The sequence below is a fragment of the Camelus bactrianus genome, chromosome 3 (assembly GCF_048773025.1).
Source record: "Camelus bactrianus isolate YW-2024 breed Bactrian camel chromosome 3, ASM4877302v1, whole genome shotgun sequence".
In the NCBI taxonomy this organism is placed as follows: Eukaryota; Metazoa; Chordata; class Mammalia; order Artiodactyla; family Camelidae; genus Camelus; species Camelus bactrianus.
The window spans coordinates 139,308,418-139,452,596 of NC_133541.1; positions in this window are offsets into that span (position 1 = coordinate 139,308,418).

The window sequence follows — 144,179 nt, forward strand, 5'->3', positions numbered from 1 at the left end:
ATCAGTCTCAAACTGCTGAAATCTTTTAAGGTTTGCCGGTCAGTGAATTTCCCTAGCTCTGCCGTTGTTATAAATGGCGGTCATTTGGCATAGGCTACCCTAGATTGCAGCTTTTTCTCATTCAGGATATGGTCTATGTCCTGGCACTCCTCCCCTTGTTGCAAATTTTCTGCCGAGATATCAGCTGAACCCCCTCTGGAGGTACTTTTGTGACTAAGTTTCTTTCCTCGAGGTGAATTTTACATCACTGGGATGATCATGAAATTTGTTTATTTGAATTCTACTGCTTCTTGTTGGTCTATTGGTATTCCACCTGTTTTCGACGCTGTGTACTTCCTGAATTCGTATAGATGATACTTTCTTGGATTTCAGCAAGTTTCATTCTGATTTTTCTACAAATTCCTTTTCAGAATGCACTAGTTTATCAATTGCTTTCCATTTGGGAATCCTATGAGTCCTATTCTTACCTGCTTTGTCTTAACCCAGGATTCGACAGTGATGATAGCGTTGGTTTGCACTCGCTTTTCTCTGTCTTCTTCTGATGGAGGGATTTCTGTTCCCCCGTCCTCTAAGCCATTCACGATTCCTTCTGCATTAATTAGTCTGCTTAGGATTGACTTTAGCCCAGTTTTTATCTCATCCATTGTGTTTTCTTATACTATTGGTTTCTTCTTTAGAGTTTCTCTTCCCCTTTTCTGGTATTCTGCCTTTTGTGATTCTGAGGCACTGTGGTTCATCATTGTTTTCCTCACCTCCATTTTCAGAGCTTGCTCTGGTAACGTTTTGCCGTCTAGTTGTTTGAAAGCTTATTTTTTGGGCCTTCAATCTCTTTGGAACTGAAAATGGTACTTCCTGTTTCTTTTACTATACTTCTTTTACCCTATAGTTCAGGTAATATCATGTATCTAATATAGACATATTGGGCTTGGATAAGTGCAAACTTTAGACTTTTTGGTGTACGCATTTCCAAGGTATTTCTGTGAGGACAATTTTCCCTAGACCTTGATGCCATGCCCTGTTCCTGTGTGTGTTGTCTGGTATATCTCTAAATCCTGGTGTTGTCTTTGTTGTGATGAACACACCATACTGTTTCAGTTAGTTGATCCTCTTTTTTATTACATTTATCTCACAATTCTGAAAGGGCGCAGGGCACTTCCTCTAGTGGAAATGAAGCTTCTATAGGTTTTCAGCTCTGCATTCTTCTGTATGTCATTTTGAAGTGTCTCCAAAACAGCCAACAGAGAGTGCGCTTGTACTTTCTACTGCCATGGGAATGTCCCAATGTTACCAGTTCTTCCCAGAGCTTCTGTGTCTACAAAAACAACAGTGGAAGCATATGTATGGATGTCATACTTCAGGGCCTGCTGGGATGATCCCGCAGGCCGACCTATGTGTCCTCGGTGCAGTACCCTGTCAGTGCCGTCCAAAATGTAGCATCTGCATTTGGGTGATAATGCTGTAAGAAATGCTTCATCTTCTCGTACTGTGGACTTTGACCACTCTTCCTATTTTGCTCATTCTTGAGTAATGGGTTCACGAAGGCAACCACAGAGCTGTTCCGCATCCTCTGCCTCAAACCAGAGTGTAATCCCTATCCAGGTTTGGAATGTAGCAGATCCTAAATCTTTTAATACTGATTTCAAACCCAACGCCCCCTGGAACCCTCAGTCCAGAAGCATGATACCTCTGATTGAGCCCCACGTGTGCTCTATTGGCAAAATGTCAAATTGGACCCTGGTCCTGCCAATGCAGTGGATGTGGCCATAGGACATATCGATAAACTCAAACTCACGTGCCAGTGCTGTTCCTGTCTCACTGAATTCACAGTTTCCTTTGCTCTCTTGAAAGAACCCACCAAAACCCACAATGCATTCGAGATCCCTGAGTTCTGCGAGAGCAATCATCCTTAGCCCTATCCCTCTTTTTCCGCTGCCTCTGCTAGCTCAGATTTGGCAGCTCGGATCTTGGTCTCAGATTCAATTGTGGGGATATTTTGAACTGATTTCTTTGAGTTCTGTCAGCCAAGCTTCTGCTGTGCACTCTTCTAACACTCAGCACATCACCTTCAATCCCATGCCTGCTGCCCGCTTGAGAGTGTGCTTCCACGGAAAACAGAGTTTCACCTTTGATGCTCCTTTACCAGAGGTCAGATCCTGCACTGGTTTCCATTCTCTACTTTGCCTTTTCCTGCTTACGGTTTTTCTGAGGCCTCATCATGTCTTTGGATGTAACAGACCACTCTTAGTCAAGTGTCCTGTGCCAAGGGCTGGGTGAGTGTGTGTTTACAATATTTGGTGTATGGTGTCTAGTGAGAGCAGTTTGCACTTGTTCTCTTCCTACTGGGCATCGACAAATCAACACATTTCACAAATAATTCACAGAAATTGGATATTAGTTTCGCTCCTTTTTCTTTACCGCCATGGACGGATGATTTGTCCTAAGACTCCAGCTTTGACATTATATTGATAAGACAGTTGCAGTCTTTAAGAAGGTTAATAGAATCGATTTACGTATTTTGGGATTTATATGAAAGTGAAGTTAGTTTTCGAAAATAACCAAATGAACCTAGAAACCAGACTTGACAATTTTTGTAAGATTTTGTCAGCTCTAAGGAAAAAACAGACAGTCTCAATGTAAAATAGCAGTCCAAATGTTTGAAGGGGACATGCCAACTCTTTTCTCTTGAAGCCTCCAACAACAAAAGGAACAATGAAATACCTATTGGAACCATGAAATAACCCACAACATTGTTTCCCTTGTGCACCAGGTGCCCTTTACTCCCAATGACACATACTAGGCAATGTTGTCATTTAAAGGTATAACATTCCTCTCTAGGAATATACAAGAAAATCTAAACAGAATATACACATTTAGGCTTGATTCAAAAAGCAATTAGAGGCATTTAACTATGAGAAACCTGCTGCAGATATCCTAGGCTATAGAAAACCAGGTGCTTTTCTATCAGTGCTGAGAAGGCTTAATCATCCGATCATGTTGGGTAAAACAATTTAACACAACCAAGTCTGCACCTCCAAGATATAGTGCACCCGGGGCTTGACGGAAGTGAATGACTGTCCACATAACCTGTGTCTATAATGTGTTTTCGACTTTTACAGTACAGTTCACTATCGGACTTCTAATATTATCCTGTAGTGTCTTGAAAAACTGAGATTCAAGTTCATTCAAAGATTCCCCTCACTTCCCACACTCCTTTCAGCCCAAAGAATACATAACCCCAGCATTTCCTTAATCTAGGGGAAGGTCATCATTTCTTTGTGTGAGCTAAGTATTCAATTCCTATCTATTTCAATCGAGAGTATTTGAATATTAAGGAGTTCACAGTTGTTCACCGCGTGTGAATGAGGAGGAACTCTGAATCTAGTAGGGGCTTGCTCTCCTCCTCCTGGATTCATTGCAGCTCAGGTTCTGATCCTTTGAAATGGATGCCTGAGTGGAGTGGAGGGAAGAGCATGTGATTGATAGCTAGGCACAAACGTGGGAATAGGCTTACCTGTGCTTGGTGCATTTCGGTCTGAATGATTCATAAATGCCTATTTGGGTGTGTGGATTCTCACGACCTCTTCCAAGAATATGAGCGCTTTATCATCTCTGCCATCTCTTCTCTTTTAGACGTCAGGAATCTTGGACCCGTTCTTGGAGCAGAGAATCGAGTAACTTTCTCAAGGGCACGTTGACTCTCCGTATGTTTCTGCCAGTATCAGCGAGGTTCAGTAGGTCTCATGAAAGTCTTTCGAGCCTGGTATTCTCTAGAGATGTCTCCATGCCGATATTCTCCACTGTGGCAGAACAACTTTCATCAATGTGTCCGCACATCTCCTCAATCCATGCAGCCAGTGTTTCTGCCAGCTTCTCTTCGTGTCTCCCATAAAGTCGACGTCAACAGGAATGGGCAAGTCTGAAGATACTTCGGAGCCTAACCAGTAAGCTGATGACAGGCAGATCTTCCACTGTCTGCCCTTTCAGATTCTGGAAACTGACCCGTGAACTCAGGTCTTTGGGCAGCAGCAGTATCTCGAACTTACTCAGCTTCCCGAACAAAAGACCTAAGCCAAACTCCACATAGGGCAGCAGACCCACCATCAAACTGATCCACCCACAGAATTCTGTCCAGTTACCTTGGATCCACCAGCCGCAACAAGCCTCGTGATACACACCAACATTCCACCTGGAATCCAACCGGTAACTGCCATCCACAGTGGTTGATGCATCAAGTCAGTGTTGGAGGTGATGCTGCATTAGACGAGAGTTTCCTAAGGGAAATGTGATTCTATCCACAAGGGTCCAATTTTCCTTTTCTCTTCCCTGTTTCCTTTTTTTCAAATCTATATACACAGTACAAACTGAGGGAAGTGTGTCCATGTTCAGTTTATGGATTCACACCTATTTAAACTTTCTAACAGTTCACATTACACAGACACCCACTCAAGGAAACTCATGTTTGTGTAATATCCATTCACCCAGATTACATATCCTTCTGTTGCTTTCTGCTGAAACACCCACACTCTCAGAACATGGATCCATTTGTTTCATGGGGGCTGAAATTCCTAGAAATGAAACCAATCCCAACGTGCACTTTCCAGTATGTCTCATTTACACTTAGTTAAATTTTGAAGAGCTACTTGTTTTGTTATAGGCTTATGCCATTTCTTCTCTACGTAGGGTAGAATAAGGCATTCGTTCATCCTGTTTGAAGACTTCTAAGACTATATCCCGTTCTATGACCCACTCTTATTCAAAACCGTCATTTGGGTTGGCTCACGATGTGCACTTCTGGATCAGTATCTATGAATATTAATGCACGCGTCTGTTTTCTGAATACAAGTGTGTTGAGTACATGCTAACACGATAATAGGTCGATGCGTGCTGAATGAAACTTGACATCACTTTGAGTATTTTGTCTTGAATAATCATGGTTGTTTGGTATATGTCAGACAACTGTAACCTTTTGGTGTATGTCTGTTTGTCTGATTGTTTATTTTGCAAACACATTAGGCCATGCATCCCTCCTTTTGCTTCAGACAGACAGTCATGTAAGCTGATTCACTTAAGATAGTGCTTAAAATCACCTATGATTTCCTGCTACCCTCTCCCATCTTTAGGATTTTGATGTCCTCCTTGCCTTCTTCTTCTTACTTCTTTGCAACTCAGGCTCTTCTTGCATTTGCAATAATGGTTTTGTTATTTCCATTTCATCTTGCTACTTTTCTACTCAGGGTAGGATTCTCAATTTTTGTTTTAGGATCAGTCTCAAACTGCTGAAATCTTTTAAGGTTTGCCGGTCAGTGAATTTCCCTAGCTCTGCCGTTGTTATAAATGGCGGTCATTTGGCATAGGCTACCCTAGATTGCAGCTTTTTCTCATTCAGGATATGGTCTATGTCCTGGCACTCCTCCCCTTGTTGCAAATTTTCTGCCGAGATATCAGCTGAACCCCCTCTGGAGGTACTTTTGTGACTAAGTTTCTTTCCTCGAGGTGAATTTTACATCACTGGGATGATCATGAAATTTGTTTATTTGAATTCTACTGCTTCTTGTTGGTCTATTGGTATTCCACCTGTTTTCGACGCTGTGTACTTCCTGAATTCGTATAGATGATACTTTCTTGGATTTCAGCAAGTTTCATTCTGATTTTTCTACAAATTCCTTTTCAGAATGCACTAGTTTATCAATTGCTTTCCATTTGGGAATCCTATGAGTCCTATTCTTACCTGCTTTGTCTTAACCCAGGATTCGACAGTGATGATAGCGTTGGTTTGCACTCGCTTTTCTCTGTCTTCTTCTGATGGAGGGATTTCTGTTCCCCCGTCCTCTAAGCCATTCACGATTCCTTCTGCATTAATTAGTCTGCTTAGGATTGACTTTAGCCCAGTTTTTATCTCATCCATTGTGTTTTCTTATACTATTGGTTTCTTCTTTAGAGTTTCTCTTCCCCTTTTCTGGTATTCTGCCTTTTGTGATTCTGAGGCACTGTGGTTCATCATTGTTTTCCTCACCTCCATTTTCAGAGCTTGCTCTGGTAACGTTTTGCCGTCTAGTTGTTTGAAAGCTTATTTTTTGGGCCTTCAATCTCTTTGGAACTGAAAATGGTACTTCCTGTTTCTTTTACTATACTTCTTTTACCCTATAGTTCAGGTAATATCATGTATCTAATATAGACATATTGGGCTTGGATAAGTGCAAACTTTAGACTTTTTGGTGTACGCATTTCCAAGGTATTTCTGTGAGGACAATTTTCCCTAGACCTTGATGCCATGCCCTGTTCCTGTGTGTGTTGTCTGGTATATCTCTAAATCCTGGTGTTGTCTTTGTTGTGATGAACACACCATACTGTTTCAGTTAGTTGATCCTCTTTTTTATTACATTTATCTCACAATTCTGAAAGGGCGCAGGGCACTTCCTCTAGTGGAAATGAAGCTTCTATAGGTTTTCAGCTCTGCATTCTTCTGTATGTCATTTTGAAGTGTCTCCAAAACAGCCAACAGAGAGTGCGCTTGTACTTTCTACTGCCATGGGAATGTCCCAATGTTACCAGTTCTTCCCAGAGCTTCTGTGTCTACAAAAACAACAGTGGAAGCATATGTATGGATGTCATACTTCAGGGCCTGCTGGGATGATCCCGCAGGCCGACCTATGTGTCCTCGGTGCAGTACCCTGTCAGTGCCGTCCAAAATGTAGCATCTGCATTTGGGTGATAATGCTGTAAGAAATGCTTCATCTTCTCGTACTGTGGACTTTGACCACTCTTCCTATTTTGCTCATTCTTGAGTAATGGGTTCACGAAGGCAACCACAGAGCTGTTCCGCATCCTCTGCCTCAAACCAGAGTGTAATCCCTATCCAGGTTTGGAATGTAGCAGATCCTAAATCTTTTAATACTGATTTCAAACCCAACGCCCCCTGGAACCCTCAGTCCAGAAGCATGATACCTCTGATTGAGCCCCACGTGTGCTCTATTGGCAAAATGTCAAATTGGACCCTGGTCCTGCCAATGCAGTGGATGTGGCCATAGGACATATCGATAAACTCAAACTCACGTGCCAGTGCTGTTCCTGTCTCACTGAATTCACAGTTTCCTTTGCTCTCTTGAAAGAACCCACCAAAACCCACAATGCATTCGAGATCCCTGAGTTCTGCGAGAGCAATCATCCTTAGCCCTATCCCTCTTTTTCCGCTGCCTCTGCTAGCTCAGATTTGGCAGCTCGGATCTTGGTCTCAGATTCAATTGTGGGGATATTTTGAACTGATTTCTTTGAGTTCTGTCAGCCAAGCTTCTGCTGTGCACTCTTCTAACACTCAGCACATCACCTTCAATCCCATGCCTGCTGCCCGCTTGAGAGTGTGCTTCCACGGAAAACAGAGTTTCACCTTTGATGCTCCTTTACCAGAGGTCAGATCCTGCACTGGTTTCCATTCTCTACTTTGCCTTTTCCTGCTTACGGTTTTTCTGAGGCCTCATCATGTCTTTGGATGTAACAGACCACTCTTAGTCAAGTGTCCTGTGCCAAGGGCTGGGTGAGTGTGTGTTTACAATATTTGGTGTATGGTGTCTAGTGAGAGCAGTTTGCACTTGTTCTCTTCCTACTGGGCATCGACAAATCAACACATTTCACAAATAATTCACAGAAATTGGATATTAGTTTCGCTCCTTTTTCTTTACCGCCATGGACGGATGATTTGTCCTAAGACTCCAGCTTTGACATTATATTGATAAGACAGTTGCAGTCTTTAAGAAGGTTAATAGAATCGATTTACGTATTTTGGGATTTATATGAAAGTGAAGTTAGTTTTCGAAAATAACCAAATGAACCTAGAAACCAGACTTGACAATTTTTGTAAGATTTTGTCAGCTCTAAGGAAAAAACAGACAGTCTCAATGTAAAATAGCAGTCCAAATGTTTGAAGGGGACATGCCAACTCTTTTCTCTTGAAGCCTCCAACAACAAAAGGAACAATGAAATACCTATTGGAACCATGAAATAACCCACAACATTGTTTCCCTTGTGCACCAGGTGCCCTTTACTCCCAATGACACATACTAGGCAATGTTGTCATTTAAAGGTATAACATTCCTCTCTAGGAATATACAAGAAAATCTAAACAGAATATACACATTTAGGCTTGATTCAAAAAGCAATTAGAGGCATTTAACTATGAGAAACCTGCTGCAGATATCCTAGGCTATAGAAAACCAGGTGCTTTTCTATCAGTGCTGAGAAGGCTTAATCATCCGATCATGTTGGGTAAAACAATTTAACACAACCAAGTCTGCACCTCCAAGATATAGTGCACCCGGGGCTTGACGGAAGTGAATGACTGTCCACATAACCTGTGTCTATAATGTGTTTTCGACTTTTACAGTACAGTTCACTATCGGACTTCTAATATTATCCTGTAGTGTCTTGAAAAACTGAGGCCTAATACATATTCAAGTTCATTCAAAGATTCCCCTCACTTCCCACACTCCTTTCAGCCCAAAGAATACATAACCCCAGCATTTCCTTAATCTAGGGGAAGGTCATCATTTCTTTGTGTGAGCTAAGTATTCAATTCCTATCTATTTCAATCGAGAGTATTTGAATATTAAGGAGTTCACAGTTGTTCACCGCGTGTGAATGAGGAGGAACTCTGAATCTAGTAGGGGCTTGCTCTCCTCCTCCTGGATTCATTGCAGCTCAGGTTCTGATCCTTTGAAATGGATGCCTGAGTGGAGTGGAGGGAAGAGCATGTGATTGATAGCTAGGCACAAACGTGGGAATAGGCTTACCTGTGCTTGGTGCGTTTCGGTCTGAATGATTCATAAATGCCTATTTGGGTGTGTGGATTCTCACGACCTCTTCCAAGAATATGAGCGCTTTATCATCTCTGCCATCTCTTCTCTTTTAGACGTCAGGAATCTTGGACCCGTTCTTGGAGCAGAGAATCGAGTAACTTTCTCAAGGGCACGTTGACTCTCCGTATGTTTCTGCCAGTATCAGCGAGGTTCAGTAGGTCTCATGAAAGCCTTTCGAGCCTGGTATTCTCTAGAGATGTCTCCATGCCGATATTCTCCACTGTGGCAGAACAACTTTCATCAATGTGTCCGCACATCTCCTCAATCCATGCAGCCAGTGTTTCTGCCAGCTTCTCTTCGTGTCTCCCATAAAGTCGACGTCAACAGGAATGGGCAAGTCTGAAGATACTTCGGAGCCTAACCAGTAAGCTGATGACATGCAGATCTTCCACTGTCTGCCCTTTCAGATTCTGGAAACTGACCCGTGAACTCAGGTCTTTGGGCAGCAGCAGTATCTCGAACTTACTCAGCTTCCCGAACAAAAGACCTAAGCCAATCTCCACATAGGGCAGCAGACCCACCATCAAACTGATCCACCCACAGAATTCTGTCCAGTTACCTTGGATCCACCAGCCGCAACAAGCCTCGTGATACACACCAACATTCCACCTGGAATCCAACCGGTAACTGCCATCCACAGTGGTTGATGCATCAAGTCAGTGTTGGAGGTGATGCTGCATTAGACCAGAGTTTCCTAAGGGAAATGTGATTCTATCCACAAGGGTCCAATTTTCCTTTTCTCTTCCCTGTTTCCTTTTTTTCAAATCTATATACACAGTACAAACTGAGGGAAGTGTGTCCATGTTCAGTTTATGGATTCACACCTATTTAAACTTTCTAACAGTTCACATTACACAGACACCCACTCAAGGAAACTCATGTTTGTGTAATATCCATTCACCCAGATTACATATCCTTCTGTTGCTTTCTGCTGAAACACCCACACTCTCAGTACATGGATCCATTTGTTTCATGGGGGCTGAAATTCCTAGAAATGAAACCAATCCCAACGTGCACTTTCCAGTCTGTCTCTTTTACACTTAGTTCAGTTTTGCAGAGCTACTTGTCTTTGTTATAGGCTTATGCCATTTCTTCTCTACGTAGGGTAGAATAAGGCATTCGTTCATCCTGTTTGAAGACTTCTAAGACTATATCCCGTTCTATGACCCACTCTTATTCAAAACCGTCATTTGGGTTGGCTCACGATGTGCACTTCTGGATCAGTATCTATGAATACTAATGCACGCGTCTGTTTTCTGAATACAAGTGTGTTGAGTACATGCTAACAGCGATAATAGGTCGATGCGTGCTGAATGAATCTTGACATCACTTTGAGTGTTTTGTCTTGAATAATCATGGTTGTTTGGTATATGTCAGACAACTGTAACCTTTTGGTGTATGTCTGTTTGTCTGATTGTTTATTTTGCAAACACATTAGGCCATGCATCCCTCCTTTTGCTTCAGACAGACAGTCATGTAAGCTGATTCACTTAAGATAGTGCTTAAAATCACCTATGATTTCCTGCTACCCTCTCCCATCTTTAGGATTTTGATGTCCTCCTTGCCTTCTTCTTCTTACTTCTTTGCAACTCAGGCTCTTCTTGCATTTGCAATAATGGTTTTGTTATTTCCATTTCATCTTGCTACTTTTCTACTCAGGGTAGGATTCTCAATTTTTGTTTTAGGATCAGTCTCAAACTGCTGAATTCTTTTAAGATTTGCCGGTCAGTGAATTTCCCTAGCTCTGCCGTTGTTATAAATGGCGGTCATTTGGCATAGGCTACCCTAGATTGCAGCTTTTTCTCATTCAGGATATGGTCGATGTCCTGGCACTCCTCCCCTTGTTGCAAATTTTCTGCCGAGATATCAGCTGAACCCCCTCTGGAGGTACTTTTGTGACTAAGTTTCTTTCCTCGAGGTGAATTTTACATCACTGGGATGATCATGAAATTTGTTTATTTGAATTCTACTGCTTCTTGTTGGTCTATTGGTATTCCACCTCTTTTGGACGCTGTGTACTTCCTGAATTCGTATAGATGATACTTTCTTGGATTTCAGCAAGTTTCATTCTGATTTTTCTACAAATTCCTTTTCAGAATGTACTAGTTTATCAATTGCTTTCCATTTGGGAATCCTATGAGTCCTATTCTTACCTGCTTGGTCTTAACCCAGGATTCAACAGTGATGTTAGCGTTGGTTTGCACTCGCTTTTCTGTGTCTTCTTCTGATGGAGGGATTTCTCTTCCCCCGTCCTCTAAGCCATTCACGATTCCTTCTGCATTAATTAGTCTGCTTAGGATTGACTTTAGCCCAGTTTTTATCTCATCCATTGTGTTTTCTTATACTATTGGTTTCTTCTTTAGAGTTTCTCTTCCCCTTTTCTGATATTCTGCCTTTTGTGATTCTGAGGCACTGTGGTTCATCATTGTTTTCCTCACCTCCATTTTCAGAGCTTGCTCTGGTAACGTTTTGCCGTCTAGTTGTTTGAAAGCTTATTTTTTGGGCCTTCAATCTCTTTGGAACTGAAAATGGTACTTCCTGTTTCTTTTACTATACTTCTTTTACCCTATAGTTCAGGTAATATCATGTATCTAATATAGACATATTGGGCTTGGATAAGTGCAAACTTTAGACTTTTTGGTGTACGCATTTCCAAGGTATTTCTGTGAGGACAATTTTCCCTAGACCTTGATGCCATGCCCTGTTCCTGTGTGTGTTGTCTGGTATATCTCTAAATCCTGGTGTTGTCTTTGTTGTGATGAACACACCATACTGTTTCAGTTAGTTGATCCTCTTTTTTATTACATTTATCTCACAATTCTGAAAGGGCGCAGGGCACTTCCTCTAGTGGAAATGAAGCTTCTATAGGTTTTCAGCTCTGCATTCTTCTGTATGTCATTTTGAAGTGTCTCCAAAACAGCCAACAGAGAGTGCGCTTGTACTTTCTACTGCCATGGGAATGTCCCAATGTTACCAGTTCTTCCCAGAGCTTCTGTGTCTACAAAAACAACAGTGGAAGCATATGTATGGATGTCATACTTCAGGGCCTGCTGGGATGATCCCGCAGGCCGACCTATGTGTCCTCGGTGCAGTACCCTGTCAGTGCCGTCCAAAATGTAGCATCTGCATTTGGGTGATAATGCTGTAAGAAATGCTTCATCTTCTCGTACTGTGGACTTTGACCACTCTTCCTATTTGGCTCATTCTTGAGTAATGGGTTCACGAAGGCAACCACAGAGCTGTTCCGCATCCTCTGCCTCAAACCAGAGTGTAATCCCTATCCAGGTTTGGAATGTAGCAGATCCTAAATCTTTTAATACTGATTTCAAACCCAACGCCCCCTGGAACCCTCAGTCCAGATGCATGATACCTCTGATTGAGCCCCACGTGTGCTCTATTGGCAAAATGTCAAATTGGACCCTGGTCCTGCAGATGCAGTGGATGTGGCCATAGGACATATCGATAAACTCAAACTCACGTGCCAGTGCTGTTCCTGTCTCACTGAATTCACAGTTTCCTTTGCTCTCTTGAAAGAACCCACCAAAACCCACAATGCATTCGAGATCCCTGAGTTCTGCGAGAGCAATCATCCTTAGCCCTATCCCTCTTTTTCCGCTGCCTCTGCTAGCTCAGATTTGGCAGCTCGGATCTTGGTCTCAGATTCAATTGTGGGGATATTTTGAACTGATTTCTTTGAGTTCTGTCAGCCAAGCTTCTGCTGTGCACTCTTCTAACACTCAGCACATCACCTTCAATCCCATGCCTGCTGCCCGCTTGAGAGTGTGCTTCCACGGAAAACAGAGTTTCACCTTTGATGCTCCTTTACCAGAGGTCAGATCCTGCACTGGTTTCCATTCTCTACTTTGCCTTTTCCTGCTTACGGTTTTTCTGAGGCCTCATCATGTCTTTGGATGTAACAGACCACTCTTACTCAAGTGTCCTGTGCCAAGGGCTGGGTGAGTGTGTGTTTACAATATTTGGTGTATGGTGTCTAGTGAGAGCAGTTTGCACTTGTTCTCTTCCTACTGGACATCGACAAATCAACACATTTCACAAATAATTCACAGAAATTGGATATTAGTTTCGCTCCTTTTTCTTTACCGCCATGGACGGATGATTTGTCCTAAGACTCCAGCTTTGACATTATATTGATAAGACAGTTGCAGTCTTTAAGAAGGTTAATAGAATCGATTTACGTATTTTGGGATTTATATGAAAGTGAAGTTAGTTTTCGAAAATAACCAAATGAACCTAGAAACCAGACTTGACAATTTTTGTAAGATTTTGTCAGCTCTAAGGAAAAAACAGACAGTCTCAATGTAAAATAGCAGTCCAAATGTTTGAAGGGGACATGCCAACTCTTTTCTCTTGAAGCCTCCAACAACAAAAGGAACAATGAAATACCTATTGGAACCATGAAATAACCCACAACATTGTTTCCCTTGTGCACCAGGTGCCCTTTACTCCCAATGACACATACTAGGCAATGTTGTCATTTAAAAGGTATAACATTCCTCTCTAGGAATATACAAGAAAATCTAAACAGAATATACACATTTAGGCTTGATTCAAAAAGCAATTAGAGGCATTTAACTATGAGAAACCTGCTGCAGATATCCTAGGCTATAGAAAACCAGGTGCTTTTCTATCAGTGCTGAGAAGGCTTAATCATCCGATCATGTTGGGTAAAACAATTTAACACAACCAAGTCTGCACCTCCAAGATATAGTGCACCCGGGGCTTGACGGAAGTGAATGACTGTCCACATAACCTGTGTCTATAATGTGTTTTCGACTTTTACAGTACAGTTCACTATCGGACTTCTAATATTATCCTGTAGTGTCTTGAAAAACTGAGGCCTAATACATATTCAAGTTCATTCAAAGATTCCCCTCACTTCCCACACTCCTTTCAGCCCAAAGAATACATAACCCCAGCATTTCCTTAATCTAGGGGAAGGTCATCATTTCTTTGTGTGAGCTAAGTATTCAATTCCTATCTATTTCAATCGAGAGTATTTGAATATTGAGGAGTTCACAGTTGTTCACCGCGTGTGAATGAGGAGGAACTCTGAATCTAGTAGGGGCTTGCTCTCCTCCTCCTGGATTCATTGCAGCTCAGGTTCTGATCCTTTGAAATGGATGCCTGAGTGGAGTGGAGGGAAGAGCATGTGATTGATAGCTAGGCACAAACGTGGGAATAGGCTTACCTGTGCTTGGTGCATTTCGGTCTGAATGATTCATAAATGCCTATTTGGGTGTGTGGATTCTCACGACCTCTTCCAAGAATATGAGCGCTTTATCATCTCTGCCATCTCTTCTCTTTTAGACGTCAGGAATCTTGGACCCGTTCTTGGAGCAGAGAATCGAGTAACTTTCTCAAGGGCACGTTGACTCTCCGTATGTTTCTGCCAGTATCAGCGAGGTTCAGTAGGTCTCATGAAAGTCTTTCGAGCCTGGTATTCTCTAGAGATGTCTCCATGCCGATATTCTCCACTGTGGCAGAGCAACTTTCATCAATGTGTCCGCACATCTCCTCAATCCATGCAGCCAGTGTTTCTGCCAGCTTCTCTTCGTGTCTCCCATAAAGTCGACGTCAACAGGAATGGGCAAGTCTGAAGATACTTCGGAGCCTAACCAGTAAGCTGATGACAGGCAGATCTTCCACTGTCTGCCCTTTCAGATTCTGGAAACTGACCCGTGAACTCAGGTCTTTGGGCAGCAGCAGTATCTCGAACTTACTCAGCTTCCCGAACAAAAGACCTAAGCCAATCTCCACATAGGGCAGCAGACCCACCATCAAACTGATCCACCCACAGAATTATGTCCAGTTACCTTGGATCCACAGGCCGCAACAAGCCTCGTGATACACACCAACATTCCACCTGGAATCCAACCGGTAACTGCCATCCACAGTGGTTGATGCATCAATTCAGTGTTGGAGGTGATGCTGCATTAGACGAGAGTTTCCTAAGGGAAATGTGATTCTATCCACAAGGGTCCAATTTTCCTTTTAACTTCCCTGTTTCCTTTTTTTTCAAATCTATATACACAGTACAAACTGAGGGAAGTGTGTCCATGTTCAGTTTATGGATTCACACCTATTTAAACTTTCTAACAGTTCACATTACACAGACACCCACTCAAGGAAACTCATGTTTGTGTAATATCCATTCACCCAGATTACATATCCTTCTGTTGCTTTCTGCTGAAACACCCACACTCTCAGAACATGGATCCATTTGTTTCATGGGGGCTGAAATTCCTAGAAATGAAACCAATCCCAACGTGCACTTTCCAGTCTGTCTCTTTTACACTTAGTTCAGTTTTGCAGAGCTACTTGTCTTTGTTATAGGCTTATGCCATTTCTTCTCTACGTAGGGTAGAATAAGGCATTCGTTCATCCTGTTTGAAGACTTCTAAGACTATATCCCGTTCTATGACCCACTCTTATTCAAAACCGTCATTTGGGTTGGCTCACGATGTGCACTTCTGGATCAGTATCTATGAATACTAATGCACGCATCTGTTTTCTGAATACAAGTGTGTTGAGTACATGCTAACAGCGATAATAGGTCGATGCGTGCTGAATGAAACTTGACATCACTTTGATTATTTTGTCTTGAATAATCATGGTTGTTTGGTATATGTCAGACAACTGTAACCTTTTGGTGTATGTCTGTTTGTCTGATTGTTTATTTTGCAAACACATTAGGCCATGCATCCCTCCTTTTGCTTCAGACAGACAGTCATGTAAGCTGATTCACTTAAGATAGTGCTTAAAATCACCTATGATTTCCTGCTACCCTCTCCCATCTTTAGGATTTTGATGTCCTCCTTGCCTTCTTCTTCTTACTTCTTTGCAACTCAGGCTCTTCTTGCATTTGCAATAATGGTTTTGTTATTTCCATTTCATCTTGCTACTTTTCTACTCAGGGTAGGATTCTCAATTTTTGTTTTAGGATCAGTCTCAAACTGCTGAATTCTTTTAAGGTTTGCCGGTCAGTGAATTTCCCTAGCTCTGCCGTTGTTATAAATGGCGGTCATTTGGCATAGGCTACCCTAGATTGCAGCTTTTTCTCATTCAGGATATGGTCGATGTCCTGGCACTCCTCCCCTTGTTGCAAATTTTCTGCCGAGATATCAGCTGAACCCCCTCTGGAGGTACTTTTGTGACTAAGTTTCTTTCCTCGAGGTGAATTTTACATCACTGGGATGATCATGAAATTTGTTTATTTGAATTCTACTGCTTCTTGTTGGTCTATTGGTATTCCACCTCTTTTGGACGCTGTGTACTTCCTGAATTCGTATAGATGATACTTTCTTGGATTTCAGCAAGTTTCATTCTGATTTTTCTACAAATTCCTTTTCAGAATGTACTAGTTTATCAATTGCTTTCCATTTGGGAATCCTATGAGTCCTATTCTTACCTGTTTGGTGTTAACCCAGGATTCAACAGTGATGTTAGCGTTGGTTTGCAATGGCTTTTCTGTGTCTTCTTCTGATGGAGGGATTTCTGTTCCCCCGTCCTCTAAGCCATTCACGATTCCTTCTGCATTAATTAGTCTGCTTAGGATTGACTTTAGCCCAGTTTTTATCTCATCCATTGTGTTTTCTTATACTATTGGTTTCTTCTTTAGAGTTTCTCTTCCCCTTTTCTGGTATTCTGCCTTTTGTGATTCTGAGGCACTGTGGTTCATCATTGTTTTCTTCACCTCCATTTTCAGAGCTTGCTCTGGTAACGTTTTGCCGTCTAGTTGTTTGAAAGCTTATTTTTTGGGCCTTCAATCTCTTTGGAACTGAAAATGGTACTTCCTGTTTCTTTTACTATACTTCTTTTACCCTATAGTTCAGGTAATATCATGTATCTAATATAGACAAATTGGGCTTGGATAAGTGCAAACTTTAGACTTTTTGGTGTACGCATTTCCAAGGTATTTCTGTGAGGACAATTTTCCCTAGACCTTGATGCCATGCCCTGTTCCTGTGTGTGTTGTCTGGTATATCTCTAAATCCTGGTGTTGTCTTTGTTGTGATGAACACACCATACTGTTTCAGTTAGTTGATCCTCTTTTTTTTACATTTATCTCACAATTCTGAAAGGGCGCAGGGCACTTCCTCTAGTGGAAATGAAGCTTCTATAGGTTTTCAGCTCTGCATTCTTCTGTATGTCATTTTGAAGTGTCTCCAAAACAGCCAACAGAGAGTGCGCTTGTACTTTCTACTGCCATGGGAATGTCCCAATGTTACCAGTTCTTCCCAGAGCTTCTGTGTCTACAAAAACAACAGTGGAAGCATATGTATGGATGTCATACTTCAGGGCCTGCTGGGATGATCCTGCAGGCCGACCTATGTGTCCTCGGTGCAGTACCCTGTCAGTGCCGTCCAAAATGTAGCATCTGCATTTGGGTGATAATGCTGTAAAAAATGCTTCATCTTCTCGTACTGTGGACTTTGACCACTCTTCCTATTTCGCTCATTCTTGAGTAATGGGTTCACGAAGGCAACCACAGAGCTGTTCCGCATCCTCTGCCTCAAACCAGAGTGTAATCCCTATCCAGGTTTGGAATGTAGCAGATCCTAAATCTTTTAATACTGATTTCAAACCCAACGCCCCCTGGAACCCTCAGTCCAGATGCATGATACCTCTGATTGAGCCCCACGTGTGCTCTATTGGCAAAATGTCAAATTGGACCCTGGTCCTGCAGATGCAGTGGATGTGGCCATAGGACATATCGATAAACTCAAACTCACGTGCCAGTGCTGTTCCTGTCTCACTGAATTCACAGTTTCCTTTGCTCTCTTGAAAGAACCCACCAAAACCCACAATGCATTCGAGATCCCTGAGTTCTGCGAGAGCAATCATCCTTAGCCCTATCCCTCTTTTTCCGCTGCCTCTGCTAGCTCAGATTTGGCAGCTCGGATCTTGGTCTCAGATTCAATTGTGGGGATATTTTGAACTGATTTCTTTGAGTTCTGTCAGCCAAGCTTCTGCTGTGCACTCTTCTAACACTCAGCACATCACCTTCAATCCCATGCCTGCTGCCCGCTTGAGAGTGTGCTTCCACGGAAAACAGAGTTTCACCTTTGATGCTCCTTTACCAGAGGTCAGATCCTGCACTGGTTTCCATTCTCTACTTTGCCTTTTCCTGCTTACGGTTTTTCTGAGGCCTCATCATGTCTTTGGATGTAACAGACCACTCTTACTCAAGTGTCCTCTGCCAAGGGCTGGGTGAGTGTGTGTTTACAATATTTGGTGTATGGTGTCTAGTGAGAGCAGTTTGCACTTGTTCTCTTCCTACTGGGCATCGACAAATCAACACATTTCACAAATAATTCACAGAAATTGGATATTAGTTTCGCTCCTTTTTCTTTACCGCCATGGACGGATGATTTGTCCTAAGACTCCAGCTTTGACATTATATTGATAAGACAGTTGCAGTCTTTAAGAAGGTTAATAGAATCGATTTACGTATTTTGGGATTTATATGAAAGTGAAGTTAGTTTTCGAAAATAACCAAATGAACCTAGAAACCAGACTTGACAATTTTTGTAAGATTTTGTCAGCTCTAAGGAAAAAACAGACAGTCTCAATGTAAAATAGCAGTCCAAATGTTTGAAGGGGACATGCCAACTCTTTTCTCTTGAAGCCTCCAACAACAAAAGGAACAATGAAATACCTATTGGAACCATGAAATAACCCACAACATTGTTTCCCTTGTGCACCAGGTTCCCTTTACTCCCAATGACACATACTAGGCAATGTTGTCATTTAAAGGTATAACATTCCTCTCTAGGAATATACAAGAAAATCTAAACAGAATATACACATTTAGGCTTGATTCAAAAAGCAATTAGAGGCATTTAACTATGAGAAACCTGCTGCAGATATCCTAGGCTATAGAAAACCAGGTGCTTTTCTATCAGTGCTGAGAAGGCTTAATCATCCGATCATGTTGGGTAAAACAATTTAACACAACCAAGTCTGCACCTCCAAGATATAGTGCACCCGGGGCTTGACGGAAGTGAATGACTGTCCACATAACCTGTGTCTATAATGTGTTTTCGACTTTTACAGTACAGTTCACTATCGGACTTCTAATATTATCCTGTAGTGTCTTGAAAAACTGAGATTCAAGTTCATTCAAAGATTCCCCTCACTTCCCACACTCCTTTCAGCCCAAAGAATACATAACCCCAGCATTTCCTTAATCTAGGGGAAGGTCATCATTTCTTTGTGTGAGCTAAGTATTCAATTCCTATCTATTTCAATCGAGAGTATTTGAATATTAAGGAGTTCACAGTTGTTCACCGCGTGTGAATGAGGAGGAAATCTGAATCTAGTAGGGGCTTGCTCTCCTCCTCCTGGATTCATTGCAGCTCAGGTTCTGATCCTTTGAAATGGATGCCTGAGTGGAGTGGAGGGAAGAGCATGTGATTGATAGCTAGGCACAAACGTGGGAATAGGCTTACCTGTGCTTGGTGCATTTCGGTCTGAATGATTCATAAATGCCTATTTGGGTGTGTGGATTCTCACGACCTCTTCCAAGAATATGAGCGCTTTATCATCTCTGCCATCTCTTCTCTTTTAGACGTCAGGAATCTTGGACCCGTTCTTGGAGCAGAGAATCGAGTAACTTTCTCAAGGGCACGTTGACTCTCTGTATGTTTCTGCCAGTATCAGCGAGGTTCAGTAGGTCTCATGAAAGCCTTTCGAGCCTGGTATAATCTAGAGATGTCTCCATGCCGATATTCTCCACTGTGGCAGAACAACTTTCATCAATGTGTCCGCACATCTCCTCAATCCATGCAGCCAGTGTTTCTGCCAGCTTCTCTTCGTGTCTCCCATAAAGTCGACGTCAACAGGAATGGGCAAGTCTGAAGATACTTCGGAGCCTAACCAGTAAGCTGATGACAGGCAGATCTTCCACTCTCTGCCCTTTCAGATTCTGGAAACTGACCCGTGAACTCAGGTCTTTGGGCAGCAGCAGTATCTCGAACTTACTCAGCTTCCCGAACAAAAGACCTAAGCCAATCTCCACATAGGGCAGCAGACCCACCATCAAACTGATCCACCCACAGAATTCTGTCCAGTTACCTTGGATCCACAGGCCGCAACAAGCCTCGTGATACACACCAACATTCCACCTGGAATCCAAATGGTAACTACCATCCACAGTGGTTAATGCATCAAGTCAGTGTTGGAGGTGATGCTGCATTAGACGAGAGTTTCCTAAGGGAAATGTGATTCTATCCACAAGGGTCCAATTTTCCTTTTCTCTTCCCTGTTTCCTTTTTTTCAAATCTATATACACAGTACAAATTGATTGGAAGTGTGCCCATGTTCAGTTTATGGATTCACACCTATTTAAACTTTCTAACAGTTCACATTACACAGACACCCACTCAAGGAAACTCATGTTTGTGTAATATCCATTCACCCAGATTACATATCCTTCTGTTGCTTTCTGCTGAAACACCCACACTCTCAGAACATGGATCCATTTGTTTCATGGGGGCTGAAATTCCTAGAAATGAAACCAATCCCAACGTGCACTTTCCAGTCTGTCTCTTTTACACTTAGTTCAGTTTTGCAGAGCTACTTGTCTTTGTTATAGGCTTATGCCATTTCTTCTCTACGTAGGGTAGAATAAGGCATTCGTTCATCCTGTTTGAAGACTTCTAAGACTATATCCCGTTCTATGACCCACTCTTATTCAAAACCGTCATTTGGTTTGGCTCACGATGTGCACTTCTGGATTATTATCTATGAATACTAATGCACGCATCTGTTTTCTGAATACAAGTGTGTTGAGTACATGCTAACAGCGATAATAGGTCGATGCGTGCTGAATGAAACTTGACATCACTTTGATTATTTTGTCTTGAATAATCATGGTTGTTTGGTATATGTCAGACAACTGTAACCTTTTGGTGTATGTCTGTTTGTCTGATTGTTTATTTTGCAAACACATTAGGCCATGCATCCCTCCTTTTGCTTCAGACAGACAGTCATGTAAGCTGATTCACTTAAGATAGTGCTTAAAATCACCTATGATTTCCTGCTACCCTCTCCCATCTTTAGGATTTTGATGTCCTCCTTGCCTTCTTCTTCTTACTTCTTTGCAACTCAGGCTCTTCTTGCATTTGCAATAATGGTTTTGTTATTTCCATTTCATCTTGCTACTTTTCTACTCAGGGTAGGATTCTCAATTTTTGTTTTAGGATCAGTCTCAAACTGCTGAATTCTTTTAAGGTTTGCCGGTCAGTGAATTTCCCTAGCTCTGCCGTTGTTATAAATGGCGGTCATTTGGCATAGGCTACCCTAGATTGCAGCTTTTTCTCATTCAGGATATGGTCGATGTCCTGGCACTCCTCCCCTTGTTGCAAATTTTCTGCCGAGATATCAGCTGAACCCCCTCTGGAGGTACTTTTGTGACTAAGTTTCTTTCCTCGAGGTGAATTTTACATCACTGGGATGATCATGAAATTTGTTTATTTGAATTCTACTGCTTCTTGTTGGTCTATTGGTATTCCACCTCTTTTGGACGCTGTGTACTTCCTGAATTCGTATAGATGATACTTTCTTGGATTTCAGCAAGTTTCATTCTGATTTTTCTACAAATTCCTTTTCAGAATGTACTAGTTTATCAATTGCTTTCCATTTGGGAATCCTATGAGTCCTATTCTTACCTGTTTTGTCTTAACCCAGGATTCAACAGTGATGTAAGTGTTGGTTTGCACTCGTTTTTCTGTGTCTTCTTCTGATGGAGGTATTTCTGTTCCCCCGTCCTCAAAGCCATTCACGATTCCTTCTGCATTAATTAGTCTGCTTAGGATTGACTTTAGCCCAGTTTTTATCTCATCCATTGTGTTTTCTTATACTATTGGTTTCTTCTTTAGTGTTTCTCTTCCCCTTTTCTGGTATTCTGCCTTTTGTTATTCTGAGGCACTGTGGTTCATCATTGTTTTCCTCACCTCCATTTTCAGAGCTTGCTCTGGTAACGTTTTGCCGTCTAGTTGTTTGAAAGCTTATTTTTTGGGCCTTCAATCTCTTTGGAACTGAAAATGGTACTTCCTGTTTCTTTTACTATACTTCTTTTACCCTATAGTTCAGGTAATATCATGTATCTAATATAGACAAATTGGGCTTGGATAAGTGCAAACTTTAGACTTTTTGGTGTACGCATTTCCAAGGTATTTCTGTGAGGACAATTTTCCCTAGACCTTGATGCCATGCCCTGTTCCTGTGTGTGTTGTCTGGTATATCTCTAAATCCTGGTGTTGTCTTTGTTGTGATGAACACACCATACTGTTTCAGTTAGTTGATCCTCTTTTTTTTACATTTATCTCACAATTCTGAAAGGGCGCAGGGCACTTCCTCTAGTGGAAATGAAGCTTCTATAGGTTTTCAGCTCTGCATTCTTCTGTATGTCATTTTGAAGTGTCTCCAAAACAGCCAACAGAGAGTGCGCTTGTACTTTCTACTGCCATGGGAATGTCCCAATGTTACCAGTTCTTCCCAGAGCTTCTGTGTCTACAAAAACAACAGTGGAAGCATATGTATGGATGTCATACTTCAGGGCCTGCTGGGATGATCCCGCAGGCCGACCTATGTGTCCTCGGTGCAGTACCCTGTCAGTGCCGTCCAAAATGTAGCATCTGCATTTGGGTGATAATGCTGTAAGAAATGCTTCATCTTCTCGTACTGTGGACTTTGACCACTCTTCCTATTTGGCTCATTCTTGAGTAATGGGTTCACGAAGGCAACCACAGAGCTGTTCCGCATCCTCTGCCTCAAACCAGAGTGTAATCCCTATCCAGGTTTGGAATGTAGCAGATCCTAAATCTTTTAATACTGATTTCAAACCCAACGCCCCCTGGAACCCTCAGTCCAGATGCATGATACCTCTGATTGAGCCCCACGTGTGCTCTATTGGCAAAATGTCAAATTGGACCCTGGTCCTGCAGATGCAGTGGATGTGGCCATAGGACATATCGATAAACTCAAACTCACGTGCCAGTGCTGTTCCTGTCTCACTGAATTCACAGTTTCCTTTGCTCTCTTGAAAGAACCCACCAAAACCCACAATGCATTCGAGATCCCTGAGTTCTGCGAGAGCAATCATCCTTAGCCCTATCCCTCTTTTTCCGCTGCCTCTGCTAGCTCAGATTTGGCAGCTCGGATCTTGGTCTCAGATTCAATTGTGGGGATATTTTGAACTGATTTCTTTGAGTTCTGTCAGCCAAGCTTCTGCTGTGCACTCTTCTAACACTCAGCACATCACCTTCAATCCCATGCCTGCTGCCCGCTTGAGAGTGTGCTTCCACGGAAAACAGAGTTTCACCTTTGATGCTCCTTTACCAGAGGTCAGATCCTGCACTGGTTTCCATTCTCTACTTTGCCTTTTCCTGCTTACGGTTTTTCTGAGGCCTCATCATGTCTTTGGATGTAACAGACCACTCTTACTCAAGTGTCCTCTGCCAAGGGCTGGGTGAGTGTGTGTTTACAATATTTGGTGTATGGTGTCTAGTGAGAGCAGTTTGCACTTGTTATCTTCCTACTGGGCATCGACAAATCAACACATTTCACAAATAATTCACAGAAATTGGATATTAGTTTCGCTCCTTTTTCTTTACTGCCATGGACGGATGATTTGTCCTAAGACTCCAGCTTTGACATTATATTGATAAGACAGTTGCAGTCTTTAAGAAGGTTAATAGAATCGATTTACGTATTTTGGGATTTATATGAAAGTGAAGTTAGTTTTCGAAAATAACCAAATGAACCTAGAAACCAGACTTGACAATTTTTGTAAGATTTTGTCAGCTCTAAGGGAAAAACAGACAGTCTCAATGTAAAATAGCAGTCCAAATGTTTGAAGGGGACATGCCAACTATTTTCTCTTGAAGCCTCCAACAACAAAAGGAACAATGAAATACCTATTGGAACCATGAAATAACCCACAACATTGTTTCCCTTGTGCACCAGGTGCCCTTTACTCCCAATGACACATACTAGGCAATGTTGTCATTTAAAGGTATAACATTCCTCTCTAGGAATATACAAGAAAATCTAAACAGAATATACACATTTAGGCTTGATTCAAAAAGCAATTAGAGGCATTTAACTATGAGAAACCTGCTGCAGATATCCTAGGCTATAGAAAACCAGGTGCTTTTCTATCAGTGCTGAGAAGGCTTAATCATCCGATCATGTTGGGTAAAACAATTTAACACAACCAAGTCTGCACCTCCAAGATATAGTGCACCCGGGGCTTGACGGAAGTGAATGACTGTCCACATAACCTCTGTCTATAATGTGTTTTCGACTTTTACAGTACAGTTCACTATCGGACTTCTAATATTATCCTGTAGTGTCTTGAAAAACTGAGATTCAAGTTCATTCAAAGATTCCCCTCACTTCCCACACTCCTTTCAGCCCAAAGAATACATAACCCCAGCATTTCCTTAATCTAGGGGAAGGTCATCATTTCTTTGTGTGAGCTAAGTATTCAATTCCTATCTATTTCAATCGAGAGTATTTGAATATTAAGGAGTTCACAGTTGTTCACCGCGTGTGAATGAGGAGGAACTCTGAATCTAGTAGGGGCTTGCTCTCCTCCTCCTGGATTCATTGCAGCTCAGGTTCTGATCCTTTGAAATGGATGCCTGAGTGGAGTGGAGGGAAGAGCATGTGATTGATAGCTAGGCACAAACGTGGGAATAGGCTTACCTGTGCTTGGTGCATTTCGGTCTGAATGATTCATAAATGCCTATTTGGGTGTGTGGATTCTCACGACCTCTTCCAAGAATATGAGCGCTTTATCATCTCTGCCATCTCTTCTCTTTTAGACGTCAGGAATCTTGGACCCGTTCTTGGAGCAGAGAATCGAGTAACTTTCTCAAGGGCACGTTGACTCTCCGTATGTTTCTGCCAGTATCAGCGAGGTTCAGTAGGTCTCATGAAAGTCTTTCGAGCCTGGTATTCTCTAGAGATGTCTCCATGCCGATATTCTCCACTGTGGCAGAGCAACTTTCATCAATGTGTCCGCACATCTCCTCAATCCATGCAGCCAGTGTTTCTGCAAGCTTCTCTTCGTGTCTCCCATAAAGTCGACGTCAACAGGAATGGGCAAGTCTGAAGATACTTCGGAGCCTAACCAGTAAGCTGATGACAGGCAGATCTTCCACTGTCTGCCCTTTCAGATTCTGGAAACTGACCCGTGAACTCAGGTCTTTGGGCAGCAGCAGTATCTCGAACTTACTCAGCTTCCCGAACAAAAGACCTAAGCCAATCTCCACATAGGGCAGCAGACCCACCATCAAACTGATCCACCCACAGAATTCTGTCCAGTTACCTTGGATCCACAGGCCGCAACAAGCCTCGTGATACACACCAACATTCCACCTGGAATCCAAATGGTAACTACCATCCACAGTGGTTAATGCATCAAGTCATTGTTGGAGGTGATGCTGCATTAGACGAGAGTTTCCTAAGGGAAATGTGATTCTATCCACAAGGGTCCAATTTTCCTTTTCTCTTCCCTGTTTCCTTTTTTTCAAATCTATATACACAGTACAAATTGATTGGAAGTGTGCCCATGTTCAGTTTATGGATTCACACCTATTTAAACTTTCTAACAGTTCACATTACACAGACACCCACTCAAGGAAACTCATGTTTGTGTAATATCCATTCACCCAGATTACATATCCTTCTGTTGCTTTCTGCTGAAACACCCACACTCTCAGAACATGGATCCATTTGTTTCATGGGGGCTGAAATTCCTAGAAATGAAACCAATCCCAACGTGCACTTTCCAGTCTGTCTCTTTTACACTTAGTTCAGTTTTGCAGAGCTACTTGTCTTTGTTATAGGCTTATGCCATTTCTTCTCTACGTAGGGTAGAATAAGGCATTCGTTCATCCTGTTTGAAGACTTCTAAGACTATATCCCGTTCTATGACCCACTCTTATTCAAAACCGTCATTTGGTTTGGCTCACGATGTGCACTTCTGGATTATTATCTATGAATACTAATGCACGCATCTGTTTTCTGAATACAAGTGTGTTGAGTACATGCTAACAGCGATAATAGGTCGATGCGTGCTGAATGAAACTTGACATCACTTTGATTATTTTGTCTTGAATAATCATGGTTGTTTGGTATATGTCAGACAACTGTAACCTTTTGGTGTATGTCTGTTTGTCTGATTGTTTATTTTGCAAACACATTAGGCCATGCATCCCTCCTTTTGCTTCAGACAGACAGTCATGTAAGCTGATTCACTTAAGATAGTGCTTAAAATCACCTATGATTTCCTGCTACCCTCTCCCATCTTTAGGATTTTGATGTCCTCCTTGCCTTCTTCTTCTTACTTCTTTGCAACTCAGGCTCTTCTTGCATTTGCAATAATGGTTTTGTTATTTCCATTTCATCTTGCTACTTTTCTACTCAGGGTAGGATTCTCAATTTTTGTTTTAGGATCAGTCTCAAACTGCTGAATTCTTTTAAGGTTTGCCGGTCAGTGAATTTCCCTAGCTCTGCCGTTGTTATAAATGGCGGTCATTTGGCATAGGCTACCCTAGATTGCAGCTTTTTCTCATTCAGGATATGGTCGATGTCCTGGCACTCCTCCCCTTGTTGCAAATTTTCTGCCGAGATATCAGCTGAACCCCCTCTGGAGGTACTTTTGTGACTAAGTTTCTTTCCTCGAGGTGAATTTTACATCACTGGGATGATCATGAAATTTGTTTATTTGAATTCTACTGCTTCTTGTTGGTCTATTGGTATTCCACCTCTTTTGGACGCTGTGTACTTCCTGAATTCGTATAGATGATACTTTCTTGGATTTCAGCAAGTTTCATTCTGATTTTTCTACAAATTCCTTTTCAGAATGTACTAGTTTATCAATTGCTTTCCATTTGGGAATCCTATGAGTCCTATTCTTACCTGTTTTGTCTTAACCCAGGATTCAACAGTGATGTAAGTGTTGGTTTGCACTCGTTTTTCTGTGTCTTCTTCTGATGGAGGTATTTCTGTTCCCCCGTCCTCAAAGCCATTCACGATTCCTTCTGCATTAATTAGTCTGCTTAGGATTGACTTTAGCCCAGTTTTTATCTCATCCATTGTGTTTTCTTATACTATTGGTTTCTTCTTTAGTGTTTCTCTTCCCCTTTTCTGGTATTCTGCCTTTTGTGATTCTGAGGCACTGTGGTTCATCATTGTTTTCCTCACCTCCATTTTCAGAGCTTGCTCTGGTAACGTTTTGCCGTCTAGTTGTTTGAAAGCTTATTTTTTGGGCCTTCAATCTCTTTGGAACTGAAAATGGTACTTCCTGTTTCTTTTACTATACTTCTTTTACCCTATAGTTCAGGTAATATCATGTATCTAATATAGACAAATTGGGCTTGGATAAGTGCAAACTTTAGACTTTTTGGTGTACGCATTTCCAAGGTATTTCTGTGAGGACAATTTTCCCTAGACCTTGATGCCATGCCCTGTTCCTGTGTGTGTTGTCTGGTATATCTCTAAATCCTGGTGTTGTCTTTGTTGTGATGAACACACCATACTGTTTCAGTTAGTTGATCCTCTTTTTTTTACATTTATCTCACAATTCTGAAAGGGCGCAGGGCACTTCCTCTAGTGGAAATGAAGCTTGTATAGGTTTTCAGCTCTGCTTTCTTCTGTATGTCATTTTGAAGTGTCTCCAAAACAGCCAACAGAGAGTGCGCTTGTACTTTCTACTGCCATGGGAATGTCCCAATGTTACCAGTTCTTCCCAGAGCTTCTGTGTCTACAAAAACAACAGTGGAAGCATATGTATGGATGTCATACTTCAGGGCCTGCTGGGATGATCCCGCAGGCCGACCTATGTGTCCTCGGTGCAGTACCCTGTCAGTGCCGTCCAAAATGTAGCATCTGCATTTGGGTGATAATGCTGTAAGAAATGCTTCATCTTCTCGTACTGTGGACTTTGACCACTCTTCCTATTTGGCTCATTCTTGAGTAATGGGTTCACGAAGGCAACCACAGAGCTGTTCCGCATCCTCTGCCTCAAACCAGAGTGTAATCCCTATCCAGGTTTGGAATGTAGCAGATCCTAAATCTTTTAATACTGATTTCAAACCCAACGCCCCCTGGAACCCTCAGTCCAGATGCATGATACCTCTGATTGAGCCCCACGTGTGCTCTATTGGCAAAATGTCAAATTGGACCCTGGTCCTGCAGATGCAGTGGATGTGGCCATAGGACATATCGATAAACTCAAACTCACGTGCCAGTGCTGTTCCTGTCTCACTGAATTCACAGTTTCCTTTGCTCTCTTGAAAGAACCCACCAAAACCCACAATGCATTCGAGATCCCTGAGTTCTGCGAGAGCAATCATCCTTAGCCCTATCCCTCTTTTTCCGCTGCCTCTGCTAGCTCAGATTTGGCAGCTCGGATCTTGGTCTCAGATTCAATTGTGGGGATATTTTGAACTGATTTCTTTGAGTTCTGTCAGCCAAGCTTCTGCTGTGCACTCTTCTAACACTCAGCACATCACCTTCAATCCCATGCCTGCTGCCCGCTTGAGAGTGTGCTTCCACGGAAAACAGAGTTTCACCTTTGATGCTCCTTTACCAGAGGTCAGATCCTGCACTGGTTTCCATTCTCTACTTTGCCTTTTCCTGCTTACGGTTTTTCTGAGGCCTCATCATGTCTTTGGATGTAACAGACCACTCTTACTCAAGTGTCCTCTGCCAAGGGCTGGGTGAGTGTGTGTTTACAATATTTGGTGTATGGTGTCTAGTGAGAGCAGTTTGCACTTGTTATCTTCCTACTGGGCATCGACAAATCAACACATTTCACAAATAATTCACAGAAATTGGATATTAGTTTCGCTCCTTTTTCTTTACTGCCATGGACGGATGATTTGTCCTAAGACTCCAGCTTTGACATTATATTGATAAGACAGTTGCAGTCTTTAAGAAGGTTAATAGAATCGATTTACGTATTTTGGGATTTATATGAAAGTGAAGTTAGTTTTCGAAAATAACCAAATGAACCTAGAAACCAGACTTGACAATTTTTGTAAGATTTTGTCAGCTCTAAGGGAAAAACAGACAGTCTCAATGTAAAATAGCAGTCCAAATGTTTGAAGGGGACATGCCAACTCTTTTCTCTTGAAGCCTCCAACAACAAAAGGAACAATGAAATACCTATTGGAACCATGAAATAACCCACAACATTGTTTCCCTTGTGCACCAGGTGCCCTTTACTCCCAATGACACATACTAGGCAATGTTGTCATTTAAAGGTATAACATTCCTCTCTAGGAATATACAAGAAAATCTAAACAGAATATACACATTTAGGCTTGATTCAAAAAGCAATTAGAGGCATTTAACTATGAGAAACCTGCTGCAGATATCCTAGGCTATAGAAAACCAGGTGCTTTTCTATCAGTGCTGAGAAGGCTTAATCATCCGATCATGTTGGGTAAAACAATTTAACACAACCAAGTCTGCACCTCCAAGATATAGTGCACCCGGGGCTTGACGGAAGTGAATGACTGTCCACATAACCTGTGTCTATAATGTGTTTTCGACTTTTACAGTACAGTTCACTATCGGACTTCTAATATTATCCTGTAGTGTCTTGAAAAACTGAGATTCAAGTTCATTCAAAGATTCCCCTCACTTCCCACACTCCTTTCAGCCCAAAGAATACATAACCCCAGCATTTCCTTAATCTAGGGGAAGGTCATCATTTCTTTGTGTGAGCTAAGTATTCAATTCCTATCTATTTCAATCGAGAGTATTTGAATATTAAGGAGTTCACAGTTGTTCACCGCGTGTGAATGAGGAGGAACTCTGAATCTAGTAGGGGCTTGCTCTCCTCCTCCTGGATTCATTGCAGCTCAGGTTCTGATCCTTTGAAATGGATGCCTGAGTGGAGTGGAGGGAAGAGCATGTGATTGATAGCTAGGCACAAACGTGGGAATAGGCTTACCTGTGCTTGGTGCATTTCGGTCTGAATGATTCATAAATGCCTATTTGGGTGTGTGGATTCTCACGACCTCTTCCAAGAATATGAGCGCTTTATCATCTCTGCCATCTCTTCTCTTTTAGACGTCAGGAATCTTGGACCCGTTCTTGGAGCAGAGAATCGAGTAACTTTCTCAAGGGCACGTTGACTCTCCGTATGTTTCTGCCAGTATCAGCGAGGTTCAGTAGGTCTCATGAAAGTCTTTCGAGCCTGGTATTCTCTAGAGATGTCTCCATGCCGATATTCTCCACTGTGGCAGAGCAACTTTCATCAATGTGTCCGCACATCTCCTCAATCCATGCAGCCAGTGTTTCTGCAAGCTTCTCTTCGTGTCTCCCATAAAGTCGACGTCAACAGGAATGGGCAAGTCTGAAGATACTTCGGAGCCTAACCAGTAAGCTGATGACAGGCAGATCTTCCACTGTCTGCCCTTTCAGATTCTGGAAACTGACCCGTGAACTCAGGTCTTTGGGCAGCAGCAGTATCTCGAACTTACTCAGCTTCCCGAACAAAAGACCTAAGCCAATCTCCACATAGGGCAGCAGACCCACCATCAAACTGATCCACCCACAGAATTCTGTCCAGTTACCTTGGATCCACAGGCCGCAACAAGCCTCGTGATACACACCAACATTCCACCTGGAATCCAAATGGTAACTACCATCCACAGTGGTTAATGCATCAAGTCATTGTTGGAGGTGATGCTGCATTAGACGAGAGTTTCCTAAGGGAAATGTGATTCTATCCACAAGGGTCCAATTTTCCTTTTCTCTTCCCTGTTTCCTTTTTTTCAAATCTATATACACAGTACAAATTGATTGGAAGTGTGCCCATGTTCAGTTTATGGATTCACACCTATTTAAACTTTCTAACAGTTCACATTACACAGACACCCACTCAAGGAAACTCATGTTTGTGTAATATCCATTCACCCAGATTACATATCCTTCTGTTGCTTTCTGCTGAAACACCCACACTCTCAGAACATGGATCCATTTGTTTCATGGGGGCTGAAATTCCTAGAAATGAAACCAATCCCAACGTGCACTTTCCAGTCTGTCTCTTTTACACTTAGTTCAGTTTTGCAGAGCTACTTGTCTTTGTTATAGGCTTATGCCATTTCTTCTCTACGTAGGGTAGAATAAGGCATTCGTTCATCCTGTTTGAAGACTTCTAAGACTATATCCCGTTCTATGACCCACTCTTATTCAAAACCGTCATTTGGTTTGGCTCACGATGTGCACTTCTGGATTATTATCTATGAATACTAATGCACGCATCTGTTTTCTGAATACAAGTGTGTTGAGTACATGCTAACAGCGATAATAGGTCGATGCGTGCTGAATGAAACTTGACATCACTTTGATTATTTTGTCTTGAATAATCATGGTTGTTTGGTATATGTCAGACAACTGTAACCTTTTGGTGTATGTCTGTTTGTCTGATTGTTTATTTTGCAAACACATTAGGCCATGCATCCCTCCTTTTGCTTCAGACAGACAGTCATGTAAGCTGATTCACTTAAGATAGTGCTTAAAATCACCTATGATTTCCTGCTACCCTCTCCCATCTTTAGGATTTTGATGTCCTCCTTGCCTTCTTCTTCTTACTTCTTTGCAACTCAGGCTCTTCTTGCATTTGCAATAATGGTTTTGTTATTTCCATTTCATCTTGCTACTTTTCTACTCAGGGTAGGATTCTCAATTTTTGTTTTAGGATCAGTCTCAAACTGCTGAATTCTTTTAAGGTTTGCCGGTCAGTGAATTTCCCTAGCTCTGCCGTTGTTATAAATGGCGGTCATTTGGCATAGGCTACCCTAGATTGCAGCTTTTTCTCATTCAGGATATGGTCGATGTCCTGGCACTCCTCCCCTTGTTGCAAATTTTCTGCCGAGATATCAGCTGAACCCCCTCTGGAGGTACTTTTGTGACTAAGTTTCTTTCCTCGAGGTGAATTTTACATCACTGGGATGATCATGAAATTTGTTTATTTGAATTCTACTGCTTCTTGTTGGTCTATTGGTATTCCACCTCTTTTGGACGCTGTGTACTTCCTGAATTCGTATAGATGATACTTTCTTGGATTTCAGCAAGTTTCATTCTGATTTTTCTACAAATTCCTTTTCAGAATGTACTAGTTTATCAATTGCTTTCCATTTGGGAATCCTATGAGTCCTATTCTTACCTGTTTTGTCTTAACCCAGGATTCAACAGTGATGTAAGTGTTGGTTTGCACTCGTTTTTCTGTGTCTTCTTCTGATGGAGGTATTTCTGTTCCCCCGTCCTCAAAGCCATTCACGATTCCTTCTGCATTAATTAGTCTGCTTAGGATTGACTTTAGCCCAGTTTTTATCTCATCCATTGTGTTTTCTTATACTATTGGTTTCTTCTTTAGTGTTTCTCTTCCCCTTTTCTGGTATTCTGCCTTTTGTTATTCTGAGGCACTGTGGTTCATCATTGTTTTCCTCACCTCCATTTTCAGAGCTTGCTCTGGTAACGTTTTGCCGTCTAGTTGTTTGAAAGCTTATTTTTTGGGCCTTCAATCTCTTTGGAACTGAAAATGGTACTTCCTGTTTCTTTTACTATACTTCTTTTACCCTATAGTTCAGGTAATATCATGTATCTAATATAGACAAATTGGGCTTGGATAAGTGCAAACTTTAGACTTTTTGGTGTACGCATTTCCAAGGTATTTCTGTGAGGACAATTTTCCCTAGACCTTGATGCCATGCCCTGTTCCTGTGTGTGTTGTCTGGTATATCTCTAAATCCTGGTGTTGTCTTTGTTGTGATGAACACACCATACTGTTTCAGTTAGTTGATCCTCTTTTTTTTACATTTATCTCACAATTCTGAAAGGGCGCAGGGCACTTCCTCTAGTGGAAATGAAGCTTGTATAGGTTTTCAGCTCTGCATTCTTCTGTATGTCATTTTGAAGTGTCTCCAAAACAGCCAACAGAGAGTGCGCTTGTACTTTCTACTGCCATGGGAATGTCCCAATGTTACCAGTTCTTCCCAGAGCTTCTGTGTCTACAAAAACAACAGTGGAAGCATATGTATGGATGTCATACTTCAGGGCCTGCTGGGATGATCCCGCAGGCCGACCTATGTGTCCTCGGTGCAGTACCCTGTCAGTGCCGTCCAAAATGTAGCATCTGCATTTGGGTGATAATGCTGTAAGAAATGCTTCATCTTCTCGTACTGTGGACTTTGACCACTCTTCCTATTTCGCTCATTCTTGAGTAATGGGTTCACGAAGGCAACCACAGAGCTGTTCCGCATCCTCTGCCTCAAACCAGAGTGTAATCCCTATCCAGGTTTGGAATGTAGCAGATCCTAAATCTTTTAATACTGATTTCAAACCCAACGCCCCCTGGAACCCTCAGTCCAGATGCATGATACCTCTGATTGAGCCCCACGTGTGCTCTATTGGCAAAATGTCAAATTGGACCCTGGTCCTGCAGATGCAGTGGATGTGGCCATAGGACATATCGATAAACTCAAACTCACGTGCCAGTGCTGTTCCTGTCTCACTGAATTCACAGTTTCCTTTGCTCTCTTGAAAGAACCCACCAAAACCCACAATGCATTCGAGATCCCTGAGTTCTGCGAGAGCAATCATCCTTAGCCCTATCCCTCTTTTTCCGCTGCCTCTGCTAGCTCAGATTTGGCAGCTCGGATCTTGGTCTCAGATTCAATTGTGGGGATATTTTGAACTGATTTCTTTGAGTTCTGTCAGCCAAGCTTCTGCTGTGCACTCTTCTAACACTCAGCACATCACCTTCAATCCCATGCCTGCTGCCCGCTTGAGAGTGTGCTTCCACGGAAAACAGAGTTTCACCTTTGATGCTCCTTTACCAGAGGTCAGATCCTGCACTGGTTTCCATTCTCTACTTTGCCTTTTCCTGCTTACGGTTTTTCTGAGGCCTCATCATGTCTTTGGATGTAACAGACCACTCTTACTCAAGTGTCCTCTGCCAAGGGCTGGGTGAGTGTGTGTTTACAATATTTGGTGTATGGTGTCTAGTGAGAGCAGTTTGCACTTGTTATCTTCCTACTGGGCATCGACAAATCAACACATTTCACAAATAATTCACAGAAATTGGATATTAGTTTCGCTCCTTTTTCTTTACTGCCATGGACGGATGATTTGTCCTAAGACTCCAGCTTTGACATTATATTGATAAGACAGTTGCAGTCTTTAAGAAGGTTAATAGAATCGATTTACGTATTTTGGGATTTATATGAAAGTGAAGTTAGTTTTCGAAAATAACCAAATGAACCTAGAAACCAGACTTGACAATTTTTGTAAGATTTTGTCAGCTCTAAGGGAAAAACAGACAGTCTCAATGTAAAATAGCAGTCCAAATGTTTGAAGGGGACATGCCAACTCTTTTCTCTTGAAGCCTCCAACAACAAAAGGAACAATGAAATACCTATTGGAACCATGAAATAACCCACAACATTGTTTCCCTTGTGCACCAGGTGCCCTTTACTCCCAATGACACATACTAGGCAATGTTGTCATTTAAAGGTATAACATTCCTCTCTAGGAATATACAAGAAAATCTAAACAGAATATACACATTTAGGCTTGATTCAAAAAGCAATTAGAGGCATTTAACTATGAGAAACCTGCTGCAGATATCCTAGGCTATAGAAAACCAGGTGCTTTTCTATCAGTGCTGAGAAGGCTTAATCATCCGATCATGTTGGGTAAAACAATTTAACACAACCAAGTCTGCACCTCCAAGATATAGTGCACCCGGGGCTTGACGGAAGTGAATGACTGTCCACATAACCTCTGTCTATAATGTGTTTTCGACTTTTAGAGTACAGTTCACTATCGGACTTCTAATATTATCCTGTAGTGTCTTGAAAAACTGAGATTCAAGTTCATTCAAAGATTCCCCTCACTTCCCACACTGCTTTCAGCCCAAAGAATACATAACCACAGCATTTCCTTAATCTAGGGGAAGGTCATCATTTCTTTGTGTGAGCTAAGTATTCAATTCCTATCTATTTCAATCGAGAGTATTTGAATATTAAGGAGTTCACAGTTGTTCACCGCGTGTGAATGAGGAGGAACTCTGAATCTAGTAGGGGCTTGCTCTCCTCCTCCTGGATTCATTGCAGCTCAGGTTCTGATCCTTTGAAATGGATGCCTGAGTGGAGTGGAGGGAAGAGCATGTGATTGATAGCTAGGCACAAACGTGGGAATAGGCTTACCTGTGCTTGGTGCATTTCGGTCTGAATGATTCATAAATGCCTATTTGGGTGTGTGGATTCTCACGACCTCTTCCAAGAATATGAGCGCTTTATCATCTCTGCCATCTCTTCTCTTTTAGACGTCAGGAATCTTGGACCCGTTCTTGGAGCAGAGAATCGAGTAACTTTCTCAAGGGCACGTTGACTCTCCGTATGTTTCTGCCAGTATCAGCGAGGTTCAGTAGGTCTCATGAAAGTCTTTCGAGCCTGGTATTCTCTAGAGATGTCTCCATGCCGATATTCTCCACTGTGGCAGAGCAACTTTCATCAATGTGTCCGCACATCTCCTCAATCCATGCAGCCAGTGTTTCTGCAAGCTTCTCTTCGTGTCTCCCATAAAGTCGACGTCAACAGGAATGGGCAAGTCTGAAGATACTTCGGAGCCTAACCAGTAAGCTGATGACAGGCAGATCTTCCACTGTCTGCCCTTTCAGATTCTGGAAACTGACCCGTGAACTCAGGTCTTTGGGCAGCAGCAGTATCTCGAACTTACTCAGCTTCCCGAACAAAAGACCTAAGCCAATCTCCACATAGGGCAGCAGACCCACCATCAAACTGATCCACCCACAGAATTCTGTCCAGTTACCTTGGATCCACAGGCCGCAACAAGCCTCGTGATACACACCAACATTCCACCTGGAATCCAACCGGTAACTGCCATCCACAGTGGTTGATGCATCAAGTCAGTGTTGGAGGTGATGCTGCATTAGACGAGAGTTTCCTAAGGGAAATGTGATTCTATCCACAAGGGTCCAATTTTCCTTTTCTCTTCCCTGTTTCCTTTTTTTTCAAATCTATATACACAGTACAAACTGAGGGATGTGTGTCCATGTTCAGTTTATGGATTCACACCTATTTAAACTTTCTAACAGTTCACATTACACAGACACCCACTCAAGGAAACTGATGTTTGTGTAATATCCATTCACCCAGATTACATATCCTTCTGTTGCTTTCTGCTGAAACACCCACACTCTCAGAACATGGATCCATTTGTTTCATGGGGGCTGAAATTCCTAGAAATGAAACCAATCCCAACGTGCACTTTCCAGTCTGTCTCTTTTACACTTAGTTCAGTTTTGCAGAGCTACTTGTCTTTGTTATAGGCTTATGCCATTTCTTCTCTACGTAGGGTAGAATAAGGCATTCGTTCATCCTGTTTGAAGACTTCTAAGACTATATCCCGTTCTATGACCCACTCTTATTCAAAACCGTCATTTGGGTTGGCTCACGATGTGCACTTCTGGATCAGTATCTATGAATACTAATGCACGCATCTGTTTTCTGAATACAAGTGTGTTGAGTACATGCTAACAGCGATAATAGGTCGATGCGTGCTGAATGAAACTTGACATCACTTTGATTATTTTGTCTTGAATAATCATGGTTGTTTGGTATATGTCAGACAACTGTAACCTTTTGGTGTATGTCTGTTTGTCTGATTGTTTATTTTGCAAACACATTAGGCCATGCATCCCTCCTTTTGCTTCAGACAGACAGTCATGTAAGCTGATTCACTTAAGATAGTGCTTAAAATCACCTATGATTTCCTGCTACCCTCTCCCATCTTTAGGATTTTGATGTCCTCCTTGCCTTCTTCTTCTTACTTCTTTGCAACTCAGGCTCTTCTTGCATTTGCAATAATGGTTTTGTTATTTCCATTTCATCTTGCTACTTTTCTACTCAGGGTAGGATTCTCAATTTTTGTTTTAGGATCAGTCTCAAACTGCTGAATTCTTTTAAGGTTTGCCGGTCAGTGAATTTCCCTAGCTCTGCCGTTGTTATAAATGGCGGTCATTTGGCATAGGCTACCCTAGATTGCAGCTTTTTCTCATTCAGGATATGGTCGATGTCCTGGCACTCCTCCCCTTGTTGCAAATTTTCTGCCGAGATATCAGCTGAACCCCCTCTGGAGGTACTTTTGTGACTAAGTTTCTTTCCTCGAGGTGAATTTTACATCACTGGGATGATCATGAAATTTGTTTATTTGAATTCTACTGCTTCTTGTTGGTCTATTGGTATTCCACCTCTTTTGGACGCTGTGTACTTCCTGAATTCGTATAGATGATACTTTCTTGGATTTCAGCAAGTTTCATTCTGATTTTTCTACAAATTCCTTTTCAGAATGTACTAGTTTATCAATTGCTTTCCATTTGGGAATCCTATGAGTCCTATTCTTACCTGTTTGGTCTTAACCCAGGATTCAACAGTGATGTTAGCGTTGGTTTGCAATGGCTTTTCTGTGTCTTCTTCTGATGGAGGGATTTCTGTTCCCCCGTCCTCTAAGCCATTCACGATTCCTTCTGCATTAATTAGTCTGCTTAGGATTGACTTTAGCCCAGTTTTTATCTCATCCATTGTGTTTTCTTATACTATTGGTTTCTTCTTTAGAGTTTCTCTTCCCCTTTTCTGGTATTCTGCCTTTTGTGATTCTGAGGCACTGTGGTTCATCATTGTTTTCCTCACCTCCATTTTCAGAGCTTGCTCTGGTAACGTTTTGCCGTCTAGTTGTTTGAAAGCTTATTTTTTGGGCCTTCAATCTCTTTGGAACTGAAAATGGTACTTCCTGTTTCTTTTACTATACTTCTTTTACCCTATAGTTCAGGTAATATCATGTATCTAATATAGACAAATTGGGCTTGGATAAGTGCAAACTTTAGACTTTTTGGTGTACGCATTTCCAAGGTATTTCTGTGAGGACAATTTTCCCTAGACCTTGATGCCATGCCCTGTTCCTGTGTGTGTTGTCTGGTATATCTCTAAATCCTGGTGTTGTCTTTGTTGTGATGAACACACCATACTGTTTCAGTTAGTTGATCCTCTTTTTTTTACATTTAACTCACAATTCTGAAAGGGCGCAGGGCACTTCCTCTAGTGGAAATGAAGCTTCTATAGGTTTTCAGCTCTGCATTCTTCTGTATGTCATTTTGAAGTGTCTCCAAAACAGCCAACAGAGAGTGCGCTTGTACTTTCTACTGCCATGGGAATGTCCCAATGTTACCAGTTCTTCCCAGAGCTTCTGTGTCTACAAAAACAACAGTGGAAGCATATGTATGGATGTCATACTTCAGGGCCTGCTGGGATGATCCCGCAGGCCGACCTATGTGTCCTCGGTGCAGTACCCTGTCAGTGCCGTCCAAAATGTAGCATCTGCATTTGGGTGATAATGCTGTAAGAAATGCTTCATCTTCTCGTACTGTGGACTTTGACCACTCTTCCTATTTCGCTCATTCTTGAGTAATGGGTTCACGAAGGCAACCACAGAGCTGTTCCGCATCCTCTGCCTCAAACCAGAGTGTAATCCCTATCCAGGTTTGGAATGTAGCAGATCCTAAATCTTTTAATACTGATTTCAAACCCAACGCCCCCTGGAACCCTCAGTCCAGATGCATGATACCTCTGATTGAGCCCCACGTGTGCTCTATTGGCAAAATGTCAAATTGGACCCTGGTCCTGCAGATGCAGTGGATGTGGCCATAGGACATATCGATAAACTCAAACTCACGTGCCAGTGCTGTTCCTGTCTCACTGAATTCACAGTTTCCTTTGCTCTCTTGAAAGAACCCACCAAAACCCACAATGCATTCGAGATCCCTGAGTTCTGCGAGAGCAATCATCCTTAGCCCTATCCCTCTTTTTCCGCTGCCTCTGCTAGCTCAGATTTGGCAGCTCGGATCTTGGTCTCAGATTCAATTGTGGGGATATTTTGAACTGATTTCTTTGAGTTCTGTCAGCCAAGCTTCTGCTGTGCACTCTTCTAACACTCAGCACATCACCTTCAATCCCATGCCTGCTGCCCGCTTGAGAGTGTGCTTCCACGGAAAACAGAGTTTCACCTTTGATGCTCCTTTACCAGAGGTCAGATCCTGCACTGGTTTCCATTCTCTACTTTGCCTTTTCCTGCTTACGGTTTTTCTGAGGCCTCATCATGTCTTTGGATGTAACAGACCACTCTTACTCAAGTGTCCTGTGCCAAGGGCTGGGTGAGTGTGTGTTTACAATATTTGGTGTATGGTGTCTAGTGAGAGCAGTTTGCACTTGTTCTCTTCCTACTGGGCATCGACAAATCAACACATTTCACAAATAATTCACAGAAATTGGATATTAGTTTCGCTCCATTTTCTTTACCGCCATGGACGGATGATTTGTCCTAAGACTCCAGCTTTGACATTATATTGATAAGACAGTTGCAGTCTTTAAGAAGGTTAATAGAATCGATTTACGTATTTTGGGATTTATATGAAAGTGAAGTTAGTTTTCGAAAATAACCAAATGAACCTAGAAACCAGACTTGACAATTTTTGTAAGATTTTGTCAGCTCTAAGGAAAAAACAGACAGTCTCAATGTAAAATAGCAGTCCAAATGTTTGAAGGGGACATGCCAACTCTTTTCTCTTGAAGCCTCCAACAACAAAAGGAACAATGAAATACCTATTGGAACCATGAAATAACCCACAACATTGTTTCCCTTGTGCACCAGGTGCCCTTTACTCCCAATGACACATACTAGGCAATGTTGTCATTTAAAGGTATAACATTCCTCTCTAGGAATATACAAGAAAATCTAAACAGAATATACACATTTAGGCTTGATTCAAAAAGCAATTAGAGGCATTTAACTATGAGAAACCTGCTGCAGATATCCTAGGCTATAGAAAACCAGGTGCTTTTCTATCAGTGCTGAGAAGGCTTAATCATCCGATCATGTTGGGTAAAACAATTTAACACAACCAAGTCTGCACCTCCAAGATATAGTGCACCCGGGGCTTGACGGAAGTGAATGACTGTCCACATAACCTCTGTCTATAATGTGTTTTCGACTTTTACAGTACAGTTCACTATCGGACTTCTAATATTATCCTGTAGTGTCTTGAAAAACTGAGATTCAAGTTCATTCAAAGATTCCCCTCACTTCCCACACTCCTTTCAGCCCAAAGAATACATAACCCCAGCATTTCCTTAATCTAGGGGAAGGTCATCATTTCTTTGTGTGAGCTAAGTATTCAATTCCTATCTATTTCAATCGAGAGTATTTGAATATTAAGGAGTTCACAGTTGTTCACCGCGTGTGAATGAGGAGGAACTCTGAATCTAGTAGGGGCTTGCTCTCCTCCTCCTGGATTCATTGCAGCTCAGGTTCTGATCCTTTGAAATGGATGCCTGAGTGGAGTGGAGGGAAGAGCATGTGATTGATAGCTAGGCACAAACGTGGGAATAGGCTTACCTGTGCTTGGTGCATTTCGGTCTGAATGATTCATAAATGCCTATTTGGGTGTGTGGATTCTCACGACCTCTTCCAAGAATATGAGCGCTTTATCATCTCTGCCATCTCTTCTCTTTTAGACGTCAGGAATCTTGGACCCGTTCTTGGAGCAGAGAATCGAGTAACTTTCTCAAGGGCACGTTGACTCTCCGTATGTTTCTGCCAGTATCAGCGAGGTTCAGTAGGTCTCATGAAAGTCTTTCGAGCCTGGTATTCTCTAGAGATGTCTCCATGCCGATATTCTCCACTGTGGCAGAGCAACTTTCATCAATGTGTCCGCACATCTCCTCAATCCATGCAGCCAGTGTTTCTGCAAGCTTCTCTTCGTGTCTCCCATAAAGTCGACGTCAACAGGAATGGGCAAGTCTGAAGATACTTCGGAGCCTAACCAGTAAGCTGATGACAGGCAGATCTTCCACTGTCTGCCCTTTCAGATTCTGGAAACTGACCCGTGAACTCAGGTCTTTGGGCAGCAGCAGTATCTCGAACTTACTCAGCTTCCCGAACAAAAGACCTAAGCCAATCTCCACATAGGGCAGCAGACCCACCATCAAACTGATCCACCCACAGAATTCTGTCCAGTTACCTTGGATCCACAGGCCGCAACAAGCCTCGTGATACACACCAACATTCCACCTGGAATCCAACCGGTAACTGCCATCCACAGTGGTTGATGCATCAAGTCAGTGTTGGAGGTGATGCTGCATTAGACGAGAGTTTCCTAAGGGAAATGTGATTCTATCCACAAGGGTCCAATTTTCCTTTTCTCTTCCCTGTTTCCTTTTTTTTCAAATCTATATACACAGTACAAACTGAGGGAAGTGTGTCCATGTTCAGTTTATGGATTCACACCTATTTAAACTTTCTAACAGTTCACATTACACAGACACCCACTCAAGGAAACTGATGTTTGTGTAATATCCATTCACCCAGATTACATATCCTTCTGTTGCTTTCTGCTGAAACACCCACACTCTCAGAACATGGATCCATTTGTTTCATGGGGGCTGAAATTCCTAGAAATGAAACCAATCCCAACGTGCACTTTCCAGTCTGTCTCTTTTACACTTAGTTCAGTTTTGCAGAGCTACTTGTCTTTGTTATAGGCTTATGCCATTTCTTCTCTACGTAGGGTAGAATAAGGCATTCGTTCATCCTGTTTGAAGACTTCTAAGACTATATCCCGTTCTATGACCCACTCTTATTCGAAACCGTCATTTGGGTTGGCTCACGATGTGCACTTCTGGATCAGTATCTATGAATACTAATGCACGCATCTGTTTTCTGAATACAAGTGTGTTGAGTACATGCTAACAGCGATAATAGGTCGATGCGTGCTGAATGAAACTTGACATCACTTTGATTATTTTGTCTTGAATAATCATGGTTGTTTGGTATATGTCAGACAACTGTAACCTTTTGGTGTATGTCTGTTTGTCTGATTGTTTATTTTGCAAACACATTAGGCCATGCATCCCTCCTTTTGCTTCAGACAGACAGTCATGTAAGCTGATTCACTTAAGATAGTGCTTAAAATCACCTATGATTTCCTGCTACCCTCTCCCATCTTTAGGATTTTGATGTCCTCCTTGCCTTCTTCTTCTTACTTCTTTGCAACTCAGGCTCTTCTTGCATTTGCAATAATGGTTTTGTTATTTCCATTTCATCTTGCTACTTTTCTACTCAGGGTAGGATTCTCAATTTTTGTTTTAGGATCAGTCTCAAACTGCTGAATTCTTTTAAGGTTTGCCGGTCAGTGAATTTCCCTAGCTCTGCCGTTGTTATAAATGGCGGTCATTTGGCATAGGCTACCCTAGATTGCAGCTTTTTCTCATTCAGGATATGGTCGATGTCCTGGCACTCCTCCCCTTGTTGCAAATTTTCTGCCGAGATATCAGCTGAACCCCCTCTGGAGGTACTTTTGTGACTAAGTTTCTTTCCTCGAGGTGAATTTTACATCACTGGGATGATCATGAAATTTGTTTATTTGAATTCTACTGCTTCTTGTTGGTCTATTGGTATTCCACCTCTTTTGGACGCTGTGTACTTCCTGAATTCGTATAGATGATACTTTCTTGGATTTCAGCAAGTTTCATTCTGATTTTTCTACAAATTCCTTTTCAGAATGTACTAGTTTATCAATTGCTTTCCATTTGGGAATCCTATGAGTCCTATTCTTACCTGTTTGGTCTTAACCCAGGATTCAACAGTGATGTTAGCGTTGGTTTGCAATGGCTTTTCTGTGTCTTCTTCTGATGGAGGGATTTCTGTTCCCCCGTCCTCTAAGCCATTCACGATTCCTTCTGCATTAATTAGTCTGCTTAGGATTGACTTTAGCCCAGTTTTTATCTCATCCATTGTGTTTTCTTATACTATTGGTTTCTTCTTTAGAGTTTCTCTTCCCCTTTTCTGGTATTCTGCCTTTTGTGATTCTGAGGCACTGTGGTTCATCATTGTTTTCCTCACCTCCATTTTCAGAGCTTGCTCTGGTAACGTTTTGCCGTCTAGTTGTTTGAAAGCTTATTTTTTGGGCCTTCAATCTCTTTGGAACTGAAAATGGTACTTCCTGTTTCTTTTACTATACTTCTTTTACCCTATAGTTCAGGTAATATCATGTATCTAATATAGACAAATTGGGCTTGGATAAGTGCAAACTTTAGACTTTTTGGTGTACGCATTTCCAAGGTATTTCTGTGAGGACAATTTTCCCTAGACCTTGATGCCATGCCCTGTTCCTGTGTGTGTTGTCTGGTATATCTCTAAATCCTGGTGTTGTCTTTGTTGTGATGAACACACCATACTGTTTCAGTTAGTTGATCCTCTTTTTTTTACATTTAACTCACAATTCTGAAAGGGCGCAGGGCACTTCCTCTAGTGGAAATGAAGCTTCTATAGGTTTTCAGCTCTGCATTCTTCTGTATGTCATTTTGAAGTGTCTCCAAAACAGCCAACAGAGAGTGCGCTTGTACTTTCTACTGCCATGGGAATGTCCCAATGTTACCAGTTCTTCCCAGAGCTTCTGTGTCTACAAAAACAACAGTGGAAGCATATGTATGGATGTCATACTTCAGGGCCTGCTGGGATGATCCCGCAGGCCGACCTATGTGTCCTCGGTGCAGTACCCTGTCAGTGCCGTCCAAAATGTAGCATCTGCATTTGGGTGATAATGCTGTAAGAAATGCTTCATCTTCTCGTACTGTGGACTTTGACCACTCTTCCTATTTCGCTCATTCTTGAGTAATGGGTTCACGAAGGCAACCACAGAGCTGTTCCGCATCCTCTGCCTCAAACCAGAGTGTAATCCCTATCCAGGTTTGGAATGTAGCAGATCCTAAATCTTTTAATACTGATTTCAAACCCAACGCCCCCTGGAACCCTCAGTCCAGAAGCATGATACCTCTGATTGAGCCCCACGTGTGCTCTATTGGCAAAATGTCAAATTGGACCCTGGTCCTGCAGATGCAGTGGATGTGGCCATAGGACATATCGATAAACTCAAACTCACGTGCCAGTGCTGTTCCTGTCTCACTGAATTCACAGTTTCCTTTGCTCTCTTGAAAGAACCCACCAAAACCCACAATGCATTCGAGATCCCTGAGTTCTGCGAGAGCAATCATCCTTAGCCCTATCCCTCTTTTTCCGCTGCCTCTGCTAGCTCAGATTTGGCAGCTCGGATCTTGGTCTCAGATTCAATTGTGGGGATATTTTGAACTGATTTCTTTGAGTTCTGTCAGCCAAGCTTCTGCTGTGCACTCTTCTAACACTCAGCACATCACCTTTAATCCCATGCCTGCTGCCCGCTTGAGAGTGTGCTTCCACGGAAAACAGAGTTTCACCTTTGATGCTCCTTTACCAGAGGTCAGATCCTGCACTGGTTTCCATTCTCTACTTTGCCTTTTCCTGCTTACGGTTTTTCTGAGGCCTCATCATGTCTTTGGATGTAACAGACCACTCTTAGTCAAGTGTCCTGTGCCAAGGGCTGAGTGAGTGTGTGTTTACAATATTTGGTGTATGGTGTCTAGTGAGAGCAGTTTGCACTTGTTCTCTTCCTACTGGGCATCGACAAATCAACACATTTCACAAATAATTCACAGAAATTGGATATTAGTTTCGCTCCTTTTTCTTTACCGCCATGGACGGATGATTTGTCCTAAGACTCCAGCTTTGACATTATATTGATAAGACAGTTGCAGTCTTTAAGAAGGTTAATAGAATCGATTTACGTATTTTGGGATTTATATGAAAGTGAAGTTAGTTTTCGAAAATAACCAAATGAACCTAGAAACCAGACTTGACAATTTTTGTAAGATTTTGTCAGCTCTAAGGAAAAAACAGACAGTCTCAATGTAAAATAGCAGTCCAAATGTTTGAAGGGGACATGCCAACTCTTTTCTCTTGAAGCCTCCAACAACAAAAGGAACAATGAAATACCTATTGGAACCATGAAATAACCCACAACATTGTTTCCCTTGTGCACCAGGTGCCCTTTACTCCCAATGACACATACTAGGCAATGTTGTCATTTAAAGGTATAACATTCCTCTCTAGGAATATACAAGAAAATCTAAACAGAATATACACATTTAGGCTTGATTCAAAAAGCAATTAGAGGCATTTAACTATGAGAAACCTGCTGCAGATATCCTAGGCTATAGAAAACCAGGTGCTTTTCTATCAGTGCTGAGAAGGCTTAATCATCCGATCATGTTGGGTAAAACAATTTAACACAACCAAGTCTGCACCTCCAAGATATAGTGCACCCGGGGCTTGACGGAAGTGAATGACTGTCCACAAAACCTGTGTCTATAATGTGTTTTCGACTTTTACAGTACAGTTCACTATCGGACTTCTAATATTATCCTGTAGTGTCTTGAAAAACTGAGATTCAAGTTCATTCAAAGATTCCCCTCACTTCCCACACTCCTTTCAGCCCAAAGAATACATAACCCCAGCATTTCCTTAATCTAGGGGAAGGTCATCATTTCTTTGTGTGAGCTAAGTATTCAATTCCTATCTATTTCAATCGAGAGTATTTGAATATTAAGGAGTTCACAGTTGTTCACCGCGTGTGAATGAGGAGGAACTCTGAATCTAGTAGGGGCTTGCTCTCCTCCTCCTGGATTCATTGCAGCTCAGGTTCTGATCCTTTGAAATGGATGCCTGAGTGGAGTGGAGGGAAGAGCATGTGATTGATAGCTAGGCACAAACGTGGGAATAGGCTTACCTGTGCTTGGTGCATTTCGGTCTGAATGATTCATAAATGCCTATTTGGGTGGGTGGATTCTCACGACCCCTTCCAAGAATATGAGCGCTTTATCATCTCTGCCATCTCTTCTCTTTTAGACGTCAGGAATCTTGGACCCGTTCTTGGAGCAGAGAATCGAGTAACTTTCTCAAGGGCACGTTGACTCTCCGTATGTTTCTGCCAGTATCAGCGAGGTTCAGTAGGTCTCATGAAAGTCTTTCGAGCCTGGTATTCTCTAGAGATGCCTCCATGCCGATATTCTCCACTGTGGCAGAACAACTTTCATCAATGTGTCCGCACATCTCCTCAATCCATGCAGCCAGTGTTTCTGCCAGCTTCTCTTCGTGTCTCCCATAAAGTCCACGTCAACAGGAATGGGCAAGTCTGAAGATACTTCGGAGCCTAACCAGTAAGCTGATGACAGGCAGATCTTCCACTGTCTGCCCTTTCAGATTCTGGAAACTGACCCGTGAACTCAGGTCTTTGGGCAGCAGCAGTATCTCGAACTTACTCAGCTTCCCGAACAAAAGACCTAAGCCAATCTCCACATAGGGCAGCAGACCCACCATCAAACTGATCCACCCACAGAATTCTGTCCAGTTACCTTGGATCCACCAGCCGCAACAAGCCTCGTGATACACACCAACATTCCACCTGGAATCCAACCGGTAACTGCCATCCACATTGGTTGATGCATCAAGTCAGTGTTGGAGGAGATGCTGCATTAGACCAGAGTTTCCTAAGGGAAATGTGATTCTATCCACAAGGGTCCAATTTTCCTTTTCTCTTCCCTGTTTCCTTTTTTTCAAATCTATATACACAGTACAAACTGAGGGAAGTGTGTCCATGTTCCGTTTATGGATTCACACCTATTTAAACTTTCTAACAGTTCACATTACACAGACACCCACTCAAGGAAACTCATGTTTGTGTAATATCCATTCACCCAGATTACATATCCTTCTGTTGCTTTCTGCTGAAACACCCACACTCTCAGAACATGGATCCATTTGTTTCATGGGGGCTGAAATTCCTAGAAATGAAACCAATCCCAACGTGCACTTTCCAGTCTGTCTCTTTTACACTTAGTTCAGTTTTGCAGAGCTACTTGTCTTTGTTATAGGCTTATGCCATTTCTTCTCTACGTAGGGTAGAATAAGGCATTCGTTCATCCTGTTTGAAGACTTCTAAGACTATATCCCGTTCTATGACCCACTCTTATTCAAAACCGTCATTTGGGTTGGCTCACGATGTGCACTTCTGGATCAGTATCTATGAATATTAATGCACGCGTCTGTTTTCTGAATACAAGTGTGTTGAGTACATGCTAACAGCGATAATAGGTCGATGCGTGCTGAATGAAACTTGACATCACTTTGAGTATTTTGTCTTGAATAATCATGGTTGTTTGGTATATGTCAGACAACTGTAACCTTTTGGTGTATGTCTGTTTGTCTGATTGTTTATTTTGCAAACACATTAGGCCATGCATCCCTCCTTTTGCTTCAGACAGACAGTCATGTAAGCTGATTCACTTAAGATAGTGCTTAAAATCACCTATGATTTCCTGCTACCCTCTCCCATCTTTAGGATTTTGATGTCCTCCTTGCCTTCTTCTTCTTACTTCTTTGCAACTCAGGCTCTTCTTGCATTTGCAATAATGGTTTTGTTATTTCCATTTCATCTTGCTACTTTTCTACTCAGGGTAGGATTCTCAATTTTTGTTTTAGGATCAGTCTCAAACTGCTGAATTCTTTTAAGGTTTGCCGGTCAGTGAATTTCCCTAGCTCTGCCGTTGTTATAAATGGCGGTCATTTGGCATAGGCTACCCTAGATTGCAGCTTTTTCTCATTCAGGATATGGTCGATGTCCTGGCACTCCTCCCCTTGTTGCAAATTTTCTGCCGAGATATCAGCTGAACCCCCTCTGGAGGTACTTTTGTGACTAAGTTTCTTTCCTCGAGGTGAATTTTACATCACTGGGATGATCATGAAATTTGTTTATTTGAATTCTACTGCTTCTTGTTGGTCTATTGGTATTCCACCTCTTTTGGACGCTGTGTACTTCCTGAATTCGTATAGATGATACTTTCTTGGATTTCAGCAAGTTTCATTCTGATTTTTCTACAAATTCCTTTTCAGAATGTACTAGTTTATCAATTGCTTTCCATTTGGGAATCCTATGAGTCCTATTCTTACCTGTTTGGTCTTAACCCAGGATTCAACAGTGATGTTAGCGTTGGTTTGCAATGGCTTTTCTGTGTCTTCTTCTGATGGAGGGATTTCTGTTCCCCCGTCCTCTAAGCCATTCACGATTCCTTCTGCATTAATTAGTCTGCTTAGGATTGACTTTAGCCCAGTTTTTATCTCATCCATTGTGTTTTCTTATACTATTGGTTTCTTCTTTAGAGTTTCTCTTCCCCTTTTCTGGTATTCTGCCTTTTGTGATTCTGAGGCACTGTGGTTCATCATTGTTTTCCTCACCTCCAATTTCAGAGCTTGCTCTGGTAACGTTTTGCCATCTAGTTGTTTGAAAGCTTATTTTTTGGGCCTTCAATCTCTTTGGAACTGAAAATGGTACTTCCTGTTTCTTTTACTATAGTTCTTTTACCCTATAGTTCAGGTAATATCATGTATCTAATATAGACAAATTGGGCTTGGATAAGTGCAAACTTTAGACTTTTTGGTGTACGCATTTCCAAGGTATTTCTGTGAGGACAATTTTCCCTAGACCTTGATGCCATGCCCTGTTCCTGTGTGTGTTGTCTGGTATATCTCTAAATCCTGGTGTTGTCTTTGTTGTGATGAACACACCATACTGTTTCAGTTAGTTGATCCTCTTTTTTATTACATTTATCTCACAATTCTGAAAGGGCGCAGGGCACTTCCTCTAGTGGAAATGAAGCTTCTATAGGTTTTCAGCTCTGCATTCTTCTGTATGTCATTTTGAAGTGTCTCCAAAACAGCCAACAGAGAGTGCGCTTGTACTTTCTACTGCCATGGGAATGTCCCAATGTTACCAGTTCTTCCCAGAGCTTCTGTGTCTACAAAAACAACAGTGGAAGCATATGTATGGATGTCATACTTCAGGGCCTGCTGGGATGATCCCGCAGGCCGACCTATGTGTCCTCGGTGCAGTACCCTGTCAGTGCCGTCCAAAATGTAGCATCTGCATTTGGGTGATAATGCTGTAAGAAATGCTTCATCTTCTCGTACTGTGGACTTTGACCACTCTTCCTATTTCGCTCATTCTTGAGTAATGGGTTCACGAAGGCAACCACAGAGCTGTTCCGCATCCTCTGCCTCAAACCAGAGTGTAATCCCTATCCAGGTTTGGAATGTAGCAGATCCTAAATCTTTTAATACTGATTTCAAACCCAACGCCCCCTGGAACCCTCAGTCCAGAAGCATGATACCTCTGATTGAGCCCCACGTGTGCTCTATTGGCAAAATGTCAAATTGGACCCTGGTCCTGCAGATGCAGTGGATGTGGCCATAGGACATATCGATAAACTCAAACTCACGTGCCAGTGCTGTTCCTGTCTCACTGAATTCACAGTTTCCTTTGCTCTCTTGAAAGAACCCACCAAAACCCACAATGCATTCGAGATCCCTGAGTTCTGCGAGAGCAATCATCCTTAGCCCTATCCCTCTTTTTCCGCTGCCTCTGCTAGCTCAGATTTGGCAGCTCGGATCTTGGTCTCAGATTCAATTGTGGGGATATTTTGAACTGATTTCTTTGAGTTCTGTCAGCCAAGCTTCTGCTGTGCACTCTTCTAACACTCAGCACATCACCTTTAATCCCATGCCTGCTGCCCGCTTGAGAGTGTGCTTCCACGGAAAACAGAGTTTCACCTTTGATGCTCCTTTACCAGAGGTCAGATCCTGCACTGGTTTCCATTCTCTACTTTGCCTTTTCCTGCTTACGGTTTTTCTGAGGCCTCATCATGTCTTTGGATGTAACAGACCACTCTTAGTCAAGTGTCCTGTGCCAAGGGCTGAGTGAGTGTGTGTTTACAATATTTGGTGTATGGTGTCTAGTGAGAGCAGTTTGCACTTGTTCTCTTCCTACTGGGCATCGACAAATCAACACATTTCACAAATAATTCACAGAAATTGGATATTAGTTTCGCTCCTTTTTCTTTACCGCCATGGACGGATGATTTGTCCTAAGACTCCAGCTTTGACATTATATTGATAAGACAGTTGCAGTCTTTAAGAAGGTTAATAGAATCGATTTACGTATTTTGGGATTTATATGAAAGTGAAGTTAGTTTTCGAAAATAACCAAATGAACCTAGAAACCAGACTTGACAATTTTTGTAAGATTTTGTCAGCTCTAAGGAAAAAACAGACAGTCTCAATGTAAAATAGCAGTCCAAATGTTTGAAGGGGACATGCCAACTCTTTTCTCTTGAAGCCTCCAACAACAAAAGGAACAATGAAATACCTATTGGAACCATGAAATAACCCACAACATTGTTTCCCTTGTGCACCAGGTGCCCTTTACTCCCAATGACACATACTAGGCAATGTTGTCATTTAAAGGTATAACATTCCTCTCTAGGAATATACAAGAAAATCTAAACAGAATATACACATTTAGGCTTGATTCAAAAAGCAATTAGAGGCATTTAACTATGAGAAACCTGCTGCAGATATCCTAGGCTATAGAAAACCAGGTGCTTTTCTATCAGTGCTGAGAAGGCTTAATCATCCGATCATGTTGGGTAAAACAATTTAACACAACCAAGTCTGCACCTCCAAGATATAGTGCACCCGGGGCTTGACGGAAGTGAATGACTGTCCACAAAACCTGTGTCTATAATGTGTTTTCGACTTTTACAGTACAGTTCACTATCGGACTTCTAATATTATCCTGTAGTGTCTTGAAAAACTGAGATTCAAGTTCATTCAAAGATTCCCCTCACTTCCCACACTCCTTTCAGCCCAAAGAATACATAACCCCAGCATTTCCTTAATCTAGGGGAAGGTCATCATTTCTTTGTGTGAGCTAAGTATTCAATTCCTATCTATTTCAATCGAGAGTATTTGAATATTAAGGAGTTCACAGTTGTTCACCGCGTGTGAATGAGGAGGAACTCTGAATCTAGTAGGGGCTTGCTCTCCTCCTCCTGGATTCATTGCAGCTCAGGTTCTGATCCTTTGAAATGGATGCCTGAGTGGAGTGGAGGGAAGAGCATGTGATTGATAGCTAGGCACAAACGTGGGAATAGGCTTACCTGTGCTTGGTGCATTTCGGTCTGAATGATTCATAAATGCCTATTTGGGTGGGTGGATTCTCACGACCCCTTCCAAGAATATGAGCGCTTTATCATCTCTGCCATCTCTTCTCTTTTAGACGTCAGGAATCTTGGACCCGTTCTTGGAGCAGAGAATCGAGTAACTTTCTCAAGGGCACGTTGACTCTCCGTATGTTTCTGCCAGTATCAGCGAGGTTCAGTAGGTCTCATGAAAGTCTTTCGAGCCTGGTATTCTCTAGAGATGCCTCCATGCCGATATTCTCCACTGTGGCAGAACAACTTTCATCAATGTGTCCGCACATCTCCTCAATCCATGCAGCCAGTGTTTCTGCCAGCTTCTCTTCGTGTCTCCCATAAAGTCCACGTCAACAGGAATGGGCAAGTCTGAAGATACTTCGGAGCCTAACCAGTAAGCTGATGACAGGCAGATCTTCCACTGTCTGCCCTTTCAGATTCTGGAAACTGACCCGTGAACTCAGGTCTTTGGGCAGCAGCAGTATCTCGAACTTACTCAGCTTCCCGAACAAAAGACCTAAGCCAATCTCCACATAGGGCAGCAGACCCACCATCAAACTGATCCACCCACAGAATTCTGTCCAGTTACCTTGGATCCACCAGCCGCAACAAGCCTCGTGATACACACCAACATTCCACCTGGAATCCAACCGGTAACTGCCATCCACATTGGTTGATGCATCAAGTCAGTGTTGGAGGAGATGCTGCATTAGACCAGAGTTTCCTAAGGGAAATGTGATTCTATCCACAAGGGTCCAATTTTCCTTTTCTCTTCCCTGTTTCCTTTTTTTCAAATCTATATACACAGTACAAACTGAGGGAAGTGTGTCCATGTTCCGTTTATGGATTCACACCTATTTAAACTTTCTAACAGTTCACATTACACAGACACCCACTCAAGGAAACTCATGTTTGTGTAATATCCATTCACCCAGATTACATATCCTTCTGTTGCTTTCTGCTGAAACACCCACACTCTCAGAACATGGATCCATTTGTTTCATGGGGGCTGAAATTCCTAGAAATGAAACCAATCCCAACGTGCACTTTCCAGTCTGTCTCTTTTACACTTAGTTCAGTTTTGCAGAGCTACTTGTCTTTGTTATAGGCTTATGCCATTTCTTCTCTACGTAGGGTAGAATAAGGCATTCGTTCATCCTGTTTGAAGACTTCTAAGACTATATCCCGTTCTATGACCCACTCTTATTCAAAACCGTCATTTGGGTTGGCTCACGATGTGCACTTCTGGATCAGTATCTATGAATATTAATGCACGCGTCTGTTTTCTGAATACAAGTGTGTTGAGTACATGCTAACAGCGATAATAGGTCGATGCGTGCTGAATGAAACTTGACATCACTTTGAGTATTTTGTCTTGAATAATCATGGTTGTTTGGTATATGTCAGACAACTGTAACCTTTTGGTGTATGTCTGTTTGTCTGATTGTTTATTTTGCAAACACATTAGGCCATGCATCCCTCCTTTTGCTTCAGACAGACAGTCATGTAAGCTGATTCACTTAAGATAGTGCTTAAAATCACCTATGATTTCCTGCTACCCTCTCCCATCTTTAGGATTTTGATGTCCTCCTTGCCTTCTTCTTCTTACTTCTTTGCAACTCAGGCTCTTCTTGCATTTGCAATAATGGTTTTGTTATTTCCATTTCATCTTGCTACTTTTCTACTCAGGGTAGGATTCTCAATTTTTGTTTTAGGATCAGTCTCAAACTGCTGAATTCTTTTAAGGTTTGCCGGTCAGTGAATTTCCCTAGCTCTGCCGTTGTTATAAATGGCGGTCATTTGGCATAGGCTACCCTAGATTGCAGCTTTTTCTCATTCAGGATATGGTCGATGTCCTGGCACTCCTCCCCTTGTTGCAAATTTTCTGCCGAGATATCAGCTGAACCCCCTCTGGAGGTACTTTTGTGACTAAGTTTCTTTCCTCGAGGTGAATTTTACATCACTGGGATGATCATGAAATTTGTTTATTTGAATTCTACTGCTTCTTGTTGGTCTATTGGTATTCCACCTCTTTTGGACGCTGTGTACTTCCTGAATTCGTATAGATGATACTTTCTTGGATTTCAGCAAGTTTCATTCTGATTTTTCTACAAATTCCTTTTCAGAATGTACTAGTTTATCAATTGCTTTCCATTTGGGAATCCTATGAGTCCTATTCTTACCTGTTTGGTCTTAACCCAGGATTCAACAGTGATGTTAGCGTTGGTTTGCAATGGCTTTTCTGTGTCTTCTTCTGATGGAGGGATTTCTGTTCCCCCGTCCTCTAAGCCATTCACGATTCCTTCTGCATTAATTAGTCTGCTTAGGATTGACTTTAGCCCAGTTTTTATCTCATCCATTGTGTTTTCTTATACTATTGGTTTCTTCTTTAGAGTTTCTCTTCCCCTTTTCTGGTATTCTGCCTTTTGTGATTCTGAGGCACTGTGGTTCATCATTGTTTTCCTCACCTCCAATTTCAGAGCTTGCTCTGGTAACGTTTTGCCATCTAGTTGTTTGAAAGCTTATTTTTTGGGCCTTCAATCTCTTTGGAACTGAAAATGGTACTTCCTGTTTCTTTTACTATAGTTCTTTTACCCTATAGTTCAGGTAATATCATGTATCTAATATAGACAAATTGGGCTTGGATAAGTGCAAACTTTAGACTTTTTGGTGTACGCATTTCCAAGGTATTTCTGTGAGGACAATTTTCCCTAGACCTTGATGCCATGCCCTGTTCCTGTGTGTGTTGTCTGGTATATCTCTAAATCCTGGTGTTGTCTTTGTTGTGATGAACACACCATACTGTTTCAGTTAGTTGATCCTCTTTTTTATTACATTTATCTCACAATTCTGAAAGGGCGCAGGGCACTTCCTCTAGTGGAAATGAAGCTTCTATAGGTTTTCAGCTCTGCATTCTTCTGTATGTCATTTTGAAGTGTCTCCAAAACAGCCAACAGAGAGTGCGCTTGTACTTTCTACTGCCATGGGAATGTCCCAATGTTACCAGTTCTTCCCAGAGCTTCTGTGTCTACAAAAACAACAGTGGAAGCATATGTATGGATGTCATACTTCAGGGCCTGCTGGGATGATCCCGCAGGCCGACCTATGTGTCCTCGGTGCAGTACCCTGTCAGTGCCGTCCAAAATGTAGCATCTGCATTTGGGTGATAATGCTGTAAGAAATGCTTCATCTTCTCGTACTGTGGACTTTGACCACTCTTCCTATTTCGCTCATTCTTGAGTAATGGGTTCACGAAGGCAACCACAGAGCTGTTCCGCATCCTCTGCCTCAAACCAGAGTGTAATCCCTATCCAGGTTTGGAATGTAGCAGATCCTAAATCTTTTAATACTGATTTCAAACCCAACGCCCCCTGGAACCCTCAGTCCAGATGCATGATACCTCTGATTGAGCCCCACGTGTGCTCTATTGGCAAAATGTCAAATTGGACCCTGGTCCTGCAGATGCAGTGGATGTGGCCATAGGACATATCGATAAACTCAAACTCACGTGCCAGTGCTGTTCCTGTCTCACTGAATTCACAGTTTCCTTTGCTCTCTTGAAAGAACCCACCAAAACCCACAATGCATTCGAGATCCCTGAGTTCTGCGAGAGCAATCATCCTTAGCCCTATCCCTCTTTTTCCGCTGCCTCTGCTAGCTCAGATTTGGCAGCTCGGATCTTGGTCTCAGATTCAATTGTGGGGATATTTTGAACTGATTTCTTTGAGTTCTGTCAGCCAAGCTTCTGCTGTGCACTCTTCTAACACTCAGCACATCACCTTCAATCCCATGCCTGCTGCCCGCTTGAGATTGTGCTTCCACGGAAAACAGAGTTTCACCTTTGATGCTCCTTTACCAGAGGTCAGATCCTGCACTGGTTTCCATTCTCTACTTTGCCTTTTCCTGCTTACGGTTTTTCTGAGGCCTCATCATGTCTTTGGATGTAACAGACCACTCTTACCCAAGTGTCCTGTGCCAAGGGCTGGGTGAGTGTGTGTTTACAATATTTGGTGTATGGTGTCTAGTGAGAGCAGTTTGCACTTGTTCTCTTCCTACTGGGCATCGACAAATCAACACATTTCACAAATAATTCACAGAAATTGGATATTAGTTTCGCTCCTTTTTCTTTACCGCCATGGACGGATGATTTGTCCTAAGACTCCAGCTTTGACATTATATTGATAAGACAGTTGCAGTCTTTAAGAAGGTTAATAGAATCGATTTACGTATTTTGGGATTTATATGAAAGTGAAGTTAGTTTTCGAAAATAACCAAATGAACCTAGAAACCAGACTTGACAATTTTTGTAAGATTTTGTCAGCTCTAAGGAAAAAACAGACAGTCTCAATGTAAAATAGCAGTCCAAATGTTTGAAGGGGACATGCCAACTCTTTTCTCTTGAAGCCTCCAACAACAAAAGGAACAATGAAATACCTATTGGAACCATGAAATAACCCACAACATTGTTTCCCTTGTGCACCAGGTGCCCTTTACTCCCAATGACACATACTAGGCAATGTTGTCATTTAAAGGTATAACATTCCTCTCTAGGAATATACAAGAAAATCTAAACAGAATATACACATTTAGGCTTGATTCAAAAAGCAATTAGAGGCATTTAACTATGAGAAACCTGCTGCAGATATCCTAGGCTATAGAAAACCAGGTGCTTTTCTATCAGTGCTGAGAAGGCTTAATCATCCGATCATGTTGGGTAAAACAATTTAACACAACCAAGTCTGCACCTCCAAGATATAGTGCACCCGGGGCTTGACGGAAGTGAATGACTGTCCACAAAACCTGTGTCTATAATGTGTTTTCGACTTTTACAGTACAGTTCACTATCGGACTTCTAATATTATCCTGTAGTGTCTTGAAAAACTGAGGCCTAATACATATTCAAGTTCATTCAAAGATTCCCCTCACTTCCCACACTGCTTTCAGCCCAAAGAATACATAACCACAGCATTTCCTTAATCTAGGGGAAGGTCATCATTTCTTTGTGTGAGCTAAGTATTCAATTCCTATCTATTTCAATCGAGAGTATTTGAATATTAAGGAGTTCACAGTTGTTCACCGCGTGTGAATGAGGAGGAACTCTGAATCTAGTAGGGGCTTGCTCTCCTCCTCCTGGATTCATTGCAGCTCAGGTTCTGATCCTTTGAAATGGATGCCTGAGTGGAGTGGAGGGAAGAGCATGTGATTGATAGGTAGGCACAAACGTGGGAATAGGCTTACCTGTGCTTGGTGCATTTCGGTCTGAATGATTCATAAATGCCTATTTGGGTGTGTGGATTCTCACGACCCCTTCCAAGAATATGAGCGCTTTATCATCTCTGCCATCTCTTCTCTTTTAGACGTCAGGAATCTTGGACCCGTTCTTGGAGCAGAGAATCGAGTAACTTTCTCAAGGGCACGTTGACTCTCCGTATGTTTCTGCCAGTATCAGCGAGGTTCAGTAGGTCTCCTGAAAGTCTTTCGAGCCTGGTATTCTCTAGAGATGCCTCCATGCCGATATTCTCCACTGTGGCAGAACAACTTTCATCAATGTGTCCGCACATCTCCTCAATCCATGCAGCCAGTGTTTCTGCCAGCTTCTCTTCGTGTCTCCCATAAAGTCCACGTCAACAGGAATGGGCAAGTCTGAAGATACTTCGGAGCCTAACCAGTAAGCTGATGACAGGCAGATCTTCCACTGTCTGCCCTTTCAGATTCTGGAAACTGACCCGTGAACTCAGGTCTTTGGGCAGCAGCAGTATCTCGAACTTACTCAGATTCCCGAACAAAAGACCTAAGCCAATCTCCACATAGGGCAGCAGACCCACCATCAAACTGATCCACCCACAGAATTCTGTCCAGTTACCTTGGATCCACCAGCCGCAACAAGCCTCGTGATACACACCAACATTCCACCTGGAATCCAACCGGTAACTGCCATCCACATTGGTTGATGCATCAAGTCAGTGTTGGAGGAGATGCTGCATTAGACCAGAGTTTCCTAAGGGAAATGTGATTCTATCCACAAGGGTCCAATTTTCCTTTTCTCTTCCCTGTTTCCTTTTTTTCAAATCTATATACACAGTACAAACTGAGGGAAGTGTGTCCATGTTCAGTTTATGGATTCACACCTATTTAAACTTTCTAACAGTTCACATTACACAGACACCCACTCAAGGAAACTCATGTTTGTGTAATATCCATTCACCCAGATTACATATCCTTCTGTTGCTTTCTGCTGAAACACCCACACTCTCAGAACATGGATCCATTTGTTTCATGGGGGCTGAAATTCCTAGAAATGAAACCAATCCCAACGTGCACTTTCCAGTCTGTCTCTTTTACACTTAGTTCAGTTTTGCAGAGCTACTTGTCTTTGTTATAGGCTTATGCCATTTCTTCTCTACGTAGGGTAGAATAAGGCATTCGTTCATCCTGTTTGAAGACTTCTAAGACTATATCCCGTTCTATGACCCACTCTTATTCAAAACCGTCATTTGGGTTGGCTCACGATGTGCACTTCTGGATCAGTATCTATGAATATTAATGCACGCGTCTGTTTTCTGAATACAAGTGTGTTGAGTACATGCTAACAGCGATAATAGGTCGATGCGTGCTGAATGAAACTTGACATCACTTTGAGTGTTTTGTCTTGAATAATCATGGTTGTTTGGTATATGTCAGACAACTGTAACCTTTTGGTGTATGTCTGTTTGTCTGATTGTTTATTTTGCAAACACATTAGGCCATGCATCCCTCCTTTTGCTTCAGACAGACAGTCATGTAAGCTGATTCACTTAAGATAGTGCTTAAAATCACCTATGATTTCCTGCTACCCTCTCCCATCTTTAGGATTTTGATGTCCTCCTTGCCTTCTTCTTCTTACTTCTTTGCAACTCAGGCTCTTCTTGCATTTGCAATAATGGTTTTGTTATTTCCATTTCATCTTGCTACTTTTCTACTCAGGGAAGGATTCTCAATTTTTGTTTTAGGATCAGTCTCAAACTGCTGAATTCTTTTAAGGTTTGCCGGTCAGTGAATTTCCCTAGCTCTGCCGTTGTTATAAATGGCGGTCATTTGGCATAGGCTACCCTAGATTGCAGCTTTTTCTCATTCAGGATATGGTCTATGTCCTGGCACTCCTCCCCTTGTTGCAAATTTTCTGCCGAGATATCAGCTGAACCCCCTCTGGAGGTACTTTTGTGACTAAGTTTCTTTCCTCGAGGTGAATTTTACATCACTGGGATGATCATGAAATTTGTTTATTTGAATTCTACTGCTTCTTGTTGGTCTATTGGTATTCCACCTCTTTTGGACGCTGTGTACTTCCTGAATTCGTATAGATGATACTTTCTTGGATTTCAGCAAGTTTCATTCTGATTTTTCTACAAATTCCTTTTCAGAATGTACTAGTTTAACAATTGCTTTCCATTTGGGAATCCTATGAGTCCTATTCTTACCTGCTTGGTCTTAACCCAGGATTTAACAGTGATGTTAGCGTTGGTTTGCACTCGCTTTTCTGTGTCTTCTTCTGATGGAGGGATTTCTGTTCCCCCGTCCTCTAAGCCATTCACGATTCCTTCTGCATTAATTAGTCTGCTTAGGATTGACTTTAGCCCAGTTTTTATCTCATCCATTGTGTTTTCTTATACTATTGGTTTCTTCTTTAGAGTTTCTCTTCCCCTTTTCTGGTATTCTGCCTTTTGTGATTCTGAGGCACTGTGGTTCATCATTGTTTTCCTCACCTCCAATTTCAGAGCTTGCTCTGGTAACGTTTTGCCGTCTAGTTGTTTGAAAGCTTATTTTTTGGGCCTTCAATCTCTTTGGAACTGAAAATGGTACTTCCTGTTTCTTTTACTATACTTCTTTTACCCTATAGTTCAGGTAATATCATGTATCTAATATAGACAAATTGGGCTTGGATAAGTGCAAACTTTAGAATTTTTGGTGTACGCATTTCCAAGGTATTTCTGTGAGGACAATTTTCCCTAGACCTTGATGCCATGCCCTGTTCCTGTGTGTGTTGTCTGGTATATCTCTAAATCCTGGTGTTGTCTTTGTTGTGATGAACACACCATACTGTTTCAGTTAGTTGATCCTCTTTTTTATTACATTTATCTCACAATTCTGAAAGGGCGCAGGGCACTTCCTCTAGTGGAAATGAAGCTTCTATAGGTTTTCAGCTCTGCATTCTTCTGTATGTCATTTTGAAGTGTCTCCAAAACAGCCAACAGAGAGTGCGCTTGTACTTTCTACTGCCATGGGAATGTCCCAATGTTACCAGTTCTTCCCAGAGCTTCTGTGTCTACAAAAACAACAGTGGAAGCATATGTATGGATGTCATACTTCAGGGCCTGCTGGGATGATCCCGCAGGCCGACCTATGTGTCCTCGGTGCAGTACCCTGTCAGTGCCGTCCAAAATGTAGCATCTGCATTTGGGTGATAATGCTGTAAGAAATGCTTCATCTTCTCGTACTGTGGACTTTGACCACTCTTCCTATTTCGCTCATTCTTGAGTAATGGGTTCGCGAAGGCAACCACAGAGCTGTTCCGCATCCTCTGCCTCAAACCAGAGTGTAATCCCTATCCAGGTTTGGAATGTAGCAGATCCTAAATCTTTTAATACTGATTTCAAACCCAACGCCCCCTGGAACCCTCAGTCCAGATGCATGATACCTCTGATTGAGCCCCACGTGTGCTCTATTGGCAAAATGTCAAATTGGACCCTGGTCCTGCAGATGCAGTGGATGTGGCCATAGGACATATCGATAAACTCAAACTCACGTGCCAGTGCTGTTCCTGTCTCACTGAATTCACAGTTTCCTTTGCTCTCTTGAAAGAACCCACCAAAACCCACAATGCATTCGAGATCCCTGAGTTCTGCGAGAGCAATCATCCTTAGCCCTATCCCTCTTTTTCCGCTGCCTCTGCTAGCTCAGATTTGGCAGCTCGGATCTTGGTCTCAGATTCAATTGTGGGGATATTTTGAACTGATTTCTTTGAGTTCTGTCAGCCAAGCTTCTGCTGTGCACTCTTCTAACACTCAGCACATCACCTTCAATCCCATGCCTGCTGCCCGCTTGAGAGTGTGCTTCCACGGAAAACAGAGTTTCACCTTTGATGCTCCTTTACCAGAGGTCAGATCCTGCACTGGTTTCCATTCTCTACTTTGCCTTTTCCTGCTTACGGTTTTTCTGAGGCCTCATCATGTCTTTGGATGTAACAGACCACTCTTACTCAAGTGTCCTGTGCCAAGGGCTGGGTGAGTGTGTGTTTACAATATTTGGTGTATGGTGTCTAGTGAGAGCAGTTTGCACTTGTTCTCTTCCTACTGGGCATCGACAAATCAACACATTTCACAAATAATTCACAGAAATTGGATATTAGTTTCGCTCCTTTTTCTTTACCGCCATGGACGGATGATTTGTCCTAAGACTCCAGCTTTGACATTATATTGATAAGACAGTTGCAGTCTTTAAGAAGGTTAATAGAATCGATTTACGTATTTTGGGATTTATATGAAAGTGAAGTTAGTTTTCGAAAATAACCAAATGAACCTAGAAACCAGACTTGACAATTTTTGTAAGATTTTGTCAGCTCTAAGGAAAAAACAGACAGTCTCAATGTAAAATAGCAGTCCAAATGTTTGAAGGGGACATGCCAACTCTTTTCTCTTGAAGCCTCCAACAACAAGAGGAACAATGAAATACCTATTGGAACCATGAAATAACCCACAACATTGTTTCCCTTGTGCACCAGGTGCCCTTTACTCCCAATGACACATACTAGGCAATGTTGTCATTTAAAGGTATAACATTCCTCTCTAGGAATATACAAGAAAATCTAAACAGAATATACACATTTAGGCTTGATTCAAAAAGCAATTAGAGGCATTTAACTATGAGAAACCTGCTGCAGATATCCTAGGCTATAGAAAACCAGGTGCTTTTCTATCAGTGCTGAGAAGGCTTAATCATCCGATCATGTTGGGTAAAACAATTTAACACAACCAAGTCTGCACCTCCAAGATATAGTGCACCCGGGGCTTGACGGAAGTGAATGACTGTCCACATAACCTGTGTCTATAATGTGTTTTCGACTTTTACAGTACAGTTCACTATCGGACTTCTAATATTATCCTGTAGCGTCTTGAAAAACTGAGGCCTAATACATATTCAAGTTCATTCAAAGATTCCCCTCACTTCCCACACTCCTTTCAGCCCAAAGAATACATAACCCCAGCATTTCCTTAATCTAGGGGAAGGTCATCATTTCTTTGTGTGAGCTAAGTATTCAATTCCTATCTATTTCAATCGAGAGTATTTGAATATTAAGGAGTTCACAGTTGTTCACCGCGTGTGAATGAGGAGGAACTCTGAATCTAGTAGGGGCTTGCTCTCCTCCTCCTGGATTCATTGCAGCTCAGGTTCTGATCCTTTGAAATGGATGCCTGAGTGGAGTGGAGGGAAGAGCATGTGATTGATAGCTAGGCACAAACGTGGGAATAGGCTTACCTGTGCTTGGTGCATTTCGGTCTGAATGATTCATAAATGCCTATTTGGGTGTGTGGATTCTCACGAACTCTTCCAAGAATATGAGCGCTTTATCATCTCTGCCATCTCTTCTCTTTTAGACGTCAGGAATCTTGGACCCGTTCTTGGAGCAGAGAATCGAGTAACTTTCTCAAGGGCACGTTGACTCTCCGTATGTTTCTGCCAGTATCAGCGAGGTTCAGTAGGTCTCATGAAAGTCTTTCGAGCCTGGTATTCTCTAGAGATGTCTCCATGCCGATATTCTCCACTGTGGCAGAACAACTTTCATCAATGTGTCCGCACATCTCCTCAATCCATGCAGCCAGTGTTTCTGCCAGCTTCTCTTCGTGTCTCCCATAAAGTCGACGTCAACAGGAATGGGCAAGTCTGAAGATACTTCGGAGCCTAACCAGTAAGCTGATGACAGGCAGATCTTCCACTGTCTGCCCTTTCAGATTCTGGAAACTGACCCGTGAACTCAGGTCTTTGGGCAGCAGCAGTATCTCGAACTTACTCAGCTTCCCGAACAAAAGACCTAAGCCAATCTCCACATAGGGCAGCAGACCCACCATCAAACTGATCCACCCACAGAATTCTGTCCAGTTACCTTGGATCCACCAGCCGCAACAAGCCTCGTGATACACACCAACATTCCACCTGGAATCCAACCGGTAACTGCCATCCACAGTGGTTGATGCATCAAGTCAGTGTTGGAGGTGATGCTGCATTAGACCAGAGTTTCCTAAGGGAAATGTGATTCTATCCACAAGGGTCCAATTTTCCTTTTCTCTTCCCTGTTTCCTTTTTTTCAAATCTATATACACAGTACAAACTGAGGGAAGTGTGTCCATGTTCAGTTTATGGATTCACACCTATTTAAACTTTCTAACAGTTCACATTACACAGACACCCACTCAAGGAAACTCATGTTTGTGTAATATCCATTCACCCAGATTACATATCCTTCTGTTGCTTTCTGCTGAAACACCCACACTCTCAGAACATGGATCCATTTGTTTCATGGGGGCTGAAATTCCTAGAAATGAAACCAATCCCAACGTGCACTTTCCAGTCTGCCTCTTTTACACTTAGTTCAGTTTTGCAGAGCTACTTGTCTTTGTTATAGGCTTATGCCATTTCTTCTCTACGTAGGGTAGAATAAGGCATTCGTTCATCCTGTTTGAAGACTTCTAAGACTATATCCCGTTCTATGACCCACTCTTATTCAAAACCGTCATTTGGGTTGGCTCACGATGTGCACTTCTGGATCAGTATCTATGAAAATTAATGCACGCGTCTGTTTTCTGAATACAAGTGTGTTGAGTACATGCTAACAGCGATAATAGGTCGATGCGTGCTGAATGAAACTTGACATCACTTTGAGTGTTTTGTCTTGAATAATCATGGTTGTTTGGTATATGTCAGACAACTGTAACCTTTTGGTGTATGTCTGTTTGTCTGATTGTTTATTTTGCAAACACATTAGGCCATGCATCCCTCCTTTTGCTTCAGACAGACAGTCATGTAAGCTGATTCACTTAAGATAGTGCTTAAAATCACCTATGATTTCCTGCTACCCTCTCCCATCTTTAGGATTTTGATGTCCTCCTTGCCTTCTTCTTCTTACTTCTTTGCAACTCAGGCTCTTCTTGCATTTGCAATAATGGTTTTGTTATTTCCATTTCATCTTGCTACTTTTCTACTCAGGGTAGGATTCTCAATTTTTGTTTTAGGATCAGTCTCAAACTGCTGAATTCTTTTAAGGTTTGCCGGTCAGTGAATTTCCCTAGCTCTGCCGTTGTTATAAATGGAGGTCATTTGGCATAGGCTACCCTAGATTGCAGCTTTTTCTCATTCAGGATATGGTCTATGTCCTGGCACTCCTCCCCTTGTTGCAAATTTTCTGCCGAGATATCAGCTGAACCCCCTCTGGAGGTACTTTTGTGACTAAGTTTCTTTCCTCGAGGTGAATTTTACATCACTGGGATGATCATGAAATTTGTTTATTTGAATTCTACTGCTTCTTGTTGGTCTATTGGTATTCCACCTCTTTTGGACGCTGTGTACTTCCTGAATTCGTATAGATGATACTTTCTTGGATTTCAGCAAGTTTCATTCTGATTTTTCTACAAATTCCTTTTCAGAATGTACTAGTTTATCAATTGCTTTCCATTTGGGAATCCTATGAGTCCTATTCTTACCTGCTTGGTCTTAACCCAGGATTCAACACTGATGTTAGCGTTGGTTTGCACTCGCTTTTCTGTGTCTTCTTCTGATGGAGGGATTTCTCTTCCCCCGTCCTCTAAGCCATTCACGATTCCTTCTGCATTAATTAGTCTGCTTAGGATTGACTTTAGCCCAGTTTTTATCTCATCCATTGTGTTTTCTTATACTATTGGTTTCTTCTTTAGAGTTTCTCTTCCCCTTTTCTGGTATTCTGCCTTTTGTGATTCTGAGGCACTGTGGTTCATCATTGTTTTCCTCACCTCCATTTTCAGAGCTTGCTCTGGTAACGTTTTGCCGTCTAGTTGTTTGAAAGCTTATTTTTTGGGCCTTCAATCTCTTTGGAACTGAAAATGGTACTTCCTGTTTCTTTTACTATACTTCTTTTACCCTATAGTTCAGGTAATATCATGTATCTAATATAGACAAATTGGGCTTGGATAAGTGCAAACTTTAGAATTTTTGGTGTACGCATCTCCAAGGTATTGCTGTGAGGACAATTTTCCCTAGACCTTGATGCCATGCCCTGTTCCTGTGTGTGTTGTCTGGTATATCTCTAAATCCTGGTGTTGTCTTTGTTGTGATGAACACACCATACTGTTTCAGTTAGTTGATCCTCTTTTTTATTACATTTATCTCACAATTCTGAAAGGGCGCAGGGCACTTCCTCTAGTGGAAATGAAGCTTCTATAGGTTTTCAGCTCTGCATTCTTCTGTATGTCATTTTGAAGTGTCTCCAAAACAGCCAACAGAGAGTGCGCTTGTACTTTCTACTGCCATGGGAATGTCCCAATGTTACCAGTTCTTCCCAGAGCTTCTGTGTCTACAAAAACAACAGTGGAAGCATATGTATGGATGTCATACTTCAGGGCCTGCTGGGATGATCCCGCAGGCCGACCTATGTGTCCTCGGTGCAGTACCCTGTCAGTGCCGTCCAAAATGTAGCATCTGCATTTGGGTGATAATGCTGTAAGAAATGCTTCATCTTCTCGTACTGTGGACTTTGACCACTCTTCCTATTTCGCTCATTCTTGAGTAATGGGTTCACGAAGGCAACCACAGAGCTGTTCCGCATCCTCTGCCTCAAACCAGAGTGTAATCCCTATCCAGGTTTGGAATGTAGCAGATCCTAAATCTTTTAATACTGATTTCAAACCCAACGCCCCCTGGAACCCTCAGTCCAGATGCATGATACCTCTGATTGAGTCCCACGTGTGCTCTATTGGCAAAATGTCAAATTGGACCCTGGTCCTGCAGATGCAGTGGATGTGGCCATAGGACATATCGATAAACTCAAACTCACGTGCCAGTGCTGTTCCTGTCTCACTGAATTCACAGTTTCCTTTGCTCTCTTGAAAGAACCCACCAAAACCCACAATGCATTCGAGATCCCTGAGTTCTGCGAGAGCAATCATCCTTAGCCCTATCCCTCTTTTTCCGCTGCCTCTGCTAGCTCAGATTTGGCAGCTCGGATCTTGGTCTCAGATTCAATTGTGGGGATATTTTGAACTGATTTCTTTGAGTTCTGTCAGCCAAGCTTCTGCTGTGCACTCTTCTAACACTCAGCACATCACCTTCAATCCCATGCCTGCTGCCCGCTTGAGAGTGTGCTTCCACGGAAAACAGAGTTTCACCTTTGATGCTCCTTTACCAGAGGTCAGATCCTGCACTGGTTTCCATTCTCTACTTTGCCTTTTCCTGCTTACGGTTTTTCTGAGGCCTCATCATGTCTTTGGATGTAACAGACCACTCTTAGTCAAGTGTCCTGTGCCAAGGGCTGGGTGAGTGTGTGTTTACAATATTTGGTGTATGGTGTCTAGTGAGAGCAGTTTGCACTTGTTCTCTTCCTACTGGGCATCGACAAATCAACACATTTCACAAATAATTCACAGAAATTGGATATTAGTTTCGCTCCTTTTTCTTTACCGCCATGGACGGATGATTTGTCCTAAGACTCCAGCTTTGACATTATATTGATAAGACAGTTGCAGTCTTTAAGAAGGTTAATAGAATCGATTTACGTATTTTGGGATTTATATGAAAGTGAAGTTAGTTTTCGAAAATAACCAAATGAACCTAGAAACCAGACTTGACAATTTTTGTAAGATTTTGTCAGCTCTAAGGAAAAAACAGACAGTCTCAATGTAAAATAGCAGTCCAAATGTTTGAAGGGGACATGCCAACTCTTTTCTCTTGAAGCCTCCAACAACAAGAGGAACAATGAAATACCTATTGGAACCATGAAATAACCCACAACATTGTTTCCCTTGTGCACCAGGTGCCCTTTACTCCCAATGACACATACTAGGCAATGTTGTCATTTAAAGGTATAACATTCCTCTCTAGGAATATACAAGAAAATCTAAACAGAATATACACATTTAGGCTTGATTCAAAAAGCAATTAGAGGCATTTAACTATGAGAAACCTGCTGCAGATATCCTAGGCTATAGAAAACCAGGTGCTTTTCTATCAGTGCTGAGAAGGTTTAATCATCCGATCATGTTGGGTAAAACAATTTAACACAACCAAGTCTGCACCTCCAAGATATAGTGCACCCGGGGCTTGACGGAAGTGAATGACTGTCCACATAACCTGTGTCTATAATGTGTTTTCGACTTTTACAGTACAGTTCACTATCGGACTTCTAATATTATCCTGTAGCGTCTTGAAAAACTGAGGCCTAATACATATTCAAGTTCATTCAAAGATTCCCCTCACTTCCCACACTCCTTTCAGCCCAAAGAATACATAACCCCAGCATTTCCTTAATCTAGGGGAAGGTCATCATTTCTTTGTGTGAGCTAAGTATTAAATTCCTATCTATTTCAATCGAGAGTATTTGAATATTAAGGAGTTCACAGTTGTTCACCGCGTGTGAATGCGGAGGAACTCTGAATCTAGTAGGGGCTTGCTCTCCTCCTCCTGGATTCATTGCAGCTCAGGTTCTGATCCTTTGAAATGGATGCCTGAGTGGAGTGGAGGGAAGAGCATGTGATTGATAGCTAGGCACAAACGTGGGAATAGGCTTACCTGTGCTTGGTGCATTTCGGTCTGAATGATTCATAAATGCCTATTTGGGTGTGTGGATTCTCACGACCTCTTCCAAGAATATGAGCGCTTTATCATCTCTGCCATCTCTTCTCTTTTAGACGTCAGGAATCTTGGACCCGTTCTTGGAGCAGAGAATCGAGTAACTTTCTCAAGGGCACGTTGACTCTCCGTATGTTTCTGCCAGTATCAGCGAGGTTCAGTAGGTCTCATGAAAGTCTTTCGAGCCTGGTATTCTCTAGAGATGTCTCCATGCCGATATTCTCCACTGTGGCAGAACAACTTTCATCAATGTGTCCGCACATCTCCTCAATCCATGCAGCCAGTGTTTCTGCCAGCTTCTCTTCGTGTCTCCCATAAAGTCGACGTCAACAGGAATGGGCAAGTCTGAAGATACTTCGGAGCCTAACCAGTAAGCTGATGACAGGCAGATCTTCCACTGTCTGCCCTTTCAGATTCTGGAAACTGACCCGTGAACTCAGGTCTTTGGGCAGCAGCAGTATCTCGAACTTACTCAGCTTCCCGAACAAAAGACCTAAGCCAATCTCCACATAGGGCAGCAGACCCACCATCAAACTGATCCACCCACAGAATTCTGTCCAGTTACCTTGGATCCACCAGCCGCAACAAGCCTCGTGATACACACCAACATTCCACCTGGAATCCAACCGGTAACTGCCATCCACAGTGGTTGATGCATCAAGTCAGTGTTGGAGGTGATGCTGCATTAGACGAGAGTTTCCTAAGGGAAATGTGATTCTATCCACAAGGGTCCAATTTTCCTTTTCTCTTCCCTGTTTCCTTTTTTTCAAATCTATATACACAGTACAAACTGAGGGAAGTGTGTCCATGTTCAGTTTATGGATTCACACCTATTTAAACTTTCTAACAGTTCACATTACACAGACACCCACTCAAGGAAACTCATGTTTGTGTAATATCCATTCACCCAGATTACATATCCTTCTGTTGCTTTCTGCTGAAACACCCACACTCTCAGAACATGGATCCATTTGTTTCATGGGGGCTGAAATTCCTAGAAATGAAACCAATCCCAACGTGCACTTTCCAGTCTGCCTCTTTTACACTTAGTTCAGTTTTGCAGAGCTACTTGTCTTTGTTATAGGCTTATGCCATTTCTTCTCTACGTAGGGTAGAATAAGGCATTCGTTCATCCTGTTTGAAGACTTCTAAGACTATATCCCGTTCTATGACCCACTCTTATTCAAAACCGTCATTTGGGTTGGCTCACGATGTGCACTTCTGGATCAGTATCTATGAAAATTAATGCACGCGTCTGTTTTCTGAATACAAGTGTGTTGAGTACATGCTAACAGCGATAATAGGTCGATGCGTGCTGAATGAAACTTGACATCACTTTGAGTGTTTTGTCTTGAATAATCATGGTTGTTTGGTATATGTCAGACAACTGTAACCTTTTGGTGTATGTCTGTTTGTCTGATTGTTTATTTTGCAAACACATTAGGCCATGCATCCCTCCTTTTGCTTCAGACAGACAGTCATGTAAGCTGATTCACTTAAGATAGTGCTTAAAATCACCTATGATTTCCTGCTACCCTCTCCCATCTTTAGGATTTTGATGTCCACCTTGCCTTCTTCTTCTTACTTCTTTGCAACTCAGGCTCTTCTTGCATTTGCAATAATGGTTTTGTTATTTCCATTTCATCTTGCTACTTTTCTACTCAGGGTAGGATTCTCAATTTTTGTTTTAGGATCAGTCTCAAACTGCTGAATTCTTTTAAGGTTTGCCGGTCAGTGAATTTCCCTAGCTCTGCCGTTGTTATAAATGGAGGTCATTTGGCATAGGCTACCCTAGATTGCAGCTTTTTCTCATTCAGGATATGGTCTATGTCCTGGCACTCCTCCCCTTGTTGCAAATTTTCTGCCGAGATATCAGCTGAACCCCCTCTGGAGGTACTTTTGTGACTAAGTTTCTTTCCTCGAGGTGAATTTTACATCACTGGGATGATCATGAAATTTGTTTATTTGAATTCTACTGCTTCTTGTTGGTCTATTGGTATTCCACCTCTTTTGGACGCTGTGTACTTCCTGAATTCGTATAGATGATACTTTCTTGGATTTCAGCAAGTTTCATTCTGATTTTTCTACAAATTCCTTTTCAGAATGTACTAGTTTATCAATTGCTTTCCATTTGGGAATCCTATGAGTCCTATTCTTACCTGCTTGGTCTTAACCCAGGATTCAACAGTGATGTTAGCGTTGGTTTGCACTCGCTTTTCTGTGTCTTCTTCTGATGGAGGGATTTCTCTTCCCCCGTCCTCTAAGCCATTCACGATTCCTTCTGCATTAATTAGTCTGCTTAGGATTGACTTTAGCCCAGTTTTTATCTCATCCATTGTGTTTTCTTATACTATTGGTTTCTTCTTTAGAGTTTCTCTTCCCCTTTTCTGGTATTCTGCCTTTTGTGATTCTGAGGCACTGTGGTTCATCATTGTTTTCCTCACCTCCATTTTCAGAGCTTGCTCTGGTAACGTTTTGCCGTCTAGTTGTTTGAAAGCTTATTTTTTGGGCCTTCAATCTCTTTGGAACTGAAAATGGTACTTCCTGTTTCTTTTACTATACTTCTTTTACCCTATAGTTCAGGTAATATCATGTATCTAATATAGACAAATTGGGCTTGGATAAGTGCAAACTTTAGAATTTTTGGTGTACGCATCTCCAAGGTATTGCTGTGAGGACAATTTTCCCTAGACCTTGATGCCATGCCCTGTTCCTGTGTGTGTTGTCTGGTATATCTCTAAATCCTGGTGTTGTCTTTGTTGTGATGAACACACCATACTGTTTCAGTTAGTTGATCCTCTTTTTTATTACATTTATCTCACAATTCTGAAAGGGCGCAGGGCACTTCCTCTAGTGGAAATGAAGCTTCTATAGGTTTTCAGCTCTGCATTCTTCTGTATGTCATTTTGAAGTGTCTCCAAAACAGCCAACAGAGAGTGCGCTTGTACTTTCTACTGCCATGGGAATGTCCCAATGTTACCAGTTCTTCCCAGAGCTTCTGTGTCTACAAAAACAACAGTGGAAGCATATGTATGGATGTCATACTTCAGGGCCTGCTGGGATGATCCCGCAGGCCGACCTATGTGTCCTCGGTGCAGTACCCTGTCAGTGCCGTCCAAAATGTAGCATCTGCATTTGGGTGATAATGCTGTAAGAAATGCTTCATCTTCTCGTACTGTGGACTTTGACCACTCTTCCTATTTCGCTCATTCTTGAGTAATGGGTTCACGAAGGCAACCACAGAGCTGTTCCGCATCCTCTGCCTCAAACCAGAGTGTAATCCCTATCCAGGTTTGGAATGTAGCAGATCCTAAATCTTTTAATACTGATTTCAAACCCAACGCCCCCTGGAACCCTCAGTCCAGATGCATGATACCTCTGATTGAGCCCCACGTGTGCTCTATTGGCAAAATGTCAAATTGGACCCTGGTCCTGCAGATGCAGTGGATGTGGCCATAGGACATATCGATAAACTCAAACTCACGTGCCAGTGCTGTTCCTGTCTCACTGAATTCACAGTTTCCTTTGCTCTCTTGAAAGAACCCACCAAAACCCACAATGCATTCGAGATCCCTGAGTTCTGCGAGAGCAATCATCCTTAGCCCTATCCCTCTTTTTCCGCTGCCTCTGCTAGCTCAGATTTGGCAGCTCGGATCTTGGTCTCAGATTCAATTGTGGGGATATTTTGAACTGATTTCTTTGAGTTCTGTCAGCCAAGCTTCTGCTGTGCACTCTTCTAACACTCAGCACATCACCTTCAATCCCATGCCTGCTGCCCGCTTGAGAGTGTGCTTCCACGGAAAACAGAGTTTCACCTTTGATGCTCCTTTACCAGAGGTCAGATCCTGCACTGGTTTCCATTCTCTACTTTGCCTTTTCCTGCTTACGGTTTTTCTGAGGCCTCATCATGTCTTTGGATGTAACAGACCACTCTTAGTCAAGTGTCCTGTGCCAAGGCCTGGGTGAGTGTGTGTTTACAATATTTGGTGTATGGTGTCTAGTGAGAGCAGTTTGCACTTGTTCTCTTCCTACTGGGCATCGACAAATCAACACATTTCACAAATAATTCACAGAAATTGGATATTAGTTTCGCTCCTTTTTCTTTACCGCCATGGACGGATGATTTGTCCTAAGACTCCAGCTTTGACATTATATTGATAAGACAGTTGCAGTCTTTAAGAAGGTTAATAGAATCGATTTACGTATTTTGGGATTTATATGAAAGTGAAGTTAGTTTTCGAAAATAACCAAATGAACCTAGAAACCAGACTTGACAATTTTTGTAAGATTTTGTCAGCTCTAAGGAAAAAACAGACAGTCTCAATGTAAAATAGCAGTCCAAATGTTTGAAGGGGACATGCCAACTCTTTTCTCTTGAAGCCTCCAACAACAAGAGGAACAATGAAATACCTATTGGAACCATGAAATAACCCACAACATTGTTTCCCTTGTGCACCAGGTGCCCTTTACTCCCAATGACACATACTAGGCAATGTTGTCATTTAAAAGGTATAACATTCCTCTCTAGGAATATACAAGAAAATCTAAACAGAATATACACATTTAGGCTTGATTCAAAAAGCAATTAGAGGCATTTAACTATGAGAAACCTGCTGCAGATATCCTAGGCTATAGAAAACCAGGTGCTTTTCTATCAGTGCTGAGAAGGCTTAATCATCCGATCATGTTGGGTAAAACAATTTAACACAACCAAGTCTGCACCTCCAAGATATAGTGCACCCGGGGCTTGACGGAAGTGAATGACTGTCCACATAACCTGTGTCTATAATGTGTTTTCGACTTTTACAGTACAGTTCACTATCGGACTTCTAATATTATCCTCTAGTGTCTTGAAAAACTGAGGCCTAATACATATTCAAGTTCATTCAAAGATTCCCCTCACTTCCCACACTCCTTTCAGCCCAAAGAATACATAACCCCAGCATTTCCTTAATCTAGGGGAAGGTCATCATTTCTTTGTGTGAGCTAAGTATTCAATTCCTATCTATTTCAATCGAGAGTATTTGAATATTAAGGAGTTCACAGTTGTTCACCGCGTGTGAATGAGGAGGAACTCTGAATCTAGTAGGGGCTTGCTCTCCTCCTCCTGGATTCATTGCAGCTCAGGTTCTGATCCTTTGAAATGGATGCCTGAGTGGAGTGGAGGGAAGAGCATGTGATTGATAGCTAGGCACAAACGTGGGAATAGGCTTACCTGTGCTTGGTGCATTTCGGTCTGAATGATTCATAAATGCCTATTTGGGTGTGTGGATTCTCACGAACTCTTCCAAGAATATGAGCGCTTTATCATCTCTGCCATCTCTTCTCTTTTAGACGTCAGGAATCTTGGACCCGTTCTTGGAGCAGAGAATCGAGTAACTTTCTCAAGGGCACGTTGACTCTCCGTATGTTTCTGCCAGTATCAGCGAGGTTCAGTAGGTCTCATGAAAGTCTTTCGAGCCTGGTATTCTCTAGAGATGTCTCTATGCCGATATTCTCCACTGTGGCAGAACAACTTTCATCAATGTGTCCGCACATCTCCTCAATCCATGCAGCCAGTGTTTCTGCCAGCTTCTCTTCGTGTCTCCCATAAAGTCCACGTCAACAGGAATGGGCAAGTCTGAAGATACTTCAGAGCCTAACCAGTAAGCTGATGACAGGCAGATCTTCCACTGTCTGCCCTTTCAGATTCTGGAAACTGACCCGTGAACTCAGGTCTTTGGGCAGCAGCAGTATCTCGAACTTACTCAGCTTCCCGAACAAAAGACCTAAGCCAATCTCCACATAGGGCAGCAGACCCACCATCAAACTGATCCACCCACAGAATTCTGTCCAGTTACCTTGGATCCACCAGCCGCAACAAGCCTCGTGATACACACCAACATTCCACCTGGAATCCAACCGGTAACTGCCATCCACAGTGGTTGATGCATCAAGTCAGTGTTGGAGGTGATGCTGCATTAGACGAGAGTTTCCTAAGGGAAATGTGATTCTATCCACAAGGGTCCAATTTTCCTTTTCTCTTCCCTGTTTCCTTTTTTTCAAATCTATATACACAGTACAAACTGAGGGAAGTGTGTCCATGTTCAGTTTATGGATTCACACCTATTTAAACTTTCTAACAGTTCACATTACACAGACACCCACTCAAGGAAACTCATGTTTGTGTAATATCCATTCACCCAGATTACATATCCTTCTGTTGCTTTCTGCTGAAACACCCACACTCTCAGAACATGGATCCATTTGTTTCATGGGGGCTGAAATTCCTAGAAATGAAACCAATCCCAACGTGCACTTTCCAGTCTGTCTCTTTTACACTTAGTTCAGTTTTGCAGAGCTACTTGTCTTTGTTATAGGCTTATGCCATTTCTTCTCTACGTAGGGTAGAATAAGGCATTCGTTCATCCTGTTTGAAGACTTCTAAGACTATATCCCGTTCTATGACCCACTCTTATTCAAAACCGTCATTTGGGTTGGCTCACGATGTGCACTTCTGGATCAGTATCTATGAAAATTAATGCACGCGTCTGTTTTCTGAATACAAGTGTGTTGAGTACATGCTAACAGCGATAATAGGTCGATGCGTGCTGAATGAAACTTGACATCACTTTGAGTATTTTGTCTTGAATAATCATGGTTGTTTGGTATATGTCAGACAACTGTAACCTTTTGGTGTATGTCTGTTTGTCTGATTGTTTATTTTGCAAACACATTAGGCCATGCATCCCTCCTTTTGCTTCAGACAGACAGTCATGTAAGCTGATTCACTTAAGATAGTGCTTAAAATCACCTATGATTTCCTGCTACCCTCTCCCATCTTTAGGATTTTGATGTCCTCCTTGCCTTCTTCTTCTTACTTCTTTGCAACTCAGGCTCTTCTTGCATTTGCAATAATGGTTTTGTTATTTCCATTTCATCTTGCTACTTTTCTACTCAGGGTAGGATTCTCAATTTTTGTTTTAGGATCAGTCTCAAACTGCTGAATTCTTTTAAGGTTTGCCGGTCAGTGAATTTCCCTAGCTCTGCCGTTGTTATAAATGGCGGTCATTTGGCATAGGCTACCCTAGATTGCAGCTTTTTCTCATTCAGGATATGGTCTATGTCCTGGCACTCCTCCCCTTGTTGCAAATTTTCTGCCGAGATATCAGCTGAACCCCCTCTGGAGGTACTTTTGTGACTAAGTTTCTTTCCTCGAGGTGAATTTTACATCACTGGGATGATCATGAAATTTGTTTATTTGAATTCTACTGCTTCTTGTTGTTCTATTGGTATTCCACCTCTTTTGGACGCTGTGTACTTCCTGAATTTGTATAGATGATACTATCTTGGATTTCAGCAAGTTTCATTCTGATTTTTCTACAAATTCCTTTTCAGAATGTACTAGTTTATCAATTGCTTTCCATTTGGGAATCCTATGAGTCCTATTCTTACCTGCTTGGTCTTAACCCAGGATTCAACAGTGATGTTAGCGTTGGTTTGCACTCGCTTTTCTGTGTCTTCTTCTGATGGAGGGATTTCTGTTCCCCCGTCCTCTAAGCCATTCACGATTCCTTCTGCATTAATTAGTCTGCTTAGGATTGACTTTAGCCCAGTTTTTATCTCATCCATTGTGTTTTCTTATACTATTGGTTTCTTCTTTAGAGTTTCTCTTCCCCTTTTCTGGTATTCTGCCTTTTGTGATTCTGAGGCACTGTGGTTCATCATTGTTTTCCTCACCTCCATTTTCAGAGCTTGCTCTGGTAACGTTTTGCCGTCTAGTTGTTTGAAAGCTTATTTTTTGGGCCTTCAATCTCTTTGGAACTGAAAATGGTACTTCCTGTTTCTTTTACTATAGTTCTTTTACCCTATAGTTCAGGTAATATCATGTATTTAATATAGACAAATTGGGCTTGGATAAGTGCAAACTTTAGAATTTTTGGTGTACGCATTTCCAAGGTATTGCTGTGAGGACAATTTTCCCTAGACCTTGATGCCATGCCCTGTTCCTGTGTGTGTTGTCTGGTATATCTCTAAATCCTGGTGTTGTCTTTGTTGTGATGAACACACCATACTGTTTCAGTTAGTTGATCCTCTTTTTTATTACATTTATCTCACAATTCTGAAAGGGCGCAGGGCACTTCCTCTAGTGGAAATGAAGCTTCTATAGGTTTTCAGCTCTGCATTCTTCTGTATGTCATTTTGAAGTGTCTCCAAAACAGCCAACAGAGAGTGCGCTTGTACTTTCTACTGCCATGGGAATGTCCCAATGTTACCAGTTCTTCCCAGAGCTTCTGTGTCTACAAAAACAACAGTGGAAGCATATGTATGGATGTCATACTTCAGGGCCTGCTGGGATGATCCCGCAGGCCGACCTATGTGTCCTCGGTGCAGTACCCTGTCAGTGCCGTCCAAAATGTAGCATCTGCATTTGGGTGATAATGCTGTAAGAAATGCTTCATCTTCTCGTACTGTGGACTTTGACCACTCTTCCTATTTCGCTCATTCTTGAGTAATGGGTTCACGAAGGTAACCACAGAGCTTTTCCGCATCCTCTGCCTCAAACCAGAGTGTAATCCCTATCCAGGTTTGGAATGTAGCAGATCCTAAATCTTTTAATACTGATTTCAAACCCAACGCCCCCTGGAACCCTCAGTCCAGATGCATGATACCTCTGATTGAGCCCCACGTGTGCTCTATTGGCAAAATGTCAAATTGGACCCTGGTCCTGCAGATGCAGTGGATGTGGCCATAGGACATATCGATAAACTCAAACTCACGTGCCAGTGCTGTTCCTGTCTCACTGAATTCACAGTTTCCTTTGCTCTCTTGAAAGAACCCACCAAAACCCACAATGCATTCGAGATCCCTGAGTTCTGCGAGAGCAATCATCCTTAGCCCTATCCCTCTTTTTCCGCTGCCTCTGCTAGCTCAGATTTGGCAGCTCGGATCTTGGTCTCAGATTCAATTGTGGGGATATTTTGAACTGATTTCTTTGAGTTCTGTCAGCCAAGCTTCTGCTGTGCACTCTTCTAACACTCAGCACATCACCTTCAATCCCATGCCTGCTGCCCGCTTGAGAGTGTGCTTCCACGGAAAACAGAGTTTCACCTTTGATGCTCCTTTACCAGAGGTCAGATCCTGCACTGGTTTCCATTCTCTACTTTGCCTTTTCCTGCTTACGGTTTTTCTGAGGCCTCACCATGTCTTTGGATGTAACAGACCACTCTTAGTCAAGTGTCCTGTGCCAAGGGCTGGGTGAGTGTGTGTTTACAATATTTGGTGTATGGTGTCTAGTGAGAGCAGTTTGCACTTGTTCTCTTCCTACTGGGCATCGACAAATCAACACATTTCACAAATAATTCACAGAAATTGGATATTAGTTTCGCTCCTTTTTCTTTACCGCCATGGACGGATGATTTGTCCTAAGACTCCAGCTTTGACATTATATTGATAAGACAGTTGCAGTCTTTAAGAAGGTTAATAGAATCGATTTACGTATTTTGGGATTTATATGAAAGTGAAGTTAGTTTTCGAAAATAACCGAATGAACCTAGAAACCAGACTTGACAATTTTTGTAAGATTTTGTCAGCTCTAAGGAAAAAACAGACAGTCTCAATGTAAAATAGCAGTCCAAATGTTTGAAGGGGACATGCCAACTCTTTTCTCTTGAAGCCTCCAACAACAAAAGGAACAATGAAATACCTATTGGAACCATGAAATAACCCACAACATTGTTTCCCTTGTGCACCAGGTGCCCTTTACTCCCAATGACACATACTAGGCAATGTTGTCATTTAAAGGTATAACATTCCTCTCTAGGAATATACAAGAAAATCTAAACAGAATATACACATTTAGGCTTGATTCAAAAAGCAATTAGAGGCATTTAACTATGAGAAACCTGCTGCAGATATCCTAGGCTATAGAAAACCAGGTGCTTTTCTATCAGTGCTGAGAAGGCTTAATCATCCGATCATGTTGGGTAAAACAATTTAACACAACCAAGTCTGCACCTCCAAGATATAGTGCACCCGGGGCTTGACGGAAGTGAATGACTGTCCACATAACCTGTGTCTATAATGTGTTTTCGACTTTTACAGTACAGTTCACTATCGGACTTCTAATATTATCCTGTAGCGTCTTGAAAAACTGAGGCCTAATACATATTCAAGTTCATTCAAAGATTCCCCTCACTTCCCACACTCCTTTCAGCCCAAAGAATACATAACCCCAGCATTTCCTTAATCTAGGGGAAGGTCATCATTTCTTTGTGTGAGCTAAGTATTCAATTCCTATCTATTTCAATCGAGAGTATTTGAATATTAAGGAGTTCACAGTTGTTCACCGCGTGTGAATGAGGAGGAACTCTGAATCTAGTAGGGGCTTGCTCTCCTCCTCCTGGATTCATTGCAGCTCAGGTTCTGATCCTTTGAAATGGATGCCTGAGTGGAGTGGAGGGAAGAGCATGTGATTGATAGCTAGGCACAAACGTGGGAATAGGCTTACCTGTGCTTGGTGCATTTCGGTCTGAATGATTCATAAATGCCTATTTGGGTGTGTGGATTCTCACGACCTCTTCCAAGAATATGAGCGCTTTATCATCTCTGCCATCTCTTCTCTTTTAGACGTCAGGAATCTTGGACCCGTTCTTGGAGCAGAGAATCGAGTAACTTTCTCAAGGGCACGTTGACTCTCCGTATGTTTCTGCCAGTATCAGCGAGGTTCAGTAGGTCTCATGAAAGTCTTTCGAGCCTGGTATTCTCTAGAGATGTCTCCATGCCGATATTCTCCACTGTGGCAGAACAACTTTCATCAATGTGTCCGCACATCTCCTCAATCCATGCAGCCAGTGTTTCTGCCAGCTTCTCTTCGTGTCTCCCATAAAGTCCACGTCAACAGGAATGGGCAAGTCTGAAGATACTTCGGAGCCTAACCAGTAAGCTGATGACAGGCAGATCTTCCACTGTCTGCCCTTTCAGATTCTGGAAACTGACCCGTGAACTCAGGTCTTTGGGCAGCAGCAGTATCTCGAACTTACTCAGCTTCCCGAACAAAAGACCTAAGCCAATCTCCACATAGGGCAGCAGACCCACCATCAAACTGATCCACCCACAGAATTCTGTCCAGTTACCTTGGATCCACCAGCCGCAACAAGCCTCGTGATACACACCAACATTCCACCTGGAATCCAACCGGTAACTGCCATCCACAGTGGTTGATGCATCAAGTCAGTGTTGGAGGTGATGCTGCATTAGACGAGAGTTTCCTAAGGGAAATGTGATTCTATCCACAAGGGTCCAATTTTCCTTTTCTCTTCCCTGTTTCCTTTTTTTTCAAATCTATATACACAGTACAAACTGAGGGAAGTGTGTCCATGTTCAGTTTATGGATTCACACCTATTTAAACTTTCTAACAGTTCACATTACACAGACACCCACTCAAGGAAACTCATGTTTGTGTAATATCCATTCACCCAGATTACATATCCTTCTGTTGCTTTCTGCTGAAACACCCACACTCTCAGAACATGGATCCATTTGTTTCATGGGGGCTGAAATTCCTAGAAATGAAACCAATCCCAACGTGCACTTTCCAGTCTGTCTCTTTTACACTTAGTTCAGTTTTGCAGAGCTACTTGTCTTTGTTATAGGCTTATGCCATTTCTTCTCTACGTAGGGTAGAATAAGGCATTCGTTCATCCTGTTTGAAGACTTCTAAGACTATATCCCGTTCTATGACCCACTCTTATTCAAAACCGTCATTTGGGTTGGCTCACGATGTGCACTTCTGGATCAGTATCTATGAATACTAATGCACGCGTCTGATTTCTGAATACAAGTGTGTTGAGTACATGCTAACAGCGATAATAGGTCGATGCGTGCTGAGTGAAACTTGACATCACTTTGAGTATTTTGTCTTGAATAATCATGGTTGTTTGGTATATGTCAGACAACTGTAAACTTTTGGTGTATGTCTGTTTGTCTGATTGTTTATTTTGCAAACACATTAGGCCATGCATCCCTCCTTTTGCTTCAGACAGACAGTCATGTAAGCTGATTCACTTAAGATAGTGCTTAAAATCACCTATGATTTCCTGCTACCCTCTCCCATCTTTAGGATTTTGATGTCCTCCTTGCCTTCTTCTTCTTACTTCTTTGCAACTCAGGCTCTTCTTGCATTTGCAATAATGGTTTTGTTATTTCCATTTCATCTTGCTACTTTTCTACTCAGGGTAGGATTCTCAAATTTTGTTTTAGGATCAGTCTCAAACTGCTGAAATCTTTTAAGTTTTGCCAGTCAGTGAATTTCCCTAGCTCTGCCGTTGTTATAAATGGCGGTCATTTGGCATAGGCTACCCTAGATTGCAGCTTTTTCTCATTCAGGATATGGTCTATGTCCTGGCACTCCTCCCCTTGTTGCAAATTTTCTGCCGAGATATCAGCTGAACCCCCTCTGGAGGTACTTTTGTGACTAAGTTTCTTTCCTCGAGGTGAATTTTACCTCACTGGGATGATCATGAAATTTGTTTATTTGAATTCTACTGCTTCTTTTTGGTCTATTGGTATTCCACCTCTTTTGGACGCTGTGTACTTCCTGAATTCGTATAGATGATACTTTCTTGGATTTCAGCAAGTTTCATTCTGATTTTTCTACAAATTCCTTTTCAGAATGTACTAGTTTATCAATTGCTTTCCATTTGGGAATCCTATGAGTCCTATTCTTACCTGCTTTGTCTTAACCCAGGATTCAACAGTGATGTTAGCGTTGGTTTGCACTCGCTTTTCTGTGTCTTCTTCTGATGGAGGGATTTCTGTTCCCCCGTCCTCTAAGCCATTCACGATTCCTTCTGCATTAATTAGTCTGCTTAGGATTGACTTTAGCCCAGTTTTTATCTCATCCATTGTGTTTTCTTATACTATTGGTTTCTTCTTTAGAGTTTCTCTTCCCCTTTTCTGGTATTCTGCCTTTTGTGATTCTGAGGCACTGTGGTTCATCATTGTTTTCCTCACCTCCATTTTCAGAGCTTGCTCTGGTAACGTTTTGCCGTCTAGTTGTTTGAAAGCTTATTTTTTGGGCCTTCAATCTCTTTGGAACTGAAAATGGTACTTCCTGTTTCTTTTACTATAGTTCTTTTACCCTATAGTTCAGGTAATATCATGTATCTAATATAGACAAATTGGGCTTGGATAAGTGCAAACTTTAGACTTTTTGGTGTACGCATTTCCAAGGTATTTCTGTGAGGACAATTTTCCCTAGACCTTCATGCCAAGCCCTGTTCCTGTGTGTGTTGTCTGGTATATCTCTAAATCCTGGTGTTGTCTTTGTTGTGATGAACACACCATACTGTTTCAGTTAGTTGATCCTCTTTTTTATTACATTTATCTCACAATTCTGAAAGGGCGCAGGGCACTTCCTCTAGTGGAAATGAAGCTTCTATAGGTTTTCAGCTCTGCATTCTTCTGTATGTCATTTTGAAGTGTCTCCAAAACAGCCAACAGAGAGTGCGCTTGTACTTTCTACTGCCATGGGAATGTCCCAATGTTACCAGTTCTTCCCAGAGCTTCTGTGTCTACAAAAACAACAGTGGAAGCATATGTATGGATGTCATACTTCAGGGCCTGCTGGGATGATCCCGCAGGCCGACCTATGTGTCCTCGGTGCAGTACCCTGTCAGTGCCGTCCAAAATGTAGCATCTGCATTTGGGTGATAATGCTGTAAGAAATGCTTCATCTTCTCGTACTGTGGACTTTGACCACTCTTCCTATTTCGCTCATTCTTGAGTAATGGGTTCGCGAAGGCAACCACAGAGCTGTTCCGCATCCTCTGCCTCAAACCAGAGTGTAATCCCTATCCAGGTTTGGAATGTAGCAGATCCTAAATCTTTTAATACTGATTTCAAACCCAACGCCCCCTGGAACCCTCAGTCCAGATGCATGATACCTCTGATTGAGCCCCACGTGTGCTCTATTGGCAAAATGTCAAATTGGACCCTGGTCCTGCAGATGCAGTGGATGTGGCCATAGGACATATCGATAAACTCAAACTCACGTGCCAGTGCTGTTCCTGTCTCACTGAATTCACAGTTTCCTTTGCTCTCTTGAAAGAACCCACCAAAACCCACAATGCATTCGAGATCCCTGAGTTCTGCGAGAGCAATCATCCTTAGCCCTATCCCTCTTTTTCCGCTGCCTCTGCTAGCTCAGATTTGGCAGCTCGGATCTTGGTCTCAGATTCAATTGTGGGGATATTTTGAACTGATTTCTTTGAGTTCTGTCAGCCAAGCTTCTGCTGTGCACTCTTCTAACACTCAGCACATCACCTTCAATCCCATGCCTGCTGCCCGCTTGAGAGTGTGCTTCCACGGAAAACAGAGTTTCACCTTTGATGCTCCTTTACCAGAGGTCAGATCCTGCACTGGTTTCCATTCTCTACTTTGCCTTTTCCTGCTTACGGTTTTTCTGAGGCCTCATCATGTCTTTGGATGTAACAGACCACTCTTACTCAAGTGTCCTGTGCCAAGGGCTGGGTGAGTGTGTGTTTACAATATTTGGTGTATGGTGTCTAGTGAGAGCAGTTTGCACTTGTTCTCTTCCTACTGGGCATCGACAAATCAACACATTTCACAAATAATTCACAGAAATTGGATATTAGTTTCGCTCCTTTTTCTTTACCGCCATGGACGGATGATTTGTCCTAAGACTCCAGCTTTGACATTATATTGATAAGACAGTTGCAGTCTTTAAGAAGGTTAATAGAATCGATTTACGTATTTTGGGATTTATATGAAAGTGAAGTTAGTTTTCGAAAATAACCAAATGAACCTAGAAACCAGACTTGACAATTTTTGTAAGATTTTGTCAGCTCTAAGGAAAAAACAGACAGTCTCAATGTAAAATAGCAGTCCAAATGTTTGAAGGGGACATGCCAACTCTTTTCTCTTGAAGCCTCCAACAACAAAAGGAACAATGAAATACCTATTGGAACCATGAAATAACCCACAACATTGTTTCCCTTGTGCACCAGGTGCCCTTTACTCCCAATGACACATACTAGGCAATGTTGTCATTTAAAGGTATAACATTCCTCTCTAGGAATATACAAGAAAATCTAAACAGAATATACACATTTAGGCTTGATTCAAAAAGCAATTAGAGGCATTTAACTATGAGAAACCTGCTGCAGATATCCTAGGCTATAGAAAACCAGGTGCTTTTCTATCAGTGCTGAGAAGGCTTAATCATCCGATCATGTTGGGTAAAACAATTTAACACAACCAAGTCTGCACCTCCAAGATATAGTGCACCCGTGGCTTGACGGAAGTGAATGACTGTCCACATAACCTGTGTCTATAATGTGTTTTCGACTTTTACAGTACAGTTCACTATCGGACTTCTAATATTATCCTGTAGCGTCTTGAAAAACTGAGGCCTAATACATATTCAAGTTCATTCAAAGATTCCCCTCACTTCCCACACTCCTTTCAGCCCAAAGAATACATAACCCCAGCATTTCCTTAATCTAGGGGAAGGTCATCATTTCTTTGTGTGAGCTAAGTATTCAATTCCTATCTATTTCAATCGAGAGTATTTGAATATTAAGGAGTTCACAGTTGTTCACCGCGTGTGAATGAGGAGGAACTCTGAATCTAGTAGGGGCTTGCTCTCCTCCTTCTGGATTCATTGCAGCTCAGGTTCTGATCCTTTGAAATGGATGCCTGAGTGGAGTGGAGGGAAGAGCATGTGATTGATAGCTAGGCACAAACGTGGGAATAGGCTTACCTGTGCTTGGTGCATTTCGGTCTGAATGATTCATAAATGCCTATTTGGGTGTGTGGATTCTCACGACCTCTTCCAAGAATATGAGCGCTTTATCATCTCTGCCATCTCTTCTCTTTTAGACGTCAGGAATCTTGGACCCGTTCTTGGAGCAGAGAATCGAGTAACTTTCTCAAGGGCACGTTGACTCTCCGTATGTTTCTGCCAGTATCAGCGAGGTTCAGTAGGTCTCATGAAAGTCTTTCGAGCCTGGTATTCTCTAGAGATGTCTCCATGCCGATATTCTCCACTGTGGCAGAACAACTTTCATCAATGTGTCCGCACATCTCCTCAATCCATGCAGCCAGTGTTTCTGCCAGCTTCTCTTCGTGTCTCCCATAAAGTCCACGTCAACAGGAATGGGCAAGTCTGAAGATACTTCGGAGCCTAACCAGTAAGCTGATGACAGGCAGATCTTCCACTGTCTGCCCTTTCAGATTCTGGAAACTGACCCGTGAACTCAGGTCTTTGGGCAGCAGCAGTATCTCGAACTTACTCAGCTTCCCGAACAAAAGACCTAAGCCAATCTCCACATAGGGCAGCAGACCCACCATCAAACTGATCCACCCACAGAATTCTGTCCAGTTACCTTGGATCCACCAGCCGCAACAAGCCTCGTGATACACACCAACATTCCACCTGGAATCCAACCGGTAACTGCCATCCACAGTGGTTGATGCATCAAGTCAGTGTTGGAGGTGATGCTGCATTAGACGAGAGTTTCCTAAGGGAAATGTGATTCTATCCACAAGGGTCCAATTTTCCTTTTCTCTTCCCTGTTTCCTTTTTTTCAAATCTATATACACAGTACAAACTGAGGGAAGTGTGTCCATGTTCAGTTTATGGATTCACACCTATTTAAACTTTCTAACAGTTCACATTACACAGACACCCACTCAAGGAAACTCATGTTTGTGTAATATCCATTCACCCAGATTACATATCCTTCTGTTGCTTTCTGCTGAAACACCCACACTCTCAGAACATGGATCCATTTGTTTCATGGGGGCTGAAATTCCTAGAAATGAAACCAATCCCAACGTGCACTTTCCAGTCTGTCTCTTTTACACTTAGTTCAGTTTTGCAGAGCTACTTGTTTTGTTATAGTCTTATGCCATTTCTTCTCTACGTAGGGTAGAATAAGGCATTCGTTCATCCTGTTTGAAGACTTCTAAGACTATATCCCGTTCTATGACCCACTCTTATTCAAAACCGTCATTTGGGTTGGCTCACGATGTGCACTTCTGGATCAGTATCTATGAATACTAATGCACGCGTCTGTTTTCTGAATACAAGTGTGTTGAGTACATGCTAACAGCGATAATTGGTCGATGCGTGCTGAATGAAACTTGACATCACTTTGAGTATTTTGTCTTGAATAATCATGGTTGTTTGGTATATGTCAGACAACTGTAACCTTTTGGTGTATGTCTGTTTGTCTGATTGTTTATTTTGCAAACACATTAGGCCATGCATCCCTCCTTTTGCTTCAGACAGACAGTCATGTAAGCTGATTCACTTAAGATAGTGCTTAAAATCACCTATGATTTCCTGCTACCCTCTCCCATCTTTAGGATTTTGATGTCCTCCTTGCCTTCTTCTTCTTACTTCTTTGCAACTCAGGCTCTTCTTGCATTTGCAATAATGGTTTTGTTATTTCCATTTCATCTTGCTACTTTTCTACTCAGGGTAGGATTCTCAATTTTTGTTTTAGGATCAGTCTCAAACTGCTGAATTCTTTTAAGGTTTGCCGGTCAGTGAATTTCCCTAGCTCTGCCGTTGTTATAAATGGCGGTCATTTGGCATAGGCTACCCTAGATTGCAGCTTTTTCTCATTCAGGATATGGTCTATGTCCTGGCACTCCTCCCCTTGTTGCAAATTTTCTGCCGAGATATCAGCTGAACCCCCTCTGGAGGTACTTTTGTGACTAAGTTTCTTTCCTCGAGGTGAATTTTACATCACTGGGATGATCATGAAATTTGTTTATTTGAATTCTACTGCTTCTTGTTGGTCTATTGGTATTCCACCTCTTTTGGACGATGTGTACTTCCTGAATTCGTATAGATGATACTTTCTTGGATTTCAGCAAGTTTCATTCTGATTTTTCTACAAATTCCTTTTCAGAATGTACTAGTTTATCAATTGCTTTCCATTTGGGAATCCTATGAGTCCTATTCTTACCTGCTTGGTCTTAACCCAGGATTCAACAGTGATGTTAGCGTTGGTTTGCACTCGCTTTTCTGTGTCTTCTTCTGATGGAGGGATTTCTGTTCCCCCGTCCTCTAAGCCATTCACGATTCCTTCTGCATTAATTAGTCTGCTTAGGATTGACTTTAGCCCAGTTTTTATCTCATCCATTGTGTTTTCTTATACTATTGGTTTCTTCTTTAGAGTTTCTCTTCCCCTTTTCTAGTATTCTGCCTTTTGTGATTCTCAGGCACTGTGGTTCATCATTGTTTTCCTCACCTCCATTTTCAGAGCTTGCTCTGCTAACGTTTTGCCGTCTAGTTGTTTGAAAGCTTATTTTTTGGGCCTTCAATCTCTTTGGAACTGAAAATGGTACTTCCTGTTTCTTTTACTATACTTCTTTTACCCTATAGTTCAGGTAATATCATGTATCTAATATAGACAAATTGGGCTTGGATAAGTGCAAACTTTAGAATTTTTGGTGTACGCATTTCCAAGGTATTGCTGTGAGGACAATTTTCCCTAGACCTTGATGCCATGCCCTGTTCCTGTGTGTGTTGTCTGGTATATCTCTAAATCCTGGTGTTGTCTTTGTTGTGATGAACACACCATACTGTTTCAGTTAGTTGATCCTCTTTTTTTTACATTTATCTCACAATTCTGAAAGGGCGCAGGGCACTTCCTCTAGTGGAAATGAAGCTTCTATAGGTTTTCAGCTCTGCATTCTTCTGTATGTCATTTTGAAGTGTCTCCAAAACAGCCAACAGAGAGTGCGCTTGTACTTTCTACTGCCATGGGAATGTCCCAATGTTACCAGTTCTTCCCAGAGCTTCTGTGTCTACAAAAACAACAGTGGAAGCATATGTATGGATGTCATACTTCAGGGCCTGCTGGGATGATCCCGCAGGCCGACCTATGTGTCCTCGGTGCAGTACCCTGTCAGTGCCGTCCAAAATGTAGCATCTGCATTTGGGTGATAATGCTGTAAGAAATGCTTCATCTTCTCGTACTGTGGACTTTGACCACTCTTCCTATTTCGCTCATTCTTGAGTAATGGGTTCACGAAGGCAACCACAGAGCTGTTCCGCATCCTCTGCCTCAAACCAGAGTGTAATCCCTATCCAGGTTTGGAATGTAGCAGATCCTAAATCTTTTAATACTGATTTCAAACCCAACGCCCCCTGGAACCCTCAGTCCAGATGCATGATACCTCTGATTGAGCCCCACGTGTGCTCTATTGGCAAAATGTCAAATTGGACCCTGGTCCTGCAGATGCAGTGGATGTGGCCATAGGACATATCGATAAACTCAAACTCACGTGCCAGTGCTGTTCCTGTCTCACTGAATTCACAGTTTCCTTTGCTCTCTTGAAAGAACCCACCAAAACCCACAATGCATTCGAGATCCCTGAGTTCTGCGAGAGCAATCATCCTTAGCCCTATCCCTCTTTTTCCGCTGCCTCTGCTAGCTCAGATTTGGCAGCTCGGATCTTGGTCTCAGATTCAATTGTGGGGATATTTTGAACTGATTTCTTTGAGTTCTGTCAGCCAAGCTTCTGCTGTGCACTCTTCTAACACTCAGCACATCACCTTCAATCCCATGCCTGCTGCCCGCTTGAGAGTGTGCTTCCACGGAAAACAGAGTTTCACCTTTGATGCTCCTTTACCAGAGGTCAGATCCTGCACTGGTTTCCATTCTCTACTTTGCCTTTTCCTGCTTACGGTTTTTCTGAGGCCTCATCATGTCTTTGGATGTAACAGACCACTCTTACTCAAGTGTCCTGTGCCAAGGGCTGGGTGAGTGTGTGTTTACAATATTTGGTGTATGGTGTCTAGTGAGAGCAGTTTGCACTTGTTCTCTTCCTACTGGGCATCGACAAATCAACACATTTCACAAATAATTCACAGAAATTGGATATTAGTTTCGCTCCTTTTTCTTTACCGCCATGGACGGATGATTTGTCCTAAGACTCCAGCTTTGACATTATATTGATAAGACAGTTGCAGTCTTTAAGAAGGTTAATAGAATCGATTTACGTATTTTGGGATTTATATGAAAGTGAAGTTAGTTTTCGAAAATAACCAAATGAACCTAGAAACCAGACTTGACAATTTTTGTAAGATTTTGTCAGCTCTAAGGAAAAAACAGACAGTCTCAATGTAAAATAGCAGTCCAAATGTTTGAAGGGGACATGCCAACTCTTTTCTCTTGAAGCCTCCAACAACAAAAGGAACAATGAAATACCTATTGGAACCATGAAATAACCCACAACATTGTTTCCCTTGTGCACCAGGTGCCCTTTATTCCCAATGATACATACTAGGCAATGTTGTCATTTAAAGGTATAACATTCCTCTCTAGGAATATACAAGAAAATCTAAACAGAATATACACATTTAGGCTTGATTCAAAAAGCAATTAGAGGCATTTAACTATGAGAAACCTGCTGCAGATATCCTAGGCTATAGAAAACCAGGTGCTTTTCTATCAGTGCTGAGAAGGCTTAATCATCCGATCATGTTGGGTAAAACAATTTAACACAACCAAGTCTGCACCTCCAAGATATAGTGCACCCGGGGCTTGACGGAAGTGAATGACTGTCCACATAACCTGTGTCTATAATGTGTTTTCGACTTTTACAGTACAGTTCACTATCGGACTTCTAATATTATCCTGTAGCGTCTTGAAAAACTGAGGCCTAATACATATTCAAGTTCATTCAAAGATTCCCCTCACTTCCCACACTCCTTTCAGCCCAAAGAATACATAACCCCAGCATTTCCTTAATCAAGGGGAAGGTCATCATTTCTTTGTGTGAGCTAAGTATTCAATTCCTATCTATTTCAATCGAGACTATTTGAATATTAAGGAGTTCACAGTTGTTCACCGCGTGTGAATGCGGAGGAACTCTGAATCTAGTAGGGGCTTGCTCTCCTCCTCCTGGATTCATTGCAGCTCAGGTTCTGATCCTTTGAAATGGATGCCTGAGTGGAGTGGAGGGAAGAGCATGTGATTGATAGCTAGGCACAAACGTGGGAATAGGCTTACCTGTGCTTGGTGCATTTCGGTCTGAATGATTCATAAATGCCTATTTGGGTGTGTGGATTCTCACGACCTCTTCCAAGAATATGAGCGCTTTATCATCTTGCCATGTCTTCTCTTTTAGACGTCAGGAATCTTGGACCCGTTCTTGGAGCAGAGAATCGAGTAACTTTCTCAAGGGCACGTTGACTCTCCGTATGTTTCTGCCAGTATCAGCGAGGTTCAGTAGGTCTCATGAAAGTCTTTCGAGCCTGGTATTCTCTAGAGATGTCTCCATGCCGATATTCTCCACTGTGGCAGAACAACTTTCATCAATGTGTCCGCACATCTACTCAATCCATGCAGCCAGTGTTTCTGCCAGCTTCTCTTCGTGTCTCCCATAAAGTCCACGTCAACAGGAATGGGCAAGTCTGAAGATACTTCGGAGCCTAACCAGTAAGCTGATGACAGGCAGATCTTCCACTGTCTGCCCTTTCAGATTCTGGAAACTGACCCGTGAACTCAGGTCTTTGGGCAGCAGCAGTATCTCGAACTTACTCAGCTTCCCGAACAAAAGACCTAAGCCAATCTCCACATAGGGCAGCAGACCCACCATCAAACTGATCCACCCACAGAATTCTGTCCAGTTACCTTGGATCCACCAGCCGCAACAAGCCTCGTGATACACACCAACATTCCACCTGGAATCCAACTGGTAACTGCCATCCACAGTGGTTGATGCATCAAGTCAGTGTTGGAGGTGATGCTGCATTAGACCAGAGTTTCCTAAGGGAAATGTGATTCTATCCACAAGGGTCCAATTTTCCTTTTCTCTTCCCTGTTTCCTTTTTTTCAAATCTATATACACAGTACAAACTGAGGGAATTGTGTCCATGTTCAGTTTATGGATTCACACCTATTTAAACTTTCTAACAGTTCACATTACACAGACACCCACTCAAGGAAACTCATGTTTGTGTAATATCCATTCACCCAGATTACATATCCTTCTGTTGCTTTCTGCTGAAACACCCACACTCTCAGAACATGGATCCATTTGTTTCATGGGGGCTGAAATTCCTAGAAATGAAACCAATCCCAACGTGCACTTTCCAGTCTGTCTCTTTTACACTTAGTTCAGTTTTGCAGAGCTACTTGTCTTTGTTATAGGCTTATGCCATTTCTTCTCTACGTAGGGTAGAATAAGGCATTCGTTCATCCTGTTTGAAGACTTCTAAGACTATATCCCGTTCTATGACCCACTCTTATTCAAAACCATCATTTGGGTTGGCTCACGATGTGCACTTCTGGATCAGTATCTATGAATATTAATGCACGCGTCTGTTTTCTGAATACAAGTGTGTTGAGTACATGCTAACAGCGATAATAGGTCGATGAGTGCTGAATGAAACTTGACATCACTTTGAGTATTTTGTCTTGAATAATCATGGTTGTTTGGTATATGTCAGACAACTGTAACCTTTTGGTGTATGTCTGTTTGTCTGATTGTTTATTTTGCAAACACATTAGGCCATGCATCCCTCCTTTTGCTTCAGACAGACAGTCATGTAAGCTGATTCACTTAAGATAGTGCTTAAAATCACCTATGATTTCCTGCTACCCTCTCCCATCTTTAGGATTTTGATGTCCTCCTTGCCTTCTTCTTCTTACTTCTTTGCAACTCAGGCTCTTCTTGCATTTGCAATAATGGTTTTGTTATTTCCATTTCATCTTGCTACTTTTCTACTCAGGGTAGGATTCTCAATTTTTGTTTTAGGATCAGTCTCAAACTGCTGAATTCTTTTAAGGTTTGCCGGTCAGTGAATTTCCCTAGCTCTGCCGTTGTTATAAATGGCGGTCATTTGGCATAGGCTACCCTAGATTGCAGCTTTTTCTCATTCAGGATATGGTCTATGTCCTGGCACTCCTCCCCTTGTTGCAAATTTTCTGCCGAGATATCAGCTGAACCCCCTCTGGAGGTACTATTGTGACTAAGTTTCTTTCCTCGAGGTGAATTTTACATCACTGGGATGATCATGAAATTTGTTTATTTGAATTCTACTGCTTCTTGTTGGTCTATTGGTATTCCAACTCTTTTGGACGCTGTGTACTTCCTGAATTCGTATAGATGATACTTTCTTGGATTTCAGCAAGTTTCATTCTGATTTTTCTACAAATTCCTTTTCAGAATGTACTAGTTTATCAATTGCTTTCCATTTGGGAATCCTATGAGTCCTATTCTTACCTGCTTTGTCTTAACCCAGGATTCAACAGTGATGTTAGCGTTGGTTTGCACTCGCTTTTCTGTGTCTTCTTCTGATGGAGGGATTTCTGTTCCCCCGTCCTCTAAGACATTCACGATTCCTTCTGCATTAATTAGTCTGCTTAGGATTGACTTTAGCCCAGTTTTTATCTCATCCATTGTGTTTTCTTATACTATTGGTTTCTTCTTTAGAGTTTCTCTACCCCTTTTCTGGTATTCTGCCTTTTGTGATTCTGAGGCACTGTGGTTCATCATTGTTTTCCTCACCTCCATTTTCAGAGCTTGCTCTGGTAACGTTTTGCCGTCTAGTTGTTTGAAAGCTTATTTTTTGGGCCTTCAATCTCTTTGGAACTGAAAATGGTACTTCCTGTTTCTTTTACTATACTTCTTTTACCCTATAGTTCAGGTAATATCATGTATCTAATATAGACAAATTGGGCTTGGATAAGTGCAAACTTTAGACTTTTTGGTGTACGCATTTCCAAGGTATTTCTGTGAGGACAATTTTCCCTAGACCTTGATGCCATGCCCTGTTCCTGTGTGTGTTGTCTGGTATATCTCTAAATCCTGGTGTTGTCTTTGTTGTGATGAACACACCATACTGTTTCAGTTAGTTGATCCTCTTTTTTATTACATTTATCTCACAATTCTGAAAGGGCGCAGGGCACTTCCTCTAGTGGAAATGAAGCTTCTATAGGTTTTCAGCTCTGCATTCTTCTGTATGTCATTTTGAAGTGTCTCCAAAACAGCCAACAGAGAGTGAGCTTGTACTTTCTACTGCCATGGGAATGTCCCAATGTTACCAGTTCTTCCCAGAGCTTCTGTGTCTACAAAAACAACAGTGGAAGCATATGTATGGATGTCATACTTCAGGGCCTGCTGGGATGATCCCGCAGGCCGACCTATGTGTCCTCGGTGCAGTACCCTGTCAGTGCCGTCCAAAATGTAGCATCTGCATTTGGGTGATAATGCTGTAAGAAATGCTTCATCTTCTCGTACTGTGGACTTTGACCACTCTTCCTATTTCGCTCATTCTTGAGTAATGGGTTCACGAAGGCAACCACAGTGCTGTTCCGCATCCTCTGCCTCAAACCAGAGTGTAATCCCTATCCAGGTTTGGAATGTAGCAGATCCTAAATCTTTTAATACTGATTTCAAACCCAACGCCCCCTGGAACCCTCAGCCCAGAAGCATGATACCTCTGATTGAGCCCCACGTGTGCTCTATTGGCAAAATGTCAAATTGGACCCTGGTCCTGCAGATGCAGTGGATGTGGCCATAGGACATATCGATAAACTCAAACTCACGTGCCAGTGCTGTTCCTGTCTCACTGAATTCACAGTTTCCTTTGCTCTCTTGAAAGAACCCACCAAAACCCACAATGCATTCGAGATCCCTGAGTTCTGCGAGAGCAATCATCCTTAGCCCTATCCCTCTTTTTCCGCTGCCTCTGCTAGCTCAGATTTGGCAGCTCGGATCTTGGTCTCAGATTCAATTGTGGGGATATTTTGAACTGATTTCTTTGAGTTCTGTCAGCCAAGCTTCTGCTGTGCACTCTTCTAACACTCAGCACATCACCTTCAATCCCATGCCTGCTGCCCGCTTGAGAGTGTGCTTCCACGGAAAACAGAGTTTCACCTTTGATGCTCCTTTACCAGAGGTCAGATCCTGCACTGGTTTCCATTCTCTACTTTGCCTTTTCCTGCTTACGGTTTTTCTGAGGCCTCATCATGTCTTTGGATGTAACAGACCACTCTTACTCAAGTGTCCTGTGCCAAGGGCTGGGTGAGTGTGTGTTTACAATATTTGGTGTATGGTGTCTAGTGAGAGCAGTTTGCACTTGTTCTCTTCCTACTGGGCATCGACAAATCAACACATTTCACAAATAATTCACAGAAATTGGATATTAGTTTCGCTCCTTTTTCTTTACCGCCATGGACGGATGATTTGTCCTAAGACTCCAGCTTTGACATTATATTGATAAGACAGTTGCAGTCTTTAAGAAGGTTAATAGAATCGATTTACGTATTTTGGGATTTATATGAAAGTGAAGTTAGTTTTCGAAAATAACCAAATGAACCTAGAAACCAGACTTGACAATTTTTGTAAGATTTTGTCAGCTCTAAGGAAAAAACAGACAGTCTCAATGTAAAATAGCAGTCCAAATGTTTGAAGGGGACATGCCAACTCTTTTCTCTTGAAGCCTCCAACAACAAAAGGAACAATGAAATACCTATTGGAACCATGAAATAACCCACAACATTGTTTCCCTTGTGCACCAGGTGCCCTTTACTCCCAATGACACATACTAGGCAATGTTGTCATTTAAAGGTATAACATTCCTCTCTAGGAATATACAAGAAAATCTAAACAGAATATACACATTTAGGCTTGATTCAAAAAGCAATTAGAGGCATTTAACTATGAGAAACCTGCTGCAGATATCCTAGGCTATAGAAAACCAGGTGCTTTTCTATCAGTGCTGAGAAGGCTTAATCATCTGATCATGTTGGGTAAAACAATTTAACACAACCAAGTCTGCACCTCCAAGATATAGTGCACCCGGGGCTTGACGGAAGTGAATGACTGTCCACATAACCTGTGTCTATAATGTGTTTTCGACTTTTACAGTACAGTTCACTATCGGACTTCTAATATTATCCTGTAGTGTCTTGAAAAACTGAGGCCTAATACATATTCAAGTTCATTCAAAGATTCCCCTCACTTCCCACACTCCTTTCAGCCCAAAGAATACATAACCCCAGCATTTCCTTAATCTAGGGGAAGGTCATCATTTCTTTGTGTGAGCTAAGTATTCAATTCCTATCTATTTCAATCGAGAGTATTTGAATATTAAGGAGTTCACAGTTGTTCACCGCGTGTGAATGAGGAGGAACTCTGAATCTAGTAGGGGCTTGCTCTCCTCCTCCTGGATTCATTGCAGCTCAGGTTCTGATCCTTTGAAATGGATGCCTGAGTGGAGTGGAGGGAAGAGCATGTGATTGATAGCTAGGCACAAACGTGGGAATAGGCTTACCTGTGCTTGGTGCATTTCGGTCTGAATGATTCATAAATGCCTATTTGGGTGTGTGGATTCTCACGACCTCTTCCAAGAATATGAGCGCTTTATCATCTCTGCCATCTCTTCTCTTTTAGACGTCAGGAATCTTGGACCCGTTCTTGGAGCAGAGAATCGAGTAACTTTCTCAAGGGCACGTTGACTCTCCGTATGTTTCTGCCAGTATCAGCGAGGTTCAGTAGGTCTCATGAAAGTCTTTTGAGCCTGGTATTCTCTGGAGATGTCTCCATGCCGATATTCTCCACTGTGGCAGAACAACTTTCATCAATGTGTCCGCACATCTCCTCAATCCATGCAGCCAGTGTTTCTGCCAGCTTCTCTTCGTGTCTCCCATAAAGTCCACGTCAACAGGAATGGGCAAGTCTGAAGATACTTCGGAGCCTAACCAGTAAGCTGATGACAGGCAGATCTTCCACTGTCTGCCCTTTCAGATTCTGGAAACTGACCCGTGAACTCAGGTCTTTGGGCAGCAGCAGTATCTCGAACTTACTCAGCTTCCCGAACAGAAGACCTAAGCCAATCTCCACATAGGGCAGCAGACCCACCATCAAACTGATCCACCCACAGAATTCTGTCCAGTTACCTTGGATCCACCAGCCGCAACAAGCCTCGTGATACACACCAACATTCCACCTGGAATCCAACCGGTAACTGCCATCCACAGTGGTTGATGCATCAAGTCAGTGTTGGAGGTGATGCTGCATTAGACGAGAGTTTCCTAAGGGAAATGTGATTCTATCCACAAGGGTCCAATTTTCCTTTTCTCTTCCCTATTTCCTTTTTTTTCAAATCTATATACACAGTACAAACTGAGGGAAGTGTGTCCATGTTCAGTTTATGGATTCACACCTATTTAAACTTTCTAACAGTTCACATTACACAGACACCCACTCAAGGAAACTCATGTTTGTGTAATATCCATTCACCCAGATTACATATCCTTCTGTTGCTTTCTGCTGAAACACCCACACTCTCAGAACATGGATCCATTTGTTTCATGGGGGCTGAAATTCCTAGAAATGAAACCAATCCCATCGTGCACTTTCCAGTCTGTCTCTTTTACACTTAGTTCAGTTTTGCAGAGCTACTTGTCTTTGTTATAGGCTTATGCCATTTCTTCTCTACGTAGGGTAGAATAAGGCATTCGTTCATCCTGTTTGAAGACTTCTAAGACTATATCCCGTTCTATGACCCACTCTTATTCAAAACCGTCATTTGGGTTGGCTCACGATGTGCACTTCTGGATCAGTATCTATGAATACTAATGCACGCGTCTGTTTTCTGAATACAAGTGTGTTGAGTACATGCTAACAGCGATAATAGGTCGATGCGTGCTGAATGAAACTTGACATCACTTTGAGTATTTTGTCTTGAATAATCATGGTTGTTTGGTATATGTCAGACAACTGTAACCTTTTGGTGTATGTCTGTTTGTCTGATTGTTTATTTTGCAAACACATTAGGCCATGCATCCCTCCTTTTGCTTCAGACAGACAGTCATGTAAGCTGATTCACTTAAGATAGTGCTTAAAATCACCTATGATTTCCTGCTACCCTCTCCCATCTTTAGGATTTTGATGTCCTCCTTGCCTTCTTCTTCTTACTTCTTTGCAACTCAGGCTCTTCTTGCATTTGCAATAATGGTTTTGTTATTTCCATTTCATCTTGCTACTTTTCTACTCAGGGTAGGATTCTCAATTTTTGTTTTAGGATCAGTCTCAAACTGCTGAAATCTTTTAAGGTTTGCCGGTCAGTGAATTTCCCTAGCTCTGCCGTTGTTATAAATGGCGGTCATTTGGCATAGGCTACCCTAGATTGCAGCTTTTTCTCATTCAGGATATGGTCTATGTCCTGGCACTCCTCCCCTTGTTGCAAATTTTCTGCCGAGATATCAGCTGAACCCCCTCTGGAGGTACTTTTGTGACTAAGTTTCTTTCCTCGAGGTGAATTTTACATCACTGGGATGATCATGAAATTTGTTTATTTGAATTCTACTGCTTCTTGTTGGTCTATTGGTATTCCACCTCTTTTGGACGCTGTGTACTTCCTGAATTCGTATAGATGATACTTTCTTGGATTTCAGCAAGTTTCATTCTGATTTTTCTACAAATTCCTTTTCAGAATGTACTATTTTATCAATTGCTTTCCATTTGGGAATCCTATGAGTCCTATTCTTACCTGCTTGGTCTTAACCCAGGATTCAACAGTGATGTTAGCGTTGGTTTGCACTCGCTTTTCTGTGTCTTCTTCTGATGGAGGGATTTCTGTTCCCCCGTCCTCTAAGTCATTCACGATTCCTTCTGCATTAATTAGTCTGCTTAGGATTGTCTTTAGCCCAGTTTTTATCTCATCCATTGTGTTTTCTTATACTATTGGTTTCTTCTTTAGAGTTTCTCTTCCCCTTTTCTGGTATTCTGCCTTTTGTGATTCTGAGGCACTGTGGTTCATCATTGTTTTCCTCACCTCCATTTTCAGAGCTTGCTCTGGTAACGTTTTGCCGTCTAGTTGTTTGAAAGCTTATTTTTTGGGCCTTCAATCTCTTTGGAACTGAAAATGGTACTTCCTGTTTCTTTTACTATAGTTCTTTTACCCTATAGTTCAGGTAATATCATGTATCTAAAATAGACAAATTCGGCTTGGATAAGTGCAAACTTTAGACTTTTTGGTGTACGCATTTCCAAGGTATTTCTGTGAGGACAATTTTCCCTAGACCTTGATGCCATGCCCTGTTCCTGTGTGTGTTGTCTGGTATATCTCTAAATCCTGGTGTTGTCTTTGTTGTGATGAACACACCATACTGTTTCAGTTAGTTGATCCTCTTTTTTATTACATTTATCTCACAATTCTGAAAGGGCTCAGGGCACTTCCTCTAGTGGAAATGAAGCTTCTATAGGTTTTCAGCTCTGCATTCTTCTGTATGTCATTTTGAAGTGTCTCCAAAACAGCCAACAGAGAGTGCGCTTGTACTTTCTACTGCCATGGGAATGTCCCAATGTTACCAGTTCTTCCCAGAGCTTCTGTGTCTACAAAAACAACAGTGGAAGCATATGTATGGATGTCATACTTCAGGGCCTGCTGGGATGATCCCGCAGGCCGACCTATGTGTCCTCGGTGCAGTACCCTGTCAGTGCCGTCCAAAATGTAGCATCTGCATTTGGGTGATAATGCTGTAAGAAATGCTTCATCTTCTCGTACTGTGGACTTTGACCACTCTTCCTATTTCGCTCATTCTTGAGTAATGGGTTCACGAAGGCAACCACAGAGCTGTTCCGCATCCTCTGCCTCAAACCAGAGTGTAATCCCTATCCAGGTTTGGAATGTAGCAGATCCTAAATCTTTTAATACTGATTTCAAACCCAACGCCCCCTGGAACCCTCAGTCCAGATGCATGATACCTCTGATTGAGCCCCACGTGTGCTCTATTGGCAAAATGTCAAATTGGACCCTGGTCCTGCAGATGCAGTGGATGTGGCCATAGGACATATCGATAAACTCAAACTCACGTGCCAGTGCTGTTCCTGTCTCACTGAATTCACAGTTTCCTTTGCTCTCTTGAAAGAACCCACCAAAACCCACAATGCATTCGAGATCCCTGAGTTCTGCGAGAGCAATCATCCTTAGCCCTATCCCTCTTTTTCCGCTGCCTCTGCTAGCTCAGATTTGGCAGCTCGGATCTTGGTCTCAGATTCAATTGTGGGGATATTTTGAACTGATTTCTTTGAGTTCTGTCAGCCAAGCTTCTGCTGTGCACTCTTCTAACACTCAGCACATCACCTTCAATCCCATGCCTGCTGCCCGCTTGAGAGTGTGCTTCCACGGAAAACAGAGTTTCACCTTTGTTGCTCCTTTACCAGAGGTCAGATCCTGCACTGGTTTCCATTCTCTACTTTGCCTTTTCCTGCTTACGGTTTTTCTGAGGCCTCATCATGTCTTTGGATGTAACAGACCACTCTTACTCAAGTGTCCTGTGCCAAGGGCTGGGTGAGTGTGTGTTTACAATATTTGGTGTATGGTGTCTAGTGAGAGCAGTTTGCACTTGTTCTCTTCCTACTGGGCATCGACAAATCAACACATTTCACAAATAATTCACAGAAATTGGATATTAGTTTCGCTCCTTTTTCTTTACCGCCATGGACGGATGATTTGTCCTAAGACTCCAGCTTTGACATTATATTGATAAGACAGTTGCAGTCTTTAAGAAGGTTAATAGAATCGATTTACGTATTTTGGGATTTATATGAAAGTGAAGTTAGTTTTCGAAAATAACCAAATGAACCTAGAAACCAGACTTGACAATTTTTGTAAGATTTTGTCAGCTCTAAGGAAAAAACAGACAGTCTCAATGTAAAATAGCAGTCCAAATGTTTGAAGGGGACATGCCAACTCTTTTCTCTTGAAGCCTCCAACAACAAAAGGAACAATGAAATACCTATTGGAACCATGAAATAACCCACAACATTGTTTCCCTTGTGCACCAGGTGCCCTTTACTCCCAATGACACATACTAGGCAATGTTGTCATTTAAAGGTATAACATTCCTCTCTAGGAATATACAAGAAAATCTAAACAGAATATACACATTTAGGCTTGATTCAAAAAGCAATTAGAGGCATTTAACTATGAGAAACCTGCTGCAGATATCCTAGGCTATAGAAAACCAGGTGCTTTTCTATCAGTGCTGAGAAGGCTTAATCATCTGATCATGTTGGGTAAAACAATTTAACACAACCAAGTCTGCACCTCCAAGATATAGTGCACCCGGGGCTTGACGGAAGTGAATGACTGTCCACATAACCTGTGTCTATAATGTGTTTTCGACTTTTACAGTACAGTTCACTATCGGACTTCTAATATTATCCTGTAGTGTCTTGAAAAACTGAGGCCTAATACATATTCAAGTTCATTCAAAGATTCCCCTCACTTCCCACACTCCTTTCAGCCCAAAGAATACATAACCCCAGCATTTCCTTAATCTAGGGGAAGGTCATCATTTCTTTGTGTGAGCTAAGTATTCAATTCCTATCTATTTCAATCGAGAGTATTTGAATATTAAGGAGTTCACAGTTGTTCACCGCGTGTGAATGAGGAGGAACTCTGAATCTAGTAGGGGCTTGCTCTCCTCCTCCTGGATTCATTGCAGCTCAGGTTCTGATCCTTTGAAATGGATGCCTGAGTGGAGTGGAGGGAAGAGCATGTGATTGATAGCTAGGCACAAACGTGGGAATAGGCTTACCTGTGCTTGGTGCATTTCGGTCTGAATGATTCATAAATGCCTATTTGGGTGTGTGGATTCTCACGACCTCTTCCAAGAATATGAGCGCTTTATCATCTCTGCCATCTCTTCTCTTTTAGACGTCAGGAATCTTGGACCCGTTCTTGGAGCAGAGAATCGAGTAACTTTCTCAAGGGCACGTTGACTCTCCGTATGTTTCTGCCAGTATCAGCGAGGTTCAGTAGGTCTCATGAAAGTCTTTTGAGCCTGGTATTCTCTGGAGATGTCTCCATGCCGATATTCTCCACTGTGGCAGAACAACTTTCATCAATGTGTCCGCACATCTCCTCAATCCATGCAGCCAGTGTTTCTGCCAGCTTCTCTTCGTGTCTCCCATAAAGTCCACGTCAACAGGAATGGGCAAGTCTGAAGATACTTCGGAGCCTAACCAGTAAGCTGATGACAGGCAGATCTTCCACTGTCTGCCCTTTCAGATTCTGGAAACTGACCCGTGAACTCAGGTCTTTGGGCAGCAGCAGTATCTCGAACTTACTCAGCTTCCCGAACAGAAGACCTAAGCCAATCTCCACATAGGGCAGCAGACCCACCATCAAACTGATCCACCCACAGAATTCTGTCCAGTTACCTTGGATCCACCAGCCGCAACAAGCCTCGTGATACACACCAACATTCCACCTGGAATCCAACCGGTAACTGCCATCCACAGTGGTTGATGCATCAAGTCAGTGTTGGAGGTGATGCTGCATTAGACGAGAGTTTCCTAAGGGAAATGTGATTCTATCCACAAGGGTCCAATTTTCCTTTTCTCTTCCCTATTTCCTTTTTTTTCAAATCTATATACACAGTACAAACTGAGGGAAGTGTGTCCATGTTCAGTTTATGGATTCACACCTATTTAAACTTTCTAACAGTTCACATTACACAGACACCCACTCAAGGAAACTCATGTTTGTGTAATATCCATTCACCCAGATTACATATCCTTCTGTTGCTTTCTGCTGAAACACCCACACTCTCAGAACATGGATCCATTTGTTTCATGGGGGCTGAAATTCCTAGAAATGAAACCAATCCCATCGTGCACTTTCCAGTCTGTCTCTTTTACACTTAGTTCAGTTTTGCAGAGCTACTTGTCTTTGTTATAGGCTTATGCCATTTCTTCTCTACGTAGGGTAGAATAAGGCATTCGTTCATCCTGTTTGAAGACTTCTAAGACTATATCCCGTTCTATGACCCACTCTTATTCAAAACCGTCATTTGGGTTGGCTCACGATGTGCACTTCTGGATCAGTATCTATGAATACTAATGCACGCGTCTGTTTTCTGAATACAAGTGTGTTGAGTACATGCTAACAGCGATAATAGGTCGATGCGTGCTGAATGAAACTTGACATCACTTTGAGTATTTTGTCTTGAATAATCATGGTTGTTTGGTATATGTCAGACAACTGTAACCTTTTGGTGTATGTCTGTTTGTCTGATTGTTTATTTTGCAAACACATTAGGCCATGCATCCCTCCTTTTGCTTCAGACAGACAGTCATGTAAGCTGATTCACTTAAGATAGTGCTTAAAATCACCTATGATTTCCTGCTACCCTCTCCCATCTTTAGGATTTTGATGTCCTCCTTGCCTTCTTCTTCTTACTTCTTTGCAACTCAGGCTCTTCTTGCATTTGCAATAATGGTTTTGTTATTTCCATTTCATCTTGCTACTTTTCTACTCAGGGTAGGATTCTCAATTTTTGTTTTAGGATCAGTCTCAAACTGCTGAAATCTTTTAAGGTTTGCCGGTCAGTGAATTTCCCTAGCTCTGCCGTTGTTATAAATGGCGGTCATTTGGCATAGGCTACCCTAGATTGCAGCTTTTTCTCATTCAGGATATGGTCTATGTCCTGGCACTCCTCCCCTTGTTGCAAATTTTCTGCCGAGATATCAGCTGAACCCCCTCTGGAGGTACTTTTGTGACTAAGTTTCTTTCCTCGAGGTGAATTTTACATCACTGGGATGATCATGAAATTTGTTTATTTGAATTCTACTGCTTCTTGTTGGTCTATTGGTATTCCACCTCTTTTGGACGCTGTGTACTTCCTGAATTCGTATAGATGATACTTTCTTGGATTTCAGCAAGTTTCATTCTGATTTTTCTACAAATTCCTTTTCAGAATGTACTATTTTATCAATTGCTTTCCATTTGGGAATCCTATGAGTCCTATTCTTACCTGCTTGGTCTTAACCCAGGATTCAACAGTGATGTTAGCGTTGGTTTGCACTCGCTTTTCTGTGTCTTCTTCTGATGGAGGGATTTCTGTTCCCCCGTCCTCTAAGTCATTCACGATTCCTTCTGCATTAATTAGTCTGCTTAGGATTGTCTTTAGCCCAGTTTTTATCTCATCCATTGTGTTTTCTTATACTATTGGTTTCTTCTTTAGAGTTTCTCTTCCCCTTTTCTGGTATTCTGCCTTTTGTGATTCTGAGGCACTGTGGTTCATCATTGTTTTCCTCACCTCCATTTTCAGAGCTTGCTCTGGTAACGTTTTGCCGTCTAGTTGTTTGAAAGCTTATTTTTTGGGCCTTCAATCTCTTTGGAACTGAAAATGGTACTTCCTGTTTCTTTTACTATAGTTCTTTTACCCTATAGTTCAGGTAATATCATGTATCTAAAATAGACAAATTCGGCTTGGATAAGTGCAAACTTTAGACTTTTTGGTGTACGCATTTCCAAGGTATTTCTGTGAGGACAATTTTCCCTAGACCTTGATGCCATGCCCTGTTCCTGTGTGTGTTGTCTGGTATATCTCTAAATCCTGGTGTTGTCTTTGTTGTGATGAACACACCATACTGTTTCAGTTAGTTGATCCTCTTTTTTATTACATTTATCTCACAATTCTGAAAGGGCTCAGGGCACTTCCTCTAGTGGAAATGAAGCTTCTATAGGTTTTCAGCTCTGCATTCTTCTGTATGTCATTTTGAAGTGTCTCCAAAACAGCCAACAGAGAGTGCGCTTGTACTTTCTACTGCCATGGGAATGTCCCAATGTTACCAGTTCTTCCCAGAGCTTCTGTGTCTACAAAAACAACAGTGGAAGCATATGTATGGATGTCATACTTCAGGGCCTGCTGGGATGATCCCGCAGGCCGACCTATGTGTCCTCGGTGCAGTACCCTGTCAGTGCCGTCCAAAATGTAGCATCTGCATTTGGGTGATAATGCTGTAAGAAATGCTTCATCTTCTCGTACTGTGGACTTTGACCACTCTTCCTATTTCGCTCATTCTTGAGTAATGGGTTCACGAAGGCAACCACAGAGCTGTTCCGCATCCTCTGCCTCAAACCAGAGTGTAATCCCTATCCAGGTTTGGAATGTAGCAGATCCTAAATCTTTTAATACTGATTTCAAACCCAACGCCCCCTGGAACCCTCAGTCCAGATGCATGATACCTCTGATTGAGCCCCACGTGTGCTCTATTGGCAAAATGTCAAATTGGACCCTGGTCCTGCAGATGCAGTGGATGTGGCCATAGGACATATCGATAAACTCAAACTCACGTGCCAGTGCTGTTCCTGTCTCACTGAATTCACAGTTTCCTTTGCTCTCTTGAAAGAACCCACCAAAACCCACAATGCATTCGAGATCCCTGAGTTCTGCGAGAGCAATCATCCTTAGCCCTATCCCTCTTTTTCCGCTGCCTCTGCTAGCTCAGATTTGGCAGCTCGGATCTTGGTCTCAGATTCAATTGTGGGGATATTTTGAACTGATTTCTTTGAGTTCTGTCAGCCAAGCTTCTGCTGTGCACTCTTCTAACACTCAGCACATCACCTTCAATCCCATGCCTGCTGCCCGCTTGAGAGTGTGCTTCCACGGAAAACAGAGTTTCACCTTTGTTGCTCCTTTACCAGAGGTCAGATCCTGCACTGGTTTCCATTCTCTACTTTGCCTTTTCCTGCTTACGGTTTTTCTGAGGCCTCATCATGTCTTTGGATGTAACAGACCACTCTTACTCAAGTGTCCTGTGCCAAGGGCTGGGTGAGTGTGTGTTTACAATATTTGGTGTATGGTGTCTAGTGAGAGCAGTTTGCACTTGTTCTCTTCCTACTGGGCATCGACAAATCAACACATTTCACAAATAATTCACAGAAATTGGATATTAGTTTCGCTCCTTTTTCTTTACCGCCATGGACGGATGATTTGTCCTAAGACTCCAGCTTTGACATTATATTGATAAGACAGTTGCAGTCTTTAAGAAGGTTAATAGAATCGATTTACGTATTTTGGGATTTATATGAAAGTGAAGTTAGTTTTCGAAAATAACCAAATGAACCTAGAAACCAGACTTGACAATTTTTGTAAGATTTTGTCAGCTCTAAGGAAAAAACAGACAGTCTCAATGTAAAATAGCAGTCCAAATGTTTGAAGGGGACATGCCAACTCTTTTCTCTTGAAGCCTCCAACAACAAAAGGAACAATGAAATACCTATTGGAACCATGAAATAACCCACAACATTGTTTCCCTTGTGCACCAGGTGCCCTTTACTCCCAATGACACATACTAGGCAATGTTGTCATTTAAAGGTATAACATTCCTCTCTAGGAATATACAAGAAAATCTAAACAGAATATACACATTTAGGCTTGATTCAAAAAGCAATTAGAGGCATTTAACTATGAGAAACCTGCTGCAGATATCCTAGGCTATAGAAAACCAGGTGCTTTTCTATCAGTGCTGAGAAGGCTTAATCATCTGATCATGTTGGGTAAAACAATTTAACACAACCAAGTCTGCACCTCCAAGATATAGTGCACCCGGGGCTTGACGGAAGTGAATGACTGTCCACATAACCTGTGTCTATAATGTGTTTTCGACTTTTACAGTACAGTTCACTATCGGACTTCTAATATTATCCTGTAGTGTCTTGAAAAACTGAGGCCTAATACATATTCAAGTTCATTCAAAGATTCCCCTCACTTCCCACACTCCTTTCAGCCCAAAGAATACATAACCCCAGCATTTCCTTAATCTAGGGGAAGGTCATCATTTCTTTGTGTGAGCTAAGTATTCAATTCCTATCTATTTCAATCGAGAGTATTTGAATATTAAGGAGTTCACAGTTGTTCACCGCGTGTGAATGAGGAGGAACTCTGAATCTAGTAGGGGCTTGCTCTCCTCCTCCTGGATTCATTGCAGCTCAGGTTCTGATCCTTTGAAATGGATGCCTGAGTGGAGTGGAGGGAAGAGCATGTGATTGATAGCTAGGCACAAACGTGGGAATAGGCTTACCTGTGCTTGGTGCATTTCGGTCTGAATGATTCATAAATGCCTATTTGGGTGTGTGGATTCTCACGACCTCTTCCAAGAATATGAGCGCTTTATCATCTCTGCCATCTCTTCTCTTTTAGACGTCAGGAATCTTGGACCCGTTCTTGGAGCAGAGAATCGAGTAACTTTCTCAAGGGCACGTTGACTCTCCGTATGTTTCTGCCAGTATCAGCGAGGTTCAGTAGGTCTCATGAAAGTCTTTTGAGCCTGGTATTCTCTGGAGATGTCTCCATGCCGATATTCTCCACTGTGGCAGAACAACTTTCATCAATGTGTCCGCACATCTCCTCAATCCATGCAGCCAGTGTTTCTGCCAGCTTCTCTTCGTGTCTCCCATAAAGTCCACGTCAACAGGAATGGGCAAGTCTGAAGATACTTCGGAGCCTAACCAGTAAGCTGATGACAGGCAGATCTTCCACTGTCTGCCCTTTCAGATTCTGGAAACTGACCCGTGAACTCAGGTCTTTGGGCAGCAGCAGTATCTCGAACTTACTCAGCTTCCCGAACAGAAGACCTAAGCCAATCTCCACATAGGGCAGCAGACCCACCATCAAACTGATCCACCCACAGAATTCTGTCCAGTTACCTTGGATCCACCAGCCGCAACAAGCCTCGTGATACACACCAACATTCCACCTGGAATCCAACCGGTAACTGCCATCCACAGTGGTTGATGCATCAAGTCAGTGTTGGAGGTGATGCTGCATTAGACGAGAGTTTCCTAAGGGAAATGTGATTCTATCCACAAGGGTCCAATTTTCCTTTTCTCTTCCCTATTTCCTTTTTTTTCAAATCTATATACACAGTACAAACTGAGGGAAGTGTGTCCATGTTCAGTTTATGGATTCACACCTATTTAAACTTTCTAACAGTTCACATTACACAGACACCCACTCAAGGAAACTCATGTTTGTGTAATATCCATTCACCCAGATTACATATCCTTCTGTTGCTTTCTGCTGAAACACCCACACTCTCAGAACATGGATCCATTTGTTTCATGGGGGCTGAAATTCCTAGAAATGAAACCAATCCCATCGTGCACTTTCCAGTCTGTCTCTTTTACACTTAGTTCAGTTTTGCAGAGCTACTTGTCTTTGTTATAGGCTTATGCCATTTCTTCTCTACGTAGGGTAGAATAAGGCATTCGTTCATCCTGTTTGAAGACTTCTAAGACTATATCCCGTTCTATGACCCACTCTTATTCAAAACCGTCATTTGGGTTGGCTCACGATGTGCACTTCTGGATCAGTATCTATGAATACTAATGCACGCGTCTGTTTTCTGAATACAAGTGTGTTGAGTACATGCTAACAGCGATAATAGGTCGATGCGTGCTGAATGAAACTTGACATCACTTTGAGTATTTTGTCTTGAATAATCATGGTTGTTTGGTATATGTCAGACAACTGTAACCTTTTGGTGTATGTCTGTTTGTCTGATTGTTTATTTTGCAAACACATTAGGCCATGCATCCCTCCTTTTGCTTCAGACAGACAGTCATGTAAGCTGATTCACTTAAGATAGTGCTTAAAATCACCTATGATTTCCTGCTACCCTCTCCCATCTTTAGGATTTTGATGTCCTCCTTGCCTTCTTCTTCTTACTTCTTTGCAACTCAGGCTCTTCTTGCATTTGCAATAATGGTTTTGTTATTTCCATTTCATCTTGCTACTTTTCTACTCAGGGTAGGATTCTCAATTTTTGTTTTAGGATCAGTCTCAAACTGCTGAAATCTTTTAAGGTTTGCCGGTCAGTGAATTTCCCTAGCTCTGCCGTTGTTATAAATGGCGGTCATTTGGCATAGGCTACCCTAGATTGCAGCTTTTTCTCATTCAGGATATGGTCTATGTCCTGGCACTCCTCCCCTTGTTGCAAATTTTCTGCCGAGATATCAGCTGAACCCCCTCTGGAGGTACTTTTGTGACTAAGTTTCTTTCCTCGAGGTGAATTTTACATCACTGGGATGATCATGAAATTTGTTTATTTGAATTCTACTGCTTCTTGTTGGTCTATTGGTATTCCACCTCTTTTGGACGCTGTGTACTTCCTGAATTCGTATAGATGATACTTTCTTGGATTTCAGCAAGTTTCATTCTGATTTTTCTACAAATTCCTTTTCAGAATGTACTATTTTATCAATTGCTTTCCATTTGGGAATCCTATGAGTCCTATTCTTACCTGCTTGGTCTTAACCCAGGATTCAACAGTGATGTTAGCGTTGGTTTGCACTCGCTTTTCTGTGTCTTCTTCTGATGGAGGGATTTCTGTTCCCCCGTCCTCTAAGTCATTCACGATTCCTTCTGCATTAATTAGTCTGCTTAGGATTGTCTTTAGCCCAGTTTTTATCTCATCCATTGTGTTTTCTTATACTATTGGTTTCTTCTTTAGAGTTTCTCTTCCCCTTTTCTGGTATTCTGCCTTTTGTGATTCTGAGGCACTGTGGTTCATCATTGTTTTCCTCACCTCCATTTTCAGAGCTTGCTCTGGTAACGTTTTGCCGTCTAGTTGTTTGAAAGCTTATTTTTTGGGCCTTCAATCTCTTTGGAACTGAAAATGGTACTTCCTGTTTCTTTTACTATAGTTCTTTTACCCTATAGTTCAGGTAATATCATGTATCTAAAATAGACAAATTCGGCTTGGATAAGTGCAAACTTTAGACTTTTTGGTGTACGCATTTCCAAGGTATTTCTGTGAGGACAATTTTCCCTAGACCTTGATGCCATGCCCTGTTCCTGTGTGTGTTGTCTGGTATATCTCTAAATCCTGGTGTTGTCTTTGTTGTGATGAACACACCATACTGTTTCAGTTAGTTGATCCTCTTTTTTATTACATTTATCTCACAATTCTGAAAGGGCTCAGGGCACTTCCTCTAGTGGAAATGAAGCTTCTATAGGTTTTCAGCTCTGCATTCTTCTGTATGTCATTTTGAAGTGTCTCCAAAACAGCCAACAGAGAGTGCGCTTGTACTTTCTACTGCCATGGGAATGTCCCAATGTTACCAGTTCTTCCCAGAGCTTCTGTGTCTACAAAAACAACAGTGGAAGCATATGTATGGATGTCATACTTCAGGGCCTGCTGGGATGATCCCGCAGGCCGACCTATGTGTCCTCGGTGCAGTACCCTGTCAGTGCCGTCCAAAATGTAGCATCTGCATTTGGGTGATAATGCTGTAAGAAATGCTTCATCTTCTCGTACTGTGGACTTTGACCACTCTTCCTATTTCGCTCATTCTTGAGTAATGGGTTCACGAAGGCAACCACAGAGCTGTTCCGCATCCTCTGCCTCAAACCAGAGTGTAATCCCTATCCAGGTTTGGAATGTAGCAGATCCTAAATCTTTTAATACTGATTTCAAACCCAACGCCCCCTGGAACCCTCAGTCCAGATGCATGATACCTCTGATTGAGCCCCACGTGTGCTCTATTGGCAAAATGTCAAATTGGACCCTGGTCCTGCAGATGCAGTGGATGTGGCCATAGGACATATCGATAAACTCAAACTCACGTGCCAGTGCTGTTCCTGTCTCACTGAATTCACAGTTTCCTTTGCTCTCTTGAAAGAACCCACCAAAACCCACAATGCATTCGAGATCCCTGAGTTCTGCGAGAGCAATCATCCTTAGCCCTATCCCTCTTTTTCCGCTGCCTCTGCTAGCTCAGATTTGGCAGCTCGGATCTTGGTCTCAGATTCAATTGTGGGGATATTTTGAACTGATTTCTTTGAGTTCTGTCAGCCAAGCTTCTGCTGTGCACTCTTCTAACACTCAGCACATCACCTTCAATCCCATGCCTGCTGCCCGCTTGAGAGTGTGCTTCCACGGAAAACAGAGTTTCACCTTTGTTGCTCCTTTACCAGAGGTCAGATCCTGCACTGGTTTCCATTCTCTACTTTGCCTTTTCCTGCTTACGGTTTTTCTGAGGCCTCATCATGTCTTTGGATGTAACAGACCACTCTTACTCAAGTGTCCTGTGCCAAGGGCTGGGTGAGTGTGTGTTTACAATATTTGGTGTATGGTGTCTAGTGAGAGCAGTTTGCACTTGTTCTCTTCCTACTGGGCATCGACAAATCAACACATTTCACAAATAATTCACAGAAATTGGATATTAGTTTCGCTCCTTTTTCTTTACCGCCATGGACGGATGATTTGTCCTAAGACTCCAGCTTTGACATTATATTGATAAGACAGTTGCAGTCTTTAAGAAGGTTAATAGAATCGATTTACGTATTTTGGGATTTATATGAAAGTGAAGTTAGTTTTCGAAAATAACCAAATGAACCTAGAAACCAGACTTGACAATTTTTGTAAGATTTTGTCAGCTCTAAGGAAAAAACAGACAGTCTCAATGTAAAATAGCAGTCCAAATGTTTGAAGGGGACATGCCAACTCTTTTCTCTTGAAGCCTCCAACAACAAAAGGAACAATGAAATACCTATTGGAACCATGAAATAACCCACAACATTGTTTCCCTTGTGCACCAGGTGCCCTTTACTCCCAATGACACATACTAGGCAATGTTGTCATTTAAAGGTATAACATTCCTCTCTAGGAATATACAAGAAAATCTAAACAGAATATACACATTTAGGCTTGATTCAAAAAGCAATTAGAGGCATTTAACTATGAGAAACCTGCTGCAGATATCCTAGGCTATAGAAAACCAGGTGCTTTTCTATCAGTGCTGAGAAGGCTTAATCATCTGATCATGTTGGGTAAAACAATTTAACACAACCAAGTCTGCACCTCCAAGATATAGTGCACCCGGGGCTTGACGGAAGTGAATGACTGTCCACATAACCTGTGTCTATAATGTGTTTTCGACTTTTACAGTACAGTTCACTATCGGACTTCTAATATTATCCTGTAGTGTCTTGAAAAACTGAGGCCTAATACATATTCAAGTTCATTCAAAGATTCCCCTCACTTCCCACACTCCTTTCAGCCCAAAGAATACATAACCCCAGCATTTCCTTAATCTAGGGGAAGGTCATCATTTCTTTGTGTGAGCTAAGTATTCAATTCCTATCTATTTCAATCGAGAGTATTTGAATATTAAGGAGTTCACAGTTGTTCACCGCGTGTGAATGAGGAGGAACTCTGAATCTAGTAGGGGCTTGCTCTCCTCCTCCTGGATTCATTGCAGCTCAGGTTCTGATCCTTTGAAATGGATGCCTGAGTGGAGTGGAGGGAAGAGCATGTGATTGATAGCTAGGCACAAACGTGGGAATAGGCTTACCTGTGCTTGGTGCATTTCGGTCTGAATGATTCATAAATGCCTATTTGGGTGTGTGGATTCTCACGACCTCTTCCAAGAATATGAGCGCTTTATCATCTCTGCCATCTCTTCTCTTTTAGACGTCAGGAATCTTGGACCCGTTCTTGGAGCAGAGAATCGAGTAACTTTCTCAAGGGCACGTTGACTCTCCGTATGTTTCTGCCAGTATCAGCGAGGTTCAGTAGGTCTCATGAAAGTCTTTTGAGCCTGGTATTCTCTGGAGATGTCTCCATGCCGATATTCTCCACTGTGGCAGAACAACTTTCATCAATGTGTCCGCACATCTCCTCAATCCATGCAGCCAGTGTTTCTGCCAGCTTCTCTTCGTGTCTCCCATAAAGTCCACGTCAACAGGAATGGGCAAGTCTGAAGATACTTCGGAGCCTAACCAGTAAGCTGATGACAGGCAGATCTTCCACTGTCTGCCCTTTCAGATTCTGGAAACTGACCCGTGAACTCAGGTCTTTGGGCAGCAGCAGTATCTCGAACTTACTCAGCTTCCCGAACAGAAGACCTAAGCCAATCTCCACATAGGGCAGCAGACCCACCATCAAACTGATCCACCCACAGAATTCTGTCCAGTTACCTTGGATCCACCAGCCGCAACAAGCCTCGTGATACACACCAACATTCCACCTGGAATCCAACCGGTAACTGCCATCCACAGTGGTTGATGCATCAAGTCAGTGTTGGAGGTGATGCTGCATTAGACGAGAGTTTCCTAAGGGAAATGTGATTCTATCCACAAGGGTCCAATTTTCCTTTTCTCTTCCCTATTTCCTTTTTTTTCAAATCTATATACACAGTACAAACTGAGGGAAGTGTGTCCATGTTCAGTTTATGGATTCACACCTATTTAAACTTTCTAACAGTTCACATTACACAGACACCCACTCAAGGAAACTCATGTTTGTGTAATATCCATTCACCCAGATTACATATCCTTCTGTTGCTTTCTGCTGAAACACCCACACTCTCAGAACATGGATCCATTTGTTTCATGGGGGCTGAAATTCCTAGAAATGAAACCAATCCCATCGTGCACTTTCCAGTCTGTCTCTTTTACACTTAGTTCAGTTTTGCAGAGCTACTTGTCTTTGTTATAGGCTTATGCCATTTCTTCTCTACGTAGGGTAGAATAAGGCATTCGTTCATCCTGTTTGAAGACTTCTAAGACTATATCCCGTTCTATGACCCACTCTTATTCAAAACCGTCATTTGGGTTGGCTCACGATGTGCACTTCTGGATCAGTATCTATGAATACTAATGCACGCGTCTGTTTTCTGAATACAAGTGTGTTGAGTACATGCTAACAGCGATAATAGGTCGATGCGTGCTGAATGAAACTTGACATCACTTTGAGTATTTTGTCTTGAATAATCATGGTTGTTTGGTATATGTCAGACAACTGTAACCTTTTGGTGTATGTCTGTTTGTCTGATTGTTTATTTTGCAAACACATTAGGCCATGCATCCCTCCTTTTGCTTCAGACAGACAGTCATGTAAGCTGATTCACTTAAGATAGTGCTTAAAATCACCTATGATTTCCTGCTACCCTCTCCCATCTTTAGGATTTTGATGTCCTCCTTGCCTTCTTCTTCTTACTTCTTTGCAACTCAGGCTCTTCTTGCATTTGCAATAATGGTTTTGTTATTTCCATTTCATCTTGCTACTTTTCTACTCAGGGTAGGATTCTCAATTTTTGTTTTAGGATCAGTCTCAAACTGCTGAAATCTTTTAAGGTTTGCCGGTCAGTGAATTTCCCTAGCTCTGCCGTTGTTATAAATGGCGGTCATTTGGCATAGGCTACCCTAGATTGCAGCTTTTTCTCATTCAGGATATGGTCTATGTCCTGGCACTCCTCCCCTTGTTGCAAATTTTCTGCCGAGATATCAGCTGAACCCCCTCTGGAGGTACTTTTGTGACTAAGTTTCTTTCCTCGAGGTGAATTTTACATCACTGGGATGATCATGAAATTTGTTTATTTGAATTCTACTGCTTCTTGTTGGTCTATTGGTGTTCCACCTCTTTTGGACGCTGTGTACTTCCTGAATTCGTATAGATGATACTTTCTTGGATTTCAGCAAGTTTCATTCTGATTTTTCTACAAATTCCTTTTCAGAATGTACTATTTTATCAATTGCTTTCCATTTGGGAATCCTATGAGTCCTATTCTTACCTGCTTGGTCTTAACCCAGGATTCAACAGTGATGTTAGCGTTGGTTTGCACTCGCTTTTCTGTGTCTTCTTCTGATGGAGGGATTTCTGTTCCCCCGTCCTCTAAGTCATTCACGATTCCTTCTGCATTAATTAGTCTGCTTAGGATTGACTTTAGCCCAGTTTTTATCTCATCCATTGTGTTTTCTTATACTATTGGTTTCTTCTTTAGAGTTTCTCTTCCCCTTTTCTGGTATTCTGCCTTTTGTGATTCTGAGGCACTGTGGTTCATCATTGTTTTCCTCACCTCCATTTTCAGAGCTTGCTCTGGTAACGTTTTGCCGTCTAGTTGTTTGAAAGCTTATTTTTTGGGCCTTCAATCTCTTTGGAACTGAAAATGGTACTTCCTGTTTCTTTTACTATAGTTCTTTTACCCTATAGTTCAGGTAATATCATGTATCTAAAATAGACAAATTCGGCTTGGATAAGTGCAAACTTTAGACTTTTTGGTGTACGCATTTCCAAGGTATTTCTGTGAGGACAATTTTCCCTAGACCTTGATGCCATGCCCTGTTCCTGTGTGTGTTGTCTGGTATATCTCTAAATCCTGGTGTTGTCTTTGTTGTGATGAACACACCATACTGTTTCAGTTAGTTGATCCTCTTTTTTATTACATTTATCTCACAATTCTGAAAGGGCTCAGGGCACTTCCTCTAGTGGAAATGAAGCTTCTATAGGTTTTCAGCTCTGCATTCTTCTGTATGTCATTTTGAAGTGTCTCCAAAACAGCCAACAGAGAGTGCGCTTGTACTTTCTACTGCCATGGGAATGTCCCAATGTTACCAGTTCTTCCCAGAGCTTCTGTGTCTACAAAAACAACAGTGGAAGCATATGTATGGATGTCATACTTCAGGGCCTGCTGGGATGATCCCGCAGGCCGACCTATGTGTCCTCGGTGCAGTACCCTGTCAGTGCCGTCCAAAATGTAGCATCTGCATTTGGGTGATAATGCTGTAAGAAATGCTTCATCTTCTCGTACTGTGGACTTTGACCACTCTTCCTATTTCGCTCATTCTTGAGTAATGGGTTCACGAAGGCAACCACAGAGCTGTTCCGCATCCTCTGCCTCAAACCAGAGTGTAATCCCTATCCAGGTTTGGAATGTAGCAGATCCTAAATCTTTTAATACTGATTTCAAACCCAACGCCCCCTGGAACCCTCAGCCCAGATGCATGATACCTCTGATTGAGCCCCACGTGTGCTCTATTGGCAAAATGTCAAATTGGACCCTGGTCCTGCAGATGCAGTGGATGTGGCCATAGGACATATCGATAAACTCAAACTCACGTGCCAGTGCTGTTCCTGTCTCACTGAATTCACAGTTTCCTTTGCTCTCTTGAAAGAACCCACCAAAACCCACAATGCATTCGAGATCCCTGAGTTCTGCGAGAGCAATCATCCTTAGCCCTATCCCTCTTTTTCCGCTGCCTCTGCTAGCTCAGATTTGGCAGCTCGGATCTTGGTCTCAGATTCAATTGTGGGGATATTTTGAACTGATTTCTTTGAGTTCTGTCAGCCAAGCTTCTGCTGTGCACTCTTCTAACACTCAGCACATCACCTTCAATCCCATGCCTGCTGCCCGCTTGAGAGTGTGCTTCCATGGAAAACAGAGTTTCACCTTTGATGCTCCTTTACCAGAGGTCAGATCCTGCACTGGTTTCCATTCTCTACTTTGCCTTTTCCTGCTTACGGTTTTTCTGAGGCCTCATCATGTCTTTGGATGTAACAGACCACTCTTACTCAAGTGTCCTGTGCCAAGGGCTGGGTGAGTGTGTGTTTACAATATTTGGTGTATGGTGTCTAGTGAGAGCAGTTTGCACTTGTTCTCTTCCTACTGGGCATCGACAAATCAACACATTTCACAAATAATTCACAGAAATTGGATATTAGTTTCGCTCCTTTTTCTTTACCGCCATGGACGGATGATTTGTCCTAAGACTCCAGCTTTGACATTATATTGATAAGACAGTTGCAGTCTTTAAGAAGGTTAATAGAATCGATTTACGTATTTTGGGATTTATATGAAAGTGAAGTTAGTTTTCGAAAATAACCAAATGAACCTAGAAACCAGACTTGACAATTTTTGTAAGATTTTGTCAGCTCTAAGGAAAAAACAGACAGTCTCAATGTAAAATAGCAGTCCAAATGTTTGAAGGGGACATGCCAACTCTTTTCTCTTGAAGCCTCCAACAACAAAAGGAACAATGAAATACCTATTGGAACCATGAAATAACCCACAACATTGTTTCCCTTGTGCACCAGGTGCCCTTTATTCCCAATGATACATACTAGGCAATGTTGTCATTTAAAGGTATAACATTCCTCTCTAGGAATATACAAGAAAATCTAAACAGAATATACACATTTAGGCTTGATTCAAAAAGCAATTAGAGGCATTTAACTATGAGAAACCTGCTGCAGATATCCTAGGCTATAGAAAACCAGGTGCTTTTCTATCAGTGCTGAGAAGGCTTAATCATCCGATCATGTTGGGTAAAACAATTTAACACAACCAAGTCTGCACCTCCAAGATATAGTGCACCCGGGGCTTGACGGAAGTGAATGACTCTCCACATAACCTCTGTCTATAATGTGTTTTCGACTTTTACAGTACAGTTCACTATCGGACTTCTAATATTATCCTGTAGTGTCTTGAAAAACTGAGATTCAAGTTAATTCAAAGATTCCCCTCACTTCCCACACTCCTTTCAGCCCAAAGAATACATAACCCCAGCATTTCCTTAATCTAGGGGAAGGTCATCATTTCTTTGTGTGAGCTAAGTATTCAATTCCTATCTATTTCAATCGAGAGTATTTGAATATTAAGGAGTTCACAGTTGTTCACCGCGTGTGAATGAGGAGGAACTCTGAATCTAGTAGGGGCTTGCTCTCCTCCTCCTGGATTCATTGCAGCTCAGGTTCTGATCCTTTGAAATGGATGCCTGAGTGGAGTGGAGGGAAGAGCATGTGATTGATAGCTAGGCACAAACGTGGGAATAGGCTTACCTGTGCTTGGTGCATTTCGGTCTGAATGATTCATAAATGCCTATTTGGGTGTGTGGATTCTCACGACCTCTTCCAAGAATATGAGCGCTTTATCATCTCTGCCATCTCTTCTCTTTTAGACGTCAGGAATCTTGGACCCGTTCTTGGAGCAGAGAATCGAGTAACTTTCTCAAGGGCACGTTGACTCTCCGTATGTTTCTGCCAGTATCAGCGAGGTTCAGTAGGTCTCATGAAAGTCTTTCGAGCCTGGTATTCTCTAGAGATGTCTCCATGCCGATATTCTCCACTGTGGCAGAACAACTTTCATCAATGTGTCCGCACATCTACTCAATCCATGCAGCCAGTGTTTCTGCCAGCTTCTCTTCGTGTCTCCCATAAAGTCCACGTCAACAGGAATGGGCAAGTCTGAAGATACTTCGGAGCCTAACCAGTAAGCTGATGACAGGCAGATCTTCCACTGTCTGCCCTTTCAGATTCTGGAAACTGACCCGTGAACTCAGGTCTTTGGGCAGCAGCAGTATCTCGAACTTACTCAGCTTCCCGAACAAAAGACCTAAGCCAATCTCCACATAGGGCAGCAGACCCACCATCAAACTGATCCACCCACAGAATTCTGTCCAGTTACCTTGGATCCACCAGCCGCAACAAGCCTCGTGATACACACCAACATTCCACCTGGAATCCAACCGGTAACTGCCATCCACAGTGGTTGATGCATCAAGTCAGTGTTGGAGGTGATGCTGCATTAGACGAGAGTTTCCTAAGGGAAATGTGATTCTATCCACAAGGGTCCAATTTTCCTTTTCTCTTCCCTGTTTCCTTTTTTTCAAATCTATATACACAGTACAAACTGAGGGAAGTGTGTCCATGTTCAGTTTATGGATTCACACCTATTTAAACTTTCTAACAGTTCACATTACACAGACACCCACTCAAGGAAACTCATGTTTGTGTAATATCCATTCACCCAGATTACATATCCTTCTGTTGCTTTCTGCTGAAACACCCACACTCTCAGAACATGGATCCATTTGTTTCATGGGGGCTGAAATTCCTAGAAATGAAACCAATCCCAACGTGCACTTTCCAGTCTGTCTCTTTTACACTTAGTTCAGTTTTGCAGAGCTACTTGTCTTTGTTATAGGCTTATGCCATTTCTTCTCTACGTAGGGTAGAATAAGGCATTCGTTCATCCTGTTTGAAGACTTCTAAGACTATATCCCGTTCTATGACCCACTCTTATTCAAAACCGTCATTTGGGTTGGCTCACGATGTGCACTTCTGGATCAGTATCTATGAATACTAATGCACGCGTCTGTTTTCTGAATACAAGTGTGTTGAGTACATGCTAACAGCGATAATAGGTCGATGCGTGCTGAATGAAACTTGACATCACTTTGAGTATTTTGTCTTGAATAATCATGGTTGTTTGGTATATGTCAGACAACTGTAACCTTTTGGTGTATGTCTGTTTGTCTGATTGTTTATTTGGCAAACACATTAGGCCATGCATCCCTCCTTTTGCTTCAGACAGACAGTCATGTAAGCTGATTCACTTAAGATAGTGCTTAAAATCACCTATGATTTCCTGCTACCCTCTCCCATCTTTAGGATTTTGATGTCCTCCTTGCCTTCTTCTTCTTACTTCTTTGCAACTCAGGCTCTTCTTGCATTTGCAATAATGGTTTTGTTATTTCCATTTCATCTTGCTACTTTTCTACTCAGGGTAGGATTCTCAATTTTTGTTTTAGGATCAGTCTCAAACTGCTGAAATCTTTTAAGGTTTGCCGGTCAGTGAATTTCCCTAGCTCTGCCGTTGTTATAAATGGCGGTCATTTGGCATAGGCTACCCTAGATTGCAGCTTTTTCTCATTCAGGATATGGTCTATGTCCTGGCACTCCTCCCCTTGTTGCAAATTTTCTGCCGAGATATCAGCTGAACCCCCTCTGGAGGTACTTTTGTGACTAAGTTTCTTTCCTCGAGGTGAATTTTACATCACTGGGATGATCATGAAATTTGTTTATTTGAATTCAACTGCTTCTTGTTGGTCTATTGGTATTCCAACTCTTTTGGACGCTGTGTACTTCCTGAATTTGTATAGATGATACTTTCTTGGATTTCAGCAAGTTTCATTCTGATTTTTCTACAAATTCCTTTTCAGAATGTACTAGTTTATCAATTGCTTTCCATTTGGGAATCCTATGAGTCCTATTCTTACCTGCTTGGTCTTAACCCAGGATTCAACAGTGATGTTAGCGTTGGTTTGCACTCGCTTTTCTGTGTCTTCTTCTGATGGAGGGATTTCTGTTCCCCCGTCCTCTAAGACATTCACGATTCCTTCTGCATTAATTAGTCTGCTTAGGATTGACTTTAGCCCAGTTTTTATCTCATCCATTGTGTTTTCTTATACTATTGGTTTCTTCTTTAGAGTTTCTCTTCCCCTTTTCTGGTATTCTGCCTTTTGTGATTCTGAGGCACTGTGGTTCATCATTGTTTTCCTCACCTCCATTTTCAGAGCTTGCTCTGGTAACGTTTTGCCGTCTAGTTGTTTGAAAGCTTATTTTTTGGGCCTTCAATCTCTTTGGAACTGAAAATGGTACTTCCTGTTTCTTTTACTATACTTCTTTTACCCTATAGTTCAGGTAATATCATGTATCTAATATAGACAAATTGGGCTTGGATAAGTGCAAACTTTAGAATTTTTGGTGTACGCATTTCCAAGGTATTGCTGTGAGGACAATTTTCCCTAGACCTTGATGCCATGCCCTGTTCCTGTGTGTGTTGTCTGGTATATCTCTAAATCCTGGTGTTGTCTTTGTTGTGATGAACACACCATACTGTTTCAGTTAGTTGATCCTCTTTTTTATTACATTTATCTCACAATTCTGAAAGGGCGCAGGGCACTTCCTCTAGTGGAAATGAAGCTTCTATAGGTTTTCAGCTCTGCATTCTTCTGTATGTCATTTTGAAGTGTCTCCAAAACAGCGAACAGAGAGTGCGCTTGTACTTTCTACTGCCATGGGAATGTCCTAATGTTACCAGTTCTTCCCAGAGCTTCTGTGTCTACAAAAACAACAGTGGAAGCATATGTATGGATGTCATACTTCAGGGCCTGCTGGGATGATCCCGCAGGCCGACCTATGTGTCCTCGGTGCAGTACCCTGTCAGTGCCGTCCAAAATGTAGCATCTGCATTTGGGTGATAATGCTGTAAGAAATGCTTCATCTTCTCGTACTGTGGACTTTGACCACTCTTCCTATTTCGCTCATTCTTGAGTAATGGGTTCACGAAGGCAACCACAGAGCTGTTCCGCATCCTCTGCCTCAAACCAGAGTGTAATCCCTATCCAGGTTTGGAATGTAGCAGATCCTAAATCTTTTAATACTGATTTCAAACCCAACGCCCCCTGGAACCCTCAGTCCAGATGCATGATACCTCTGATTGAGCCCCACGTGTGCTCTATTGGCAAAATGTCAAATTGGACCCTGGTCCTGCAGATGCAGTGGATGTGGCCATAGGACATATCGATAAACTCAAACTCACGTGCCAGTGCTGTTCCTGTCTCACTGAATTCACAGTTTCCTTTGCTCTCTTGAAAGAACCCACCAAAACCCACAATGCATTCGAGATCCCTGAGTTCTGCGAGAGCAATCATCCTTAGCCCTATCCCTCTTTTTCCGCTGCCTCTGCTAGCTCAGATTTGGCAGCTCGGATCTTGGTCTCAGATTCAATTGTGGGGATATTTTGAACTGATTTCTTTGAGTTCTGTCAGCCAAGCTTCTGCTGTGCACTCTTCTAACACTCAGCACATCACCTTCAATCCCATGCCTGCTGCCCGCTTGAGAGTGTGCTTCCACGGAAAACAGAGTTTCACCTTTGATGCTCCTTTACCAGAGGTCAGATCCTGCACTGGTTTCCATTCTCTACTTTGCCTTTTCCTGCTTACGGTTTTTCTGAGGCCTCATCATGTCTTTGGATGTAACAGACCACTCTTACTCAAGTGTCCTGTGCCAAGGGCTGGGTGAGTGTGTGTTTACAATATTTGGTGTATGGTGTCTAGTGAGAGCAGTTTGCACTTGTTCTCTTCCTACTGGGCATCGACAAATCAACACATTTCACAAATAATTCACAGAAATTGGATATTAGTTTCGCTCCTTTTTCTTTACCGCCATGGACGGATGATTTGTCCTAAGACCCCAGCTTTGACATTATATTGATAAGACAGTTGCAGTCTTTAAGAAGGTTAATAGAATCGATTTACGTATTTTGGGATTTATATGAAAGTGAAGTTAGTTTTCGAAAATAACCAAATGAACCTAGAAACCAGACTTGACAATTTTTGTAAGATTTTGTCAGCTCTAAGGAAAAAACAGACAGTCTCAATGTAAAATAGCAGTCCAAATGTTTGAAGGGGACATGCCAACTCTTTTCTCTTGAAGCCTCCAACAACAAAAGGAACAATGAAATACCTATTGGAACCATGAAATAACCCACAACATTGTTTCCCTTGTGCACCAGGTGCCCTTTACTCCCAATGACACATACTAGGCAATGTTGTCATTTAAAGGTATAACATTCCTCTCTAGGAATATACAAGAAAATCTAAACAGAATATACACATTTAGGCTTGATTCAAAAAGCAATTAGAGGCATTTAACTATGAGAAACCTGCTGCAGATATCCTAGGCTATAGAAAACCAGGTGCTTTTCTATCAGTGCTGAGAAGGCTTAATCATCCGATCATGTTGGGTAAAACAATTTAACACAACCAAGTCTGCACCTCCAAGATATAGTGCACCCGGGGCTTGACGGAAGTGAATGACTGTCCACATAACCTGTGTCTATAATGTGTTTTCGACTTTTACAGTACAGTTCACTATCGGACTTCTAATATTATCCTGTAGTGTCTTGAAAAACTGAGGCCTAATACATATTCAAGTTCATTCAAAGATTCCCCTCACTTCCCACACTCCTTTCAGCCCAAAGAATACATAACCCCAGCATTTCCTTAATCTAGGGGAAGGTCATCATTTCTTTGTGTGAGCTAAGTATTCAATTCCTATCTATTTCAATCGAGAGTATTTGAATATTAAGGAGTTCACAGTTGTTCACCGCGTGTGAATGAGGAGGAACTCTGAATCTAGTAGGGGCTTGCTCTCCTCCTCCTGGATTCATTGCAGCTCAGGTTCTGATCCTTTGAAATGGATGCCTGAGTGGAGTGGAGGGAAGAGCATGTGATTGATAGCTAGGCACAAACGTGGGAATAGGCTTACCTGTGCTTGGTGCATTTCGGTCTGAATGATTCATAAATGCCTATTTGGGTGTGTGGATTCTCACGACCTCTTCCAAGAATATGAGCGCTTTATCATCTCTGCCATCTCTTCTCTTTTAGACGTCAGGAATCTTGGACCCGTTCTTGGAGCAGAGAATCGAGTAACTTTCTCAAGGGCACGTTGACTCTCCGTATGTTTCTGCCAGTATCAGAGAGGTTCAGTAGGTCTCATGAAAGTCTTTCGAGCCTGGTATTCTCTAGAGATGTCTCCATGCCGATATTCTCCACTGTGGCAGAACAACTTTCATCAATGTGTCCGCACATCTCCTCAATCCATGCAGCCAGTGTTTCTGCCAGCTTCTCTTCGTGTCTCCCATAAAGTCGACGTCAACAGGAATGGGCAAGTCTGAAGATACTTCGGAGCCTAACCAGTAAGCTGATGACAGGCAGATCTTCCACTGTCTGCCCTTTCAGATTCTGGAAACTGACCCGTGAACTCAGGTCTTTGGGCAGCAGCAGTATCTCGAACTTACTCAGCTTCCCGAACAAAAGACCTAAGCCAATCTCCACATAGGGCAGCAGACCCACCATCAAACTGATCCACCCACAGAATTCTGTCCAGTTACCTTGGATCCACCAGCCGCAACAAGCCTCGTGATACACACCAACATTCCACCTGGAATCCAACCGGTAACTGCCATCCACAGTGGTTGATGCATCAAGTCAGTGTTGGAGGTGATGCTGCATTAGACGAGAGTTTCCTAAGGGAAATGTGATTCTATCCACAAGGGTCCAATTTTCCTTTTCTCTTCCCTGTTTCCTTTTTTTCAAATCTATATACACAGTACAAACTGAGGGAAGTGTGTCCATGTTCAGTTTATGGATTCACACCTATTTAAACTTTCTAACAGTTCACATTACACAGACACCCACTCAAGGAAACTCATGTTTGTGTAATATCCATTCACCCAGATTACATATCCTTCTGTTGCTTTCTGCTGAAACACCCACACTCTCAGAACATGGATCCATTTGTTTCATGGGGGCTGAAATTCCTAGAAATGAAACCAATCCCAACGTGCACTTTCCAGTCTGTCTCTTTTACACTTAGTTCAGTTTTGCAGAGCTACTTGTCTTTGTTATAGGCTTATGCCATTTCTTCTCTACGTAGGGTAGAATAAGGCATTCGTTCATCCTGTTTGAAGACTTCTAAGACTATATCCCGTTCTATGACCCACTCTTATTCAAAACCGTCATTTGGGTTGGCTCACGATGTGCACTTCTGGATCAGTATCTATGAATACTAATGCACGCGTCTGTTTTCTGAATACAAGTGTGTTGAGTACATGCTAACAGCGATAATAGGTCGATGCGTGCTGAATGAAACTTGACATCACATTGAGTATTTTGTCTTGAATAATCATGGTTGTTTGGTATATGTCATACAACTATAACCTTTTGGTGTATGTCTGTTTGTCTGATTGTTTATTTTGCAAACACATTAGGCCATGCATCCCTCCTTTTGCTTCAGACAGACAGTCATGTAAGCTGATTCACTTAAGATAGTGCTTAAAATCACCTATGATTTCCTGCTACCCTCTCCCATCTTTAGGATTTTGATGTCCTCCTTGCCTTCTTCTTCTTACTTCTTTGCAACTCAGGCTCTTCTTGCATTTGCAATAATGGTTTTGTTATTTCCATTTCATCTTGCTACTTTTCTACTCAGGGTAGGATTCTCAATTTTTGTTTTAGGATCAGTCTCAAACTGCTGAATTCTTTTAAGGTTTGCCGGTCAGTGAATTTCCCTAGCTCTGCCGTTGTTATAAATGGCGGTCATTTGGCATAGGCTACCCTAGATTGCAGCTTTTTCTCATTCAGGATATGGTCTATGTCCTGGCACTCCTCCCCTTGTTGCAAATTTTCTGCCGAGATATCAGCTGAACCCCCTCTGGAGGTACTTTTGTGACTAAGTTTCTTTCCTCGAGGTGAATTTTACATCACTGGGATGATCATGAAATTTGTTTATTTGAATTCTACTGCTTCTTGTTGGTCTATTGGTATTCCACCTCTTTTGGACGCTGTGTACTTCCTGAATTTGTATAGATGATACTATCTTGGATTTCAGCAAGTTTCATTCTGATTTTTCTACAAATTCCTTTTCAGAATGTACTAGTTTATCAATTGCTTTCCATTTGGGAATCCTATGAGTCCTATTCTTACCTGCTTGGTCTTAACCCAGGATTCAACAGTGATGTTAGCGTTGGTTTGCACTCGCTTTTCTGTGTCTTCTTCTGATGGAGGGATTTCTGTTCCCCCGTCCTCTAAGCCATTCACGATTCCTTCTGCATTAATTAGTCTGCTTAGGATTGACTTTAGCCCAGTTTTTATCTCATCCATTGTGTTTTCTTATACTATTGGTTTCTTCTTTAGAGTTTCTCTTCCCCTTTTCTGGTATTCTGCCTTTTGTGATTCTGAGGCACTGTGGTTCATCATTGTTTTCCTCACCTCCATTTTCAGAGCTTGCTCTGGTAACGTTTTGCCGTCTAGTTGTTTGAAAGCTTATTTTTTGGGCCTTCAATCTCTTTGGAACTGAAAATGGTACTTCCTGTTTCTTTTACTATACTACTTTTACCCTATAGTTCAGGTAATATCATGTATCTAATATAGACAAATTGGGCTTGGATAAGTGCAAACTTTAGAATTTTTGGTGTACGCATTTCCAAGGTATTTCTGTGAGGACAATTTTCCCTAGACCTTGATGCCATGCCCTGTTCCTGTGTGTGTTGTCTGGTATATCTCTAAATCCTGGTGTTGTCTTTGTTGTGATGAACACACCATACTGTTTCAGTTAGTTGATCCTCTTTTTTATTACATTTATCTCACAATTCTGAAAGGGCGCAGGGCACTTCCTCTAGTGGAAATGAAGCTTCTATAGGTTTTCAGCTCTGCATTCTTCTGTATGTCATTTTGAAGTGTCTCCAAAACAGCCAACAGAGAGTGCGCTTGTACTTTCTACTGCCATGGGAATGTCCCAATGTTACCAGTTCTTCCCAGAGCTTCTGTGTCTACAAAAACAACAGTGGAAGCATATGTATGGATGTCATACTTCAGGGCCTGCTGGGATGATCCCGCAGGCCGACCTATGTGTCCTCGGTGCAGTACTCTGTCAGTGCCGTCCAAAATGTAGCATCTGCATTTGGGTGATAATGCTGTAAGAAATGCTTCATCTTCTCGTACTGTGGACTTTGACCACTCTTCCTATTTCGCTCATTCTTGAGTAATGGGTTCACGAAGGCAACCACAGAGCTGTTCCGCATCCTCTGCCTTAAACCAGAGTGTAATCCTTATCCAGGTTTGGAATGTAGCAGATCCTAAATCTTTTAATACTGATTTCAAACCCAACGCCCCCTGGAACCCTCAGTCCAGATGCATGATACCTCTGATTGAGCCCCACGTGTGCTCTATTGGCAAAATGTCAAATTGGACCCTGGTCCTGCAGATGCAGTGGATGTGGCCATAGGACATACCGATAAACTCAAACTCATGTGCCAGTGCTGTTCCTGTCTCACTGAATTCACAGTTTCCTTTGCTCTCTTGAAAGAACCCACCAAAACCCACAATGCATTCGAGATCCCTGAGTTCTGCGAGAGCAATCATCCTTAGCCCTATCCCTCTTTTTCCGCTGCCTCTGCTAGCTCAGATTTGGCAGCTCGGATCTTGGTCTCAGATTCAATTGTGGGGATATTTTGAACTGATTTCTTTGAGTTCTGTCAGCCAAGCTTCTGCTGTGCACTCTTCTAACACTCAGCACATCACCTTCAATCCCATGCCTGCTGCCCGCTTGAGAGTGTGCTTCCACGGAAAACAGAGTTTCACCTTTGATGCTCCTTTACCAGAGGTCAGATCCTGCACTGGTTTCCATTCTCTACTTTGCCTTTTCCTGCTTACGGTTTTTCTGAGGCCTCATCATGTCTTTGGATGTAACAGACCACTCTTACTCAAGTGTCCTGTGCCAAGGGCTGGGTGAGTGTGTGTTTACAATATTTGGTGTATGGTGTCTAGTGAGAGCAGTTTGCACTTGTTCTCTTCCTACTGGGCATCGACAAATCAACACATTTCACAAATAATTCGCAGAAATTGGATATTAGTTTCGCTCCTTTTTCTTTACCGCCATGGACGGATGATTTGTCCTAAGACTCCAGCTTTGACATTATATTGATAAGACAGTTGCAGTCTTTAAGAAGGTTAATAGAATCGATTTACGTATTTTGGGATTTATATGAAAGTGAAGTTAGTTTTCGAAAATAACCAAATGAACCTAGAAACCAGACTTGACAATTTTTGTAAGATTTTGTCAGCTCTAAGGAAAAAACAGACAGTCTCAATGTAAAATAGCAGTCCAAATGTTTGAAGGGGACATGCCAACTCTTTTCTCTTGAAGCCTCCAACAACAAAAGGAACAATGAAATACCTATTGGAACCATGAAATAACCCACAACATTGTTTCCCTTGTGCACCAGGTGCCCTTTACTCCCAATGACACATACTAGGCAATGTTGTCATTTAAAGGTATAACATTCCTCTCTAGGAATATACAAGAAAATCTAAACAGAATATACACATTTAGGCTTGATTCAAAAAGCAATTAGAGGCATTTAACTATGAGAAACCTGCTGCAGATATCCTAGGCTATAGAAAACCAGGTGCTTTTCTATCAGTGCTGAGAAGGCTTAATCATCCGATCATGTTGGGTAAAACAATTTAACCCAAGCAAGTCTGCACCTCCAAGATATAGTGCACCCGGGGCTTGACGGAAGTGAATGACTGTCCACAAAACCTGTGTCTATAATGTGTTTTCGACTTTTACAGTACAGTTCACTATCGGACTTCTAATATTATCCTGTAGCGTCTTGAAAAACTGAGGCCTAATACATATTCAAGTTCATTCAAAGATTCCCCTCACTTCCCACACTCCTTTCAGCCCAAAGAATACATAACCCCAGCATTTCCTTAATCTAGGGGAAGGTCATCATTTCTTTGTGTGAGCTAAGTATTCAATTCCTATCTATTTCAATCGAGAGTATTTGAATATTAAGGAGTTCACAGTTGTTCACCGCGTGTGAATGAGGAGGAACTCTGAATCTAGTAGGGGCTTGCTCTCCTCCTCCTGGATTCATTGCAGCTCAGGTTCTGATCCTTTGAAATGGATGCCTGAGTGGAGTGGAGGGAAGAGCATGTGATTGATATCTAGGCACAAACGTGGGAATAGGCTTACCTGTGCTTGGTGCATTTCGGTCTGAATGATTCATAAATGCCTATTTGGGTGTGTGGATTCTCACGACCTCTTCCAAGAATATGAGCGCTTTATCATCTCTGCCATCTCTTCTCTTTTAGACGTCAGGAATCTTGGACCCGTTCTTGGAGCAGAGAATCGAGTAACTTTCTCAAGGGCACGTTGACTCTCCGTATGTTTCTGCCAGTATCAGCGAGGTTCAGTAGGTCTCATGAAAGTCTTTCGAGCCTGGTATTCTCTAGAGATGTCTCCATGCCGATGTTCTCCACTGTGGCAGAACAACTTTCATCAATGTGTCCGCACATCTCCTCAATCCATGCAGCCAGTGTTTCTGCCAGCTTCTCTTCGTGTCTCCCATAAAGTCGACGTCAACAGGAATGGGCAAGTCTGAAGATACTTCGGAGCCTAACCAGTAAGCTGATGACAGGCAGATCTTCCACTGTCTGCCCTTTCAGATTCTGGAAACTGACCCGTGAACTCAGGTCTTTGGGCAGCAGCAGTATCTCGAACTTACTCAGCTTCCCGAACAAAAGACCTAAGCCAATCTCCACATAGGGCAGCAGACCCACCATCAAACTGATCCACCCACAGAATTCTGTCCAGTTACCTTGGATCCACCAGCCGCAACAAGCCTCGTGATACACACCAACATTCCACCTGGAATCCAACCGGTAACTGCCATCCACAGTGGTTGATGCATCAAGTCAGTGTTGGAGGTGATGCTGCATTAGACGAGAGTTTCCTAAGGGAAATGTGATTCTATCCACAAGGGTCCAATTTTCCTTTTCTCTTCCCTGTTTCCTTTTTTTCAAATCTATATACACAGTACAAACTGAGGGAAGTGTGTCCATGTTCAGTTTATGGATTCACACCTATTTAAACTTTCTAACAGTTCACATTACACAGACACCCACTCAAGGAAACTCATGTTTGTGTAATATCCATTCACCCAGATTGCATATCCTTCTGTTGCTTTCTGCTGAAACACCCACACTCTCAGAACATGGATCCATTTGTTTCATGGGGGCTGAAATTCCTAGAAATGAAACCAATCCCAACGTGCACTTTCCAGTCTGTCTCTTTTACACTTAGTTCAGTTTTGCAGAGCTACTTGTCTTTGTTATAGGCTTATGCCATTTCTTCTCTACGTAGGGTAGAATAAGGCATTCGTTCATCCTGTTTGAAGACTTCTAAGACTATATCCCGTTCTATGACCCACTCTTATTCAAAACCGTCATTTGGGTTGGCTCACGATGTGCACTTCTGGATCAGTATCTATGAATATTAATGCACGCGTCTGTTTTCTGAATACAAGTGTGTTGAGTACATGCTAACAGCGATAATAGGTCGATGCGTGCTGAATGAAACTTGACATCACTTTGAGTATTTTGTCTTGAATAATCATGGTTGTTTGGTATATGTCAGACAACTGTAACCTTTTGGTGTATGTCTGTTTGTCTGATTGTTTATTTTGCAAACACATTAGGCCATGCATCCCTCCTTTTGCTTCAGACAGACAGTCATGTAAGCTGATTCACTTAAGATAGTGCTTAAAATCACCTATGATTTCCTGCTACCCTCTCCCATCTTTAGGATTTTGATGTCCTCCTTGCCTTCTTCTTCTTACTTCTTTGCAACTCAGGCTCTTCTTGCATTTGCAATAATGGTTTTGTTATTTCCATTTCATCTTGCTACTTTTCTACTCAGGGTAGGATTCTCAATTTTTGTTTTAGGATCAGTCTCAAACTGCTGAATTCTTTTAAGGTTTGCCGGTCAGTGAATTTCCCTAGCTCTGCCGTTGTTATAAATGGCGGTCATTTGGCATAGGCTACCCTAGATTGTAGCATTTTCTCATTCAGGATATGGTCTATGTCCTGGCACTCCTCCCCTTGTTGCAAATTTTCTGCCGAGATATCAGCTGAACCCCCTCTGGAGGTACTTTTGTGACTAAGTTTCTTTCCTCGAGGTGAATTTTACATCACTGGGATGATCATGAAATTTGTTTATTTGAATTCTACTGCTTCTTGTTGGTCTATTGGTATTCCACCTCTTTTGGACGCTGTGTACTTCCTGAATTCGTATAGATGATACTTTCTTGGATTTCAGCAAGTTTCATTCTGATTTTTCTACAAATTCCTTTTCAGAATGTACTAGTTTATCAATTGCTTTCCATTTGGGAATCCTATGAGTCCTATTCTTACCTGCTTGGTCTTAACCCAGGATTCAACAGTGATGTTAGCGTTGGTTTGCACTCGCTTTTCTGTGTCTTCATCTGATGGAGGGATTTCTGTTCCCCCGTCCTCTAAGACATTCACGATTCCTTCTGCATTAATTAGTCTGCTTAGGATTGACTTTAGCCCAGTTTTTATCTCATCCATTGTGTTTTCTTATACTATTGGTTTCTTCTTTAGAGTTTCTCTTCCCCTTTTCTGGTATTCTGCCTTTTGTGATTCTGAGGCACTGTGGTTCATCATTGTTTTCCTCACCTCCATTTTCAGAGCTTGCTCTGGTAACGTTTTGCCGTCTAGTTGTTTGAAAGCTTATTTTTTGGGCCTTCAATCTCTTTGGAACTGAAAATGGTACTTCCTGTTTCTTTTACTATACTTCTTTTACCCTAAAGTTCAGGTAATATCATGTATCTAAAATAGACAAATTGGGCTTGGATAAGTGCAAACTTTAGACTTTTTGGTGTACGCATTTCCAAGGTATTTCTGTGAGGACAATTTTCCCTAGACCTTGATGCCATGCCCTGTTCCTGTGTGTGTTGTCTGGTATATCTCTAAATCCTGGTGTTGTCTTTGTTGTGATGAACACACCATACTGTTTCAGTTAGTTGATCCTCTTTTTTATTACATTTATCTCACAATTCTGAAAGGGCGCAGGGCACTTCCTCTAGTGGAAATGAAGCTTCTATAGGTTTTCAGCTCTGCATTCTTCTGTATGTCATTTTGAAGTGTCTCCAAAACAGCCAACAGAGAGTGCGCTTGTACTTTCTACTGCCATGGGAATGTCCCAATGTTACCAGTTCTTCCCAGAGCTTCTGTGTCTACAAAAACAACAGTGGAAGCATATGTATGGATGTCATACTTCAGGGCCTGCTGGGATGATCCCGCAGGCCGACCTATGTGTCCTCGGTGCAGTACCCTGTCAGTGCCGTCCAAAATGTAGCATCTGCATTTGGGTGATAATGCTGTAAGAAATGCTTCATCTTCTCGTACTGTGGACTTTGACCACTCTTCCTATTTGGCTCATTCTTGAGTAATGGGTTCACGAAGGCAACCACAGAGCTGTTCCGAATCCTCTGCCTCAAACCAGAGTGTAATCCCTATCCAGGTTTGGAATGTAGCAGATCCTAAATCTTTTAATACTGATTTCAAACCCAACGCCCCCTGGAACCCTCAGTCCAGATGCATGATACCTCTGATTGAGCCCCACGTGTGCTCTATGGCAAAATGTCAAATTGGACCCTGGTCCTGCAGATGCAGTGGATGTGGCCATAGGACATATCGATAAACTCAAACTCACGTGCCAGTGCTGTTCCTGTCTCACTGAATTCACAGTTTCCTTTGCTCTCTTGAAAGAACCCACCAAAACCCACAATGCATTCGAGATCCCTGAGTTCTGCGAGAGCAATCATCCTTAGCCCTATCCCTCTTTTTCTGCTGCCTCTGCTAGCTCAGATTTGGCAGCTCGGATCTTGGTCTCAGATTCAATTGTGGGGATATTTTGAACTGATTTCTTTGAGTTCTGTCAGCCAAGCTTCTGCTGTGCACTCTTCTAACACTCAGCACATCACCTTCAATCCCATGCCTGCTGCCCGCTTGAGAGTGTGCTTCCACGGAAAACAGAGTTTCACCTTTGATGCTCCTTTACCAGAGGTCAGATCCTGCACTGGTTTCCATTCTCTACTTTGCCTTTTCCTGCTTACGGTTTTTCTGAGGCCTCATCATGTCTTTGGATGTAACAGACCACTCTTACTCAAGTGTCCTGTGCCAAGGGCTGGGTGAGTGTGTGTTTACAATATTTGGTGTATGGTGTCTAGTGAGAGCAGTTTGCACTTGTTCTCTTCCTACTGGGCATCGACAAATCAACACATTTCACAAATAATTCACAGAAATTGGATATTAATTTCGCTCCTTTTTCTTTACCGCCATGGACGGATGATTTGTCCTAAGACTCCAGCTTTGACATTATATTGATAAGACAGTTGCAGTCTTTAAGAAGGTTAATAGAATCGATTTACGTATTTTGGGATTTATATGAAAGTGAAGTTAGTTTTCGAAAATAACCAAATGAACCTAGAAACCAGACTTGACAATTTTTGTAAGATTTTGTCAGCTCTAAGGAAAAAACAGACAGTCTCAATGTAAAATAGCAGTCCAAATGTTTGAAGGGGACATGCCAACTCTTTTCTCTTGAAGCCTCCAACAACAAAAGGAACAATGAAATACCTATTGGAACCATGAAATAACCCACAACATTGTTTCCCTTGTGCACCAGGTGCCCTTTACTCCCAATGACACATACTAGGCAATGTTGTCATTTAAAGGTATAACATTCCTCTCTAGGAATATACAAGAAAATCTAAACAGAATATACACATTTAGGCTTGATTCAAAAAGCAATTAGAGGCATTTAACTATGAGAAACCTGCTGCAGATATCCTAGGCTATAGAAAACCAGGTGCTTTTCTATCAGTGCTGAGAAGGCTTAATCATCCGATCATGTTAGGTAAAACAATTTAACACAACCAAGTCTGCACCTCCAAGATATAGTGCACCCGGGGCTTGACGGAAGTGAATGACTGTCCACATAACCTGAGTCTATAATGTGTTTTCGACTTTTACAGTACAGTTCACTATCGGACTTCTAATATTATCCTGTAGTGTCTTGAAAAACTTAGATTCAAGTTCGTTCAAAGATTCCCCTCACTTCCCACACTCCTTTCAGCCCAAAGAATACATAACCCCAGCATTTCCTTAATCTAGGGGAAGGTCATCATTTCTTTGTGTGAGCTAAGTATTCGATTCCTATCTATTTCAATCGAGAGTATTTGAATATTAAGGAGTTCACAGTTGTTCACCGCGTGTGAATGAGGAGGAACTCTGAATCTAGTAGGGGCTTGCTCTCCTCCTCCTGGATTCATTGCAGCTCAGGTTCTGATCCTTTGAAATGGATGCCTGAGTGGAGTGGAGGGAAGAGCATGTGATTGATAGCTAGGCACAAACGTGGGAATAGGCTTACCTGTGCTTGGTGCATTTCGGTCTGAATGATTCATAAATGCCTATTTGGGTGTGTGGATTCTCACGACCTCTTCCAAGAATATGAGCGCTTTATCATCTCTGCCATCTCTTCTCTTTTAGACGTCAGGAATCTTGGACCCGTTCTTGGAGCAGAGAATCGAGTAACTTTCTCAAGGGCACGTTGACTCTCCGTATGTTTCTGCCAGTATCAGCGAGGTTCAGTAGGTCTCATGAAAGTCTTTCGAGCCTGGTATTCTCTAGAGATGTCTCCATGCCGATATTCTCCACTGTGGCAGAACAACTTTCATCAATGTGTCCGCACATCTCCTCAATCCATGCAGCCAGTGTTTCTGCCAGCTTCTCTTCGTGTCTCCCATAAAGTCCACGTCAACAGGAATGGGCAAGTCTGAAGATACTTCGGAGCCTAACCAGTAAGCTGATGACAGGCAGATCTTCCACTGTCTGCCCTTTCAGATTCTGGAAACTGACCCGTGAACTCAGGTCTTTGGGCAGCAGCAGTATCTCGAACTTACTCAGCTTCCCGAACAAAAGACCTAAGCCAATCTCCACATAGGGCAGCAGACCCACCATCAAACTGATCCACCCACAGAATTCTGTCCAGTTACCTTGGATCCACCAGCCGCAACAAGCCTCGTGATACACACCAACATTCCACCTGGAATCCAACCGGTAACTGCCATCCACAGTGGTTGATGCATCAAGTCAGTGTTGGAGGTGATGCTGCATTAGACGAGAGTTTCCTAAGGGAAATGTGATTCTATCCACAAGGGTCCAATTTTCCTTTTCTCTTCCCTGTTTCCTTTTTTTCAAATCTATATACACAGTACAAACTGAGGGAAGTGTGTCCATGTTCAGTTTATGGATTCACACCTATTTAAACTTTCTAACAGTTCACATTACACAGACACCCACTCAAGGAAACTCATGTTTGTGTAATATCCATTCACCCAGATTACATATCCTTCTGTTGCTTTCTGCTGAAACACCCACACTCTCAGAACATGGATCCATTTGTTTCATGGGGGCTGAAATTCCTAGAAATGAAACCAATCCCAACGTGCACTTTCCAGTCTGTCTCTTTTACACTTAGTTCAGTTTTGCAGAGCTACTTGTCTTTGTTATAGGCTTATGCCATTTCTTCTCTACGTAGGGTAGAATAAGGCATTCGTTCATCCTGTTTGAAGACTTCTAAGACTATATCCCGTTCTATGACCCACTCTTATTCAAAACCGTCATTTGGGTTGGCTCACGATGTGCACTTCTGGATCAGTATCTATGAATACTAATGCACGCGTCTGTTTTCTGAATACAAGTGTGTTGAGTACATGCTAACAGCGATAATAGGTCGATGCGTGCTGAATGAAACTTGACATCACTTTGAGTATTTTGTCTTGAATAATCATGGTTGTTTGGTATATGTCAGACAACTGTAACCTTTTGGTGTATGTCTGTTTGTCTGATTGTTTATTTGGCAAACACATTAGGCCATGCATCCCTCCTTTTGCTTCAGACAGACAGTCATGTAAGCTGATTCACTTAAGATAGTGCTTAAAATCACCTATGATTTCCTGCTACCCTCTCCCATCTTTAGGATTTTGATGTCCTCCTTGCCTTCTTCTTCTTACTTCTTTGCAACTCAGGCTCTTCTTGCATTTGCAATAATGGTTTTGTTATTTCCATTTCATCTTGCTACTTTTCTACTCAGGGTAGGATTCTCAATTTTTGTTTTAGGATCAGTCTCAAACTGCTGAATTCTTTTAAGGTTTGCCGGTCAGTGAATTTCCCTAGCTCTGCCGTTGTTATAAATGGCGGTCATTTGGCATAGGCTACCCTAGATTGCAGCTTTTTCTCATTCAGGATATGGTCTATGTCCTGGCACTCCTCCCCTTGTTGCAAATTTTCTGCCGAGATATCAGCTGAACCCCCTCTGGAGGTACTTTTGTGACTAAGTTTCTTTCCTCGAGGTGAATTTTACATCACTGGGATGATCATGAAATTTGTTTATTTGAATTCTACTGCTTCTTGTTGGTCTATTGGTATTCCACCTCTTTTGGACGCTGTGTACTTCCTGAATTCGTATAGATGATACTTTCTTGGATTTCAGCAAGTTTCATTCTGATTTTTCTACAAATTCCTTTTCAGAATGTACTATTTTATCAATTGCTTTCCATTTGGGAATCCTATGAGTCCTATTCTTACCTGCTTTGTCTTAACCCAGGATTCAACAGTGATGTTAGCGTTGGTTTGCACTCGCTTTTCTGTGTCTTCTTCTGATGGAGGGATTTCTGTTCCCCCGTCCTCTAAGCCATTCACGATTCCTTCTGCATTAATTAGTCTGCTTAGGATTGTCTTTAGCCCAGTTTTTATCCCATCCATTGTGTTTTCTTATACTATTGGTTTCTTCTTTAGAGTTTCTCTTCCCCTTTTCTGGTATTCTGCCTTTTGTGATTCTGAGGCACTGTGGTTCATCATTGTTTTCCTCACCTCCATTTTCAGAGCTTGCTCTGGTAACGTTATGCCGTCTAGTTGTTTGAAAGCTTATTTTTTGGGCCTTCAATCTCTTTGGAACTGAAAATGGTACTTCCTGTTTCTTTTACTATACTTCTTTTACCCTATAGTTCAGGTAATATCATGTATCTAATATAGACAAATTGGGCTTGGATAAGTGCAAACTTTAGAATTTTTGGTGTACGCATTTCCAAGGTATTTCTGTGAGGACAATTTTCCATAGACCTTGATGCCATGCCCTGTTCCTGTGTGTGTTGTCTGGTATATCTCTAAATCCTGGTGTTGTCTTTGTTGTGATGAACACACCATACTGTTTCAGTTAGTTGATCCTCTTTTTTATTACATTTATCTCACAATTCTGAAAGGGCGCAGGGCACTTTCTCTAGTGGAAATGAAGCTTCTATAGGTTTTCAGCTCTGCATTCTTCTGTATGTCATTTTGAAGTGTCTCCAAAACAGCCAACAGAGAGTGCGCTTGTACTTTCTACTGCCATGGGAATGTCCCAATGTTACCAGTTCTTCCCAGAGCTTCTGTGTCTACAAAAACAACAGTGGAAGCATATGTATGGATGTCATACTTCAGGGCCTGCTGGGATGATCCCGCAGGCCGACCTATGTGTCCTCGGTGCAGTACCCTGTCAGTGCCGTCCAAAATGTAGCATCTGCATTTGGGTGATAATGCTGTAAGAAATGCTTCATCTTCTCGTACTGTGGACTTTGACCACTCTTCCTATTTCGCTCATTCTTGAGTAATGGGTTCACGAAGGCAACCACAGAGCTGTTCCGCATCCTCTGCCTCAAACCAGAGTGTAATCCCTATCCAGGTTTGGAATGTAGCAGATCCTAAATCTTTTAATACTGATTTCAAACCCAACGCCCCCTGGAACCCTCAGTCCAGATGCATGATACCTCTGATTGAGCCCCACGTGTGCTCTATTGGCAAAATGTCAAATTGGACCCTGGTCCTGCAGATGCAGTGGATGTGGCCATAGGACATATCGATAAACTCAAACTCACGTGCCAGTGCTGTTCCTGTCTCACTGAATTCACAGTTTCCTTTGCTCTCTTGAAAGAACCCACCAAAACCCACAATGCATTCGAGATCCCTGAGTTCTGCGAGAGCAATCATCCTTAGCCCTATCCCTCTTTTTCCGCTGCCTCTGCTAGCTCAGATTTGGCAGCTCGGATCTTGGTCTCAGATTCAATTGTGGGGATATTTTGAACTGATTTCTTTGAGTTCTGTCAGCCAAGCTTCTGCTGTGCACTCTTCTAACACTCAGCACATCACCTTCAATCCCATGCCTGCTGCCCGCTTGAGAGTGTGCTTCCACGGAAAACAGAGTTTCACCTTTGATGCTCCTTTACCAGAGGTCAGATCCTGCACTGGTTTCCATTCTCTACTTTGCCTTTTCCTGCTTACGGTTTTTCTGAGGCCTCATCATGTCTTTGGATATAACAGACCACTCTTAGTCAAGTGTCCTGTGCCAAGGGCTGGGTGAGTGTGTGTTTACAATATTTGGTGTATGGTGTCTAGTGAGAGCAGTTTGCACTTGTTCTCTTCCTACTGGGCATCGACAAATCAACACATTTCACAAATAATTCACAGAAATTGGATATTAGTTTCGCTCCTTTTTCTTTACCGCCATGGACGGATGATTTGTCCTAAGACTCCAGCTTTGACATTATATTGATAAGACAGTTGCAGTCTTTAAGAAGGTTAATAGAATCGATTTACGTATTTTGGGATTTATATGAAAGTGAAGTTAGTTTTCGAAAATAACCAAATGAACCTAGAAACCAGACTTGACAATTTTTGTAAGATTTTGTCAGCTCTAAGGAAAAAACAGACAGTCTCAATGTAAAATAGCAGTCCAAATGTTTGAAGGGGACATGCCAACTCTTTTCTCTTGAAGCCTCCAACAACAAAAGGAACAATGAAATACCTATTGGAAAAATGAAATAACCCACAACATTGTTTCCCTTGTGCACCAGGTGCCCTTTACTCCCAATGACACATACTAGGCAATGTTGTCATTTAAAGGTATAACATTCCTCTCTAGGAATATACAAGAAAATCTAAACAGAATATACACATTTAGGCTTGATTCAAAAAGCAATTAGAGGCATTTAACTATGAGAAACCTGCTGCAGATATCCTAGGCTATAGAAAACCAGGTGCTTTTCTATCAGTGCTGAGAAGGCTTAATCATCCGATCATGTTGGGTAAAACAATTTAACACAACCAAGTCTGCACCTCCAAGATATAGTGCACCCGGGGCTTGACGGAAGTGAATGACTGTCCACATAACCTGTGTCTATAATGTGTTTTCGACTTTTACAGTACAGTTCACTATCGGACTTCTAATATTATCCTGTAGTGTCTTGAAAAACTGAGATTCAAGTTCATTCAAAGATTCCCCTCACTTCCCACACTCTTTTCAGCCCAAAGAATACATAAACCCAGCATTTCCTTAATCTAGGGGAAGGTCATCATTTCTTTGTGTGAGCTAAGTATTCAATTCCTATCTATTTCAATCGAGAGTATTTGAATATTAAGGATTTCACAGTTGTTCACCGCGTGTGAATGAGGAGGAACTCTGAATCTAGTAGGGGCTTGCTCTCCTCCTCCTGGATTCATTGCAGCTCAGGTTCTGATCCTTTGAAATGGATGCCTGAGTGGAGTGGAGGGAAGAGCATGTGATTGATAGCTAGGCACAAACGTGGGAATAGGCTTACCTGTGCTTGGTGCATTTCGGTCTGAATGATTCATAAATGCCTATTTGGGTGTGTGGATTCTCACGACCTCTTCCAAGAATATGAGCGCTTTATCATCTCTGCCATCTCTTCTCTTTTAGACGTCAGGAATCTTGGACCCGTTCTTGGAGCAGAGAATCGAGTAACTTTCTCAAGGGCACGTTGACTCTCCGTATGTTTCTGCCAGTATCAGCGAGGTTCAGTAGGTCTCATGAAAGTCTTTCGAGCCTGGTATTCTCTAGAGATGTCTCCATGCAGATATTCTCAACTGTGGCAGAGCAACTTTCATCAATGTGTCCGCACATCTCCTCAATCCATGCAGCCAGTGTTTCTGCCAGCTTCTCTTCGTGTCTCCCATAAAGTCGACGTCAACAGGAATGGGCAAGTCTGAAGATACTTCGGAGCCTAACCAGTAAGCTGATGACAGGCAGATCTTCCACTGTCTGCCCTTTCAGATTCTGGAAACTGACCCGTGAACTCAGGTCTTTGGGCAGCAGCAGTATCTCGAACTTACTCAGCTTCCCGAACAAAAGACCTAAGCCAATCACCACATAGGGCAGCAGACCCACCATCAAACTGATCCACCCACAGAATTCTGTCCAGTTACCTTGGATCCACCAGCCGCAACAAGCCTCGTGATACACACCAACATTCCACCTGGAATCCAACCGGTAACTGCCATCCACAGTGGTTGATGCATCAAGTCAGTGTTGGAGGTGATGCTGCATTAGACGAGAGTTTCCTAAGGGAAATGTGATTCTATCCACAAGGGTCCAATTTTCCTTTTCTCTTCCCTGTTTCCTTTTTTTCAAATCTATATACACAGTACAAACTGAGGGAAGTGTGTCCATGTTCAGTTTATGGATTCACACCTATTTAAACTTTCTAATAGTTCACATTACACAGGCACCCACTCAAGGAAACTCATGTTTGTGTAATATCCATTCACCCAGATTACATATCCTTCTGTTGCTTTCTGCTGAAACACCCACACTCTCAGAACATGGATCCATTTTTTTCATGGGGGCTGAAATTCCTAGAAATGAAACCAATCCCAACGTGCACTTTCAAGTCTGTCTCTTTTACACTTAGTTCAGTTTTGCAGAGCTACTTGTCTTTGTTATAGGCTTATGCCATTTCTTCTCTACGTAGGGTAGAATAAGGCATTCGTTCATCCTGTTTGAAGACTTCTAAGACTATATCCCGTTCTATGACCCACTCTTATTCAAAACCGTCATTTGGGTTGGCTCAAGATGTGCACTTCTGGATCAGTATCTATGAATATTAATGCACGCGTCTGTTTTCTGAATACAAGTGTGTTGAGTACATGCTAACAGCGATAATAGGTCGATGCGTGCTGAATGAAACTTGACATCACTTTGAGTATTTTGTCTTGAATAATCATGGTTGTTTGGTATATGTCAGACAACTGTAACCTTTTGGTGTATGTCTGTTTGTCTGATTGTTTATTTTGCAAACACATTAGGCCATGCATCCCTCCTTTTGCTTCAGACAGACAGTCATGTAAGCTGATTCACTTAAGATAGTGCTTAAAATCACCTATGATTTCCTGCTACCCTCTCCCATCTTTAGGATTTTGATGTCCTCCTTGCCTTCTTCTTCTTACTTCTTTGCAACTCAGGCTCTTCTTGCATTTGCAATAATGGTTTTGTTATTTCCATTTCATCTTGCTACTTTTCTACTCAGGGTAGGATTCTCAATTTTTGTTTTAGGATCAGTCTCAAACTGCTGAATTCTTTTAAGGTTTGCCGGTCAGTGAATTTCCCTAGCTCTGCCGTTGTTATAAATGGCGGTCATTTGGCATAGGCTACCCTAGATTGCAGCTTTTTCTCATTCAGGATATGGTCTATGTCCTGGCACTCCTCCCCTTGTTGCAAATTTTCTGCCGAGATATCAGCTGAACCCCCTCTGGAGGTACTTTTGTGACTAAGTTTCTTTCCTCGAGGTGAATTTTACATCACTGGGATGATCATGAAATTTGTTTATTTGAATTCTACTGCTTCTTGTTGGTCTATTGGTATTCCACCTCTTTTGGACGCTGTGTACTTCCTGAATTCGTATAGATGATACTTTCTTGGATTTCAGCAAGTTTCATTCTGATTTTTCTACAAATTCCTTTTCAGAATGTACTAGTTTATCAATTGCTTTCCATTTGGGAATCCTATGAGTCCTATTCTTACCTGCTTGGTCTTAACCCAGGATTCAACAGTGATGTTAGCGATGGTTTGCACTCGCTTTTCTGTGTCTTCTTCTGATGGAGGGATTTCTGTTCCCCTGTCCTCTAAGCCATTCACGATTCCTTCTGCATTAATTAGTCTGCTTAGGATTGACTTTAGCCCAGTTTTTATCTCATCCATTGTGTTTTCTTATACTATTGGTTTCTTCTTTAGAGTTTCTCTTCCCCTTTTCTGGTATTCTGCCTTTTGTGATTCTGAGGCACTGTGGTTCATCATTGTTTTCCTCACCTCCATTTTCAGAGCTTGCTCTGGTAACGTTTTGCCGTCTAGTTGTTTGAAAGCTTATTTTTTGGGCCTTCAATCTCTTTGGAACTGAAAATGGTACTTCCTGTTTCTTTTACTATACTTCTTTTACCCTATAGTTCAGGTAATATCATGTATCTAATATAGACATATTGGGCTTGGATAAGTGCAAACTTTAGACTTTTTGGTGTACGCATTTCCAAGGTATTTCTGTGAGGACAATTTTCCCTAGACCTTGATGCCATGCCCTGTTCCTGTGTGTGTTGTCTGGTATATCTCTAAATCCTGGTGTTGTCTTTGTTGTGATGAACACACCATACTGTTTCAGTTAGTTGTTCCTCTTTTTTATTACATTTATCTCACAATTCTGAAAGGGCGCAGGGCACTTCCTCTAGTGGAAATGAAGCTTCTATAGGTTTTCAGCTCTGCATTCTTCTGTATGTCATTTTGAAGTGTCTCCAATACAGCCAACAGAGAGTGCGCTTGTACTTTCTACTGCCATGGGAATGTCCCAATGTTACCAGTTCTTCCCAGAGCTTCTGTGTCTACAAAAACAACAGTGGAAGCATATGTATGGATGTCATACTTCAGGGCCTGCTGGGATGATCCCGCAGGCCGACCTATGTGTCCTCGGTGCAGTACCCTGTCAGTGCCGTCCAAAATGTAGCATCTGCATTTGGGTGATAATGCTGTAAGAAATGCTTCATCTTCTCGTACTGTGGACTTTGACCACTCTTCCTATTTCGCTCATTCTTGAGTAATGGGTTCACGAAGGCAACCACAGAGCTGTTCCGCATCCTCTGCCTCAAACCAGAGTGTAATCCCTATCCAGGTTTGGAATGTAGCAGATCCTAAATCTTTTAATACTGATTTCAAACCCAACGCCCCCTGGAACCCTCAGTCCAGATGCATGATACCTCTGATTGAGCCCCACGTGTGCTCTATTGGCAAAATGTCAAATTGGACCCTGGTCCTGCAGATGCAGTGGATGTGGCCATAGGACATATCGATAAACTCAAACTCACGTGCCAGTGCTGTTCCTGTCTCACTGAATTCACAGTTTCCTTTGCTCTCTTGAAAGAACCCACCAAAACCCACAATGCATTCGAGATCCCTGAGTTCTGCGAGAGCAATCATCCTTAGCCCTATCCCTCTTTTTCCGCTGCCTCTGCTAGCTCAGATTTGGCAGCTCGGATCTTGGTCTCAGATTCAATTGTGGGGATATTTTGAACTGATTTCTTTGAGTTCTGTCAGCCAAGCTTCTGCTGTGCACTCTTCTAACACTCAGCACATCACCTTCAATCCCATGCCTGCTGCCCGCTTGAGAGTGTGCTTCCACGGAAAACAGAGTTTCACCTTTGATGCTCCTTTACCAGAGGTCAGATCCTGCACTGGTTTCCATTCTCTACTTTGCCTTTTCCTGCTTACGGTTTTTCTGAGGCCTCATCATGTCTTTGGATGTAACAGACCACTCTTACTCAAGTGTCCTGTGCCAAGGGCTGGGTGAGTGTGTGTTTACAATATTTGGTGTATGGTGTCTAGTGAGAGCAGTTTGCACTTGTTCTCTTCCTACTGGGCATCGACAAATCAACACATTTCACAAATAATTCACAGAAATTGGATATTAGTTTCGCTCCTTTTTCTTTACCGCCATGGACGGATGATTTGTCCTAAGACTCCAGCTTTGACATTATATTGATAAGACAGTTGCAGTCTTTAAGAAGGTTAATAGAATCGATTTACGTATTTTGGGATTTATATGAAAGTGAAGTTAGTTTTCGAAAATAACCAAATGAACCTAGAAACCAGACTTGACAATTTTTGTAAGATTTTGTCAGCTCTAAGGAAAAAACAGACAGTCTCAATGTAAAATAGCAGTCCAAATGTTTGAAGGGGACATGCCAACTCTTTTCTCTTGAAGCCTCCAACAACAAAAGGAACAATGAAATACCTATTGGAACCATGAAATAACCCACAACATTGTTTCCCTTGTGCACCAGGTGCCCTTTACTCCCAATGACACATACTAGGCAATGTTGTCATTTAAAGGTATAACATTCCTCTCTAGGAATATACAAGAAAATCTAAACAGAATATACACATTTAGGCTTGATTCAAAAAGCAATTAGAGGCATTTAACTATGAGAAACCTGCTGCAGATATCCTAGGCTATAGAAAACCAGGTGCTTTTCTATCAGTGCTGAGAAGGCTTAATCATCCGATCATGTTGGGTAAAACAATTTAACACAACCAAGTCTGCACCTCCAAGATATAGTGCACCCGGGGCTTGACGGAAGTGAATGACTCTCCACATAACCTCTGTCTATAATGTGTTTTCGACTTTTACAGTACAGTTCACTATCGGACTTCTAATATTATCCTGTAGCGTCTTGAAAAACTGAGGCCTAATACATATTCAAGTTCATTCAAAGATTCCCCTCACTTCCCACACTCCTTTCAGCCCAAAGAATACATAACCCCAGCATTTCCTTAATCTAGGGGAAGGTCATCATTTCTTTGTGTGAGCTAAGTATTCAATTCCTATCTATTTCAATCGAGAGTATTTGAATATTAAGGAGTTCACAGTTGTTCACCGCGTGTGAATGAGGAGGAACTCTGAATCTAGTAGGGGCTTGCTCTCCTCCTCCTGGATTCATTGCAGCTCAGGTTCTGATCCTTTGAAATGGATGCCTGAGTGGAGTGGAGGGAAGAGCATGTGATTGATAGCTAGGCACAAACGTGGGAATAGGCTTACCTGTGCTTGGTGCATTTCGGTCTGAATGATTCATAAATGCCTATTTGGGTGTGTGGATTCTCACGACCTCTTCCAAGAATATGAGCGCTTTATCATCTCTGCCATCTCTTCTCTTTTAGACGTCAGGAATCTTGGACCCGTTCTTGGAGCAGAGAATCGAGTAACTTTCTCAAGGGCACGTTGACTCTCCGTATGTTTCTGCCAGTATCAGCGAGGTTCAGTAGGTCTCATGAAAGTCTTTCGAGCCTGGTATTCTCTAGAGATGTCTCCATGCCGATATTCTCCACTGTGGCAGAACAACTTTCATCAATGTGTCCGCACATCTCCTCAATCCATGCAGCCAGTGTTTCTGCCAGCTTCTCTTCGTGTCTCCCATAAAGTCGACGTCAACAGGAATGGGCAAGTCTGAAGATACTTCGGAGCCTAACCAGTAAGCTGATGACAGGCAGATCTTCCACTGTCTGCCCTTTCAGATTCTGGAAACTGACCCGTGAACTCAGGTCTTTGGGCAGCAGCAGTATCTCGAACTTACTCAGCTTCCCGAACAAAAGACCTAAGCCAATCTCCACATAGGGCAGCAGACCCACCATCAAACTGATCCACCCACAGAATTCTGTCCAGTTACCTTGGATCCACCAGCCGCAACAAGCCTCGTGATACACACCAACATTCCACCTGGAATCCAACCGGTAACTGCCATCCACAGTGGTTGATGCATCAAGTCAGTGTTGGAGGTGATGCTGCATTAGACCAGAGTTTCCTAAGGGAAATGTGATTCTATCCACAAGGGTCCAATTTTCCTTTTCTCTTCCCTGTTTCCTTTTTTTCAAATCTATATACACAGTACAAACTGAGGGAAGTGTGTCCATGTTCAGTTTATGGATTCACACCTATTTAAACTTTCTAACAGTTCACATTACACAGACACCCACTCAAGGAAACTCATGTTTGTGTAATATCCATTCACCCAGATTACATATCCTTCTGTTGCTTTCTGCTGAAACACCCACACTCTCAGAACATGGATCCATTTGTTTCATGGGGGCTGAAATTCCTAGAAATGAAACCAATCCCAACGTGCAATTTCCAGTCTGTCTCTTTTACACTTAGTTCAGTTTTGCAGAGCTACTTGTCTTTGTTATAGGCTTATGCCATTTCTTCTCTACGTAGGGTAGAATAAGGCATTCGTTCATCCTGTTTGAAGACTTCTAAGACTATATCCCGTTCTATGACCCACTCTTATTCAAAACCGTCATATGGGTTGGCTCACGATGTGCACTTCTGGATCAGTATCTATGAATACTAATGCACGCGTCTGTTTTCTGAATACAAGTGTGTTGAGTACATGCTAACAGCGATAATAGGTCGATGCGTGCTGAATGAAACTTGACATCACTTTGAGTATTTTGTCTTGAATAATCATGGTTGTTTGGTATATGTCAGACAACTGTAACCTTTTGGTGTATGTCTGTTTGTCTGATTGTTTATTTTGCAAACACATTAGGCCATGCATCCCTCCTTTTGCTTCAGACAGACAGTCATGTAAGCTGATTCACCTAAATTAGTGCTTAAAATCAGCTATGATTTCCTGCTACCCTCTCCCATCTTTAGGATTTTGATGTCCTCCTTGCCTTCTTCTTCTTACTTCTTTGCAACTCAGGCTCTTCTTGCATTTGCAATAATGGTTTTGTTATTTCCATTTCATCTTGCTACTTTTCTACTCAGGGTAGGATTCTCAATTTTTGTTTTAGGATCAGTCTCAAACTGCTGAATTCTTTTAAGGTTTGCCGGTCAGTGAATTTCCCTAGCTCTGCCGTTGTTATAAATGGCGGTCATTTGGCATAGGCTACCCTAGATTGCAGCTTTTTCTCATTCAGGATATGGTCGATGTCCTGGCACTCCTCCCCTTGTTGCAAAATTTCTGCCGAGATATCAGCTGAACCCCCTCTGGAGGTACTTTTGTGACTAAGTTTCTTTCCTCGAGGTGAATTTTACTTCACTGGGATGATCATGAAATTTGTTTATTTGAATTCTACTGCTTCTTGTTGGTCTATTGGTATTAAAACTCTTTTGGACGCTGTGTACTTCCTGAATTCGTATAGATGATACTTTCTTGGATTTCAGCAAGTTTCATTCTGATTTTTCTACAAATTCCTTTTCAGAATGTACTAGTTTATCAATTGCTTTCCACTTGGGAATCCTATGAGTCCTATTCTTACCTGCTTTGTCTTAACCCAGGATTCAACAGTGATGTTAGCGTTGGTTTGCACTCGCTTTTCTGTGTCTTCTTCTGATGGAGGGATTTCTGTTCCCCCGTCCTCTAAGCCATTCACGATTCCTTCTGCATTAATTAGTCTGCTTAGGATTGACTTTAGCCCAGTTTTTATCTCATCCATTGTGTTTTCTTATACTATTGGTTTCTTCTTTAGAGTTTCTCTTCCCCTTTTCTGGTATTCTGCCTTTTGTGATTCTGAGGCACTGTGGTTCATCATTGTTTTCCTCACCTCCATTTTCAGAGCTTGCTCTGGTAACGTTTTGCCGTCTAGTTGTTTGAAAGCTTATTTTTTGGGCCTTCAATCTCTTTGGAACTGAAAATGGTACTTCCTGTTTCTTTTACTATAGTTCTTTTACCCTATAGTTCAGGTAATATCATGTATCTAATATAGACAAATTGGGCTTGGATAAGTGCAAACTTTAGACTTTTTGGTGTACGCATTTCCAAGGTATTTCTGTGAGGACAATTTTCCCTAGACCTTGATGCCATGCCCTGTTCCTGTGTGTGTTGTCTGGTATATCTCTAAATCCTGGTGTTGTCTTTGTTGTGATGAACACACCATACTGTTTCAGTTAGTTGATCCTCTTTTTTATTACATTAATCTCACAATTCTGAAAGGGCGCAGGGCACTTCCTCTAGTGGAAATGAAGCTTCTATAGGTTTTCAGCTCTGCATTCTTCTGTATGTCATTTTGAAGTGTCTCCAATACAGACAACAGAGAGTGCGCTTGTACTTTCTACTGCCATGGGAATGTCCCAATGTTACCAGTTCTTCCCAGAGCTTCTGTGTCTACAAAAACAGCAGTGGAAGCATATGTATGGATGTCATACTTCAGGGCCTGCTGGGATGATCCCGCAGGCCGACCTATGTGTCCTCGGTGCAGTACCCTGTCAGTGCCGTCCAAAATGTAGCATCTGCATTTGGGTGATAATGCTGTAAGAAATGCTTCATCTTCTCGTACTGTGGACTTTGACCACTCTTCCTATTTCGCTCATTCTTGAGTAATGGGTTCACGAAGGCAACCACAGAGCTGTTCCGCATCCTCTGCCTCAAACCAGAGTGTAATCCCTATCCAGGTTTGGAATGTAGCAGATCCTAAATCTTTTAATACTGATTTCAAACCCAACGCCCCCTGGAACCCTCAGTCCAGATGCATGATACCTCTGATTGAGCCCCACGTGTGCTCTATTGGCAAAATGTCAAATTGGACCCTGGTCCTGCAGATGCAGTGGATGTGGCCATAGGACATATCGATAAACTCAAACTCACGTGCCAGTGCTGTTCCTGTCTCACTGAATTCACAGTTTCCTTTGCTCTCTTGAAAGAACCCACCAAAACCCACAATGCATTCGAGATCCCTGAGTTCTGCGAGAGCAAT